Source organism: Tenebrio molitor, chromosome 4 (genome assembly GCF_963966145.1).
Source record: "Tenebrio molitor chromosome 4, icTenMoli1.1, whole genome shotgun sequence".
In the NCBI taxonomy this organism is placed as follows: domain Eukaryota; kingdom Metazoa; phylum Arthropoda; class Insecta; order Coleoptera; family Tenebrionidae; genus Tenebrio; species Tenebrio molitor.
Window position 1 is genome coordinate 29,035,465 of NC_091049.1, and position 106,717 is coordinate 29,142,181.

General features: G+C 38.0%; 22 protein-coding genes, 3 long non-coding RNA genes and 1 pseudogene across 29 annotated transcripts; 13 read left to right on the forward strand and 13 right to left on the reverse strand.

Moving 5' to 3' along the window:
• Positions 1-2,769: 2,769 nt before the first annotated feature.
• LOC138127557 (cholinesterase 2-like) lies at positions 2,770-4,686 on the reverse strand. 2 transcript variants are annotated; one of them, XM_069043613.1, is made up of 8 exons: positions 4,449-4,686; positions 4,218-4,403; positions 3,959-4,164; positions 3,732-3,909; positions 3,510-3,682; positions 3,331-3,460; positions 3,128-3,281; positions 2,770-3,079 (listed from the first exon to the last, which is right to left on the reverse strand). In XM_069043613.1, exons 1-8 carry the CDS (start codon positions 4,570-4,572, stop codon positions 2,896-2,898), a joined length of 1,335 nt encoding a protein of 444 aa, XP_068899714.1. In that variant the 5' UTR covers positions 4,573-4,686; the 3' UTR covers positions 2,770-2,895. The 2 variants fall into 2 exon arrangements, with proteins under 2 accessions (XP_068899714.1, XP_068899713.1); XM_069043612.1 differs by having other exon boundaries at positions 4,218-4,686.
• Positions 4,687-10,795: 6,109 nt separating this feature from the next.
• LOC138127550 (carboxylic ester hydrolase-like) lies at positions 10,796-13,201 on the reverse strand. 2 transcript variants are annotated; one of them, XM_069043596.1, is made up of 10 exons: positions 13,095-13,201; positions 12,769-13,038; positions 12,558-12,717; positions 12,327-12,512; positions 12,065-12,270; positions 11,838-12,015; positions 11,617-11,789; positions 11,440-11,569; positions 11,236-11,389; positions 10,796-11,187 (listed from the first exon to the last, which is right to left on the reverse strand). In XM_069043596.1, the coding sequence occupies exons 1-10, from the start codon at positions 13,158-13,160 to the stop codon at positions 11,004-11,006; spliced, it is 1,707 nt and encodes a 568-aa protein (XP_068899697.1). In that variant the 5' UTR covers positions 13,161-13,201; the 3' UTR covers positions 10,796-11,003. The 2 variants fall into 2 exon arrangements, with proteins under 2 accessions (XP_068899697.1, XP_068899696.1); XM_069043595.1 differs by having other exon boundaries at positions 12,769-13,047.
• Positions 13,202-13,687: 486 nt separating this feature from the next.
• Positions 13,688-14,960, forward strand: LOC138127617 (uncharacterized). Its single transcript, XR_011158287.1, has 3 exons — positions 13,688-14,360; positions 14,411-14,573; positions 14,621-14,960. It is a non-coding gene; the product is annotated as an uncharacterized lncRNA (long non-coding RNA).
• Positions 14,961-15,514: 554 nt separating this feature from the next.
• On the reverse strand, positions 15,515-17,522 carry LOC138127549 (leucine-rich repeat-containing G-protein coupled receptor 4-like). Its single transcript, XM_069043594.1, has 2 exons — positions 17,335-17,522; positions 15,515-17,278 (listed from the first exon to the last, which is right to left on the reverse strand). Exons 1-2 carry the CDS (start codon positions 17,369-17,371, stop codon positions 15,561-15,563), a joined length of 1,755 nt encoding a protein of 584 aa, XP_068899695.1. The 5' UTR covers positions 17,372-17,522; the 3' UTR covers positions 15,515-15,560.
• A 36-nt stretch (positions 17,523-17,558) lies between these two features.
• Positions 17,559-19,636, reverse strand: LOC138127548 (leucine-rich repeat-containing protein 15-like). The gene is made up of 2 exons (XM_069043593.1): positions 19,531-19,636; positions 17,559-19,472 (listed from the first exon to the last, which is right to left on the reverse strand). The coding sequence occupies exon 2, from the start codon at positions 19,456-19,458 to the stop codon at positions 17,656-17,658; it is 1,803 nt and encodes a 600-aa protein (XP_068899694.1). The 5' UTR covers positions 19,459-19,472; positions 19,531-19,636; the 3' UTR covers positions 17,559-17,655.
• Positions 19,637-19,841: 205 nt separating this feature from the next.
• LOC138127545 (platelet glycoprotein V-like) lies at positions 19,842-21,862 on the reverse strand. Its single transcript, XM_069043590.1, has one exon. The coding sequence runs from the start codon at positions 21,740-21,742 to the stop codon at positions 19,883-19,885; it is 1,860 nt and encodes a 619-aa protein (XP_068899691.1). The 5' UTR covers positions 21,743-21,862; the 3' UTR covers positions 19,842-19,882.
• Positions 21,863-22,087: 225 nt separating this feature from the next.
• Positions 22,088-24,290, reverse strand: LOC138127605 (uncharacterized). Its single transcript, XM_069043679.1, has 6 exons — positions 23,591-24,290; positions 23,149-23,538; positions 22,882-23,099; positions 22,583-22,697; positions 22,309-22,461; positions 22,088-22,258 (listed from the first exon to the last, which is right to left on the reverse strand). The coding sequence occupies exons 1-6, from the start codon at positions 24,198-24,200 to the stop codon at positions 22,155-22,157; spliced, it is 1,590 nt and encodes a 529-aa protein (XP_068899780.1). The 5' UTR covers positions 24,201-24,290; the 3' UTR covers positions 22,088-22,154.
• A 3,719-nt stretch (positions 24,291-28,009) lies between these two features.
• LOC138127592 (chymotrypsin-1-like) lies at positions 28,010-28,994 on the reverse strand. The gene is made up of 3 exons (XM_069043665.1): positions 28,884-28,994; positions 28,675-28,837; positions 28,010-28,630 (listed from the first exon to the last, which is right to left on the reverse strand). The coding sequence occupies exons 1-3, from the start codon at positions 28,933-28,935 to the stop codon at positions 28,096-28,098; spliced, it is 750 nt and encodes a 249-aa protein (XP_068899766.1). The 5' UTR covers positions 28,936-28,994; the 3' UTR covers positions 28,010-28,095.
• Positions 28,995-30,739: 1,745 nt separating this feature from the next.
• On the reverse strand, positions 30,740-31,856 carry LOC138127591 (chymotrypsin-2-like). The gene is made up of 3 exons (XM_069043663.1): positions 31,717-31,856; positions 31,509-31,668; positions 30,740-31,454 (listed from the first exon to the last, which is right to left on the reverse strand). Exons 1-3 carry the CDS (start codon positions 31,763-31,765, stop codon positions 30,905-30,907), a joined length of 759 nt encoding a protein of 252 aa, XP_068899764.1. The 5' UTR covers positions 31,766-31,856; the 3' UTR covers positions 30,740-30,904.
• Positions 31,857-32,943: 1,087 nt separating this feature from the next.
• On the forward strand, positions 32,944-35,323 carry LOC138127584 (chymotrypsin-1-like). 2 transcript variants are annotated; one of them, XR_011158276.1, is made up of 5 exons: positions 32,944-33,077; positions 33,133-33,310; positions 33,358-34,467; positions 34,519-34,672; positions 34,724-35,323. XR_011158276.1 is itself a non-coding variant. In XM_069043654.1 (3 exons), the coding sequence occupies exons 1-3, from the start codon at positions 34,416-34,418 to the stop codon at positions 35,292-35,294; spliced, it is 777 nt and encodes a 258-aa protein (XP_068899755.1). In that variant the 5' UTR covers positions 34,349-34,415; the 3' UTR covers positions 35,295-35,323. The 2 variants fall into 2 exon arrangements, 1 of the variants encoding a protein (XP_068899755.1); XM_069043654.1 differs by lacking the exons at positions 32,944-33,077; positions 33,133-33,310 and having other exon boundaries at positions 34,349-34,467.
• A 918-nt stretch (positions 35,324-36,241) lies between these two features.
• Positions 36,242-37,146, forward strand: LOC138127590 (chymotrypsin-1-like). The gene is made up of 3 exons (XM_069043662.1): positions 36,242-36,334; positions 36,384-36,537; positions 36,587-37,146. Exons 1-3 carry the CDS (start codon positions 36,283-36,285, stop codon positions 37,143-37,145), a joined length of 765 nt encoding a protein of 254 aa, XP_068899763.1. The 5' UTR covers positions 36,242-36,282; the 3' UTR covers position 37,146.
• Positions 37,147-37,181: 35 nt separating this feature from the next.
• Positions 37,182-38,264, reverse strand: LOC138127581 (azurocidin-like). Of its 2 annotated transcripts, XM_069043646.1 has the most exons (3): positions 38,118-38,264; positions 37,883-38,066; positions 37,182-37,828 (listed from the first exon to the last, which is right to left on the reverse strand). In XM_069043646.1, exons 1-3 carry the CDS (start codon positions 38,167-38,169, stop codon positions 37,225-37,227), a joined length of 840 nt encoding a protein of 279 aa, XP_068899747.1. In that variant the 5' UTR covers positions 38,170-38,264; the 3' UTR covers positions 37,182-37,224. The 2 variants fall into 2 exon arrangements, with proteins under 2 accessions (XP_068899747.1, XP_068899746.1); XM_069043645.1 differs by having other exon boundaries at positions 37,883-38,184.
• A 3,953-nt stretch (positions 38,265-42,217) lies between these two features.
• LOC138127589 (chymotrypsin-2-like) lies at positions 42,218-43,463 on the forward strand. The gene is made up of 2 exons (XM_069043661.1): positions 42,218-42,436; positions 42,482-43,463. The coding sequence occupies exons 1-2, from the start codon at positions 42,240-42,242 to the stop codon at positions 43,056-43,058; spliced, it is 774 nt and encodes a 257-aa protein (XP_068899762.1). The 5' UTR covers positions 42,218-42,239; the 3' UTR covers positions 43,059-43,463.
• A 3,011-nt stretch (positions 43,464-46,474) lies between these two features.
• Positions 46,475-47,388, forward strand: LOC138127587 (chymotrypsin-2-like). Its single transcript, XM_069043658.1, has 2 exons — positions 46,475-46,713; positions 46,761-47,388. Exons 1-2 carry the CDS (start codon positions 46,505-46,507, stop codon positions 47,341-47,343), a joined length of 792 nt encoding a protein of 263 aa, XP_068899759.1. The 5' UTR covers positions 46,475-46,504; the 3' UTR covers positions 47,344-47,388.
• A 2,541-nt stretch (positions 47,389-49,929) lies between these two features.
• Positions 49,930-55,924, forward strand: LOC138127534 (anoctamin-4-like). Its single transcript, XM_069043573.1, has 19 exons — positions 49,930-50,152; positions 51,925-52,178; positions 52,225-52,383; positions 52,431-52,742; positions 52,790-52,935; positions 52,980-53,187; positions 53,236-53,441; positions 53,489-53,655; positions 53,704-53,799; positions 53,846-53,967; positions 54,022-54,186; positions 54,233-54,546; positions 54,596-54,735; positions 54,783-54,988; positions 55,039-55,144; positions 55,193-55,368; positions 55,415-55,474; positions 55,523-55,670; positions 55,717-55,924. The coding sequence occupies exons 1-19, from the start codon at positions 50,089-50,091 to the stop codon at positions 55,833-55,835; spliced, it is 3,168 nt and encodes a 1,055-aa protein (XP_068899674.1). The 5' UTR covers positions 49,930-50,088; the 3' UTR covers positions 55,836-55,924.
• Positions 55,925-56,012: 88 nt separating this feature from the next.
• Positions 56,013-61,936, reverse strand: LOC138127593 (platelet-activating factor acetylhydrolase IB subunit beta homolog). Its single transcript, XM_069043666.1, has 4 exons — positions 61,775-61,936; positions 56,650-56,798; positions 56,420-56,603; positions 56,013-56,373 (listed from the first exon to the last, which is right to left on the reverse strand). The coding sequence occupies exons 1-4, from the start codon at positions 61,895-61,897 to the stop codon at positions 56,104-56,106; spliced, it is 726 nt and encodes a 241-aa protein (XP_068899767.1). The 5' UTR covers positions 61,898-61,936; the 3' UTR covers positions 56,013-56,103.
• Positions 61,937-62,033: 97 nt separating this feature from the next.
• On the forward strand, positions 62,034-62,765 carry LOC138127611 (uncharacterized). The gene is made up of 2 exons (XR_011158281.1): positions 62,034-62,416; positions 62,468-62,765. It is a non-coding gene; the product is annotated as an uncharacterized lncRNA (long non-coding RNA).
• A 1,895-nt stretch (positions 62,766-64,660) lies between these two features.
• LOC138127606 (odorant receptor 49b-like) lies at positions 64,661-66,870 on the forward strand. Its single transcript, XM_069043680.1, has 6 exons — positions 64,661-65,220; positions 65,267-65,724; positions 65,771-65,872; positions 65,928-66,030; positions 66,170-66,328; positions 66,392-66,870. Exons 1-6 carry the CDS (start codon positions 65,041-65,043, stop codon positions 66,455-66,457), a joined length of 1,068 nt encoding a protein of 355 aa, XP_068899781.1. The 5' UTR covers positions 64,661-65,040; the 3' UTR covers positions 66,458-66,870.
• A 1,901-nt stretch (positions 66,871-68,771) lies between these two features.
• LOC138129488 (odorant receptor 4-like) lies at positions 68,772-70,334 on the forward strand. The gene is made up of 6 exons (XM_069045781.1): positions 68,772-68,785; positions 68,882-69,110; positions 69,157-69,749; positions 69,802-69,904; positions 69,950-70,108; positions 70,157-70,334. The coding sequence occupies exons 1-6, from the start codon at positions 68,772-68,774 to the stop codon at positions 70,211-70,213; spliced, it is 1,155 nt and encodes a 384-aa protein (XP_068901882.1). The 3' UTR covers positions 70,214-70,334.
• Positions 70,335-70,528: 194 nt separating this feature from the next.
• On the reverse strand, positions 70,529-72,765 carry LOC138127614 (uncharacterized). The gene is made up of 2 exons (XR_011158284.1): positions 71,425-72,765; positions 70,529-71,375 (listed from the first exon to the last, which is right to left on the reverse strand). It is a non-coding gene; the product is annotated as an uncharacterized lncRNA (long non-coding RNA).
• A 2,707-nt stretch (positions 72,766-75,472) lies between these two features.
• Positions 75,473-77,021, forward strand: LOC138129489 (putative odorant receptor 85d; annotated as a pseudogene).
• A 547-nt stretch (positions 77,022-77,568) lies between these two features.
• LOC138127607 (odorant receptor 4-like) lies at positions 77,569-79,300 on the forward strand. Its single transcript, XM_069043681.1, has 6 exons — positions 77,569-78,050; positions 78,098-78,585; positions 78,640-78,741; positions 78,787-78,899; positions 78,937-79,088; positions 79,137-79,300. The coding sequence occupies exons 1-6, from the start codon at positions 77,775-77,777 to the stop codon at positions 79,188-79,190; spliced, it is 1,185 nt and encodes a 394-aa protein (XP_068899782.1). The 5' UTR covers positions 77,569-77,774; the 3' UTR covers positions 79,191-79,300.
• Positions 79,301-79,369: 69 nt separating this feature from the next.
• On the forward strand, positions 79,370-80,886 carry LOC138127573 (acyl-CoA Delta-9 desaturase-like). Its single transcript, XM_069043634.1, has 3 exons — positions 79,370-79,571; positions 79,911-80,433; positions 80,482-80,886. The coding sequence occupies exons 1-3, from the start codon at positions 79,439-79,441 to the stop codon at positions 80,807-80,809; spliced, it is 984 nt and encodes a 327-aa protein (XP_068899735.1). The 5' UTR covers positions 79,370-79,438; the 3' UTR covers positions 80,810-80,886.
• Positions 80,887-81,979: 1,093 nt separating this feature from the next.
• Positions 81,980-83,136, forward strand: LOC138127574 (acyl-CoA Delta-9 desaturase-like). The gene is made up of 3 exons (XM_069043635.1): positions 81,980-82,136; positions 82,180-82,702; positions 82,753-83,136. Exons 1-3 carry the CDS (start codon positions 82,007-82,009, stop codon positions 83,072-83,074), a joined length of 975 nt encoding a protein of 324 aa, XP_068899736.1. The 5' UTR covers positions 81,980-82,006; the 3' UTR covers positions 83,075-83,136.
• A 2,431-nt stretch (positions 83,137-85,567) lies between these two features.
• bsh (brain-specific homeobox) lies at positions 85,568-95,235 on the reverse strand. Its single transcript, XM_069043655.1, has 4 exons — positions 94,864-95,235; positions 90,716-90,832; positions 90,342-90,545; positions 85,568-85,835 (listed from the first exon to the last, which is right to left on the reverse strand). The coding sequence occupies exons 1-4, from the start codon at positions 95,213-95,215 to the stop codon at positions 85,699-85,701; spliced, it is 810 nt and encodes a 269-aa protein (XP_068899756.1). The 5' UTR covers positions 95,216-95,235; the 3' UTR covers positions 85,568-85,698.
• A 7,264-nt stretch (positions 95,236-102,499) lies between these two features.
• On the reverse strand, positions 102,500-105,935 carry LOC138127556 (leucine-rich repeat neuronal protein 1-like). The gene is made up of 7 exons (XM_069043610.1): positions 105,742-105,935; positions 103,991-104,381; positions 103,742-103,939; positions 103,440-103,627; positions 103,176-103,383; positions 102,945-103,126; positions 102,500-102,898 (listed from the first exon to the last, which is right to left on the reverse strand). Exons 2-7 carry the CDS (start codon positions 104,378-104,380, stop codon positions 102,625-102,627), a joined length of 1,440 nt encoding a protein of 479 aa, XP_068899711.1. The 5' UTR covers position 104,381; positions 105,742-105,935; the 3' UTR covers positions 102,500-102,624.
• Positions 105,936-106,717: the final 782 nt, after the last annotated feature.

The following is a 106,717-nucleotide window of genomic DNA, read 5'->3' on the forward strand; positions in this document are numbered from 1 at the left end:
GTGATGTATCGTTTACTTCTGGTAGTGGTTATTTGGCGAAAAAGTGAGAAAATGGACGTTGACGGAGTCGATAGCGACAGTGAAATTGACGAAGCGATGACTGATACGCCGCCGGACATTGCAGACAAAGCAAGCGCTGCAAAACAAGACTTGCTTCCGAAAAAATCTGGAAACCTGTATAATATTGAAAATGTCGACCATAAAGTCAAAGATTTATGTTTTTTCACTTTTGTGAAAAGAAAGCAAGTAAGACATTTTTAGTGCATTTAGTTATTTTCTTCTTGTTGCACCGTTGTAGTTAAAATGTATTACGATAATGAATTTGTAATTTTTTCAAGGATGACTTTTGTGCACCTCGGCTAAAAAATGTTCTTTGTCCTCGCCTGTTTTCAAGTCTCGGCTCCGCCTCGACTAGAAAACCCAGACTCGGACAAAAAAGATGCACTTTTTGGCCTTGATACACAAATAACTATTTTGTACTCATAGCCTTGAAAGCAACGCTTCCAACATCCAACGCTTGCTCCGAAACAAGTGCTTCCAGGTCGACTCGAATGTAAAAATTGCAAAAAACACTGGCCTTTTGAGGCATTCAAAAAAAAAATCTGTGTTGATAATAATAAAATTTAGTTCATAAAATACAACTTCCCTGGGTTTTCCTCCATTAAAAAATTACGGAAAGATTTATAATCGTTGAAAATTGTTCCTACAAAATTCACAAATTATTGCGAAAATTGAAATATCAAGTGAAGCAATTGTTTCCAATAACCAAAGATCACTGCCTACTTGGTTTTATGTTCGTTTATGTTTAATGTATTCAAACAAAAAAATTTAATTTAATTCGCGCATTAATTAAAGGCACTCGCTCCTTCGTCGCTCGTGCTTTAAAAAATGCGCTCATACGGGAACATCGTCTTCCCGCACTTGGTTCGTAAATAACTAATTTTATTTTTGATATGTTTTTGGCATTCGGCACTATGACTCTAAGAAGCTCAGTTAACCTTTTTCATTCGTCTTTTTTCCACAAGATCACAGTAATCGGAGTGTAACAACTGAAGAGCAATATCGATAGAGATATCTGCAGCATCTTTTACATAGATGTAATCGTGTTAAAATTCTCTGCTAATGTTTGTTGCGGATACAATTGTCGCTATGATGGTCACAAAAATGAAACTGTGGACTTTTTGGAAAAGGGACACTTTAGAATTAAAAGGTGGAATTATGGTGAGAAATTTTTCTACCGTAAAAAATGCAGGCAACGACTTGGACGCTTTAATGAATAGAAAGTACATCGGAAAATGTTGTTCTAAATTACATCGATTTGATCTAATTTATTAAGGTATGTGACAGTGAAAACGATTACAATAATAAACAGTAAAAGTACGAGGGTGGATCATTATTTATTGCTTGTTCTTGAGGTGGGGTGCGCTGGTTGACAAAAAAGAAACACTATAGGCGAGCCTGTGAGAGTGATAGGGTTTGCCAGGGTCTCCAACAAGTGCCTATTTTAGATTCTAGTGTTTTCAAATTGTATCATGATAATTAAAAATGAGACCACGGTTCCCAAAATGCTGAAAATGGTGGACCTATCTATGTTGAAGAATCGTGCGGCAGAAAATCGTGGAAAGTTTTGTAAAATTACGTCACTAAAGTGGGTCAGAATTTCATTCTCCTTGGGTGTCAACACTTTAGTCGGTCTTTTCAAGACGTACGATTTTGACAGCATCGTCTCAGCTTCCTTGAGTATTAAGTCACACGTAATGATCACCACACATGTTTCAAACTGGAAGAAATATTTGGGATTAAGTGGATACTTTCAAAAAATGGTACTCACAAAAGTTAGCAGAATCATAACAACGTCTGCTACAATTCTAACCGCGAGCCCATGGGGATGCGATATGGTGTTTTGGAAAATGTAATGGAAATTATTGAGAGTATAAAGTGTGGTGAAGGATATGACTACAGTGAAAGGCCAGCTGCAGATATCGTTAATGAGGTCGACTGTGTCCTTCAGAAAGAACAAATTGCCTTCGATCTGTCTCAACAATGTTGCTAGTTGGTTCAAGCAAAGTATTTCGGAATCAATTTGTGTTTGAAGAATGTTGTTCAAGAATCTGTACTGCGTTAACACTATGATAAGTATCAGATTCAAAAAAATGTTAAAGCTGAAGATCAAATAATAGCCCACGTAGTGAGCGTTGTATGCTCTGACGAATCTCGAAAAATGATGAATTGTAATCCAGTACCAATATACACAGATTAAAATTGTCAGATCTAAAGCAAGTCGCGCCAGAGATATTTTTACGTGTTGTATAATTTTTGTAGAGTTTCTGCCATTCGACGCTATGAATCTGAGATTCTCAATCAATTTCTGCCACTGGGTCTTCTTCCACAAAACAACAGTTAATGAAGTACAACAAAGAAACGTCAACATATGAAAATCGAGAAGAAGAGCCACTGCGACTTTCATATAAATACGTTTGAAATAAACCTCTCTTACAATGATGGAATATAAGATAAGAGGTACTTCAAGGGCCACTGCTACAAAAGTGCAAACTGTTTGCAAGCGAGAGACTTTGGAGTTGTAAGGTGGAGTGATTGTGAGAAATTTTCCCACCGTGAAGAGGACCGTTAGCCACCAGTTAGCCATATCTGAGTAAAACTGGGTAATTCATTCATTACTAGTCGCCTAATTAAAATAAATGTGTTGGTAGTGCTTTCCTAGTAATCATGTTGATACTCATTACTCTAAAAGCATTAGAAAAAAGAATGTGAAGAAACATTTTTTATTTCGGTAAATAAACATCCAACAAAATTATGTCGCAGTAAAATTGATGATCACAATAGTACTTTGCTGGAATTGATTGTTGCTTACTTCTTCCATATAATTTAGCTGATTTAATATGTGTCAAAATCATCATATCCTAAACTGTTGTAAATCTCCTCCCACCCAAGATAAGTCTGATTTTTGGGATCTCTCTTGATTTCCAAATTTTCCAAAATGTCAACGTACTGAAACTCGTCTGTGACTTTTGGCCACTGGATACCTTGCAGCAGATCACTCTTTCTAGGTGTAGGATTTCTACAAAAATCTTGACAAATTACGCATCCAAATTGTCAAAAACCTCACAAATATTTCGCAAAATCTGCCCAGATTTTTTGGATTCGGTACTGAGTAGTTCTGTCCGCCATTGGAAACTTTCCCAAGTCGGAGTTATCGTAGTACTTGTCGTACATTCGCCAGATGTATTTGATTTCCTCTCCATGAGTTATATTCTCGACCCCTGAAATTTTGGAAATTTTGGACATGCAAAACTTTTTGCAAATTTATACCATCCGCTGTGAACGAGAAGTTGCCTAGTTTGCCGTCATAGGAAAACTGGTAGAAATAGACATCGCTGAATTTCGACTGGAGTTCAGCTTGCTTCCTGATGGATCTCGTAAACAAGTTGTCACTGTAATACTAACCACAATTTGATTTATTTTGTAAAATTTTTGATTCACCTAGATACCCTAACAGATGGTACTGCAAGCTCTGCTAATGGGGCACCTCCTGTGTAGATACTTCTAATCGCAGCTCCTATTTCTTTTCGTTTTTCAACATCGTAAACATCCATATCGTCAGGTACTAACCAGTCTAGGTTGGCATCGTAGGTGACCATTGCTTGCTCCAACCACTCAGGTACTACAATTTGTTTTTAACTCGGGAACCACGTGACACTATCATCACTTACGACTAGCATAGATTAGGTTCTCTTCTGAATTGAAACCCATCAGAGTCGGTACTTTGACAAAATCACCACTTTTGAGCTGTCCGTACATTTTTTTGGTGAGAAAAGCACCATCGTGCTCTGGTTCGATGACAGGAGCGTAAAAGAAGCCTTGAAGTAACTGTCGATTCTGATGATTTTCCTGCAACCACACAAGGTATTATCTAGAATGGTTAATGCGTTGGTAGTACCGTCAAGCTTAGTTGGTACGAAACTTCGTCGAGTTCTTCCGCGGGAACACTTTGCAGGAATTCCAAAAGAGCTTGAGAGTCGTTATTAGTTTTGAAATTTTCATTAATTAGAGATGCGGTCTTGAACGCGTACTCTCGAGCTCTGCGCTGGTACGCCCAAGGACAAAGAAAAGATCCGCTCTCGCATATGGCGCCTCTGAATAATCCTGAAATTGACAATGTCCAATTGATAAAGCAGATTATCAAAATGGACCAGTACCTTCGGATTCAGTGTGCAGGAGGTGATAAGTGACGGAAGCCGAGCCAGCACTTTGACCAAAAATTGTAATTTTCTTCGGATCTCCACCGAAGAGGTGTATGTTCTCGTGGGTCCACTCTAGGGCCAGGAGTTGATCCTTTAGGCCGTTGTTCCCAGGTACTACCATGTCTTGTGTTGACAAAAACCCTAAAACCGTCCAATTAGTCAGAATCGTAACGGTGCGAGTCGTACCGAAAGGACCGACGCGGTAATTCGGTACCACAATCACCACCTCTTGATCCAATAAATACTCAGGTCCGTAGATGTGATCTAATGAGTTACCCTCGACAAAACCCCCACCGTAAATATAGAACATTACAGGAAGTGACGAGTTCCATTCTTTCGTAGGCTGCTACAACACCCTGTACAAATGCTAGTTATTATAAAAATTACTAACTGTAGGGGTGTACACGTTTAGGTAGAGACAATCCTCGGACTCTAAGGGGGAATCTGAGGGTACTTGATAACAAACGACGTCATTTTTGATAGTTTCCAGTACTCCGTTCCAATTTTTCGGTGGTACTGGAGGGTGGAATCGTAGGCTTCCCACCGGAGGAGAGGCGAATGGTATTTTCTGGAAGGCCCAATACGCGCGCTTCGTGATGGTCAAAGATCTCCGTCCCTTGATGAGTCCATTGGGAAGTAGTACCAGTGTCCCATCTGTGGAATGTCTCTTCTTGATAAATTTGGCGTAGATCAGCTCGTAGGATAGTGTTTAACTTACCGCAACATGAATAAGGGAGAATATTGTTAAGAAGGAGATTGCTAAAATAACAACAAAGATGACCACTACACTCTGCAATAATAACATTAACTTCATATTGAAAAAAAATGTGACAAAAAGTTAACGATATGTGTGATATCGCCTGCTATTTGTAACTACCTTCTAATATACTGCTCTGTTGAGGAATAAAATGAAAGAAAGTGTCCTAAAGACGAATAAAAAAATAATTACTACAAAAAAAAAATCTCTTTTTATGCAGATGATTTGGGAATAAATATACTGACGAAACTGGCCAGCAAACTGACCAGATTTAAAACTAAGAAAACATTTATGAATCATTCCTTGTATCTTTCTGAATTTAACTATATAAAATTGGAAACAAAAATTTGAACAAAAAAAAAAGAATATATTATATTTTTGTCTCTTACTTTTTTAACAATCCTAAGGTGGCCATCTTCACATTTGGCTGAATAGCCACAAAAGTAGCACATTTCCAATTGTTGGAAGTACCGTATTTACACAAACTCTTTCACTTGTAGAGAAATTCTGGGTTTAGGTAATTAATTTCTTCTGGAATCATAATAGAATCGTGAAACTGGATTCATTTAGCATTGACAATGGGTCGTAAACAGTATAATAGTTTGACGCTCAATAAATTTTAACAACGCGTTAATGGAACACTTCTCTTTGCGATTTTGAACTTGTCGAAATCTGTCGTCCCAGTTCTGCTTATGTGAACGTTCATTTTCTTATTGTGCACCAAATACCACCAGAAATAAACGATACTACACTTTTTCGGGCAAAACTAAATTTAGCGTCCGAAAAAGTGCGTCCGAAAAAGAGCGGCCGAAAAAGTGCGTCCGAAAAAGGGTTACTTTTCGTCCGCTTGGGAGTACGTAAAATTAGATTTTTCATTAAGGGTGTCTCAAAAGATATTTCTTTACGGTGTTTTTTGCGTAGGCGTAAGTTTGATAATTTTTTTTTATGATGGTAAAAATAATCGTGGACTGTGTGAAATAGAGACACTATAGAATCATTTATTGCTTATTCTTAAGCAAATTTTGTACACTAAGCTACCATCCAATATAATGAAAAATTTCTGGTAGTGATAACAACAATAATCTTTTACATTTCTAATAGATCTTGTAGTAATATGATAGACATCGAGTGCTCTATTTGTTGGTGGTTTCAAATTGTATCATGATAATTAAAAATGTGACCACAGTTGACAAAATGCTGAGAATCGTGGACCTGTCTATGTTGAAGAATCGTGCGGCAGAAAATCTCGGAAAGTTTTGTTGAATCACGTCGCTAAACTGCATCAATTCTTCTTTCTCCTTGGGTGACAACATTTTATTGTGTCCTCTCAAGACGTAAGATTTTGACAGCATCGTCTCAGCTTCTTTGAGTATCAAGTCACATATAATGATTACCGCACTTGTTCCCAACTACAAGAACCATTTCAGACTAAGTAGGTAGTTCCTAAATATAGTACTCACAAAAGTTAGTAGTACCAAAGTGGTGTCTGCCAAGATTTTAAATGCGATTTTGTCGTCCGGAATTAGATAATCCTGGAAAATGTAATCGAAATTGTTGACGATGTAAAGTGTGGTGTAGGAGATGAGTAAAGCGAGCGGCCAGCCGAAGATATCATTAATGAGGTCGACCGTCTCTTTCAAAAACAACAAATTCCTCTCGATCTCTCTTAACAGACTTGCTAGTTTGTCCAGACAAATTATTTCCGAGGCGATTTGTTCCTGAAGAACTTGGTTCAAATATCTGTACTGTGTTAACACTACGATGAGTATCAAACTCAAAAACGTGTTGAAACTGAAGACCAAATAGTAATCCACATAGTGAGCGTTTGATATTTTGATAAAATTTGACAAATCAAAAATTGTTGACCAGAAACCATACTCAACGATTAAAATTGTCAAATCTGTGACAAGTCTTGCCAGAGAAATTTTTACGTGTTGTACAATTTTCTTGGTGTTGTTGGCATTCGAAGCGATGATCTTGAGATTCGTTATCAATTTCTGCCACTGGGCCTTCTTCCACAAGACAACAGTTAATGATATACAGCAAGAAAAAATCAACAAATATAAATCGTTAAGAACAGACACTACGACTTTCGAATAAATCTGAGGGTACCTGACTTGTCTCGTAACAACGGAAAATATCATAAGAAGTATTTCAAGTGTCACTAGCACGAAAGTGCAAATTGTTTGCGAACGAGAAACTTTAGAGTTGTAGGATGGAGTGATTGTTAGGAATTTTCCCACCGTGAAGAGGATCGTTAGCCAGCGGTGCGCCATATCTGAAGAAAATTGGGTGACTCACTCAATGTGAGTAGTCTAATTGAGATAAATGTGTTGATAGTGCTTTCTTCATAATCATGTTGTTACTCATTAGTGTAAGAGCATGACAAACAAGAACTTGCTGCTAACTAAAGCATTGTTATTTTAGTAAATAAATGTTGAATAAAAAATCTTGTTTAATTGTTATTTGTCAACTTATTGATGAGAGAAAGGAAAAGAAAGGAGACACGGAAATGGAAGATCTGAAAAACAGGATTCAAAAACTCATGGAAGAAGTGAAGGAAATCCGAAAAGAAAACCACAAATATCATGAGATACTAGACAAGTTCACCGAAGAAAACAAAGAGATAAAGAGAGAAAACAATGAAATGCAGACCAAAATGCAAAACATGGAAGATAAACTAGAGCACATGGGAAGACACCAGAAGAAGAACAATATAGTAATTTATGGAATGGAATTGACGAAAGAAAAAATGAAACGTTGGAGAAAAAACTAGAAGAGGGGATCAAAAATAAACGTCGAGATTGAAAGTGTGTATAAAATCGACAAGTGAGTAAATATGAGAAAAAGATAGAAATAATGAAGAAAAAATCATGCTTACGGGAAAACGAAAATAAAAAGATCTTTATAACAAATGACCTCACCAAAAAAGAACGAGACATGCAAGGATGGATACGACAAGCGGCAAATGCAGAAAAAGAAAAAGGCAATAAAGTAAGAATCGGATACAAGAAATTAACAATAAACGAAAAAATATGGACATGGAACAGCAAGACATACAAACTGGAAGAACAAAAAGAACAAGCCAAAAGACCACAAGATACAAAAAACTAGATAAACATATACATGGAAATCAGAAAATGGAAAAGACATGGCACGGAAAAGGAAAACGAAATAAGAATAACTCAAGGAACTATTGGAAATTGGCAACGTGGAATATAAGAGGATTAAGTGGAAAGGAGAACGAATTAATTGAAGAATGTCGAAAAGTAAAAGTAGATATTCTGGGAATCACGGAAACAAAGAAAAAAGGACAAGGAATAACAGAAGTAGGAAACGGGTATTACCTAATTTACAGCGGAGTACCGACAAATGAAAGAGCAAAAGCGGGAGTGGGTTGCCTAGTAAAAGAGAAATGGAGAAAAAAAATATTAGGATGGACATACATATCCGAGAGAATAATAAAATTTGAGGCGAGGAATGGAGAAAACCCGATAGCAATAATAATAACGAATGGGCCAAATGAAGATGAAAAACAGAAGAAAAAATGAAAATGGGCGGAGATTAATAGAACATTGCATAGAAAATGACTTAATAATAGCAAACACGTTTTATACACACAAGGGTATAAATAAAATAACAAAAGAAGTACAAAGCCGATCAGAGAAATCAATTATAGAATATAGTAGAAAGAAATAAAAGAAGAATGGTAAAAGACACTAAGGTCCAAAGAGGACCGAAAATCTATAACGACCATCACATTAGTTAGTAGCGAAAATAACAGACGGAACGAAAAATAAAAAACAAACAGCTTAGTGGAATGAAGAAATTAAGAAACAAATGAAGAAGAAGAAAAACAAATGGGATATATGTATATTTAAACACAAAAACAAGAAAATCCTATAGGAGTTACAAAAGACAACGAGAAATGGTGAAAAATTTAGTAATAGAAGCGAAAAAGAGGTCCTGGGAAGAATTTGGGGAAAAAATGTAAAAAATAAAAATAAAAACCAGAAATTATTTTCCGAGTTCTAAAAAATCTGAGAACGGGGAAACAAGAACAGCTTATAATGAATAACATCAAATCCAAAGAAGGAGAAGTACTAACAGAAGAGCATAAGATTATGGAAAGATGTAAGGAAAACTTCGAAGATCTACTAAACCCTACAAAGACAAACGGAGAAACAACAGGAAAAGCAGTAAAAAAAGAAAGGAAGAACAAAATAGAAATAAATAAAGAGATAAATAGAGACAACGAGATTACATTAAAAGAAGTGTAAGAAGCCATAAAAAGTATAAAAAACGGAAAAGCAGCAGGGCACGATGGAATCACCCCAGAAATGATGAAACGCTTAGGAGAAAACGACACCCAAACATTACTGGAAATATTCAGGAAAGCATGGGCTGAAGGCGATTCCACAAGACTGGAAAATAGAGTATTGGTACCAATATACATATAAAAAGGGGGATAGATTAGACTGCAATAATTACAGAGGTATCACACTGTTGAGCGTAGTAACAAAGACGTACGAAAGGTTACTAGAAAAAAGACTTAGAAGAGAAATAGAAGAACAATTGACAGACTCACAAAATGGTTTTCGGAAAGGCCACAGTATTCAAGACCACGTCTTCACAATCAAAGAAAGCATATATAAAGCAATTTAAAAGAACTCAGAGTTATACCCAGGATTTATAGACTTAGAAAGGGCGTTCGACAAGATACCGAGGGGAAAAGTATGGGAATGCTTAGAAAAAAAAAAAAGGAATAGACCCACAAGTCATAACAGCTACAAAAAGTTTGTAGAAAAATAGCCGTCAGGAGTAAAAACAACAGATCGAAAGAATTCATAACCGTAGATGAACTTAGACAAGAAAGAGTACTGCGCCCGCTACTATTCATAATAATGATGGACGAAATCATTAAGAAGGGCAAAGAAAAAGTGAAGCAAGTAAACATCTCGGACACTACAAATTAACAACAGTTAAAATTTGTGAACGTGCTTCTGCCGACGATCTTGTTGTGTTTGGAGCTACCGAGAAAGAACTACAAGAAAATCTTAACATATGGAACAAAGTATTGAAAGAACAACAGATGAAGATAAACATAGTAAAGACAAAAATAATGGTAATAACAAAAGACGAGAAAAATGTAGATATTGAAATCGAAGGTACAAAAATTGAACAAGTCAATGAATTCAAGTATTTGGGAGTCACAATAAACAACAAGGGGAAGGAAGATACAGAAATAAACCAGAGAATATCGGCGGCGACAAAACTATACCATACACTAGGCAAAATTTTTATAGGAAAAAAAAGAAATTACCAGAAAGACAAAAATGACCGTATATCAAACAATATTTCGTCCAGTATTGACATTTGGGAGTGAATCTTGGGTAATGACAGAGAGACAAAAAAATAGAATGCAAGCAATTGAAATGAAATCTCACAGGACAACACTAGGAATAACGAAAAAAGACCATAAACGAAATGATGACATAAGAGAAGAATTACGAATAGAGTCGATAACGACAACAATAGAGAAAAATCAACTGAAATGGTATGGATGCCTAATTAGAATGGCAGATGCAAGGCAAGTCAGAAGAACATGGGACGCAAGAATAAATCCCAAAAGAACAAGGGGAAGGCCCCCCGAGTCTTGGAACGGAACAGTTGCCAAAGTTATGGAAAGACGAGGCTTAAATTGCAGAGAAGCGAGAAAACTAGCGCAAGACAAAAGAAGCTGGTCCGGATTTGTTCATAATTAAATAATCTATGATAATTTAATAAAACAAATGTAATTAATTCAGGAACCCCTACACCTAAGGGTAAAAGGGGCATTGATTATTATATAATAGTTATTTATGTATTAAGGGTGTAAGAGGGCTTTTATGGTCTGAAGTGTGATTTTGAGCCCGAGTGATAACGAGGGCTAAAACACGCTGATTTCATTGTTCTCTTGCATGTTACTACATAATCAAATTGGTTCAATATGTGTCAAAATCGTCATATCCTAAACTGTCGTAAATCGCCATCCATCCTGGATAAGTCTCATTTTTTGGATCTCTCTTGATTTCCAAGTTTTTCAAAATGTCAACGTATTGAAACTCTTCTGTAACTTTTGGCCACTCAATTCCTTGTAGAAGATCACTGCTTCTGGGTGTAGGGTTTCTACAAAAATCTTGTCAAATTACGTTTCCAAATTGTGAAAAACCTCACAAATATTTCGCAAAATCTGTCCAGATTTTTTGAACTCTGTACTGCGTGATCCTGTCCGCCATCGGAAAAATTGCCAAGTCGGAGTTGTCATAGTAGTCGTCGTACATTCGCCAAATATATTTGTTCTCTTCTCCGTGAGTTATGTTCTCGGCCCCTGAAATTTGTCAAGATTTTGCACAAGTCAAAAATTTTCTCACTTTCTACCATCCACTGTGAACGAGAAGTTGCCTAGTTTGCCGTCATAGGAAAATTGGTAGAAGTAGACATCACAGAATTTCGACTGAAGTTCAGCTTGTTTCCTAATAGATCTCGTAAACGAGTTGTCACTGTAATACTAGTCACATTTTGGTTTTTATTACATTTTATGATTCGCCTAGATACCCTAACTGACGGTATGGCGTGCTCGACCAAAGTAGCACCTCCTGTGTAAATACTTCTAATCGCGGCTCCTATTTCTCTTCGTTTTTCAACATCGTAAACATTCATATCGTCAGGTACTAACCAGTCTAGATTAGAGTCGTAAGTGGCCATTGCAAGTGTCAACCACTCAGTTACTGCAATTTTCTTTTAGTCATTATCTTTATGAAAGTGTAGTCACTTACGATAAGCAAAGTACACATTTTCTTCCGAATTGAAGCCCATCAGAGTCGGTACTTTGATAAAATCACCGCTTTTGAGCTGCCCGTACATTTTTTTGGTGAGGAAAGCACCATCGTGCTCTGGTTCGATGACAGGAGCGTAATAGAAGCCTTGAAATAACTGTCGATTCTGATGGTCTTCCTAGAACCACACAATGTAGAATCTAGATGGGATAACGAGTTGGCAGTACCGTCAAGCTTAATTGGTACGAAGCTGTGTCGAGTTCTTTAGCGGGAACACTTTGCAGGAATTCCAAAAGAGCTTGAGAGTCGTTGTTAGTTTTGAATTCTTCATTTATTAGAGATGCGGTCTTGAACGCGTACTCTCGAGCTCTGCGTTGGTACGCCCAAGGACAAAGAAAAGATCCGCTCTCGCATATGGCGCCTCTGAATAATCCTGAAATTCACAATGTCCAATTGATAAAGCAGATTGTCAAAATGGACCAGTACTACCTTCGGATTCTGTGTGGAGGAGGTGATAAGTGACAGAAGCCGAGCCAGCACTTTGACCAAAAAGTGTAATTTTTGTCGGATCTCCACCGAAGAGATGGATGTTGTCGTGGGTCCACTGTAGGGCCAGGAGTTGATCCTTTAGGCCATTATTTCCAGGTACCACCATGTCCTGTGTTGACAAAAATCCTAAAATCAACAAATTAGTCCGAGTCGTAACGGTGCGGGTCGTACCGAAAGGACCGACGCGGTAATTTGCCACCACAATCACCACATCTCGATCCAGTAGAAATTCAGGGCCGTAGATGTGATCCAGAGAGTTACCCTCGATGAAGCCACCACCATAGATGTAGAACATTACAGGAAGGGACCAGTTCCATAATTTGGTAGGGTACTAAAATTACTACTTAGTACCAAAACTATTAAGAAATCATGTATCACTTGCCCTCGGAGTGTACACGTTTAAATACAGGCAATCTTCGGATTCTAGAGGCGAGTCTGAAGGTACTTGATAACAAGTGATGTCATTCTTGGTAGTTTCTAGTACTCCGTACCAATTTTTCGGCGGTACCGGAGGACGAAACCTTAAGTTTCCAACTGGAGGAGATGCAAATGGTACCTTTTGGAAGGCCCAATAAGGGCGCTTCGTGGTGGTCAATGATATGCGTCCCTTGATGAGTCCATTAGGAAGTCGTACCAGGGTCCCACCTGTGGACTGTTTCTCCTTAATAAATTCTTCGTTGGGCAGTTTGCAATAAAATACTAACTCACCTCCACATCTACAAGAGAGAAGATTATTAAGATGGAGATTACCAAAGAGATAGCAAAGATGGACATCGCACACTGCAGATATAACAATGACTAACTCTTAACAAAAATGTGACAATCATTTTTGTGATAAGTGTAATTATCGTTATGATCCCTTATTAATCTCTTATCCGATAAAATGTGTATAATAATTACATACAATGGTATTGGAATAATACTAGACGTAGGTAGAACTGTCAATATGTGGCAGTTTTCTACTTTGAAATAATTTATTCGTGCTGATCGCAGACCTATAAAAGTAATCTCTAAAATAAAACCGCAACTTTTTAAGTAATAAGAGCTATTAAGTTATCGAATCGTGACAATAAATTTTACACCTTCCGCTCATTCGCGCATTAATTAAAGGCACTCGCTCTTTCGTCGCTCGTGCTTTGAAAAAAATGCGCTCATGCGGGAACATCGTCTTTCCGCACTTGGTTCGTAAATTACTTTTGTATATCGTAATGAAAGTGGCACTTTTTTACACGAAAAATCGTAGTGAAAGTAGTACTTTTTTGCATCATTTTATTTCATCTCCTTGGAGATGATTGTCCTATTTTTGTTTTGTAATTTTTCATAAATCCTTTTAGACCAAATTTCTCAACTTTTTTCGACATGCAAAAAAATAGTGTGTACGACACCTTATAAGTCTCTTTTTTCACTTATTTGCTTGATTAACTCGGGCTACGCCCTCGTTAATCAATCTGCAAATTCGTGAAAAAAAGTATGACTTTCATAACTAGTTGTACTGTTGCCATTTTAGTTATTTCTGTTTTTGTTTTAAGCGAGAATAAATATATTGACGTAACTGGCCAGCAGGCGGTCCAGACTTAACACTATCAAAGCAACTCTCGATAACTTCCTTAAATTAAATGTTCAAAATGTGGAATAATACTGGTCTAGAGTGGATAAAAAGGAATCTATTACTGACAAGTCTACATTTAGAAAAAATCAAATTACTTACTGGATTTTTTTTTGTCTGTTACTACGGCCACAAAAAGAACACATTTTCAATTTTTCAAAAACAGTTTCACTTGTTGCTATTATAATAAAATGGTACGATTGAATTCTTTTAGTAGTCATTGATAAGTAGCTGTTCACAATGGGTCATAAAGAGCATGACAACTTTGCCCCTCCATAAATTTTCACAACGCCTTATCGCAGTACTTCTCTTCGCGATGTTGAACTTGTTGAAACCTATCGTTACGGTTCTTCTGCTTGCTGAATCCGGTAAACGCGCAATAACCACTTTGTCTACTTCTTTGTAACCCTGTCACTAGGACACTCGGCTTCAGGAGTCTTAGAGAGGCAAAGTCTTGCACGGGCAGGTCAGTTCCCGTACGTCGCCGCTTTGATCCGAGCAAGTAACAACAAGCTCTTCTGCACTGGCAACATCATCACTTCCCAGTGGGTCCTGACATCGAGTCGCTGTCTTCTCAATAAGTAATGTTTCTTCACGCCTCAACTCGACCAAAACTTCATTATTTTAGGAAACCGGGTGACATCCGAGTGGCCGTGGGTGTGGTCGACGATCGTAGGAACCACCAGCCCATGAACGGCGTCAAAGAAATCGTACGCCATGACAACAGCTCCAGGAACCATGGAGGTGTTGCTCTGATCCAGGTTGTTCGACCGTTCGTTTTCTCACGTTACGTAGCGCCGATTAAGATCGGTACTGTAAGTACTAACGGTACCCAGGTCTCGGTTAGCTACGCAAGACCTGGCAGGAAGTCGCGCACGTCCCTTCTGAAGTTTGTACAGATGAAAGTGACCGACATGCCCTTGTGCAAAAATAGTGAGTACTTTATTTGTGCCAAGAATGTGAGAGGGCCGGGAACTGCGGGACGCTGCAGTAGTGACTCTGGAAGGCCTCTTGTTGATTATTCCACAGGGAAATTGGTGGGGGTAGACTTGACTTCGGAGGGGGCCTGCAAACCCGCTTTTGTCCCCACGGGGTACGCAAGAATTGATGCGTATGCAGATTGGATTAAGAAAATTGTTGGCAATCTTGAATAAATAAATGTGTTGGTAGAATCTTACAGTTTTTACAAAAATTACGTACTAATTACTGTACCATGTACCATGACGTAGGTAGGCGATGATGGTACTCTTGATATGGAAAATTGTTGCTTCGTGAACCCAACGTCGTTAAAATTTGGAAAGCAGTTTAGTACTACTGAGTACTACTTTGATAAAATGTGTCACCAGGTCTTTATTTTGTTGTTGTTGTCCCCTGTAGTATTTCTTCATTTTTCAGAAGAACCACACATTTTAATAACGTTTCTTCTTGCTTTGGTACTGTTATTTTGCAACCTTCTGACTCAATATCGAGACTGGCAGGTTTCTAAGATTAATTTCTTAGTGTTAGTACTCAATAAAATAAATTATTTTTGAACATGTTTATTTTTGAAGCAAGAATTTTACACCAAGTCAAGCATGATACCTTCTAAGCTTCTGTCTTTTTCTTAAGAGGTTGAGTAAGAGCAACACAGCAATGACAACTTGCATTGCAACTCCAAAAACAATAACATTGCTACTAACATTTGTGACTGATGGTTCTAGCGAAACCAGTTTTTCCGGTACTGACTTCTTCGAGGATTTGTAACCGTCCAAGAACTTGAAGAAGTCGCTGTTCCTGTACTCGCTCTCAAAATATTGGAAAAACTTGGACTTCTTGAAGTCCTCATTGAAAAATCTTCCCATGTCTGAATCTTCCCACTCACTCTTCTTTTTACTGGTACATGCGATCCCGTAGAAGTTTTCCCCTTCTTCGGACAAGCCCGGAAAGTCTAGAGAGCGATTGGCCACTAGTTTCACATAAGTGTTGGCAACTTCTTGACAATTCCAGGAGTTGTTGTTCAAAGAAATGATTCTCAACCGGCCCTTGAACTGCAGAAGAGTTTCGACGTCGAGAGTGGAGATCTGGTTGTTGTGAAAGACTATTTCCTCCAGGCTGATGACAGCCAGAAGTCCATTCTCCTGCAGACTTGTCAGCTTATTGTCAGAAATGTTCAACACTTTCAGTTGAATCAAGTTGTTGAAGGTGCCAAACTGCAGACTCTGGATGTTGTTGTGGGACAAATCCAGGTACTTTAGTTCCATCAAATCGGCGAACAACTTGGGGTCGAGTGTTGAGATGTTGTTGTACTCCAAATGCAAAATCTCGAGCTTGTCCAGGCCCCGGAAGGTGTCCCGCTCGATGGTAGAGATGGAGTTGAAGCTCAAATCTAGGGAGAACACAGAGGCGGACTCGCTGAAGAGAGAGTTGCTCAAAACCTCCAGTTTGTTGTGTTGGAGGTTGACCAGAGAGACATCAGCGAACGTGCCGTTGATCGTGGTGATCTGGTTGTTGTCCAGACTGACAAAAGACGCCTCCAGCTTGTCCAGATTTGTGACCGCTTGAATCTCGTTGTCGGACAAGTAGATCTTCTCGGCTTGGGGAAACCGCGAAAAATCCACCCTCTCTAACTTACTCGACGACAAATTTAAAATCTGCATTTTGAGCTTGGACCAGTCGTTGTCAAATCGACTCAACTCAGTGTCGCTCAGGATCAGGGCACTGAGACTCGACAGACCCTCCCCGTCAAACTCTTTGAGCGGATTTCCCGACAGGTCCAACAGTTGCAGTTGCTTCTGGGAGGCAAACACTCCCCCATCAACCCTCCCGATTTTGTTGTTCTCCAAGTTAATCTCGACCAAACTCTCGAGTCCCGCAAAGGCTAACTTGTGGACCTTTTCTATCTTGTTGTTGGCCAAATTTAAAACCTCCAACTGCGTCAGCGAAGTGTAGACCTCACTCGGGACTTCACTCAGTTCGTTCTGGTCCAGGAGCAACTCCCTCAACTCGGTCAATCCTTCGAAAGCTCCTTTCTGTATCGTTTTGACGTGGTTTTGGGTTAAGAACAGCTTGGAGCATGTCCCGAACTTAACAAAAGCCGAAGCGGGGATTGAGTCGATTTTGGACTGTGAGATCTCGACGAAGTGTTCGAAGTTTTGAGGTTCTTGTGGAGGAGAGAGTTCCAGGAGCGAAGAAACGTTGGAACATATTGTTATGGAGTAACTTCTAGTTTCGTCAAGTGGGAAAAATTCGCAAGCGGTTGTTTGCAAGGGGAAAAGAAGACAAAGCAAGCATATTACAATTGTAATCACTACAAATGGTGTAATCAGATTAATAATATTGGTAATAATTAAGTCATTTACTTACTTAAAGAAATAGAACCGGTGGATTTTGCACTTCTCATGTCAACAAATTAGCGACAAATAAATTTGGAATTATTTTTATTTTGTTATATAATACGGTTTGGTAGAGATGTATTTAAATCTGACCAGCCATTAAGATATCTTTATCTTTGACCTATAGGTTTGGCCAAATAAAAACATGGAGATTTATTTATAAACAAATGTTGTTAATAAAGATAAAACTTGAAATTGCTGTTTTAATTATTTGGTTTAATAAGCTTGGCGCGGAGCACCCAAGAACCACCTCACCAGTCATAAAGATGGGTCTAGAATATCTGTTCAAAACTTAAGATAATTCAACTCGAGACCACCGTGTGGCGCCGTAAGTTACTCTATTCTGCCTCAAAAGAGCAAGAATCGAATAAACTGCTAAGAGTAGCAAGCAGCACATGACAATCTGGAGCCCAACACTTAAAATAAGAATATTTGATCCCTCCAGATTTGACAAATCTTGAGAAGAAATAAGTCGCTGAGCAGTCTCACTCCTCGCCTCTCTAAACTCCTTTAAAAATTGAAAGAATCCGGTTTCTTTGTACTCTTTTTGGAAAAACTCCGCAAAGTTGGATTTGTCAAAGTCTTCGTTTAAGAATCGTGCCAGGTCCGAATCTTTGACTGCTTCGTTGATAATCTTTTGCAAATCTGCAGCAGGAAGCTTGCCGGAAGAATCCGAATAGTTCAAGTGTTTCTCCTGAGAACAAGGAATTCCTCGATGATTGTCAGAGTTGAAAGTAGTACCTGCAATTACGTTTATCTTCAAACTCTTGAAGAAACTGGTCATTCTGATGAGCTCTTTACACCGCCAGAGATTGCCTCGAAAGGAAATGGTTTCCAAAGACGGCAAATTGTTGTTGAATTCGTTGCTCCTAAAGGAAGAAATCCGGTTGTTATCAAAGTTGAGATATTCCAGATCGGACAACGATTTGAAAGTGTAGGGGTCCATCTCTGTTAAGTAGTTGTGGGAGATGTCAAGTGTGATCAGTTTGGCTAATTGGTTAAAAGTTCCAAATTTAATTTGTTTAATGTTGTTGCGAGACACGTTGAGAACTCGAAGATTTGTCAAATCCTTGAACAAAGCTAGATCAAGGCTGGTTATGTCATTGCAACTCAAATCTAGGAACACTAGTTGGGTCAAGTTTTCAAACGCTTTCTTCTCGATTGTCGCAATACTGTTATAAGCCAAGTCCACATGTGTGATCTGTGGTGATTGGCGCAACAATGAGTTGGTGACAGATCTTAAGCGATTATCTCGCAGATCTAGATGACGTAGTCCCTTAAATCCTCCCTGAATCGTCGTGATTCGATTCTCGGCCAAATAAAGATAAACTGAGTCAAGATCTTGACAATTCTCCATTAGAACAACGTTACAATGTGACAAATCCAATGTATAAGCCGAAGGAAATAATGAAAAATCCACTCTAGATATGTGATTGGAAGATAAATTGAACACTCCAAATGTCAAGTTGTTTTGCGAGAGGTCTTCATCAAGACGGTTTACCGCAGTTTGTTGTAAATTTAACGTGTTTATGTAGGTCAAGTCCTTCATTGGTAACTTCTCCAAAGGGTTCCCTGACAAGTCCAAATACATTAAAATGGTCATCCTGTTGAAGAAATCGCTGTCAATGCTTGATATGTTGTTGTTGCGAAGGTCAAGCTTTGCCAAACTGGACGCACCAGCGAGTGCCATCTGTTCAAATCGAAGGATCTGGTTGTTGCCCAAATTTAAAACTTCCAACACTTGTAGAGAATTGAAAACTCCTTTTTTCACTAGAGTCAACTCGTTCCCGTCCAAGTACAGCTCCTTAAGAGTTGATAAACCGTCGAATGCCCCTGGTAGAACTTCTCGAATGTGGAGTTGTCTCAGAAATAGCTTGACAATGGTCGAGAAACGTGACAATTCGTTCGGATGCAATGTAGTGATTCTGGAATTGGTAATCTGCAAGAACTGGTCGTAGGTCTGGTTTTTGTACTTGTAGGAGATTTCTTGAATGGAGTTAGTGTTTGAACACGTAATGGTCAGTGTCTCGTCCAACTCTTCCAAGCACCCAAAAGTGCCACCCAGCAGTAGTATAATGATGAGAAACTGTTGCATTTTAATTTGTTTCTCTGAAATTTGCAAAAATGTTTATGGATTTGTAACAACAAAGCGAGGAGAAGTACTTACCCGAAGAAATGATAATTTTGTTCCGAATTTTAACTCTACTAAATTCAAACAAGATAATCCAGTCTTAATTATGATGTTAAATTTAATCCGGATTATCAAGGGTCAAGCAATTTAAATATTAATCTTACGGAGGCGACAAATAACAACATGTCGTTATCTAAACACTCTTTTTTTTTTTTTGTAAATAATGATAACAGTCAAGGCTTGTTGATTATTTCTTTAGTTTGAAATTAATTGAAATTTACATAAAAGGAATTCTTTTGCAAAATTTTTGTCGAGAAATCCACTCCAATCGAGAATAAAACACATCATTTTGGTCAAAAATATATTCTCAGATCTATACAAAGTTATTTTAACACACTTCTGTTTGAGACATAGTTTCAAGTTGTTTTGAGTGATTAACCTTCTTCAAAAAATCTACCATAAAGTAAAATCCAAAAAGCATCACAGCAAGAATGAGTACTTGGACCACTGTACTAAATACAAGAACATTATTATCGTATTTATTTGGTGCAACATCTACTGCCGTAAATTTTTCCATTTGGGTCTCATTCAGATGCTCAGTATCGTGGAAACTTTCGAAAAATTTGAAAAATCTGCTGTGGGCGAAGTCTTTGTCGAAGTAGCGATAAAATGTTGAATTCCCAAAATCCTCATTAAAGAACCGCTCGATTTTCGAATCTGGAGTGACAGTTGACACAGAGTTATCATTTTGACAAGCAATCCCGTGAAAATTTTCAACATCGTAGCTCTCGCCGCTGCTTATCACAACCTTCGATTTCCGAAAGCTGTTCCTGACGATGACGAGATCCTTGCACCTCCAGGGGTTGTTGTCAAGGGAGACGACGCGCAGACTAGGGAGGTGGTACGTCAAATCGTCGACGTTCACTGTAGAAATCTGGTTGTTGTCAAAATGCAAATTGCGCAAATTTAACAACGAGCCGAAGGTGTACTGGTGCAAACTGACCAGTCTGTTGTCAGATATGTTCAAAATTCGGAGATTTGACAAACTGTCGAAAGTACCGTATTGGAACTCGGTGATCAAGTTGTTGGACAAGTCCAAAAGTGTCAAATGGTGCAGATCCCGGAACAGAACCGGGTCGATTCTGCTGATGGCGTTGTGTTGGAGGTCGAGCAGGTCCAGAGAAGTCAAATTTCGAAACGCAAACTTCTCCACTGTTGAAATTTTGTTGAAACCAAAATCAGCAACCAGAAGAGACTTCGATTTGTTGAAAAGTGAATCGCGCAAGACTTCCAACTCGTTGTGTCTGATGTAAAAGCGTGAGATGTCTCTGAACGTTTCGTTGATGGTCTTGATCCGGTTGTTGTCAAGTCTGACATCGATAGCTTCCAGAACTTGACAATTTGCCAACGATTCGATCTGATTGTGCGACAAATACAGTTCGTCTAGTTTGGGAAAAGTTGAAAAGTTGACCGTAGTAAACTGACTCGACGACAAATCCATCCACTTCACTCTTAAGCTCGACAAATCCTCGTCAATCTCACTCAACTGTGTCGAATTGACGTTCAGTGTGTCAACATGTGACAATCCTTTCAAAGAAAACTGCACCAGAGGGTTCCCAGACAAGTCCAAATATTTCATACGTTTCTGAGTCTTCAGCATCTCGTCTTCAATCGTGGTTATTTTGTTGTTCCGCAGACACAACTCGACTAGATTGTCCGCGCCCATAAACGCCAAACTCTCGATTTTCTGGATTTTGTTGTCGTTCAGGGTCAAAACTTCAAGGCGGTGGAGCGAGTTGTACACACCTTTTGACAATTCTGACAGTTCGTTGTGGTCAAGGTACAACTCTTTGATTGCTGTTAGACCGTTGAAGGCTCCTGGGAGGATGGTCTCGATGCCAAGACTGCTCAAGTACAGTTTGGTAATGGTACTGAATCGTACAAAAGCTGACTGCTTCAAAGTAGGTAGTGTTGAATTCTCTATTTTCAAGTACTGATCGTAGGGTTTGTCTTGGTAAGAATAGTTGAATTGTTCTAATGAAAATATGTAATAACAAGTTATTGTTCCATACAGTACTTTTCCTTTGCTCGGTATTGTCAGAGTATTTTCGTCGTACTCGTTGTACTCATCTCGTGATGTGGTCGTTTCTACGATTTCATTTTCGTCGTACACTAAAGATTCGCTGCAAGCATCTAGTACTCCAACTAGAATTGTTGACAAGACACAAAAGTTCAAAATCACAATCATGACAATTTTTAAACGCTTTGTAAACCACAAACTGTTTGGATTTCAAGATTAGTTTTGAAAATTAAAATATTTGTTGTATTATATAAAACATTTTATCAGAAGAGCACGTCAATACAGTTTTTTAAACTTTAATCTTGTTTACTGAGTCAGTAATTTTAACGGTCAGATTGATAATAATTTATGATTTGATGATTCAAACGTTTTATGATGATTCTCAATTTAATCATTTCCCAAATCATGCACATCACAGCAATAGCCGTAATAATAATAAGAATAATATTGTTGTTGCCAAATGTACCAGATCTACAAGATCTGTCAAGGGAAGAATATCTTGACAACAATATCCCTTCTACATTGTAATTTTTATTTAGTCATTCTTAAATAGTCACAATAAATATGTAAATAAATAATTTTACGAATTAGGGCATCTGTTCTGGGTGTAGAACAACTTAAAGCCACGCCCAGTCACACTTTCATCAGTCCTGACAGGAATCACGATTGGTCCGGCGCTCGTATCTACAACACCAAAATAGTCAACTCTCGCTTTGACAATTGCGGTACTTCACCTGTCACCGGAGCGTTCATGGTGAAGTCCTCGATCAAAGATCCATCGTTGAACTTGTCCCCGCAGAGTCGAATTCCTCCAATGACGATGTAATCGTCGGGACAGTTGAAGATCTCGGCACCTGCTTGTCCCGGGGGAACGGTACTCTCACCATCTGCCAAAATTGAGATTAGGAGAGATAACGATGGAGTGGTACCGCTGATTGTAGTAGATTTGGAACATTTGGACAAGTAGATTGAATTTATCTACTACGTAGAAACCAAGATGGTACTCACCGTCATCAAGATTTCGCAGCTGGAACGGATATTCCAGACCCCCTGGGCTGTTGGTATAGGTTATCGAGCAGTACCCGGCTTCTCTTCGTATACAGATGGCGTAGTTGAGATTGTTCTAAAACAGTACTGTCCACATCATATAAAAGCAAACCCAGTTTTTAGATGTGTGTGTCCGATATAATTAAGTGTCTGTGTGCGATTCGCTCTGATTATTCGCAATTGTCGGAATAGACTTCAATTTTACGCCAGATTATCACATTAGAACTAAGTACTGTTCTAGAAAGCTCGGAACAACTCACAAAATATCCGGGTTCGCTCCGATTGATCAGAGCAGCCTGGTCGTAGTTAAACGACGACACCATCCCAGTCACACCTGTGTAGTACTGGAGGCAGTTGTTCGAACTGGTACAACTGGCAGCAATTTGACAGATCCTGATCTTGTACCGTTTTCTTTCACTCATCGTCGATAAAACAGACAACTGTAATGGTCCCGTAAGGGTGGAGACGTCGACGTACACTGCAAACGACAAGTAGTACCGCTTTCGAAAAATCTTCCCAGTACTAACCGTGTTGACCCGTATTGTACCCACAGATATCCGGTATTTGACTGTTGATGTTTTGTCCAGTTATCACCAAGCGCTCGGTCTCACAATTACCATCAGTTGGTCCTTTCAGTTCCAAGTCGATAAAGTCGATTCTCATTTGTTGGATGTCGTCGGATTGTTTGTAGATATTGATGGTACAAGCGAGGGTAGAATCGGCTTGTCGGCTCCAACGTCGCAACTTGTAGTAGTACTTGAGGCGCGGATCTGGGGTGGGTAGTGGTGTGGTCACGGGTGGCAGGGTGCTAGAGCTTGGGGGGAGTACCATGGAACCCGGAGGGTCGTAGTCTGGGTATCCGGGACTTTCGAAATAAGTACAGTTGTGACTAGAGCTTGAACCACAAGAGTACCTGACTAGAAATCAGTTATGGTCAGGTTGAATTTGTCGTCATGATTCGGTACTTACAGACGCAGCATACTCCGTAACCTTCGGCACAAGCACCAACGCTGGTACCGTTCATGCTGGCGCACTCGGTCTGGTGGTAGCAAGTCCCCAAGTATTCACCTCCGGTACCACTGGACAAGCATTGGGAATTCGAGAATTGCACAATATGGAACAAACTCAAGAACTTGTTAGTGAAGGTTTTGGTTTTGTTTTTCAGTTGCCACAAAGAGTCGTCGAAGATTTTTCCCTCGTGCGGCGGCTTTACCTTCCGATTGTCAAATTTTTTTGCGTACAGCTTGGTCAGGTAGTTCTTCAGCAACAAGTTGACTCGATCTCTGGTACCGCCGACGGTACTTTCCGGATCTTTGGGTATCTTCTGGATGTAAGTGAGCTTCCCTGCGATTTTGTCCCTCAAAGTCTTGTTCCTTTGAGTCTGAAACTTGGGTCTGTCGACGAAGACGCCGTACTCCGATTCGAGATTGTCACTTTCTGGAGCTAACTTGATCAGGTCTTTGGCGTCGTCCATGCGGTCGTAGTAGTTGTCATGGCTGACAGGAATGGGGTCCCAATCGAAATGGATAACATCACCGGCGTACACTATCGGTAGTACCATAATCGTGACTAGCAGCATGGTGGTACTCGCGCCGTTGTCAAGGTTACACTAGACACACATCGCATACGATTCTTGAAGGTATGGATGTGTGCTTACCAGAGCGGCAAACGTCGCGTGTCGCTCTGAAAAACGGTAAACTGCGGTAAAAAATAATTTTAATGACAGAGCATCACACTTTGAATGATTTATAAGCGAGTTATTTATTATCTGTGGTCGCCTAACAGGTGGGTAGCCATGCCATGAATATTTAACCCTCGATTCGACACCCACGACTATCGACCGCACGCTTTGCAACGTGGTATCAACATCTAATCCAGTCACACTAAGACGTTTATATTTAACCATTTTGTGGGTATTTTAGGGGCTGGACTCCCAATCAGGTCACCCCTGCTGGGTGGAAAGTGTTTATTTGATCACTGAATGCTCTGAAAATCCGCTACATGTTTATCGTTTTCGGGTTGAGATGATGAGTGTCAAGTTTGTTGATTGAGTTCGGTTCTGCTCTGGTTTAAGATGTCATTATCGAGTTTGGCGCAGAACGACGATAAAAAATATTGTAATGTACATAAATCCACAAGTTGTATTTTTCCAGTTCCAGAATAATTTTTTCACTCTAGTAATAATAATAATGACAAGAAGAAAGGAACAATTCTGTGATCGAAGTTTCTAAGAAGAATTCAATTCCTTTGGCACAAAAAATTAATCATTTTTCAACTTTACAAAAGTCTAGGCCAGATTTAAAAAAATATATACAGGCTGTCCCAGAACTCGCGGATCAAATTTAGAGTACGCTTTCGTTGGTGGTAACTGAAAGCAATAGTGTTAAAAAAAAAATCCAGGGTATAATAGATTTTTTGTAATAAATAATTAAAGTGGACCAATCAGAAGTACGCTGTTAATTTGGATTTCAGGTAAATTTATCCAACAGTTTGAATTGCCTAGCAACATAATCTTAGTAAGAATGGTATGGAATTTCCAGTAAATGTTTGGGCAACTGTGAACATTTTGACAAACGTCAAGTTATAATTTGATTGCAGATTGTCAAATTTCACACTAAAAACATGTATTCAGCTGCACAGTATGCCGAAATGCTCATACTTTATGGAGAGTGCGGGCGCAGTGCACGTGAGGCTGCAAGACAATACGCAATACGTTTTCCACAACGTTTGCCACATCCAAATTATAATGTGTTTCTTCGGTTGGTCAGTCGTGCTCGAGATACTGGATCTTTGATGCCTACAAGAGAAGAAATTGGTGGTCCTCCGCGAGAAGCTAGGACGCCAGAGACTGAAGATGCTGTTCTTCAGGGCTTTGATGACAATGGTCAAATAAGTATAAGAACTGTCGCAAATATGGTTAATACCTCCAAGAGCACTGTTCAGCGCATTTTACGGGATAATAGACGGCATGCATATCATTATACACGTGTGCAGAATTTAATACCAGAAGATCATGAAGCACGAGTAAACTTTTGTACCTGGTTATTGCAACAACATGATGCCGACCCTAATTTTGTAAATAATATTTTATTTACCGACGAATCTCTGTTTTCTCGAGAAGGAACCTTTAATTGTCATAACTACCATATTTGGGACGAGGAGAATCCTCATGCAAAACATGTAGGGCGGTTTCAACATAGGTTTACCATAAATCTATGGGCAGGGATTTTGGGGGATTCAATAGTTGGACCATTTGAATTTCCTGCGCGCCTAAACGCACAACATTACATGAATTTCCTAGAACAAGATTTGCCGGAATTATTGGAAGATGTACTACTACAACATTTCTTGAATGAGTGGTTTCAACACGATGGAGCTCCGGTACATTTCTCTAGGCAAGTGCGGCAAATACTTGACAGAAGATATCCAAATTCGTGGATAGGTCGAGGTGGACCTGTAAATTGGCCTGCAAGATCGCCGGATCTCACACCTTTGGATTATTTTCTGTGGGGTCATTTGAAGAACTATATTTATCGCGAACCTGTCAATAATTTAGAAGAACTGAATGACCGAATTCATGAAGCACTGGCTACTGTTACTCCAAATATGATTAGATTGGCACGGGAAAATTTAATAAAACGAGCTCGCCTATGCCTTGACATGGAAGGTGGTCATTTTGAACACTTGTTATAACTTATTTTTTATTTTACATGTTTCTTATTTTATTTGTTGTATTCTACATCGTTTAAATTATAAAATTTGGTCTTAAATTTTTACTAACAATGAAGCTAAAATAGGTTAGTTCAATCCAGTTTTGTCTTCTGTCTTTCAGAACTCCCACTGTGCTTGATCTTTTGTTCAAAACCAACGTGTAACTCCAGCTTTTTGCAACGCCAAGAATGCTAACCTAAAAGTTTTTTCTTTCATTTCGACGATGACGCGTCCCGCTCGTGCAGCTCTTGGCTAATCCGTTGCAGATGCAGAATGTATGCACAGGTCAGGACAAATTTCTTGTGATTCCGGTTCACTTCACAGGCCCTGCAAATTTCACTTTTTACTAAGATTTTTAACGTAGTAAATAGTACTTAGCGCTACGCCGCCATTCCATTATACCTACCTTCCAATCTTTCCATCAACAAAGTTTCAATTCATCGTACCCCTACAGTCAATTTTCCATACCCCTCTAGATTAAAAGCGCTCAGCTAATTTTCAATCATAACAAACCACATTTCGTTCTTGCCAAAGAAGAAACTTCTTCCTTTCCCTGGTGAAGATTCTAAACATTTTTTTGCCTGCCTTTAGCTATATTATCCCTATCTATCCATTTTTGGTTATTTTAAAAGTAGCTGTCATTTTTGACGTCTGTTCCGACAAGTCGACCAGATAAATATTGAAAATAATTTTATTATTCATACGTATTACACGTTGCTTGGCAATTGAGGGAAGGTACTCAATTTTCTCGTAAAGGGAAAATTAGATCGAGCTTGATTGGTCAATTTGAATAATTCATAACTAAAAAGCTGTTGCACCCTGAACATTTTTCTTAACGTTTTTTACCTTCATTACCATCAAGGAATATACACTTTAAATTTGATCCGCGAGTTCTGGGACACCCTGTATACAGGGTGTCTCAGCTAAGACCTTTTATGAAATTTAAAATGCAGATATTTTAGACCGTGAAGGTTCAAGTTAAAGAATGTAATTTTAACACGTTTCCTTTATCGAAAATTATGCGCGATTATTATTAGATTGTTAAACATTAAAAAATAGGGGTCTACACAAACAATTAAGTAAATCACTTGTCTGATTCAACGAAAAGATTAGATTTTGTCATTAAAAATTTAATGTAAAATTTGAAGCTATTTGAGCAGTTACCTTTTGAAACAATTGACACTAGTAATGCCTCTATCAATAACATATAAAGCATTCTTGGTGTTGGAGCTCAAAGACGTAGCAAAGGGGGGGGGGGGCAGGTGGGCTCGGCCCACCCCAAAATCCTTCTGGCCCACCCCAGAATAAAAGTAAAACACATTAAAAACAAGATACATCTGCAATATCTATCTATCATCTGTCTGTGGTTTAAAATCTGACCCACCCCAGCAAAAAATTATTGTATGGAGCTCGTCCTAACCTGCTGACAGAGCCTGTTCCTTGACCATCATCGAAAATTAACTTCCTGAAGTTTTTCTTCTAAATAATAAGCTTGTTGTAACTCCTTGATCCACAGGTTGAGCGCATGAAGAAAAAGTGAAATAAAGAAATGAGAGAAATGTACCAAACTTCCACACCAAAAAGTAAGACATTGTCCAAGAAGAAGACTTGCTACGATTTCTATTGTGGTGCATGAGCAAAATCAAATGTTTTGGAGAGCACTTTCTCTCAACGGGGTCAAGTTCGATTAAAATTTATTTGAAGTATTCAACAAAGTGTAATTTGTAACATAAAAATTGTATCTCTTTTAACACGTATAGCATTTAAATTGTTTTGACGTAGTCGATCCACTTCGCGTAGGGTTCAACTTTGGTGAAGATGTCGGCCAACCCCAATCCACATCCTCTTTGCACCCCCAACGAAAAAATCCCAAGCAGCTTCCCCGAGTCCACGTCCACCAATGGTGCTCCAGAATCACCCATACAAGTTCCAGTTCCCGTCTGGGCCGCCGCACACACGCGAGTTGCGTCAGTTTGGCACGCCGCATCCCCTGGAATCACCATCATCTTGACAGACTTCAAAATCTGCGAAGCTACAGGGTATTCGTTGCTCTCCGACCCCCAACCCACCACCACTGCTTTGGCCCCATCGTACACCGTTCCCAGCTTGATGGGCTGGATGTTGGAGTCGTAGCTGAAGCGCTTGGCCAGTCTGAGCAGGGCGATGTCTCCCTGCACGTCCGCTTGGAATTGTTTGGTGTAGTTTTGGTGGACGAAGAGTTTGTCCACCGAGTGTAAACTGCCCCCCATCCCGTTCAGGTCGATGGTGCCGGCCATTACCAGAATTTGATTGGGGGATCTACGCTTATTAATTTTCGCCAAATTTTATTCGAACGGTGTTACCTGACCTCGCTGCGGGCGAAGCAACTGGCGGCGGTCAACACCCATCGGTAGTCGATTATGGCACCGCCGCAAGTGTGCTGTCCTCGGACTTTTATCGAGACGGCGTAAGGGAATTCGTCCGGGGTGGCATAACTGTCACTGAGGATTCTCCCCGCGAAGTCATCTTAAAAATCAGATTAGCTCAGGCATGGAGACAGTGTTATACTCACCTGTCTGGATTAAGGAGAAACACGCAGAAACTGTTAAAAGTATTTTAAGCATTGCTGAAAGTGAATCAATTATAGTTTCCACTCAAATAAATATGTTCTCGACAATGGGTTGTTACTCGTTATCGCTCCTAATTATCTTGCTTATGAATACGTAAATGTTTTTATTTTTTAAAGCAAAACAGTAATGGATTTGTGTTGTTGATTGTTTCTAAACTAATTCAAACCTAATAGCTTAGTAACATTAATTTCAAATGAAATTGTGAAACTGCTTTTGATTATTAATTTTATTTGTCAACATTGGATTAATTTATAATGAAATGAAATACAATCGCCTGGTTTCCCAAATATAAAAATTTTACTGCCCTCGTGTCCAATTATCAAGGACTTACCTAGAACCATTGTAATTATTTTTATCTTCTAACTAATTGACGTGCTTGAGATTCCTTTTCCTTTCTCTTTTTTTCAATTTTTTTGTAAAAATTGCTAACACTTATTTGGATATAAATTTTCAAACTTAAAAAGTTGGAAAAATTAAACTGTTTAGAACAGTGTAAAGTTTGAATTTCCCGCCGTTTGACACAAATGACATTTGTTTATGTTTAATCGGCACATGATTGAAAATGCTTGTTTTCAGGAAAGAGTGTCCTTAGATAATTGCTTCGAGAATAGGAATCGTTAAGTTTAATGTAAAACATTGCAAAGAAAGAAAAAAAAGAAACATTTTTGGCTCTAAATTTTAGGTTAGCTGTCAACATGCTCTAATTAATCTACGCTTTAAAAAAGCACAACAATTGACGGTTTCCAACGCCTGCCCAGCCCAGGATTTTATTTGAACGCGCGATATAAGACATTCATGGTTATTTTCATTTTTACAAGATATTTAACGGAATACCTATTATTAGACCACTATTGCTAAGAGTGTAGTGCGATTTTTTGCATTGGATTAGCAAGAACTAGACCTGTGAGATATAGCTTTTAAATTGAAATGAACTCAATTGGAGAGATGTCCATCGTAAAATTTTTCCCGGCGCCTCCACCATTTTTGGAAATCATCACTGGTCTTTAACAATAATGTTAGAAATGGAGTCACATGGTTTTCTCCATTTGATTTATAACCATTAGGATAATAAAACACACTTTTCATATTTGATCCATCTCAAGACGCGAGCGAAATATCATTATTACTGTAGAAAAACCGGCACCTCCACCATTTTTCAGAATAAATACTGCTTTCATTTCCAATCGATGTTACAGAATAATTCGATCTATTGCCTTCTATTCACCATGAATAAATCTATACGGTATAATTTTGATCTAGCTCGAACCATAAAGAAGATATCATTATTTCTATTGAATACCTTTTCTTCATTTTTAAGAACACAAATAAAACAATAAAACTACAAAGAAAAGGAAGGGATACATCTTTCATTCCCCCCCGAGGGAGGGTGGGCTGCTGAAGCTTTCCATAGCCTTTTCCGCCACGCTGACGGAAAGTTCTGGATGGGTGCGGTGAGGATGGGCGCGGAAGGAAGATGATAGTACTGAGGGGTAAATACTGACCCAGCATTCGCCTTATCTGTGATATGAGACCTGTGCTCATACCACGATATGATATAGTGGGCAAACCCCTGAAAAAAACCCACTACAGATCAGGCGGCACCGGGGTTAGAACCAGGGACCTCCCGAATGCAAAGTGGCGCGCTAGGCGCTTGGCCACAGTGCTCGGTCATTACTGCAAGAAAAACTTTCAAAGCTTCATTACTCTGGAATTACAAAACTTTCAAATATTCTCTTCATAGTATTATTTTCCACGTGACATCGTCTTTTGTTTTACTGTGATTCGAAAAAAACACGAATTAAGCTTATCATAATTTAATTTGCAACCAATAAACTTCTCAACAATGGACTATAAATCTTATCACTTCTAACTATGCAGTTTATATTTGTAATTTTTCAAGATGCACAAATAGCAACAAACAAAAAAGGGAATTTTTATTTCAAATCACATAAAATCTAAGATATCACTCAAACACCGCATCTTTGACGTAAGACTTAATCCAAGTGTCATGCGCTTCCATTCTGATGAACCCATCAGGATGGGGGCCGCCCTCACATTGTGCCCATGACACCGAATTCACTCCTACCAGTTTCCCAGTGGTGGTGTCGACCAAAGGCCCTCCGGAATCTCCGGAGCAAAGCACCGCGGCCGAGCGTCCGGTCACACTCTTGGCGCAAATCCGGAACTCGTCGTTCACACATACTGGGCTGTTTTGTACATTTACCATTTCGACGTAGCGCAAAACTGGAGATCTGGACGTGCGACTGACCCTACCCCACCCCACGGCGAACATGGAGCCGGAGTTTTGGAGCAATCCAAGCTGGATGGGTTCCACGAGTTTGGAAAAATTAAATTTTTCTTTGATTTTCACCAAACCGATGTCACCAATGTTTCCTTGTTCTTCGTCCCTTATGTATCCTGGATTTACTACTACGTTGTCAACGGCATATCCTTCCATCTTTTTCCGGGTGAGTCGGATGGTTCCTGCTATGACGGTGAAGTTCTCGGGTGGGCTGAAAACGTCAATGTAATTTGGTCGGCAGAAGGAGTCGAGATGCTACGAGTACATTACGTTGAGGCAATGGGCGGCTGTTAGGATCCATTGCTCCCCTATTATGCTCCCAGTGCAAAAGTGGGCTCCGATTATCATTTTGAGAGCCACGACGTAGGGAAACTGCCCAATGGTGGCTTGCTGGGCTTGGAAAAGTTTCCGTTGGATTTCGATCTCTATCAAAGAAATTAGTATGACTGAAATGTTTCAATTTTATTACTTACCACCATTAACTGTGATGATGAGTATTAGAAGACTTAGCAAAATTGACATCTTTGGTGGTAGCAGACTAACTACAAACAAGGTTAGTTCGTATTTTATCGCAATAACATTTGAAGGTTGGTGGAAGCTATTACTTCACTAATAAAAAATTACGGAGTGCAATAATCTATTAATTGGTCTAACATTATTGTTTGTTTAAACAGAAAACTGCAATTTTCAAAATTAAACTTTTTACGATTTTGGCAATAACTTGTACAGCTTGGTACAAACTGGTCGCAAATAAAATAGTAATGATTTGTTGTATTCATAGAATATTTTTACAAGACAATATTTCAAATTTTCAACTAAATGCTGCTTAAACACATAGGAAGGGACATTTCAAAAGATGAAAGAGATTTATACAACAATTTTTATTACTTTAACAGTAGCGATCATGGCTCAGGGGCTAGATACTGGCTTATCACCCTTTCAGCCCGAGTTCGATTCCCGAATAAATCATCAGGTTTTTTTCAAATCACTACCATCTTTCGGAGGAGATGTAAAGCTGTCAGTCCCGGTTACTACTTAGTATAGTGGTCGTTAGGTCATGTTAGAAGCGCTTGCACGCCCAGAAAACTTCTAGCACTTGGCCTTGGCCAGAAGGTATACGATTATTTATTTATTTATTTTTTACTGCAAATAATAATGACAAGCAGATTTTAGTCCTATTGAAAGCACATGGTGTAGATAAAATTACCCCGAAATTAAAAGTAAAGATACAAAATTTCTAATTTCTAAATTTGGAAACCTGTAACAGTTTTCATAATTAGATATCTATAATTCTGTGGTGTTATCAACAAACTAATTTTTTTTCATCCCATTGTTATTGCATTCCATTATCAAAATGATAAGAAAAAAACGAAAAGAAGAAATTAGTTCGTCTAGGAAAAACCGCAGAATTTATTATCAATACATGTTTGCAATTATCTATTAAGATAAACAGTTAAAAAAGTCACGTTTCTTGAAAATAACATAATAATAAAATGGTATACGTCATATTTTCAAAATTAATTGTTTGGTCAAAATAGTTTTCGAAAAATTGACGATTGTGGGTTGTGACCTTTAGTATTTGAAAACTCAACAGAAAAAAGTGGTATTTGTTTAAATTATTGCAAATAGTCCTACCTACGATCTCGCATTACACAGCAAAGTTTGAAACGTTTATACTGTAAACTTAAAAAAAAAGACTTGTATTGTTTTGCCCGCCCACCAATTTTTCCGCATTTCCAAGCTATATAAGACAACTTAAACCAGCCGCTTCTGTCAGTCTCCAAAATGAATCCTGGAAGTTTATTTTTGCTAGCGCCTCTGTTATGTACAACAGGTACGTTTTTCCTTTTTTTCCACTAACAGAATATTCTAGAAAAAGTTGTTTTCAGTCTTTGCCGAAAGACTACTGCAAGCTCGAATGCTGGGAGGAGAAGTTGTACAGGAAGGTACTTTCCCTTTCGTGGCTTCAATTAAACAGATCTACAACAACTTGCTGCTGAAATCTTGTTTGGGAAGCATCATCCACGATGAATGGATTCTGTCTTCGGCACTTTGCATTGCGACCAAGTAAGTTCTTAAATTTACGTCCTAACCATCAACTTACAATTTTGTAGTGACCCTGGTACCATCGTGGTACACCTGGGCGTGTACTCCCACTCGGACCAACCTGAACTCGAGTACGAGGCTGCAGAAATTTTGCTACACCCTGATTTCAACAGTACCACCGGAACACCCGACATTGGTTTGATTCATCTCGAAACACCCATAACTTTTACTCCTTTGGCACAACCGGTACCACTAGGTGATGTACCGTTTGAAGACTTAGGCAAAGTCGTCGCTATTGGTTGGAACGAAGAACCGGATAAGGGTCTAGAACCCTATCATCTTGGTTACATAGTTTTGGACACAATAAACGTCCAAGCGTGCCAAAGTGCTTTCCCAGAATTAGACGATCTTATCCACTTGGATGATGCTCATCAGATCTGTACGTACAGTGGTCAAGGGAAGGATATGTGTGGGGTAGATTTCGGTGGACCTTTGATTGACCAACAAACGGGAAGACAAATTGGGGTATTTAATGACGTTATTTTTGTGGTGACTGCTCACAGCCACCAGTGCCACCCCCACCACGACCACCCCCTCGTCTTCACCAAAGTGGCAGGGTACATGTCTTGGATCAGTGAAATCACTGGAGTGGAGTTGTCCCCACTGTGACACAATCTAGAGTCTAATAAAATAATTTAACCATTCCGAAATCTCTTTCTGTATTTTTTGCCCTAAAAGTACCTGGTGGAAAAAATTTTGCTACGTTTAGGGATGATGCAAAGATAACAAACTTCGATGAATTACAAAATAGCAACAAATCTCTGGTAGTACTACGTTACGACCTTTAAGGATTATTGTGCTCACAAAGACAATAAAAAACATAAAATTTACAACTGAGAAAAATTGCTCCCAATGAATAGTTGTTAAGGTGGTTTCGTTGGAATTACTGAAAAATTAAAATTCTTAATTTAGCGAATCTATGCGGATCATTACAATTATTGTTCAAGCGGGACGAAATTGCCATAAACGCTGACGATTTTATCGTCGTTGTTATGTTAAGCACGCCTTCTGAGCAGAAGCAAGTATAAAAATGTAAAATTTGCAAGGAAGCTGTACTGTCTACAAGATGTTGAAACAGCTGACACCTACGACTTTGCTAATAGGCGTCTGCCTTTTTGGTAAATACAAAAACTGTGTACACAGGTTTATGATAAGAGAATTTTCTTTAGCAAGCACCAATGGAATGCTGTCGTCATGGGTGGAACATCCTTACTTTGTGTCTTTGAATTACAAAGATTCGGGCGAAAACGTATGCAGTGGAGCACTTGTGGACTCAAGAGCTGTGATAGTGGCCGCTTCTTGCTTATCGAGGCACCCTAACGCGTGAGTACCACCACCGCTTGAATTTCCCCTGGATTTGTTGTTATCATTCAGGAGGGCCAAGAATCTCGTGGCAAAGGCAAGTCCGCGTTTATTCCGCAACTTCAACATAAGAAACATCGTGGTCCACCCGAAATACGACCCAGCCACCAACGACAACGACGTAGCTATCGCGTACTTGCGCAAACCAATCTTCTCCCCCCTCCAGTTGGGCATCATGGGCTCCCCCTTTACAAGCAAACACCTCAACCTGGGCATCGTCGGGAACAACTCCACAGTAACCGAAGTCATATTCCACGAAAAAGACGTCTTGAACATGAGACTGTTAAGCACCGTCCAGTCTGGTTCTTCCTGCGACAGTAGCCACGCCACTGTGTGCGCGATCAGTGTGGAACCTGACAATCAGTGTCCGACGAACAAGGGAGGACCTGTGGTGAACCTCTTCACCGAAAGCCTGGTCGGAATCAGCTCCTTCAACCCGGACAAGGAGTGCAATCCCGGAGAAGCCGAAGGGTTCACCAGGATTGACCTCTACAGGCTCTGGATCGACGCAGAAATTACCAAGTTGCCACTGATCAACATCAACGATTACGCTTCCAAAGCTTTTAATTACATAGGCAAATAGTGTTGGGAATAAAACAGCAATCTCTACTCTTTGACGTGTTTTATTAGTACCGTATGTTCCAAAAAATTTCTGGTCCAGTAGGCTATGAAAAACAAAAGAATTACAAATGTATGGCTTAGCTTGAATAATTCAGGCCTAATCACTATAATTGTTTTGAACGAAAACGGTTCCAACAGATTGATTAAAGTTAGGTTATGTATCCAGGGCAACAAACAAATCCGCGCAGTGACAAGCTGAGCCATACGTTTTTAATGCGTTTGTTTTTCATAACCTACTTGCCAGAAATTTTTTGAAACATACGGTATTATCGTTACTATCATTTTGATATATCTTTGCTCGATTTGTTACTTATTTTTGAAATGAAACTCCTTTATCGAGGCTAGTGAATCCGAATAACCTTGACGGAAATCAAACATGAAACGGAAGTGAGTGGCGCATGCGTGAGATTAGCGCTTGCGCGTGAGAGAGCGGGAAAACCTTGAATCAAGCCTGGAATAATATCGGAAATCGTACCAAGAAAAGGTGTGATCTGACTTATGAGAAACTCTTTTCACGCGTCATTGATGAATGGTGTGACTTCATTTTGTGCTCTGCGCCGGACCACAGCTACTTGATTGCAGTGGATACTGGTGAAGCTCCGAGGAATGAGAGAAAAATCTTTTAAAACTAATTTAGAAAAGGTCTCTTTGGCGCGAACTCGTTTGCCCAATTGTTAAATGCAAAAAGAACAGAGATTTTGAAAAAAAAATTTTTATAAACGTTGCGTTGATATTATTGGAAAATAAAAATTCTTAATATAGCGAACATATTCGGATCATGATATGTATTGTTCAAAAGACACGAAATTGCCATAAAAGTTGCTAAAAGTGGACGACTCCACACGACAAAAATAAATAAAAACTATTTTGTCGTGCCAGTTAAGCACGCCTTCTGGGTTGAATCTAGTATAAAAAAGTACAATTTGTGACGGAACTGTATTGTTTACAAAATGTTGCAACAGTTAACACCTACGACTCTGCTAATAGGCGTCTGCCTTTTTGGTAATTATGAAAAATAAAAAAAGTTTTGTGATAAGAGAATTTTCTTTAGGAAGCGCTTGTGGATTGCAATCGTTATGGGAGGATCATTCGTACTTTGTGTCTTTGGATTACAAAGAATCAGGGGGACACTTGTGCAATGGAGCACTTATCAACCCAAGAACCATCATAGTGGCCGCTTCTTGCATAGCGAGGCAGCCTAATGCGTGAGTACCCTCAGTACTATAATTCCCTCGATTGGTTGTTATCCCTCAGGAGGGCCAAGGATCTCGAGGTAACTCTAAGTCCGCGTGTTTTCCGCAAGTTCAATGTAAGAGACGTCCTGATCCACCCGAACTACGACCCAGGCACTAGCGAGTCCGACGTGGCTATCGTGTACTTGAAATATCCGGTCTACTATAGCGTCCATACAACCCAGAACCTCCAGTTGGGCACCGTCGGGTACGACTCCATGGTAGCCGAAGTCACACTGGAGCAAGAAGACGTCTTGAACTTGAGACTGTTGAACACCACCAAATCAAATTCCTCCTGCGTGAGTGACCACACCACTGTGTGCGCCGTCAGTGTGGAAGCCGACAATCTGTGCACGACGAACAGAGGAGGACCTGTGATCGACCTCTACACCGAGAGCCTGGTCGGAATCGGGTCCTTCAAGCCGGACGAGCTGTGCAATCCCGGGGAACCCGAAGGGTTCACCAGGATTGACCTGTTCAAGTTCTGGATCGATGCAGAAATTGCCAAGTTGCCAGTGTTGAACTTCAACCATTACCTTTCCAATTTTATGAATTCCCTGGGTAAATTGTGGTCGGAATAAAGACAACAATATCTATTCTTTGACGTGTTTTATTGCTATCATTTTGCGAAGTAGCAAAGGTGGTACCAGGTAATTCCGCTTAGGAGCTGGAAGGAATTGATTTAGGAGGAGTAAGTTGGATCCCCGTTTCTTCCATGATCCACCAGACGTACGACGCCGCTCTGGTAAAGACTTCCACGTGTCCTGCGGCGCAGCTGTTTGTATAAATATGCGACACGATCCCCACCAGCTTGTCCTCTCCGTTGCTCACGTCCACGAGGGGTCCTCCCGCATCGTAGTAACACAATCCTTCATCCCTGATGAAACTCTTGGCACAGACAATCTCGTAACTGCTCTGACAACCATCTTTTTCTGAGTCTTTCGTGACATAAGTGACGTAGTTCAATTTGGGCGAGATTTCCTTCTCTTCGTTTTGCCGTACTGAGCCCCAACCCAGAGCCAAGACTTCGGCCTCGATCCCGATGGTACCGATCTTGATGGGTTTGATGTTGGACGTGTGCAGCAAAGGTTTCCAGAACGTGTAGAGAGCAGATCTCAGTTTTAGCAGAGCTATGTTGTTGATAACATCCTCCGGGGTCTTCTTGTAATTCGGATGGATTATAATGTTGTTGACGAAACGAGAAACTCCTTCGGTGGTGTAACTGTCTGTAGTGTCGGCGTAGACCACCAGGTCGCTCAGCTTGCTGGAACGGAAGACTGAAGAGGTGAACTCGGGAGAGAGAGTTTGGGGGACTTACACAAGTTCTTGTCCGTCGTACTGGTCACGAAAGCAAAGAGCCGCAGAAAGTACCCATCCCGGGTGGATGACGCTACCACCGCAGAAGTGGATGTTGTCTTCGACGGTCCTGATGGACGCCATGTATGGAAACTGTTGGGGCGCGGCGTAGCGTCCCTTGATCATCCTTTGGCTGCCATCATGATCTGTAATCAGTTTTGTTGCATTATTTGGGAAAGAACTGGAAGTTCTCTTACGAGCTCTTGTCGTAGCCAAGAGAGCCAAGAAAAGTGTAATTGGCGTACGCATTGTTTCCGCTTGACTGAGAATTCTAATGAAAAAAAAATCCAATTACCTAAGATATGTTTTTTTTTCAATATAAAAATCGTAAAATTGTTTTATGAGTGTGATTGTTGCTCATTAAAGTACACTTAACTGCGTCAAAACATAAATTCTGGAAGGAACATAAACGGAAAAGTTTGACAATTTACGCCAATTATTTTATTGATTAAAAAAAGTATTACCAAATAAAAATTGGTAATGCTTTCTGGGAAAAATACTCTGGAAAGTTGTATTCAAAATGTAACCTCAAGACTCTTGAAACAAATTTTTATGGCAACTTTGAGTCTCTCTGAGGAAACAAAGATTTGGGACTAGGTATAAGTCAGGTGGGGGCTAAATCAGGTCAGGTCAGGTCAGGTCAGGTCAGGTCAGGGTTTAAGGATCTACATATAAACTTTTTCGATGCTTTCTCCAAATTTCATAGTCTTCAACTGATAATGAAATGAGACTAAAACATGAAGGGTTGTAAAGTACCTTGAGATACTCCTTCTGTGATGCTCAGTGCAAAAGAAGTTGGCTACGAGCGCTCAAGGTGTTTTGATATTAAAAAAGATACAAAAATATTTGACTGAGAGTATCAAATCTTTTCCTAACGTATGCGATCAAGCCCTATTTTACAAGGAATAATTGAGACATAGAAAGATGGGAAGATGGAAAGATGGAACGATGGGAAAATGGGAAGATGGGAAGACGGGAAGATAGAAAGATCGAAAGATGGGAAAATTGAAATATAGAAAACGGAGCGATGTAAGAATGGGGAGAAGAAAAGATGGAAACACTGACCACAGCAGAATCCTTAGTAGCAGTACGAATTGAAAAGAAGATCACAATGAAGATAGAAGTTCTTTTTGTGCTTCGCCCAGTTGTCGACCTCAACTGCGTTTCGGTCTTCAATCTCTGGACTTAGCACAAAAAGACACACCTCTACTCTTAATGATATAATACATTATTGGAAAAATTACAAAATTATTTTATATCTACTTTTTCTAAATAGATAAATTTTTATTAACACAGTTTTTTACAGTACAGGGTGTTATTGAAAGTTGTACAGATATTTTAACCACGAGCTACTGGCTTCATGTAGAACTCCGAAAATATTATAAAAATTATGTCAAAAAATAAAATTACATTTATTTTTTGAGCTACAAGTTTTTTTAATTGCTTTTAGTCTTCTACGTTGTCAAACAACCTCGTAGGTAAAATTTCGGCACATTTTAAAAATACACCCTGTATATCATATTTTATAAAACATACATCAATGCGGTTTCCTTGTTTTAAAGCATATTTCCTATAGGTTACTTCGCATTGGCGTACATTTTATAAAACATGATATACAGGGTGTATTTTTAAAATGTGCCAAATTTTACCTACAAGGTTGTTTGGCAACGTAGAAGACTAAAAGCAATTAAAAAAAAATGTAGGTAGCTCAAAAAATAAATGTCATTTTATTTTTTGACATAGAATTTTTTAGATATTTTTTCCGAGTTCTACATGAAGCTAGTAGCTCGTGGTTAAAATATCTGTACAACTTTCAATAACACCCTGTATTTTTGCCAACTTGCCAACAAAACGAGAAATTTACTATTTGAAATACAATTACTTATTTACATAATTTACGGTGACAGGACAATTATTGCGATTATCATCTGCGATGTCCGGCGGCCTATTAGATATTTCTTCATCACTTTCGCTGTTGTACTAGACATTTCTTCATAAGTTTCGCTGTCACTATCACGTTTCATTCTCACTATGCAGCAAATGATCACGAGAAATAAGCGATACAACACTTTTTCGGGCAAATAAAATACTTTGGTTAAATTTAACTGTTTGTTTTTAGTGGGTTTACTCGGTTTAGTCCGTTTCGTTGTTAATTTACGAAACAGACGTAAAGCATCATACGTTTTCATCAGTGGCGGCTCGTAACATTTTTGGCTGGGTGGGCAAACATTTTAAACTATCCCACCTCCACCCGGCGGCACGGCAATTTTGCCGGAGTACATACACTATTACGGATATTACTATCAAGTAATAGTGCAGTGCTTATCAACATAATTACCGGCGTCTTGCCTCCGCATTTTGACTTTGTTGTGTATTATGTTCTGTGTCAATGTTAAGGAACTTCCTCACGATGTGTTATTATTACATTTTTTATTATGTTTGTTGTAATTGCTGGAAAGGAATTTCTGTGTTAGTCACTGCTAATTGCAGTGTCCAGCAAGAACCTACGGGAAGGTTCAGAAAATCTCTTGCCGGGAAAGGAATTAGGAATAGGAAGTGTTATTTGTTATTATGGAAGTGATGAGAGTGTTAATATATAGTCAACAAAAATAACAAATTTTCCATAAACATAAAACAAAAAATAAATTCTCAATAAAGTAAATAAAATAAATTCTAAATAAACAAAAAATGATGTTGCATTTTTTTATAAATAAGTAATTATAAATTAAATCGATCGGCGAAATAATCAATTACCTGGTCAAAAAATGTATCCGTTTTACGCAATGATTTTATTAATTCTTTTTCTATCGAAATTTGACTGAGATTATTTAGTCGAAATTGATCTATTGTGTTGAATCATAAGAAGACAAGAATTCGGAGAGTTCCCTATAATTACCGCGATTTGACGAGTCTTCTTTTTTATTGTGACCTCGGAAAGCTCAATTCTTGGGTACCAAAAAAAATTGTCATATCGATGAGACGTTTTAATTTCCCGATTACTTTTCCAAAGAATTTTCTATGTTTTGCTTTCCAAATAATTTTAATTTTAAGGCCGCGTACGTATGATCTTTAGATTTCCCGTGTTTTTCGACCGATTGATGCAACGTCTTCAAATTATCGATCCTGTCGTACACGATGGGCTTTTTAATTTGGAATTGTTGAACAAAAGACAGGGCCAGCCAAAAAAATTACTTTTGATTTCACTACCCGTCAGCCAATGACACGATGAATTAAATTTACGATTAGAATGAATTTAATGAAGGGGTTCGCCTGTCTAATTGTTTAATAAAAACTTTGTCATCGTAGGATAATTTATTAAACGCGTTTGTCATTAAATAATTAACCAAATCACCGTTATTTCTTACTAATTCTCGCAAATTCTTCGTGACGAATTGACGAACTACCACACGAAAACCAACGATCTTGCCAACGACTAAGTTGTGCGGACGTTACCGATTAGGTACCGATTCTTGACGAAGTTACAGGGAAGACATGTCTGGCCTGCTACGAGTATTATACGAATGAATTTATTTATTATTGTTTTAATAGCTTTATGGTTTATTTTAGACATATGCTGTCGCGGAGGTTTTTGAAGATTTTTCTCTGATATTCAACTTTTTTTTATAACTTTTTTTTATATTTTTAAGAATAACGCCAGCGTTTTGCAAAAATTAAATCTTGGTCAAAGAAAAATTATTTTAATATTTTTTTTATTTAAAATTAAGTGAATAATTTCTCACAATTACTAGTTATTTCAATGTATCTTAGCCGTAAATATTATTACACAAAATTTGGAATAAATCAATTGAACAGGTTGGGAGAAATTAAATAAAATGTGTACAAATGAATGCTTTTCACTCAGGGCAGACATGTCTTGCCTTAATTACTCAATCTTAAACAAACGTTTCTACTTCGGTCTCTTTCTTTCGCAGTTTCGCACGGTTAGCCATAATACTCGTAGAGCTTTCATATTTCAACGAACACCCCTCAGGGAAGACATGTCTACCCTGACAAAAATTCGCCTTGGAAATGTTTTGATGTACCTATAAAAACATTTACTTTCTAATAACAAATCATCACTTAAATAATTGGTAAATTTAAAAATTAAAATACATAAATTTAAAAAAAATATGTCATTTGGTTTTATGTGGGCACTGCCCACCCTGCCACCCCTGACGAGCCGCCACTGGTTTTCATGTTCCACAATTTAAATTACCATGTTAATTTTCTCTTAACGGTCCTTTTACGATGCGTAACAAATTCATTGTGTACTGATAGATTATAAAATGGCCACGACATAGACAATCGATTCTTGAAAAATGTTTGTGACCAAATATTTCCACCTGTTCAGTATTTGCTGTCTCACTGTGGCCCACCACGCCACAAGCAATGAAGACTTTTCATTCGTCGCCTCGCTAAAACGCAAGAGCCACTTCAGCAATTTTCACCACTTTTGCACTGGAAGCATCCTGGGTAGGCGCTGGATTCTGACAGCAGCTCACTGCTTTGAGAACATGTGAGTACCAAAAATTCAATTTTGCTCTGTACCAACTCTTATTAGACAAGGGAAACCGTTGGACTTTTTCGCCGTCGACGTCGGCAGTCACTACCTTTCTACGGGCACCCGGTACCCCATTGCCAACGCCTTCGTCCATCCGGAATTCGTACAATCACCCCAGATTTACAAGAACGACCTCGCTCTGGTGCAGCTCGAGAGACCCATCGCGGACTCACCGGGGGTGAGAGCGGTCGAGTTGGGTACCATCAGGGACTGGTTGGAGGTACCGGTCGTGGGTGTGGGGTGGGGTCGGCTCTCGTACAACAGTGGCTCTGTTCCTGAGAAGAGGCGTGTTGTCAATATGACAACAATCAAGTACGAAAGTTGTCAAGCGAAGCACGCTCAGCGACAGAATTTGGTAGACAGAGAGATGCATATCTGTGGCGTTGGAACTGAAGGCAATACGTTGTGTTTTGGGTACTCGGGGGCACCCCTAGTAGATCCCTACACTGGTCGTCAAGTGGCAGTCTTTTCGACTATGGAAGACTGTACACCAGAGTATCCGTTTTTATTTGTGAGGATAGAGTTGTATATTGACTGGATCAGAGATATCACAGGATTGAAACTTGTTTTAAATTAAAAGTACATTTTACTTTGCCCTACTGGAGGCAAATCTGGGTGGTGTCTTTTCGATGTATTGTAAGCACCAAAACAATCTCTTTTCCAATAATATTAATATAATAATCAAAACGTCTTTGATTCCCGAACTAAACAAAATCAAAAAGTTAATGTATTTAATGTTGGATGAAAAAATAATTTAAACAATTATTTAATAAACGACTTGAATAACAATAATTCGAGGTTGGAAAGATTTTCTACTGAAAGAAATGTTTTGTAAATATTGGAAAATGAAAATGTTCCCCCTCTTCCAGTGTTGTATAACCATTAGCCCATTATTTGATGTACTTAATGGCTTTGAATATGGATTTAACATTAAAAATAAAAAAAACCATCATTTATTATGAATAAAAGACCCAAAATTATACGTTTCAACTTCCTTATTAAAATTAATCGAGAAATTTTCTGTTGACATGACATGGGTGTTAGCATTGAAAAAGAACGATGAAAGTTATAACGTTAGTTCATTAAAAATTAACTGATAATGCTTTTAATTGAAACATGATGTAACTGTAATTATCAAAATACCTGTTCATCGTGTCTGTTAAAGAATACAAGAGAAATTGAAATATTTTTGTTACTACAGCTTTGCAAAATTTTAACAACAAATCTCGTTGAGTAAAAGATCGAGGAAAAATTTAAAGATGGAAGTATTTGTTCTTGAAAAAAAAAGGAAAGGATACATCTTTCATTCCCCCCGAGGGAGGTCGGGCTGCTGAGGCTTTCCATACCCTTCAGCGACACTGACGGGAAGTTCTGGATGGGTGCGGAAGAAGAGTGGTAGGTACTGAGGGGTAAATACTGACCCAGCATTCACTTTATCTGTGATATGAGACCTGTGCTCATACCACGATGTGATGTAGTGGGCAAACCCCTGAAAAAAAACCACTACAGATCAGGCAGCACCGGGGTTAGAACCCGGGACCTCCCGAATGCAAAGTGGCGCGCTAGGCGCTAGGCCACAGTGCTCGGTTATACTGTCAATGAAAATATATAAATGTTAATAGTTGATGGATATCAAAGAAAGCGGGGGACTTTATTGATATTAGTGATGGTCCCGTCGATTTTGCTTACGTTAATTATAATAATAAAATAATTATGACGGGAACTAATTGGTTTATTAAAGTTAATTAGGAAAAGATTTACACTGGGGTAAATATTGAGAAAACTTTTCAAAACAATTTACATAAAATGGCGAGAAATTGCTTAGAAAGGAAAATTAAAGAAAAGCATTATTGCTATTGTGAGAATTATTCAAGGCGCACCGTGAAATATCCGATTTCGCGTGACTAAGTAACAAAATTTTAACGCTATTTAAAAACTATTGTTAAAAATTAATAGAATTATTCAACACTTTCATATTTTTTGTTAACACAATCGGTAAATTTAGTCAATAATTCTTTAAAACTAGTACTGTCCAAGGGATAAAAAAAAGTTAAGTTAAGAAATACCTCGTTTTATGTAACGAATGGAAATCATACAAGTTACACAAAAAAACGTTTCCTAATGTCTTTCATGCGATATACAGAGAGCGGCAAAAGTATGGAATAAATTCCTTAAAAATTAAACAAATTTTTTTTCAAAAAAATCTTTGGACAGGTCAATTTTAGTTTATAAAAATACACGTTTTAGTATCAAAGAAAATTCCAAGCAGTCAATTGTTTTCGAGTTATGACGTCATCGATACTTTTTTTAAATGGAAACCCCCTATTTTTTTTCTTAATTCTGATACCCCTTTTAATTGTCTAAACGCCAGTATAAAAATTTTGTTATCTACATAAGGAAATTTTTGAGAAAAAAAAATACTAAAGTTGGAAAAAATAAATTTTATAAAGAACAAAAACAAGTCAAAAACTGTGTTAGTAAGTACTTAAAATTATGGAATTAAATGTTTGAATTGCCATCCCCCAGCTTGTTGACAATAAGCAAGTTTATGAAGAAATTCCCCCTGTTTTAGTTTTATCCCAGCACCCAATCAAAATTAAAATTTCTATACGTTGTGTTTCTGTTAAATGAGTCATTTTCGAAAACGTTTTGTAAAACAAATAACACATACGAATGAAATTGACAGTAACATTTGACTGTTTGATTTACCTACTTGATTTTTTGACTTGATTTTGTTCGTTATAAAATTTATTTTTTCCAAATTTATTATTTTTTTTCTCAAAAATTTCCTTATGTAGATAACAAAATTTTTATACTGTCATTTAGACAATTAAGAGGGCTATCAGAATCAAGAAAAAAAATAGGGGGTTTCCATTTAAAAAAAGTATCGATGACGTCATCACTCGAAAACAAATGACTGCTTGGAATTTTCTTTGGTACTAAAACATGTATTTTTATAAACTAAAATTGACTTGTTCAAAGATTTTTTTGAAAAAAATGTTGTTTAATTTTTAAGGAATTTATTCCATACTTTTGCCGCTCACTGTATATTTTTTTAATTTTGAAAAAAAAATGTTCTTATGAATATCTACGAAGAACGTTTTATTCATACCAAGTGATGTTGAAGAAGCCGCAAAGAATGCAATATCATCAGCAATTCAAGAAAAATCTAAAGCAAAATATGATTTTTTCGTCACTTTGGAAAAAAAGGTTTTTTACCAAAAAATGCAATCAAAAAAATAATTGCAAGTTTTTTATTTTTCTAATACAGCACGTTTTAAAACTTTTATGTTTGATCGTATCTACTAATCGTGACTCAGGTAAAAATTATTTATGGCAATTTATGACACTTTTATGTGTCGTTGGAAAACTTCCCAATCTTTCTTTAAAAATGTGAACAGGTTATCATCAAATGTGCTTTTGATTAGGATATTTTATTGTGTATTGTGTAAAATGGGTTTTTTACATCATTCCCTAAAACCTCCAGCAATACTCACTGAAGCTGACAACGGAAATACTCGTCAACAGAAAATGTTATTTACTTATAATAAAAATGGCATAGAAAGGAAAATCTGAAATAAATTCGTGTACAAACTCAAGTTATACCAACAAACTATTTCAACAAATAATAATTATTTAAGATATAAGTGTAAAAAGTTATACTTTATTGCACGAACGGGTTTAAAATACCACCCAGGGACGGGGGAGTATTTTAAAGGATGTGAGTACGACAAAGGAACTTAAAGCGATATCATAAGATTTTAAAACACAAATTTTAAATGACTTTTAATGCAAGCACAAAACAACAAAGTGCAATGAATTAGTCATAGTAAGTAGATTAATTACTGCCATCATGACACGTAAAACATCACGTACAGTCATGTCCCACGAGAACCACTAACACTATCAAATGACCATTTTATTTATCACTTGATGGTCGCTTCATGATCAGTAAAAACTTCATTGTTTGGTGACAGAATATAAAATAAACATGACACAGCCAAACAACGTATTCCTAAAAAAATGTTTAGTCTTGGCAAATCCTTCCTTCTGCTCAGTTTTTCTTGTCTTGTGACTCTTGTGGTGACGCAAGAAACAGCAAAAAATGAATACTTCCCATTTGTCGTCTCCCTAAAAACGAATCCTTACGACGAGGGATACCAGCACTTTTGCACGGGAAGCATCATCAACAGTCGATGGATTTTGACAGCTGCTCACTGCATCCTCCGCGCGTGAGTACCACAAAGTCTGTCTTCGCTCTGTACTAGTAGATTTGTAGGGAAGAGAGATGGTTAGAAACCATGGTCGTCGACGTTGGAACTGAGTACCTTTCAGAGTCAGCCAACATTCAACGGTACTCAGTTACAAGAATATTTTGTCATCCAGATGTCGCGCTGTTGCCCCTAGAGAAAAGGTACGACGTCGCTTTGATAGAGCTCGAAGAACCGATCGCGTTCTCGTCCTCGGTGAGTTCCGTCGGTTTGGGTACCATTAGGGATGAGTTGGAAGTACCGGTAGTGGCAGTAGGATGGGGCTATGTCTCAGACTTCAAGTTTATTCCCGACAAAGTCCGGGTGAGCGAGTTGACAACAGACAAGTACGAAGATTGTCAAGAAAAACACGCAAAGGAAGACAACATAGTCAACAAAGAGCTGAACATTTGTGCGTCCGGAAGTGAAGGCAATACGGTGTGTCAAGGAATGTCGGGTGGACCCCTAGTGGATCGTCGTACTGGTCTACAAGTTGGAGTTTCGTCCGGTATGAAGGACTGTACGGCAGAGTTTCCGTTTTTATTTGCCAGGATTGAGTCGGTCATAGACTGGATCAATGATGTCACAGGACTGGGACTGGTCTTGAATTAAAATTATTTGTTACTTGGTACTGCAGAATGCAAGTCTGAGTGCCATTCCGCTGCATCACAAACATCAAATCATAATTCCTCTTGCTTCTGGTCAGGTTTCCTTTCTAGAGTCATAAAAATATAATTGTTATCAGTAAAAATAGATAATATCATAATTCGCAAGGGTGAAAGTTAAAAAACGAGCCGCAGGCGAGTTTTTAATCACCAGAGTGGGTTATAGGCATTATTCGCGAGTTAAATACGACGTTTTTTTTACGACCTACGATTTTTTTTCATAAAACACTTAGCTTACAAAATTTTTAAGATCTGTGACTTATGATAAATCACAAGTGACGGGTGTAATTTATGACTAGCATAATGTATCTATAAGTAGTTACGTAAATAATAAACGTATAAGATCTGTGACTTATAATAAGTCACAAGTGTAATTTATGACTAGCAGAATGTATCTATAGTTACGTAAATAATAAACGTATTATTTAATGGTCGTAGATAAAGGAAAATAACATAGATTACTATTTAGGCATACTGGCATGTGTATTGGAATTGAAAAATTAAATTATAATTCTTCAGGACATGTTAGTTGCAAGAAATTAACTGAGAAATGTTCCTAGCTGAAAAATAATCTACCTGAAGTCAATACCTTAAGTAAACAAATTTAAAAATCGATAATCCTCGTCGTTAAACGTTGCTGTAATTATTAAAGACCGTTGTGGGAATTGAAATATTTTGCAAACATATCGTTGTTCATGATTTTTACAAAATCTTTATAACAAATCATATCATAAATTATTAAGAAAAAAGTTATAAAAAGTTATTTCAATTAAAGATCACCTGGAAGATACCTACGTAGTACATTTAATTTTTTATGTATTAATTTTTTTACAACAAAATTAAGCTCAAATGGTAAATTTAAAAAAAGCACCAAAAAATATGTGACTGGTGCAAATCTGTTCATTAGACCCGGAGCAAATACTCAAGCAATTATTTAATCGATTTATAAATATTTTTAGCATTTTGTAATGATTTTTAGCATTTTGTAATGTAAATGGCTAAGTCTCGTCATTATTTTGGAAATTCTCATTTACAATGACAAATAACTCCCAAAACTCTAACCTAAAAAATGAATCGAGAAATAACATGGTGACAATTACAAGGCCTACCAATTTCTCAGGAATGCCAACCCACTAAATTTGCTTCAATCATTTATACTCACTTGGTGAAGTCCATTCAAAAATCAAAAAACCACCAACGTTGCATTTTCCTCGATAATTACTATCGGCAACGCTGTCTAGTGTAAAATTTGGTGAGACTTGTAATTTTGAGGTTAAATGTTTATTAAGTGTCTTGTTTTTCTGGGCATGTTTAAGTAAAAATAATAAGAATCGATAAATAAATCAAACGTGCTGCTAATAAAACAATATGAACGAAATTCAAAACAATTGAATTTTATTTTGAATCAATGTCATTATTTATAGTTACCAATATAGTATGAAAAAATAGCTACATAGGGTTTTTTAAATTTTACCAACCTAAAGCAACAGGTGGCGGTTTTTTGATTTTTGAATGGACTTTACGTACTCGTATTCAGAACATACTTGATTTTTCGGATGAAAAATTAATGGAGAAAAAACCCTCATACCTGTGTCGTTTCCATTGGCAAATCACTGAAACGAAGTACGACTTGTGTCGCGTCCGCCTTACTCGCCAGACTTGGCTCCATCTACTAAACAATACATCATCATCAGACAAAGTACATTACAGATCAAGAAGGTTTTGCAAAAAATAAAAGCGATTTCAAGGAGAAAATGCAGTCTTTCCTTGTCAGGATTTGTTTGAATATTTTTGTTAACGAACGGCTCTGTCAAGGACAATAAACATTTATTTTTCAAAAATCCTGAAGGTACTTGGCAATAATTTCAACTTCCCTGGTCTGATTATGAATTTTTTCAAACAAAACAATTTTCCAATTTGATTTTCAGAATACCGACGAGTTGACCTTGATTGGTGGTACCAAATTGACTTATTTTAAGCTTGTTGAAAATTTGTTTATCCAGAAACAACAAAAATAGAACCTTGTATTAATAGTAATAAGCAATGTTTCATGTTTAATTAGTTCTGATAATTGATACTTTTAATTGTTCTGCAAATTGCTATCGACCCTACCAGAAATGACATTACTGGACACGCACCTGACACTGGAAAAACGTGTCATGTGACACGAGGAAATGGAATTCGGGACGTAGTCGATGTCCTCATTACTAATTACCCCTTTCATGAATACTTAACGACTTCCCACGTTAAACTTTCACCACCCCTCGAAATGCCAACCGGCGATGAAAATCGCCAAATCGGCGACAAACCCTCGCCAACCCTATTAGAAAAATCGAAATAAGAATCAAAAGGGCAATTAGGGGCGGCGGGGACACCCATGGTATTTCACATCCGGGATCCTGTCAATATTCCGATAGGAATGTGGGTTGTGAAATTGATTTTGTCCTCTGTTTATATCTAACGTTTCTATGGCGTTACTTTATTTATTATTAACTTGTCTTTTCCGATAGAATCACCATTAGAGTTGGCCTGATACACACAGATAAGTGTTTAATTTATGTCGGGCAACTAGGCAACGTCATACACGTGTCTACGTTTCTGAGCTTCGATGGAAAAAGTGGAGATGTGTTCCTTCGAAGGGATGAGTGTTGAGGTGCTCGTGCAGATTCACAGTGACCCAAAACAGATCTAGATGGACAACAAGGATCTCGTCAACACCGTCTTCATAGAGACAGAGCGAGGGAATGCTTCGAATGGTGAGTCCAAAAAGTTTTTATTCACAAAAGTGGAGCCGTTGAGGTAAACAATCGAGAACAATCTACGAGTACGTTGGAATAATATTGTTTTTGTCCTTGACCTACTGGAGATGTATCGGTGACTGATCCACCTCCCGCTGGTCACGGTCCCAAGAGTTTTCAATTGGACTTAAATCCGGTAGTGGCAGCGTTTAAAATCATTTGTTTCAAAAAGTAGTAGAGGTTGTAGATTTTTTATCGGAAAATAGAAGTTTGCAGGCAAAAATATCACAAAAAATTGTTCAGACAACTGGATGGTAAATAAGAAAAGCTTTGGAGGATGGCTAAAATGTAGGGGAAATTTCTATTTCATAAAAAATATAATTAGAGGTATAAACATTAACGCAGGAAATCAATATGATAAGTAGGAATGAAAATACAAATGGATTAAGGGGTAATTACGCAAGCGGCAAAAAAGATATGTCTTTAGAAGAATAATATAGAAGCAACGAACGGATGATAGAAGTTTCTGACAGAGAATTAAAAGGGGGAATAGTGAAGGGAAGGACAAATGTACAAAAGATAAAATCTGATTGGTCTCCATAGAACATGACCTAGGTGAAGAAGAAGAGAATGTACAGAACGAAATGATAATGAAGATTAAAATGCAACAAACAGAAACTGTAAAGAACTCGAAGAGAAGACACCATCGAGCGGTCGTTGATTTCTTCACAAGAAAAGAAAGCTTTTTTTCTTCTTTTGTAGATTTTGTGAAGAGAAGACGTTTTCTCTTCTTTTGTAGATTTTGTGAAGAAATCAACGACCGCTCGAATGGTGTCTCCTCTTTGAGTTCTTTATTGCAGTTTCTGTTTGTCGCATTTTAATCTTCATTATCATTTCGTTCTGTACATTCTCTTCTTCTTCATCTAGGTCATGATCTATGGAGACCATTCAGTTTTTATCTTTAAACGTCACAGAAATGACGTCTGCATAGCTAATAAGTGACGTCAAAGGTTCAACGGATTCTACGTGTTTTCTAAAAGGGCAACGCGTGACATTATTTTTAATACTCTTTGCAAGCTTAAATAAATAGTTTGGACTATTGATCACAGTAATTCTTGTATGCAGACAATATCCGATGTAATTTAACTACTTTTTGCTATTGGCTAATCTCTCATAACCTCGTTGTTGATCAGTTTTTTGTTACATGTTTTATTTTATTTACTACTATCCATTCAAATCTGCAGATCTGAGACCTCTTGACATCATTTAGTATCCATCCAATTATCCAGATCTGAGACCTATTGAAACCATTTGGTGTATTGTCAAAACTATGAATCGAAGAGATTTTTGAATGTCTTTTTTTCTTAACAGGGTTGAAAATGGTAGTAGGGGTTGGTTTTTGTAAAATTAAAGTAGACAGTAATTTTCTTCTTGTTTTGAAGATCAAGTGTACAAAATTTCATCAAGATCGGAGTAAAACTGTAGATTTGCATACAAAATATACAAACAAACAGACAATCAGTTTTATATATATAGATTGTACCTCTTTTTACCTTCGAGCACATTCCCATTCTAAATTTTCTGTGACTGAATGAAACTAGTTCATCCACCTTCAAAATCGATGGCAGGTGTGTAGGTGCATTGATAAATATATTATCAAACAATTCTAATAATACTGAGAAAATATCAAACCTCATAACCCAAATTTCAAAGTCTTAACATTCTGGCGACGTGTGGGCGTCCATACATAATTGAGAACGGATGATTATCTCGTATCGATTGTCCAACAGGTTCTTCCCGAAGACCGAGCAACGAGAGCACTTGCAGCCTGAACGTCCCTTTCGAGCGTCAACCGACGCCCCAAGTTTTCACCATCACCGACACCACAACACTGGTCAAGAGCCGGTCCAGATCGCTCATCAACATAGACAAATGCCAGAAGGCCGGATCCGCCGACCAGGACACCTTCCTCAATGGAATCGAAGAGAGTCCTAAAGATAAACCCGGGGTGAATTATAGAAGAGGCTCTTTGCAGTCAGACAAGGTAAAAATAGATATCGATAGGGGCTAGATTGATGACGTCATTGTAGAAGGGTAACTTTCCGGCGGTTAAAGATGCATTCGGGCCACAGCTGGTCAATGACGCACTGATGACGTTGCCCGGAACGCCGATTCCCTCGTTGGTGCAAGAAGACCCTGACGACGAGTTCACCGAGATACCGCCCCCGACACCTGCAGAGAAAGACGAGGTGAGTGTCCAAGACGAAATCGATCGTTTGTGACGAGGCTGTTGCAGATTTTGGACCCCGAGAGTCTCTATTTTAGGGATGGTCGAAGAAAAATCGACATGGTGTTGGTCTACGAAGAGGAGGAGTTGGGGGTGATGACTGAAGCGGAAGCTAGAAGACGAGACAATAGAAGAGTGTTTCAAGAGAATCTGGTCAAAGAAGGATTGGAATTGGAGTTGGAGCACAAAGACATATCTTTCGACGGAAGGACTTGGTTCTTGAAGATTCACCTCCCTTGGAAGACCAAGACGCGCTATGCGGCTGTGATGGGGATGAAGTTGCCCATCAAGAGGTTCATCACCATATCGGTGAAAGCTTGGGTGAGTTGAGTACTCTTGCGTGGCAACGTCTTGATGTGTGGTGGTAGGACGACGAGAAGAGTCAGAACAAGAAGGAGACTTTTTGGACGAAGCTGCAACAGAAGTTCCAGAACTTCACCCAGTACAACAGCGACTTGATTCCGGAAGAGCCCTCCTTCTACGAATCGACGAAAGGAACAGATCGCGAGGAACAGTAAGTCCCATTGTGGTCACTGTCTCTGTGTAACAGTCCCAAAGGTTTGTAGTAAAGGACCGCGTGACCAGCTACTCCAGCGCCCAACGGAGTCTCATAGTCATGCAGATTTTGCTCCGTGTGAAATTCGACGAGACGGACAAAGTGGGGATCAGGCGATTGTTGAACGACAACACTTTCTTGGCGTGTTTTCCGCTGCACGAGGGGCGGTGGGAGAAGCACCAGAGCGACGGAAAGATTCTAGACAGACGGGTACGTCTGCAGTACTATTCTGGCACCACTCTTGTATTTCCTTTTCAGAAACTGTACCTAGAGTGGGCCAGGCCTGGCAAGTGGATGCAGAAGCAACCCCTCTGCTTAGTCCGGAAGTACTTCGGAGACAAGATCGGTTTGTACTTCTGTTGGTTGGGGTTTTACACCAAGATGCTAATCGCGCCCGCTATCGTCGGCACTTTGTGTTTCCTCTACGGTCTCGTAACCATCGACAGTCCCGACAACATTCCGACGTAAGTTTTCACTCAAATGTGGCCCCGTTAAAATAATGTTTGCGCAGGAAGGAGATCTGCGACCCTCTGGGGCCCGGCAACATCACTCTATGTCCTCTTTGCGACAAAGCCTGCAAGTACCAGAGACTGATAGACAGCTGCAAGTTCGCCCGATTGACCTATCTCTTCGACAATCCCGCGACTGTCTTCTTCGCAATCTTCATGAGTCTTTGGGGTAAGTCACCAAACAATACTGACAACAGTCTGACAGTATTTCGTCCAGCTACTGTTTTCTTGGAGCTGTGGCGCCGCAAGCAAAGCGTCATCCAATGGGAGTGGGACTTGCAAGGGACCGAGCAAGACGAAGAGCCCAGACCTGGTAAGTCCCAAAAGTGAGTGTCTTTAGATTTTGAAATATTTTTCAGAGTTCGAGACCAGCGTCAAGACTTATCGAACAAATCCGGTGACTCGCGAGAAGGAGCCGTACCTACCACCTTGGTCCAAAGCTGGTAGATTCTTAGCTACTGGTTCCGCCGTATTCTTCATGGTAGAGATTCATCTTTGACGTCAATTCCTTCGTTAACTCTTGTTTGGTTTGCAGTTAGTGGTAGTACTGTGTGCCGTCCTTGGAACAATAATCTATAGACTGTCTCTGGTTTCTGTCATATACGGGAGTGGAGGAACTTTTCTGAAACGACATGCCAAAATCGTGACTTCTGTCTCAGCCGCCTTGATCAACTTGATAATAATAATGTGCCTAACAAGGGTGAGTCTGTGGTGTAATCCTGACCCTCCACTACTTTTTCCTCCAGTTCTACCATAGACTAGCTATTTATTTGACGAACATGGAGAACCCCAGGACGCAGACTGAATACGAGGACTCGTACACCTTCAAGATTTTCCTTTTCGAGTTCATGAACTTCTACTCGTCCCTCATCTACATCGCCTTCTTCAAGGGCCGCTTCTACGCCTACCCGGGGGACTCGGCCATCCACCAGTCCATATTTTCGAGGGTCAAGGGCGACATCTGCGACCCGGCCGGTTGTCTGAGCGAGCTCTGCATCCAGCTGGCCATCATCATGGTGGGCAAGCAGGTTTTCAACAACTTCCTCGAGTTGTTCAATCCGTGAGTTGCACCCTTTGCTGAGATCTCCATCTAGGTGAGGCTCTTCCAGGAAGTTCTACAACTGGTGGCGGTACAGGACCCACCGCTCCAACACCAAAGACTTGACACGGAAGCACACCCGCTGGGAGGAGGACTACCACATGCAGGACCCCGGCAGGCTCGCCCTCTTCGACGAGTACCTAGAAATGAGTGAGTCCCACCACCAACTGAAGCTTTTGTGCAAAATGTGCTTTCAGTCTTGCAGTACGGCTTCGTGACGTTGTTCGTCGCCGCTTTTCCCTTAGCTCCTCTATGTGCCTTACTAAATAACATAGCTGAGATTAGACTGGACGCCTACAAGATGGTCACCCAAGCGAGGCGACCTCTTGCGGAACGAAGCGAAGACATTGGAGCCTGGTACGGCATCCTAAGAGCCATTACCTACACTGCCGTTGTCTCCAATGTAATTATCATCATTATCACTCTTATTATTTTACTTAAAATATTTCGCAGGGGTTTGTTATTGCGTACACGAGCGATTTTATCCCAAGAATGGTTTACAAGTACAAATACTCTCCTACTGAAGATCTGGTTGGATACATAGACTCCTCCTTGTCCAGTAAGTCACCAGCAACTGGTTTGACAGTTCGTTAAGTATTTTTTTTAGCTTTCAACACTTCTGATTACTTCGCGGGGATGGGAGGGGACGACATCGACCCCCGTCCCCCCATTTGCCAGTACCGGGGGTACCGCAACGGTCCCGAAGACGCCGACAAATACGGATTGAGTCCCCAGTACTGGCACGTCTTCGCGGCTCGTCTGGCCTTCGTGGTCATCTTTGAGGTGCGTCCAACAGTTGTTTGTGCCCGTTCTGATGTTTGTCTTGCAGCACATAGTGTTTGCCTTGACGGGGCTGATGCAGTACGTCATCCCGGACGTGCCATCGGAGGTGAGACGCTCCGATGCGGAAGAACAACTTCTTGACGATTTGTTCCAGCTCAAGACCCAGATTCAGAGGGAGGCGCTTTTGGCCAAAGAGGCCAAGTATGAGCACGGCTTGAAGAAGAGCGACAATGACATGTACGAGGACCTCATGCACACGCTCAAAGAGAACAACAATCCGAGGCTGGAGACGACGAGGCCTGGTAAGAGGGTGGTGCTGGAAAACTTGGGTTGTAACGTGTTTTGTAGCCATGAGGGGGTCGTGGGCTCGGAGGTTGAGCAGGTTGTCTGATGGTCTGGACGCCCACGTGGAGGTTACCAGTAGGAAAAAAAATTCTGTGGGTTCCACTGTGTGGGAGGTGACATAACCTCAAATTTTTATAGGTTAGGTACAATAAGGAAATTATACATAAGTTGGTTGAAATGAATAAAGAGTTTTAGTTTTGAAGTGGTTGGTAAAAATAAAAAGAATTTCGAAAAATTATGGGTTTTTTCTCTGTCTTGTCCAGTGTCTATGGTTCTTGTACAACATAACCAAAAATTGCTTACAAATATACTGAAAAGTTTATTGAAAATGCATTTATCTTTACAAATCTCAAAAGTATTGTCACAATCGCCGAGGCATCCTCGAAGCGCTCACTTCTGGAGCAAGGTACAGAGTTTATCGTAGACAGGTCCGAAGATCTTCAAGTAGGCGGAATTGGTGAGGTGGAGGTAGTCGTGCATGACGTGGTGCGAAATGGTCTGGTCGTTCTGGACGATGTTGTGGTGGATCTCCACCACGTGGACGTTGCTGGTGACTTCATCGGCGTTGGCTTCGTTGCAAAACTTGTCGATCAAGAAGGTATTGACGTGGTCGTTCCTCTCCCTGTAAGGATTGGAATACTGTCCTCTGGGCAGCAGCGTCTGCAAAATCCCGCTGAGACCCGGAACAATTCCGTGACAGACTCACCGGCAGGATTATGACGATGTTGCCCAACTTGTGCTTGATCTCCTTGATGATCTCCAAGATGCCCTCGAAGATCTCGTGCGGGGTGCAATCGGTGTTGTTGGTGCCGACGAAGAGGACCACGGCTTTGAGTTTGACGTTGAAGTCGAGTTCGCCGTTCTGGATTCGCCAGAGGACGTTTTCGACCCTGAAGTATCAAGGTTAGAGGATGCGAGTCGAGCGTGGGGGTGTACCTGTCGCCGCCGATGCCGAAGTTGACGCAGTGCAAGGAGCTTATCTTTTCCTGCCACAGAGTGGAGAATTGTAGCTGCTCGATGATGGAGTCGCCGATGAAGAGGATTTCCGATTCGCACGTCCGGGCCTGCTGGACGAAACGTTTGTGCTGGAAAGAGTCCAAATCTCGCAATATTCTTGTCGTGAGGTATACAGGGTGTTTTTGAAATGCGTGCAGAAATTTTAACCACGAGCTACTGGCTTCATGTAGAACTCGGAAAAAATATTTAAAAAATTCTGTCAAAAAATAAATTACATTTATTTTTTGAGCTACAATTTTTTTTTATTGTTTTTAGTCTTCTACGTTGTCAATCAAACTTGTAGGTAAAATTTCGGCACATTTTAAAAATACACCCTGTATATCCTATTTTATAAAACGTACACCAATGCGGTTTCCTTGTTTTAAATCATATTTCCTATAGGTTACTTCACATTGGCGTACATTTTATAAAACATGATATACATACAGGGTGTATTTTTAAAATGTGCCCAAAATTTTACCTACGAGGTTATAGGACTAAAAAACTTGTAGCTCAAAAAATAAATGTCATTTTACTTTTTTGGTCTAAAAAATATTTGGAAATTGTGTTAAGCAGCACCGAATTAAAAAACGATTTGCGTGTTTTTTTTCACATTTAATCCCATCTAGCACCTTCAACTCCTTTTGCTATGGACGTGTTTATAAAAAATCCTTCTGGTAAACAAATCATAAACAAATCGTAAACAAATTTGACATTCACTGGGCCATTACGCTTTGTTGGATGATTGTCCAATTGTTGTTAAGGTCAAACTGGACGAGGGGACCGTGTCGGAAGATTTTTCAACAGTCATTTAACCGACTTCCTGGTGCACTTGATGTAATTAGCGGATAATTGAGGGCTCAATTTCTTAAGTGCGCGAAAATTGGACGGTTCGTAGTTATAAAATGACCGACGTGAAAAGTTTTAACGTTGAAAAAGCAATTATTTTTTGTGACCGACGCGCAGATGTAAAAAAGCTAAAACTAGAAGCAATAGTTGTTCCACAATGGCGCTAACGATGTAAACGCTTCCCAGAAATGTTTTTTCGTGTTCGTTTCCTGAGATATATAACCGGGAAAGTGGTATATAATTAAATACACAAACTTTCTCGATTATGACATCTGTCAAAGATAACCTCAAAATTTACAATGAATTAATGTTTTTTCAGACTTTGCCCAAACGAACACGAAAAATGTTCATGCACTGCCAGTTTTCAGGTATTCGGCTTCTTTTGCAACACTCGGCTACCGCCTCTTGCTTCAAATTTCGGCCTCATACCTGAAAAGTGATCTGACAGCGCTACTCATATGAAAATAATTATTTCAACTCAGTAAACACGAAAAAATGTATTTACCGGACTATTTCTTACGTCAATACATTTACTTTCAATTAGATGTTTAGCGAGTATGCAACCAACTATACAATCGATATGCCCACCTCTTGAACAATGTTCCAAGAATATTTTTCTAAATTTTTTAATTTTTTTTTCTCCACTTCGTTGAAGTATTTACTTGTGAAATTAGATTCCAAGTAAATTTATTTTTGATCGAATAAAAGTGAAAAAAATTATCTCCCATGCAGTGTTTACACATTTCCTGGAGTTAACAAAAAAGTGCATTTGGATGAAAACAAATAATTCATGAAAGAGATTCCAGCTTGGCACAAAGTACGCTAATTTAGATGATTGCTGTAGACGATGATTGAACTTTGGTAATAACTGGCTTACGTTATCTAGTGCTTCCTAGTACGATAAACTATAAATTATGAAATGAGGATTAGGAAAATGCTTAGCAAAGAGAGATAAAAAAGATTATACAGGATTATTCTAAATGACTAAATGATTGTAGACGAAGCAGGCCATGCCCATGTTATGAAATTTTTGCCGCTTTCATGTGAACTGTCAATTTTTGTCGCTGTCACTGTCACTTTTAGGTGAAAATGCGGCGAAGAGAATTTTATTTATTTATTTTAATTAACGATTGAATCCAAAAATGTTGCGTTGTTTTGCGACCAATTCCAAAAATATTACACTCACTTATTCACATCACTTTGATGTTTTTTATACAGAGCGGCGGCCATAAATTTTACATTCAGTTTTTACGCCTCCTTGGACCACAATCATTTAGAATAACCCTGTACCTGCTAAGTAAAAAATAATTCCGTATTTTCCTTTGAAACGTTTAAATCCTCCACAGGTACTCAATAAATTCTCTATAAATTAAAAGATAGTAATAGATCAAACATACCGTTGTTCGTAATTTTATCTATGTCTCAGTTAAATCTAAAGAATCTACAATTTTGATTGGATTTAAAAAATCTAATTTACAGTTTGGATCAATCAGATCAAAGGATTGTAACACAAATCCCGTTCACATATTAAAAATCCACCACCTGATGACTTCTAATGATCGCCACAAATTTAATGGGTTGGCACTTCCGAATAATTGACACACCTAGTTATTTGTCAAAGAGTTGTCTGTTGATTCGCTTTCTAGGTTAAGATTCTAGAAATAAATAATGACAATTTGATTTATTTTTAATTTTTAACTGTCATATTTGAATCTGATAGTCAAGTGCACCAACATAAAATCGTAAATTTGTTGCCAACCGAACAAAAATAATTTCAGTCATTAAAAGTCACCCAGTATATTTCACTCTCGCCTAAAGTCTGTCTCAATTATAAACTTCCACCAACACTGCATTGTTGACAGCTAACCTAAAATTTAGAGCCAAAAAAATATTTCTTTTTTTCTTTCTTTGCAATGTCTTACATTAAAAATAGAATAACTTAACGATTCCTATTTTCGAAGCAAATATTTAAGGGCACCCTTTGCTGAAAACAAACATGTTCAATTATGTCCCCATTAAACATAAACAAATGTCATTCGTGTCAAACGGCGGGAAATTCAAACTTTACACTGTTCTAAACGGTTTAATTTTTCCAACGCCTACTCAGCCCAGGATTTCATTTGAACGCGCGATACAACCGGCAACACTGTTTAGTGAAAAATGCGTCAGATAGTATTTGTTAGGTTATCTGTCAATTTCCGTTTTTACAACCTCAAATTTTAGAATAAAGGAAAAGAACGAAAACCTTTTTTAAAATGCAGCAAGTAAGTAGGTAGAAAATCAAATTCTAAAAGCAAAATAAATTTATGAACAAATTTTAATGTTTTCGAATCATGTTTATAAAATAATTATATTGCCAACTTTGCTTATAAGAATCCCCAATTTAGAAATATTTATATTTTGCCAACATAATTCAACAATTGGAAATTTAGAATTGCGACCAACTATAGATCAAAATTCTACAGCGTTGCCACGCTTGTATAAATGTCGTTTCAGTGGAGAAAATTTCAAAATTCGACAACGATCTGAAAGTACATTCGCTTTATTGGCCTGATTTAGCCCTCTTTAAATTCCATCTGTTCCTAAATTTCAATAAATCCCTTTCCTCGGATAATGAAGTCAACGTTGCCGTGGACTCCATTTTGAATCATCTGATTTCTGACATCTTTTTTCAAAAACTCATAGCTTTCACGATTTAAAGTCTGACGTCTGACAACAGCTAATCAGTAATTACTTGAGGTCAGGCAATGTTGCCATATCTACTTCACGTACCTACATGTCAAATTATTTATAATTTTCCATTTTTAATAACTAAATATTTAAAAATAAAATAATGAGTCATGCTATAGTGGAACTAAATAAAAGCAGATAGTTATTCTACATGGTCATTTAATATTTTTTGTAAAATGAAAATATTCAAGTACTGTCGCGAGCAATAAATTTTGGTCGTCAAATGTCATTTCAAAATTTGGTTAGATTGGCACAAATTTAAAAAAAATTCCCTGCCTGATTATGCGCATGTCAACAAAGTGTCAAAAAAAGAGAAAAAAATGGTTATGATATTTATGACTGTTTTACAATGGAGCATTTTCGATTGCGTCAAAGAATGACCTTGACGACCAAAATTTATTGCTCGCGAATGTATATATTTTGATTTCTATAGATTTAAGCAAAATACCGAACATGAAGGAAGAAGAACAAAGAAAAAACGTTCAAGAAAAACAAAATTCACACCGCATTCATACAATTTATACATTTCGTAAAATTGTCTATTTGTTACAATAAAAAAGCGAAATAATAATAATAATATGTAGTTAAAATAATACAGTTCCTTATATCGGGTGTTCATTTAAATTTATCCTCAAAGTTGGCGTTGCAGAGTCGATTGTGAACGCACCACTCATCAGTCTGCAGAGGAAAAACACAAACAACGCAAAAAGTGATGTTAGATTTAAGCAGCTGATCCGTGATCTGTAATTCCTGGTGCGTTCGCAATCGACTCTTCAACGCCTACTTTGAGGATAAATTTAAATGAACACCCGATATTGGCGATATTTAAAACTTATTATAAGAATATTTTAACCACTTATAACAAATCTGATTTTGTTATCACGGAGGGACAAATTTTGCATAACTTCGTACCTAATTGCACCTTTCGGTTAGCTGCAAATAAAATGCAATACATATTTATTTTATTGAACCTGTCCTTGAACGCGATGTCTTTGTTTTTAGCATGACAACACGAATCGCAATTACACTTTTTGCAAAAAACACTGTCAGCTCTCCTGTGAAAAAATAAGCTCGGTATTGCACATTTATCAACAAATAAATAAATAGAAACAGGTGCCAGGTGGCTTTATCTTGATTTGAGACCAATAAATTTTCTCCACTTTCCCGACTTAAGAAGCGTCAGGGTCAGCTTATCTCTCTTCACGCCGCCTTGGCGAAATTGCGATAACATCGCCATTTCAGGGGTCACTAAATCGTAATAAAAACATGCAGAAACGCACCAAATATTTTTAGCTGATTATCATATAAACATTTGCCTAAATATAATTATGTGTATCACTGGGCGAACAAAAATAGAGGCGGCAAAAAAAGATAAATGTGTCAAAATCGGATCAAGATATCTACTCGGTTGAAATGTGTTTACTCGGTGGAAAATGAATAAATAACGAGATAATGAAATAAATGTATAAGTGGGAAAGGATCATACCATGCTCAATTTCCGTTCGTCGCCGTCATGATCTTCGGACAGTTTGGGAATCACGCAAGGATTCATCCTTCTATTGGCGGACGAAATAAATTGGACTGGAACAGGATGTCGGTTCAAGTTCATGTGAAGCTCTATAAGTCTATAACCTATCTCTATGTTATTATTTTCTGCACGGTTTGCTTATTACAACGAGTCGGTACAGAAACCTGTAAGTAGTAAGCACAACCGCCGGGAGATGGCGCTGAACGTAACAATTGCAAGAATACTACCAAGTCGAGTGAGGTGACCACAAGAATATGCTAAATGTGTAATTTTTGAAATTTTGCAAACAATAAAAAATATTTACAATTTTTATGTAATGATTGAAAAGCTGGTCATGAACTCTGGCCACGATTTTTTCAACAATGTAATAGAATTGTTCAATTATGTAAATGACGATTTTCCAAACCATTAAAAATACTAACAATGGTCGGCGCATGCATGTCCGTTTGTTATAAACTCGTATCCGCAAGGAAAAATTACCATTTGTCCGCATCGAGTCAAAATGATATTGCCATATTTTATTTTCCTGTGTTTGGTGTTGGGCGGTAGGGCTCAACAAGCTCACAAGAGCAAAGTAATCTCTGGAGTGCCTCAAAAACTGTAAGTACGATTAGTGAACGCTGGGTATACGAAATGTTGTGATTTTTTTAGGAACGAGTTTAACATGGGTGTGATGAGGAAAACTGACGAGCTTTTGATGAATCTTCTCAAAATCGTGCAAAACGACACACCTCTGGTGGTCTTGATCAGAAATAAGGGTCTCGAAGAGCGCAGAAGGCTAAATAAAAATGTTGACGATATGTTGGTGAAGCTCACAAGGACGTTAAAAAAAAAATAATTCAAGTGCTGAAGTATGTTGCGATCAGTAAAATCTTTGATTTGGTTGTTTTTTTGTATTTGTATTTTTGTGAATGGTTTGAATAAAAAGTATTATTAGAGTATCAAATAATCGTGTTTAGGACAAAAGGAAAAAGTGGAAAAATCTAGAAAACTGCAAAAAATGAAAGACGACTGCCAAGACCAAAAGGTTGAAGGAAACGAGGAATTTTTCAAGCGCTTTGTACAAAACGAAAATATCTAAATAATTTAGAATGGATAATGATAAGTGTGAAGAGAATAATTTTCTACTTCTGTACAACAAAAATTTACGAGAAGCAAGTTTTAAATCTCTACTAATAAGTTCCAAAAGAGTTCGATAGAGATAAGTCTGGACGTCGCAGTGGCTCCCATCATGTTGTTCGCCCAACAAAGGACAAGGTCTCTACTCAAAGTTGAAACCAATTCCAATCGAGGCTTTTTCTATTGAATTATTTAAACTTGCGTGTTGGTTCTGCAATTATTTTCTCACACTGTAATTTGCGTCAATATTGAGGTTGATGATTGTTTCATCGACTAATGAGAGAGATGAAACGATTTTATTGACTCAACTTGCTATGTTATTTTAGACACCTGAGTTGGTCAAAAAATGTTCTGAAAGAAAAATCTTGAAACTTGACTATTTTATTTTTGAAGAGTTCAAAATGTTCAAAAATTAAAAACTAAATAAAAAGACAGCATAACTAAAGTAGAAAGAGAAAGAAACAAATTAAAAAAAAGACTGAAAACTTCTAATTATATTATTATGGATGACAGTATTTGGAGGAATCAGGAACAAGGCATAAATAAGTAATGATAATAATAACTTTATTATTAATGAGTCTTAGACGTCATAGTGTCGCTTTCGTTGCTCTCCGGTCCGAGTCTGCGACGATTTGAGCGTGACGATTTTAGCGTATTGCGTGACGATTTTAGCGTGTCGCATGAAACTAATTCGCTGCCCGTGTGGTGTGCCTAAAGAAGTTTTCGCTTCAAAAATATGTATTTATGGTCAGTAACAGACTAATAAAAGCGAGGAGAATGTAATATCTTCAGGTTGGCAATGAAAGACGAAAGAAAGAAAAACTAATTGAAAAATATTTAAGGTAACTAAAAACGAGGAAAAGGTAAAATTATTTATGTTATTAATTTTCTCTAGTTAAATTTTAAAGCATTGACTAAATTTTTTTAAATAAATAAAAAAAAACAGTATCGTTAAGACAAAAATTAAAACGTAGGTACATAGTTCTATTTAACTCCAAAAACAATAAATTACTAAAGGTCAAAAGCTTTTACATATAGGAGAAATATAGAAAAATGATCTTCTGATTGACCACACACCCGGTGATACAGCATTCAGGCCGGATCAATTTATCACGACGGATATTATTATCTAGTAACGATAAAATTTGTTAGAAACACTGAGTGTAAGGAAAATTATCGTAGAATCTACCTCGCTTTAACATCGCCCCACCCTACAGGTGTCCCTGAAATGCGCGGCAAAATTTTAACCACGAGCTACTAGGCTTCATGTAGAAATCGGAAAAAATATTTAAAAAATTCTGTCAAAAAATAATATGAAATTTAATTTTTGAGCTACAATTTTTTTAATTGCTTTTAGTCTTCTACGTTGTCCCACAACCTCGTAGGTAAAATTTCGGCACATTTTAAAAACACACCCTTGTATATAATATTTTATAAAATGTACGCCAATGTGAAGTAACCTCTAGGAAATATGCTTTAAGACAAGGAAACCGCATTGGTGTACATTTTATAAAATATGATATACAGGGTGTAGTTTTAAAATGTGCCGAAATTTTACCTACGAGGTTGTGGAACAACGTAGAAGACTAAAAGCAATTAAAAAAAATTGTACTTCAAAAATTAAATGCCATTTTATTTTTTAAATATCTTTTCCGAGTTCTACATGAAACCTACTAGCTTGTGGTTAAAATTTTGCCGCGCATTTCAGGGAAACCCTGTATATCATATTTTTTTTTTGTGATGTTTTTGATTTTTTCTGGTTTAATTTAATGACTTCTCTCTTTATATCTGCAACAAGGTTGCTAAATTACACAAATAATTCCTTTAATGTCGACTAAGTACCCCATTCTGTTAATTTTTCATTCCTCTTACGTCACTTCTGCATTGGAAACATCTCCACTATAATCTTATCTCGTTATGAATCTATTGACTATCTCATTAACTCCACTATAAAACAAGTTGTCGACAGTGCAGAAATCATTTAAACAAGCATCGATTCAAGACAAGCAGACACAAATGTAAGTCAGCTTACTTTCTTCTTTCTTCCAATTCGACTTTACAGGTCTACCAAAAACAAATACAACCTGTCTCACTACCCTGAACTGATGCTAAAATATGCGGGACTACACCCACACTCCAAATCGAAACTCTTGACGCTGTACCATTACGTCAACTGCTTCTTCTTCGTCTTTCTGCTAGTTTTGGCAATCATGGAAGTCGCAGCGGCCAGAAGCGACATTTTTAGAGCCATCGAAGGCCTCTCCTCTGTGCTCTTCATGATCTATGCAAGTCAATAGCATTTTTTATCTTCTTGGTCCAACAACACTCTAGACTAGTTGCAGATATGCCCTCAACTACCACCACAAACCCGACTTGGCGCACCTCCTCCAAAGTCAGTCGAGATTTTGGAAGATTGAGGATTTCGAGGGTCGGGTTCGCGCAGATTGCGAGAGGATGATGGAGGTCACCTCCAGATTTATTCGGTACTACAAGAACTACGCAGTGGTGTTGGCCGCTGTTTTCTACGTCCAACCGTTCATCTTTCACGAGCTCCAGATGAAGATCTACGTTCCTGAAGGGTGGTTCTACTACTTGTACTTGGTCTACTGGTACATGACGCCTCCGCTCTTCAGCAGCGTCTACGGAGTGACTTCGATGTTTTGTGCGCTCGCGGTTCCGGTTACTGTCCAGTTTAAGTTGTTGGCCAACGAGTTTGAGAATTTGAAGATGAGAAGAAGAGGAAGTGAAGAGGTTGGAAGACTCGTGGATTACCACAACTTTTTGATAGAGTGAGAAGTTCGTTTTCTTTTAATCCAACTAAATCTTCTTTTGTAGATATTGTGAGAAAATCAACGCCCACTCTAGTGGCGTCTTTCTCTTCGAGTTCTTCATCACGGTTTCTGTTTGTTGCATTTTGATGTTCATCGCGTCACAAGAGTAAGACTGTTGGAAATCTTTCAAAACTCGTTGTACAAAATTTTTGCAATTCTAGTAGTTACCCACTTGTCAACAAGATCAAATATACAGGGTTCATAATTAGTCAGTTTATCGACACCGCCATCTACTGCTACAACTGCGAATTAATTTCGGAGGCGGTGAGTAGGTTTCCAACGTCACCTAACCTAAAAAAAACTTAAATGGTTAAAAACGTTAGTTAATGCCACGCCACACGCGCACCGTTTTTATATTACAGAACTCTTGAAACACAATCTCCTGGATATGTTTTTGTTTTAGTCGGAAAATGTTGGTAAGGCGATTTATAATTCCCCTTGGTATGAAACAGACAGATCTGATATTAGACGTACAGTCGCTTTCATCATTAGTCGGACACAAAAGAGGGTGGTTTTCAATGGATACCAATTGGTCAGAGTTGATATGCAAACTTTCACTCGGGTCAGTCCACATACTTAATTTTTTTTCAACAATTTTTAAGACTGATTTTTTTCATTTTTTTAGATTTTTAAAGCAACGTTGTCTTTTGTGAGTTATCTCAATACGGTGGCCTTGACTGAGAAGAAGTAATAACTATTTTAATAAATAGTAGAATTTTAATATTTAGATGAGAAACAAAATTAAAAATTATTGTGTAGTTTGAATTTCAACTTACTTAAATAACATTGTCACAAAGATTTACTTCGATTTATTTTTTTTTTTGCATATCGTAATAAAAGTGGCACTTTTTTATACGCAAAATCGTAGTGAAAGTAGCACTTTTTTACACGAAAAATCGTAGTGAAAGTAGTACTTTTTTGCATCATTTTATTCCATTTCCTTGGAGATGATTGTCAAAGCAGACCAATATTTTTTTTGTAATTTTTCATAAATCCTTTTGGACCAAATTTCTCAACTTACATTGATATGCAAAAAAATAGTGTGTACAACACGTTATGAAAGTCTCTTTTTTTCACTAAATTGCTTGATTCACTCGGCCTACGCCCTCGTTAATCAATCTGCAAATTTGTGAAAAAAGTATGACTGTCATAACAAGTTGTACAAATAACTATAATCTTAAGGAATACAGAATAAAACAAAAAAATGTTTCATTGTGACTAAAGATTGATTTCACTGTAAAATAAAATGTATTTTAATTAAGGCGCAATCACGTTAAGTTGCATTAACAATTAATTTGAAATAAATATTTCTGAATAAAAATTCTGTAATTGTCAGTTTTCCGTTTCAAGAACCGCCTATTCTCCTACGCTGCAATTATCTACTTCGAGGTCTGTCTCATCAGTTATTGATTGTTGTAGCGAGTTTAATTATTGAAACGTGATCCACATATCTTGCTTTGTGTGAATGTACAGTTCTTTTCACGTACATTTGCATAATGCACAAATGAAAAAATTATATTAACAGCGAATACAAATCAGATCACTGAATTCAAATCTTTTTTTAATTGTTTGTAGCGCACTCGCAAATATTCCAAAATGAACACTAATAAAGATCTCAACAAACTCTTCTTTAGGCACCCTTAATGAAGAAGGTACCTAATTTTACGTACTCCCAAGCGGCCGAAAAGTAACTCTTTTTCGGACGCACTTTTTCGGACGCTAAATTTAATTTTGCCTGAAAAAGTGCAGTATCGTTTACTTCTGGTGCTATTTGGTGCACAATTAGAAAGTGAACGTTCACATAATCGATGGCAACAACGTGATGAAGAAATGTCTAATACAACAGTGAAATTCATGAATAATAATGTCCAATACGCCGCAAGACATCACAGATGATAATCGCAAAATTGTTCTGTCACATTAAATTATGTAAATAAGTAATTGTATTGCAAATAGTAAATTTCTCGTTTTGTTGGCAAGCTGATAAAAAAATACTATCAAAAAATTGTTAATATGTATTAATAAATTTATCTATTTGAAAAGAGTAGATACAAAATAAATTTGTAATTTTTCCAATGATGTTTTTGCCTTTCGGTCCTCTCCTGTCTTGAAGCCTCGGCTGCGCCTCGGCTAGAAAACCCAGACTCGGACGAAAAAGATGCACTTTTTGGCCTTGATACACAAATAACTATTCTTGCATCCTCTTAAATTATCATTTGCCAGAATCAATACAAAACGCGAACAGTGTTTATATTTACGTAACAAGTTTTTTTTTTCATTTTCTGTCTTCTTGTATGAAGTATAATAGAAATGTATTATTCCTTAGAGTGAAAACAATATTTGACACGACTTTCAGCGCAGTAACTCTACAAATATTCATGTTTAAATGGAAAAAACTTACTTGCAACTCTCTCTCTCTCTCCCGCCTTGGCCACTTAATTATTGTACCCACTACTGATAAGATAGCGTGACATGACATATCTTGTGTCACTCCTGGATAAATGAGCCATCCACCGGTGAAAGTACCATCGAAATCGGTTCAGTACTTAAGGCTACAGACGTGCACAAACATACAAAGAAACATACGTCACACCAGAAGTTGCACAAAAATGAGTATTTTTGTCAAACGATTTGCTAGTTGGCGTTGCTTGTCAGAATGACCCATATGGTTGATATGGTGTTAACAGAAATCAACTCCGAATTACCAACATGTAAACAAGCTAGACCTATGGATCCACTCCCGCTTTCCCACATGTCACAATTATAAAATTATAAGTGTATTGATCACTTAATTACACTCTTATATAAAGACACCTCTAGCAACCCATACAGTCTGTCTCAACTCCCACTTCTAATTATTCCAATTTAGCAAAAAATCGAACAGTCGCCATCACCTATCACAATTATTTAACTATTCATTCTTTCCCAACCAAATTCAATCTAATAACAGTCTCACAGGTGTAATTATCCAATTTTTTTTGCGATCTGACCTGTAGATATAAGTGATGCGTGTGTACAAGTACTCCATCTAGATCTTTCTCTTTGTCGAGACTACCCAAATATGTGAGTATCGTTTTAATTTTACTTGAACTAAATGATTTGGAATTTTTCTCAGGCCTGCCAAACAACTAGACCCCACTTACTACATTTTGAAGATTTTTCGAGCCGGAGGCGTCCATCCAGACGTCGAAGTGACTCCATTCTTGGTATTCTTCTTCATCATGAACTGCACTATAGTGTCTGCCGTCATCCTGTTGGCCGGAATCGGCGCCGTGGTGGGGGTCTTGGACAACGATATCAACACAGTGGTGGAGTGTCTGCAGAGCACCTTCATTTACATCCATGTATTGTAGTACCCACAGTACTGCTTGTGCTAACGCAATTTTGTAGATTTTGGGCAAGCACTGTGCCCTCTACCAGAACAAGTCCATCCTGTCCACTTTGCTGAAGGAACGGTCGAGATTCCTCAAGATTCAAGATTTCGACACGGAGATCCACGACCAGTACGAGAAGTTGTTGACGAAGACTTCCCGTTTTGTCAACGTGTTCATGTTCATGACGTCGTGTGTGGTGTTTTCCTTCTACTTGCAGCCGTACTTGACAGGTGGAGACCTCCCAGTCAGTGTGTACATTCCAGACGGTTGGTACTACTACATACATTTTGGATTCTGGCCGTTGGCACCTTGTATAGTGGCAAGCATTTACGGCTCCGACGCGTTGTTTTGTGCGATCAGCGTTCCAGTCATAGTCCAGTTTAAGCTCCTGGCCCACAAGATCGAGTCCTGGAGGATCGAGAAGACGCAAACTACACAAATCCAGAGCCAGAAGGAGTTCAAAGACAATCTCAAGAGTCTAGTAGACCACCAAAACTTTCTCTTCGAGTATTGCAACAAAGTCAACAAGTTTAACAACGCCATTTTCCTCAACCAGTTTCTGCTTTCTGTCGGAATCATCTGCGTGCAGCTCTTCGTGGTGTCGCAGAAGTACCACCTCTCGTACTTTGTCGAAAATTTTTACACACTTGTATCATTTCAGAGGGTTCAAACTGCCCAACAAGCTCAAATGTATGGGTTACTGCTTTATGGAGATTATCGAAACTGCGATCTATTGCTTCAACGCTGAACTAGTTTCAGATGCGGTGAGAGTACCTTCTTGGAGTGGCCTTTTATTTAGTTTGTTTCAGTCCGAGGATGTGGGTATTGCCGCTTACAACTCGCTGTGGTACGACTCTGATGATTCCGATGTTAGAAACGCGATTGGTTTGATAATTGCAAGGGCGCAGAATAGAATCGTGTTCAGTGGATATGGTTTTGTTTGGATCAATTTGAAGACTTTCACTCAGGTCGGTTGACAAAATTCATTGATTCTTTCATATGACGAAGTGTTGTAGATCTTCAAAACGGCTTTGTCTTTCTATAGTTATCTGCATAATGTGGTTCTCAACTAAAAGTGGAAGAATGATGCTCAATACGATTGGTGTTTTGAATTTGAAATCATGAATGGATACTGTAATTTGCACAAATTACTTTTTCAATAATTGTACATGCAAAGTCAATGATAGATGGTTTTATATTGTGACCAAAAGTTGGCCAGTGACAGCTCCGGGCTCTCAGGGGGTTTTCGGGGCATAGGGCGTGGGTTCGGATTATAAAAAAATGGGCGCCAGGCAGCTATTGTCTTGAGCTGGTTGTTAAGCTTGTCCAGCTGCCGGGACAAGTGCTCAGTTTCTCGGATGCTTCGGAGTCAATACGAAAGAACTTAATTCCTTGCGAATTAAATAATTGGTTTATTCAATTTTTGTCCAACAGTCCAGGAAATTCGAAATGCTTACTTAAGTGTGCACTGGTCCGTGGAATTGGCAACGTTACTCTACGTAATTTTGTTAATTGAAATTTCGAACCAGTTCACATTAATGATCTTATTCAATACCTTATTCTGGTCTTATCAAGAAAGCTTTCCTTTACAGGTGACCTTGTAACTTATTTGTGAATAAACTTAAAATTAATACAACTCCGATGAAAAAAAAAACGAAAGGAAAATCTGTTGCATGCGTGAAACAAGAATGAAGCGCAGTCTTCTGCTTTCATAAATTTACAACGTTAATTTAACATCGATTCTATAATTGAAAAAAATTGCAAATTTACTGGAAGTAGAAGAACTGCTACTAATAATTGAAATGTGAAATTTGAAAACTTGAGCTTTGTGAAGTCTTTCTAAAAATTTGAAATTATTGAAATGCGAGATTTTTACAAATTGAAACGGTTCTAAATATTGAGAAGCGGGATATTTGAGGCGTTCTTTGATTTTTCGCAAATCCGCAATTAAATTGTGCGACTTATCTTACGCCGGTAACGTGGTGTGACCTTGACGATTTTCTTTAGTCCTTGGTGAAACGGTACGTGGTCCGATGACCTTAATGGACGGTTTGCGGTCTGGCGACGACCACTCTGACGAACGATGTGGCGACGATCACCCCATATAACGATAGTCCTGGTGAACAATCACCCTAAAAGCGACGCGGCGACGAATGACCCTAAAGAACAACGTTCCTGGTCCGGCTGACCCTAAAGAACAACGTTCCTGGTCCGGCTGACCCTAAAGAACAACCCCTAACGAATTGTCGTTAGTGTTGCGAAACTCAATCGATTCGGTAATTACCTTTCCGCTGAAAGGGGTTGCTTCTCGATAATTCGAAGGAGGACTTTCCGGTTCTCCTTCGCGGTACGGTAACGGTAATCTGGCTCGAACTACCCCTAACGGACGAAAATTAGTGAAGTGAATTCGCTAATGAAGGATAATTACCTCTATCTCGCTAGATGACGAGGGGTTTCTCGACCACGGCAAAACGGTAAACGGTAAATCTTCGGGCTCCTCGACGGCCCCGAAGGCTGGCAGCGCCGGACGATAAGCGCCATGGCGTTCGGCAATCCACCCACAGGGATGATTGCGGATCCCGAACGCCACGCACGTGATTCGCAGCTCGCGACTTGCGGCACCTGCCGCCCGCTCGGCGGTCGCCGACCGAGTCCTCTTTAATTTCCGCTCGCGATCGGTTTTTTTTTTTTTTTTTTTGGCTACCCCCGGCTCTAGGAGATCAACCCGAAAGATCTGGACCTTATTCCGTTGGGCGATAAGGCGTCCCGGTTATTGTACTGACCGCGCATCTTGATGACAACTTCCGGCGATCCTACACTTGCACGCTAAATGACAGATGGTCGAACATGGCGCCGGTTTGTTTACGTTGGACTTTACCGATCGAAAAATCCGGATGTCGAAGCGGTAATGTGTCGGTGAGTCCACGCGTAACACACGATAGATGTTGACGGCAATTTCCCGCAGGATCTCAAAAGGTTGGACACCACAAGGATGAAGGAAGAAGGTTAGGGAAAAGAAGAGAAGAAGATAACTTTCCGGCAAGTCACGGGAACAAAAGGGAATCGGAATTAACTTTGCCGTACGGTTACCCGAGCTGAGAAGAAGAAGAGGAAGGATTGAAGGAAAAGGAAAGGAGAAAGAAGAAAAAAGCGAACGATGAATAGATAGGCCGCAGCTAGACAGCCTAGAGGCGTGAGGCCACCTCAGCCTAAAATTTAGGGGCTAACATGTGTGATTCCAGCCGCCCCAAAACTGGCTGGCACAAAGACTCTACAATGAAAACTCTAAAGAAACCGCGAAAGAAACAAACGAAAACCGAAAGTGAAACTGAAAGCGAAACCGAAATAAAACTGAAAGTGATCCGATAAACAAAAATGAACCCTGAACCGATAAACTCAAAATGAATTGACTGACGGCACAAACAAACTGAATTATTTCGAAATGAGCGTCCCCAAAAAAGGTTACGGCAGGGTGGGCGCGTCGCGACGTCATATGCCGTGCGTTGTGTTGCTTGTTCCTGATCTTCGAACAGCGATCTTATTGTCCCGCGAGCATAAGTAGGACCTCTTGGCCTCCTACCCCGGCCAAAACGAATAGTGGCACTTTGACCTGCTACAATATTTTTCCAAAGTTATGCTTTCACAAAATATGCATATACAGGGTGTTAGTAAATGGTGGGGAATAAATTTCGGAGTGAATTCGTTATGAAAAATGTAGCTTAAAACCTACATAAAGTTTTTCGATAAAATGAGTAGTTTTCTCAATAAAAGAAAAAAAGAAAAATACATGCATTCTGGCATATCCGTAATTTTTTTTTAAATACTGCGAAATAATAATGGTTTAAAGAAAAAATTTAAACGTGGAACGTTTTAAAAAAAAAATCAAAACTAATGCGATTTTAGGGAGACAAATGAACTAATTAGAGAACTACATTTTTGTTTTTGAGAAAAGTACTCATTTTAACGAAAAACTTTTTTATTTAGGTTTTAAGCCACATTTTTCGTAAGGAATTCACCCTGAAATTTATTCACAACTATTTACTAACATGTATTGTTCAGAGATATCACTTTCTTTATTGAGGTGTCTCTTTCTGGAAAATCACTAGTTTAGAAACTTAGAAAAAAACTCAAGAAACAAACCATTTAACAAACGCAGTCACATTCTAAACTAACGCTATTACACCTTTCAATTTTTGGAAACTACATTATCTCAATGAAAAGTAGGAATTTGAGGGCCCGCAAGGCTCAATCTTGGGACCAATTTTTTATACAACTTCTGCAACTTCTGTCAAGGTGCGTTTTTTCACCTCGGCACACATTTTCTTTTTGTAAAAGAATGTTTTTAAATATTTTAAGTGCTACAGAATTATGTAACTTGTTAGTTCATTTCCTTTATCAATTTCCAAAAAAAACCCATAGGAATGAGTTTCTAATGAAAAAATGTAATCTAGTGTTTTCAGAAATATGAATTTTTTCCATTTTATTTTCTTTATGTTGTTGCCAATATTTAAGAGTTTCTGTATCATTAAAATTAATTTCAGAAATGTACTTTTCAGGACGTGTTTAACAAATAAGTAAATTATTAAAAAAAAAGTTCTTGGAGGTTTTCTACGATTTCTTCATTTGATCTTCCATTTGGGAACCAATAGAGATTCTTCAGTGAGTTGTATCAATCTAAAATTCTTCAATTAGTTTCTTTGTATTATAAATAAAGCAAACATTTTTTGAAGCAATTTTTCTTTGTTCGATGAATAAATAATCACCATTCCTTTTCCTCATCCAGTATCACAATTTTTTATCAATTTATCGGACTGTACTTGTGTTCTTTATTATCCATGGTCCACGAGAGAGATAAATTTCTACGGCACGTTGAAAACAAGAGTTCCTAGCACAGGTTGATAAAGTAAAATTTTTGAATACAACAAATCAAGAGGAATAAAATTATGAATAAAATAATTCTCAATCATCTTCTTAAGCAACTAAAATGTATCGGATTTTACTGAGACACATGTTGTGGTCAAATCTTGGGTATCATGGACTCACCTTTTTTTGTTTAATTATACAGGGTGTTTTTGAAATGCGTGCACAAATTTTAATCACGAGCTACTGGCTTCATGTAGAACTCGGAAAAAATATTTAAAAAATTCTAGCGTACATTTTATAAAACATGATATACAGGGTGTATTATTACAATTTTTAAAATGTGCCGAAATTTTACCTACGGGGTTGTAGGACAACGTAGAAAACTAGAAACAATTTAAAAAAATTGTAGCTCAAAAAATAAATGTCATTTTATTTTTTGACATAGAGTTTTTAAAATATTTTTTCTGAGTTCTACATGAAGCCAGTAGCTCGTGATTAAAATTTGTGCACGCATTTCAAAAACACCCTGTGTCGTAAATAGAACTCTAATACAAAGCTTGTTATCCGTATATTTATTATAAAAATGAGACACGGCATTGAGGCCGCACTTATTTTCATTACGAATATTTCATTAAAATACCCAATGATAATTCAATTCCCTTGAAAGCACTAACACTAATTTCTATACCTATGCATAATTAAAATTTTTATATTTTTCCAGTGTATCAATTTACAGTTACGATCAATTTCGTTGCTCTTCGAGTTACCATTAATTAACACAAAACTGTCACACTTTCATTTAAATTTATATTTATATTTTTACCACTCTCGACGCTACCTCGCCAACTGAATAATTAAAATTACCATCTGTGTAATTATCTTTTACTTTAATTAAACGCCACTTTATCATGTTTTATGCGTCCTTTATAATTTCTACCGGCGCTCTTTATTTAAAGCAAGCTCCACTCGTGACTAATTAATCACCATCTGCATATAAAACAAATTATTATTGAATCTCCTGACTAGTTCCCTGTTTGGCACCATCTAGAATGTAAGTCTGGTCCAATCACCACAAAATAGTTATTTACGAAATGAGTGCGAGAAAACATTTTTGCGCCATATTTGACGACGAGCGACGAAGGAGCGAGTGCTTCATTTGCGCGAATATGCTGAATACGTCTTCTAGCATCGAACATTATGTCTGATTTTTCGTATATCCTTTATGAATAGAAAGGGGCTTGTCACTCTTTCGAAATTGTCATAATCCAAATTGGAAAAATTGCATTTTGCACACCAGAGATTATTATTATTATCAAGTCAAATTATTTTTCAGAATGCTCAAAAACGCGAATGCTTTTTGGATAATTTTCAAGCACTAGTGCGCGAAATCAACGTTCGCGCACTAGTGCTTCAAAATCATCCAAAAAAACATTCGCACTAGTGCGCGAATATCGATTTTACGCACTACTATGCGGTCGCAAAATGTCATTTTAAAGGTAATGAGTTCAAAACAAGTTTTACTCTTTTAGGCCACCACCAACCAACGACCCCACTTACTACTCCCTGAAACTGCTGAAAGTCTGCGGCTTGCACCCCGACTCCAGATCAAAACTTCTCAACATCTACTTCTGCGTCAACTACTTCTTCTTCTTGTGCATCCTCACCCTCGCGAGCATCGGCGTGGTGACCACAGTGCAGAACAATGTGTTCGAGGCCATCGAGAATCTGCAAACCGTGTTCTTGTACATTCACGTAAGTTCCCACCAGACGCAGAAATTTTTGGTGATTGTCTCCGATTAGCTCCTGGGCAAGTACCCCAACCTCTTCTTCAAGAAGCCCATCTTGTCGCACCTACTTGAGCAGCGCTGCAATTTCTGGCAAGTGGAAGACTTCCCAGACGAGGTTCGCCAAGAGTGTCAACGAATTCTCACCACCACGACTAATTTTGTGCGGTACTTTATCGTGGTCACGTTCCTGGTCATCATGAATTTTTTTCTGCAACCCATTCTGACTGGCGATCTTCCGGTGAGGGTCTACGTGCCCAAAGGATGGTTCCACGTGATCAACTTGACCTACTGGTACCTGATCCCAGTCATAATTGGAAGCATCTACGGTTCAGATTTGATCTTTTGCTCGATTTGTGTCCCGGTGATCGTCCAGTTCAAGCTGCTGAAGTACAAGTTTGAAAACTGGAGTTTCGGGGACGCATCGAAAAAGGAGTTTCAAGAGGAGTTAAGAGTACTAGTCGACCATCAGAATTTTCTAGTGGAGTGAGTACCCCAAAACAAGGGAAAGGAACAAGAACAAACATGTTTTAGGTACTGCAAGGAAATCAACGGGTACACCAATGCAATTTTTCTCAACCAGGTCATCGTCTCGACCGCCATTATATGTATGCAGTTGTTTATAGTATCACAAAAGTATGTACCAGACAGTAAATTCAACTGTCAACTGTTTCGCTCATTTGCAGAGAGTTTCTTCTTCCAAATAAGTTGAAGTGTCTCGGGTACTGTTCCATGGAGGTGATCGAGACTGCCATATATTGCTTCAATGCGGAGGTACTCTCAGAAGCTGTAAGTACCGAACAGTTAAGAAGAATCTTGTTATGACTTGAGGTCGTTCCAGTCTGAGAGTATTGGAGACGCGGTTTACAACTCGCCCTGGTACGACACTAGTGTTCTAGAAGTACGCAAAACCGTCACTTTAGTGATTGCAAAATCGCAGAAGAAAATTGTCTTCAGCGGTTTTGGTTTGGTTTGGATCAACTTGAAGACTTTCACCCAAGTGAGTTCCAGAATGTTTTTTGGACAAGACTAATGTTCTTTTTTAGATTTTTAAAACTGCAATGTCCTTTTATAGTTATCTGAACACTATGGTGTCATTCGAACACGACTAGATCTTAAGCACTTTCCAATTTTGAAAAATATAGTTTCAAAAATCAGCAGTTGGAATTTTTTCGTTACCAAACTTCTAAGTTACACTTCTTTTTTCTTAATAATGAAATATTTCAAACTGGAAATCTAGCGAAACGTCTTTTAAGTACAGGGTGTTATTGAAAGTTGTACAGATAATTTAACCACGAGCTATTTTTTGAGCTACAATTTTTTTTATTGCTTTTAGTCTTCTACGTTGTTAAACAACCTCGTAGGTAAAATTTCGGCACATTTTAAAAATACACCTGTATATAATATTTTATAACACGTACACCAATGCGGTTTCCTTGTTTTAATGCATATTTCCTATAGGTTACTTCACATTGGCGTACATTTTATAAAACATGATATACAGGGTGTATTTTTAAAATGTGCCGAAATTTTACCTACGAGGTTGTAGGACAACATAGAAAACTAAAACCAATTTAAAAAAATTGTAGCTCAAAAAATAAATGTCATTTTATTTTTTGACATAGGATTTTTTAAATCTTTTTTCCGAAATCTACATGAAGCCAGTAACTCGTGGTTAAAATATCTGTACAACTTTCAATAACACCCTGTATAAAATACTTTGAAAGACAATTTTTAAATTACATTTTTTTGACTATTCGCGTCATTTTATCGCACAACCTTCACCGAAGAAATCCATTTCCTGCACCCTGCAATCGTTGCATGCATTATAGATCATCCCTCGATTTAAGGGAGGGTTCTCGTCAACCACCACGCCTAAAAACTAGCATTTTAATAATAAATCTCACCGAATAAAGACATCTGCGTCAATAATAAATCAGTCCGAGAAAAATTCTCTTCTCTGTACCACCCCCTTGATTTTTGTCGAATGTTCATAAAATTATTTATCGAGAGCTGGACGAGTCAGTTGACAGTTGAAATGTCGAGCAACTGGCACCACCTCACCCTCTACCCTCTCAGGTGGTTGCGGTTGGGGGGGTTGCACCCTCGCAACAACAGCAAGTTTGCAACCATTCAATTCTTGTTCAATTTTTCGTACTTTGGGTTGGTCATCGTGTTGGCACTTGTGGAAATTCTGGTGTCGTACCGCGACAACATCTACAACTCCATCGAGAGCGTCTTGACCATTTTCTTGTACCTCCATGTGAGTCTCTGCCCGCGAAAATATTAAAATGACCTCCAGGTTCCTAGATAATGGGAAAATACACAATCCTCCACTTTAACAAATCCACCCTCGAGCATCTCCTCGAAGACAGACAAAAATTTTGGAGGGTTGAGGATTTTGACGGAAGTACTCGTCACGAGTGTGACGAGATGATGAAGAGCGCCTCGACAGTCATCAAGAGCTACTTGGGCTACAGTTGTTTGGTCGCGTCGAGTTTCTTGATACAACCCATAATAACCGGGCAACTCCCAGTTTTCCTGTACGTACCCCCCGGTTGGTACTACTTCTTGTTTTTCAGCTTCTTCTACTTGACTCCCTACATCATGGCAAGCATCTGGGGAGTGGACACGATTTTCTACTCGATCTCTACACCTGTCAGGGTTCAATTGAAGCTGCTGGCTTTCAAATTCAAAAATTTGGACCTAGATTCGATCAGATCTGACGACGATCAATCAATAAGGAAAGTCAAAGAACAGATGAAAGAACTGATCGACTATCACAACTTCCTCATCAAGTCAATTGCAACAGATATTTAATTTGTCAGCGAGTTAGCAAGTGGTACTTTCAGGTACTGCAACCACATCAATAGAATGTCAAGCGGCATCTTTTTGATCCAGTTTCTGGTCGCCATTGCTACATCTTGCATGCAACTCTTCATAGCTTCTCAACGGTAAAAACCCACTCTTTGGAGTCATATTTTAAGAATCTCTTCCAGGGAATTTGGTCTTGTGAACAAATTCAAATGTTTGGCGTACTTTACAATGCAAATTATTGAAACTGCGATGTATTGCTTTTCTGCAGAACTGATCTCAGAAAGTGTGAGTACCAGTTTAGACTTGTTTCTTGATTTGGAAATAGTTTGCAGATGTTGGTAATGCAGTTTACCAGTCGAAGTGGTACGACCTTCCTGTCAACTCAATCAAAAAAGACATAGCTCTAATAATTACCAGAGCTCAGAAAAGAGTGGTTTTTAGTGGTCTCGGTTTGGTTTGGATCAACATGGAGACTTTCACACGAGTAAACTACAAACAACACGCTCCACGTGGTACTAACCTCTTCTTCCAGATTTTCAAGACAGCTCTGTCTTTCTATACTTACCTGAACACTTTGGTCTACTAACTGGACTAACTGCAGTACCATTTTTGCAATTTAGATATTTTGCAATATCCGCTGCACGTGTAGACAATTTTGCAGCACCTTTTGTTCATAAAAACAGAAAAATGCAAATCTGGGAAAAATAGGTACATTGTTTGGATTTTAAATAAATTTGAAATTCAAATTGAGGAAAATATATAAGTGAATGACATGAACCAATTAGCTTAGTTAGGAATTCACAGTCAACATAACACTGCAGCATAAAGACGAAAATGAGCGGTACCACCCCCAAGATGGAAATCGTTTGGATGAATGTGACGTTATTTTGTTTGTACCACATAGCCGCCCTGAACGGAATCTATTACTTCTTAACTCTTCAGATTCACTGGAAAACTTTCCTTTGGGGTAAGTTGAGACTCTCTTTTAAAAACAATTGTGGACAACAAATTTGACAGTACCATTTCTGCCATCTTTTAAAACGAAAAACATTTGGAAGTACGTTAAAATAAATAAAACAGATTGGGGTCATTTCCGTTGAACCAAAAGTGTTACAACAGTGAATTGATAAGTTGAACAATTCTTTCCTGACGTACATATTTTGTAAAATTTAGTCAACCGGAAGAAACTAATTTTGCCGGGGGTCACCCATCCAAACATTGACCACACCCATCCCTGCTTAACTTCTTTATTATTGTTACCGCTAATGGTACTATTGGTACTATTATTATTATTGTTATTATTTAGTGTGCCTCCTCCAATGCTTGTCGAGCCAGGGCATCACCTCCGGCGCCCACCGCCTCTGGTCCCACCGCTCATACAAAGCCACCCTGCCCCTCCGCTGCTTCTTGTGCTTCTGCCAGACCATCGCCTTCCAGAATGACGTGTACGAATGGGCGCGGGACCACCGCGTCCACCACAAGTACACCGACTCCAACGCCGACCCGCACAACGCCTCCCGCGGCTTCTTCTTTTCCCACATGGGATGGCTGCTGGTGCGCAAGCACCCAGACGTCATCTCCAAGGGCAAGACGGTGGACATGAGCGACCTCGAGGCCGACCCGGTACTCATGTTCCAGCGCAAGTACTACCTGATCTTGGCGCCGCTCTGCTCCTTCGTCTTGCCAGCAGTCATTCCGTGGTACTGCTGGGGCGAGGACTTCTACGTGTCCTGGTGCTACGCCACCATGCTGAGGTACTTGGTCAGCTTGCATTTCACCTGGCTGGTGAACAGCGCGGCGCATATGTGGGGCACCAAACCGTACGACAGGTACTCGTTCAGTACCCTTCGATGCAGGGTTCTAGAGTGTGATTTCAGGAATATCAAGCCGGCGGAGAATATCTTGGTGTCGTACTTGACGATGGGGGAGGGCTGGCACAACTACCACCACACGTTTCCGTGGGACTACAAGGCGGCGGAACTGGACAAGTACTCCGGGAATTTGAGTACCGCTTTTATTGATCTCATGGCGAAGATTGGCTGGGCCTACGATCTCAAAACGGTATCTCCCGACATGGTGAAGAGGCGGATGCGAAGAACCGGTACTGCTACTACTAAATCCGACTCCAAAGAGTACCAGCAGGAAGATCGTCCCTTATTTATAGAAAGATATTGTGATAGTAAAAACGAAAAACAATTAAGTTAAGTTATTTCCCGCATGTAGTTAAGCACGTTGTTACCAGTACCTACTTATAAAAATAGAAATAAAAACAGTTGAAAACACGGGTACAAGTGAAAATTATTTAGAACCTCAGGTGGCTTTGTAGATGTGTTTCAGGACTGCCAACCCAATAGATATTCACCCAAGTTGAAAAACATTTTAATCAATAACTGTATAGGAAGAAGGAAACGACTTTACCGACATTTCTCTGTTTCTAGAACTGGCAGTAGATATCTCCATCTGCGCTACTAAGAAAAAATGTCATAATTTTTATCTAAGCACTTATTTTGTTAGTACTGTGTTCCTTATTTTAGGAAGTTTAACCGGATAATAAAAATCACTGCAGATAAGTAATGGATTTTTCTTTAATAATGTTTCTTGGGAATACAGTTTTCCTTACAAAATGCAAAAGCGTGCAGAAAGTGCAGAAAAGTTGTACTGTTCTTGTTGTCGATAAAGAAGTGCAATTTCCTACCAATTTAGCAAATTTTTAAAATGTTCTATAATAACAATATACAGGCTGTCCCAGAATGAACCAGCATAATTTTAACCACGAGCTACTGGCTTCATGTAGAATATTAAAAAAATTCTATGTCCAAAAATAAAATGACATTTAATTTTTGAGGTAAAAATTTTTTTAATTACTTTTAGTCTTCTACGTTGTCCAACAACTTCGTAGGTAAAATTTCGGCACATTTTAAAAATACACCCTGTATATCATATTTTATAAAATGTACGCCAATGCGAAGTAATCTCTAGGAAATATGCTTTACAACAAGGAAACCGCATTGGTGTGCGTTTTATAAAATATGATATACAGGGTGTATTTTCAAAATGTGCCGAAATTTTACCTACGAGGTTGAGACAGTTTCTGCAAAACATTTCTCTTAAAATCTTCTCACATTTTTGTAAACTTTTGAAAAATAGATAGATAATAGGAAATATATCGTCTCAAACGAAATAATTGTGTCATCTCGATTTGAATAAAATAAGACAGTGTCAGTTATCATTCAAAACAAACGAAATTGTAAGGAACAGATAGGAACTGAACTAATTTCGACCAAGGAGATAATTTATGCCATATCTTATCAGCTCGATTGTTTAAAAAATATTTATTCATTAGAATTACAAATCCGGATTATAAAAGTCGCCGAATTGTTTTTATCTGCACTAACTGATATCATGTCCAGCACGTACAAGCGGGAAATCGTGTGGACCAACGTTTTCCTCCTCACTGCGTACCACTATTTCGGCCTCCACGGTTTGTACCACCTAGTGACCGCGCAGCACTACTGGATAACCTTCCTTTGGGGTAAGCCACTCAACCCGAAAATACTAGTAAAAAATCTGTTCAGCTTTTTTGTTGGGAGAACTTTCGAATATCGGTACCATCTGCGGCGCCCACCGCCTCTGGAGCCACCGCACCTACAAAGCAAGACTTCCCTTGCGCCTCTTCTTGATCTTTTGCAACACCCTCAGCTACCAGACGAGCGTGTACGTGTGGGCGAGAGACCACCGGGTCCACCACAAGTTCACGGACACAGATGCCGACCCGTACAACATCAACCGAGGCTTCTTCTTCGCCCACATGGGCTGGATAATGGTTCGCAAGCATCCAGATGTGATCAACAAAGGGAAAAGCGTCGACATGAGCGATTTGGAAAATGACAGGATGGTGATGTGGCAGCACAGGTACTTCACAGTTTCGGCGACGCTTTTGTCGTTTGTGGTGCCGACGGTGGTGCCGTGGTACTATTGGGGCGAGGACTGGTACGTGGCGTTTTGTGTAGCAGGAATGTTCAGATACGTCGTTACGCTTCACGGCACGTGGCTGGTCAACAGTGTGGCTCACCTTTGGGGTACCAAGCCCTACGACAGGTACTACTCTCGAGGATTTCAATTCTTTGTGCTTTCATTTCTTGTTTTAGTACTATTAAACCCACAGATAATATGTTTGTGTCGTATGTGACCCACGGGGAAGGCTGGCACAACTACCATCACACTTTCCCGTGGGACTACAAAGCGGCTGAGTTGGACAGCTACAACGGAAACTCCAACACTGCTTTCATTGACTTGATGGCCAAAATTGGACTCGCTTATGACCTCAAGACTGCATCGGTGGAGCTGGTGAAGAAGCGCGTCCAAAAAACAAAAAGTGAGAGTGCGTTTGTGGGAAAAAAAAAGTTTGACAAGGGAGACTTGGTGTTCGTACCATCATCCATTGCAACAAGTGAAGTACGTTTTAGATGACCCGATCTGTATCATAAATGATTAATAAACATTTTTTAACTGACAAAATTGTTGGTACTTGACTTGAATGATAATTTTTTGTGTTTTGATTGAAGCAATTGAGACAATTTTCGAGAATGATGGCAAAAATGTTTGAAAAATGTTCGAAACACTAGATGACTAGATACAACTATTTTATTTTTTCTAAATACATGCCTATTAGGAACAATATTCATTTGACGAATGTCTAATGTCAATTGATTAACAACTTCTAGATCTAGATAAAAAATTAGATTTTCCTGATCTTGTGATGAAGTTCTAGATCTACGAGACTTTTTGAAATCGTTTCTTTTTTTTTTTAGTGAATTTTTGGTCACTGATCTGCCTTTCGAGAACTATTCACTAGGACATTCATAGATAGATAGATTTAATGTAGCGATGTAGGATTCCATCTTGGAAATTAGTACCATGATGGTACCACTATAATTTTCGGAACAAACAGTAATCACCAGGGTCTAGGTGTGGAGAATAAGGAAATCATTGAAGTATTCTGAAACTGTAGGTGTAAATAGTACCCAGACATGTTCCAACCTGGTTAGCTTCAAATACAGGGTGATTTTGAAAGTTGTACAGAAATTTTAACCACGAGCTACTGGCTTCATGTAGAACTCGAAAAAAATATTTAAAAAATTCTATGTCAAAAAATTAAATGACATTTTTTTTTGAGCTACAATTTTTTTTTTATTGCTTTTAGTCTTCTACGTTGTTCCACAACCTCGTAGGTAAAATTTCGGAACATTTAAAAATACACCCTGTATATCTTAAAAAAAATAAATGTCATTTTATTTTTTGTCAAAATTTTTTAAATATTTTTTCCGAGTTCTACATGAAGCCAGTAGCTCGTGATTAAAATTTCTGCACAACTTTCAAAAACATCCTGTATGTTTTCACATGATACGTTAGAAGAGAACTTTATTGAATTAATGAAGACATTACCGAAGACACATTGCCCCTTTCTGTTGTAATAACAGAAAAAATAAATACACAATCAATATGTTATCAGTGTGAGCTGTGATAAAAGTTTTTGACAGATTCAGAAACAAAAATGTCTGGATGACCAAATAGAGGAGATTCTAGAAGTTGTAAATTCATGTCATGGTACCATTGGTACTGTTGTAGGTACCAGATAAGGTTTCACTACCTAACTGTGCATATATGGTGTTCACTTTTGCTACCTCTCTCCATTGTCTCCATACCTAGGGTTGAATGAGTACCTAGTAGGTACTCAGTGCTTAAAAATAACTGATTTATCAATCACAATCGTATTGATTGACCCAGATCGTTACAAAGTGTTAAAATGAACAAGGGAAAATAATTTGAATTAAATGAACAAAAGCCGGAAGAAGGAAGAGAAAACTTATTAACACACAATGACCAAAATTAGTGTAGATGATCTTGTAAAACAAATAAAGGAGAAATCAAAGCAGGAACTTCGGCAGTACTTACACTTCTCGTTGTTTTATTTTTTGTGATCCGCTTGAAGATAAAATAGTATACAGGGTGTCTCAGCTAAGACTTTCGAGCCTAATAACTCAGTTATTTTCCAGCGGATTTTTGTGAAATTTAAAATGCAGATATTTTAGACGGTGAAGAACAAAATCCCATTAATGCAATCACCCAAGTCTTCAAAACGTAATTTTTACATGCCTTTTTAAAATGTTGAATCAATTAAGATTTACATAAAAAATTGATCGTCAATAAAAAATGCTGTGGGGAAAAACTCGTCCTTGAAAGACGTCTGGTTTGCAAGAAAAAAGCAAAAAACTGTGTTAAACGTGGCTGGAAATGCAAAAACGTTGACGCGTATGAAACAAACGCGCAATTTTGCAGAATTTTGGTCATCCCTTTTTTAGTTCTTCCAAGGAATATTTGATAGTACTGAAAAATAAACCTGCGGCCTCGATGCCGTGGCCACTTTTATAACAATGACAATAGGAGTCCTTTCAGGATCGATTGAAGCACCTCGGTGGCAAGAAGACGCTAGTTGCAAGGATGTAGCGACAGTAGAAATAATTAATAGTAAGAATAATTTTTTTTTTGAAGTTTTGGGTTTGCGTTCTCCACCTCGTCCACATTATTTCAATCAGGTTCCCTGTCAGGGTGGAAAACAATAACACCGGAAAAATTTAATAAAGTGGAATTGATTAACTCAAAGGTGCAAACACGAGACACACGCCGCTTTTATTATGAAAGCTCTTCTTTTCTTTGGACGATCGAATCAGTCGAACAACAAAAACACACCGTTGTTGGCCGTAATAATAAACTGATTTCACAATAAACTCGCTCATGAGGGTAAACCTTTTATTAGTCCTGGGAGGGTGACGGCGCGCAAGCGAGAGGGATGCGGCCGACACGTCTCTGTCTGTCAAAGGGGTCGCAAGAATTAATAAGACTAAACTAACGTCTTTATTAACAAGGATTCAGTATATGTACACGATACACGCACTACAGGGCGATCATTGCAAAACCTACCCTACCTCTAATTTACATTGCATGTTCACGATGAGTATTTCCTCAACCAAAATCTAGCTTGTTGATCGGAGAGAAGGAGTATGTACAGATGAGGTGGTGGAGAGAGAGAGGGCTTAAGCCCCCTTGTACGAGTAGGCCAAGTTCTTGGTGTCCCCCACAATGTCTATGTCGCTTTCACAGTCACTGATGTCCGAGCTGGTCAAGGATTTGGCCTGGACGTCCTGCGACCTGGAGAAGTCGATGGTGACGTCTGAAAAAATCGCCGTCGATATTGATTCCGTCGATTAAAGGTTCGAGTCGAGGCAGATTCTCTCCGGACTGTACACCATCTTAAACATCAATTAAGGCAAGTTCAGAGCCTAATGAACTAAATTACGACATAAGATGGCGGGTGAGATCCTGAGATCGTGCCCACTTAAGAAACAAAATTATGTACATAATAAAGTTTCCGAAGGAATCGCGGGGGAGGATCGCACGTTTCCGCAAAACCGGAACTTGCTTGACGAAAGTTTCAGGCAAATAGAGGACGTAAGGGCGAGGGTGCAGGTGGAAAAGGCGGCGTAGGGGAAGGTGGTGCGAGGATGAGGCGAGTGGAAAAAAGGAAATATGGGGTTGGAAAAAAATATTTCAGATTTTGAAACTTAACTCTGGATGTAGAGTTGTCGATTAATCGGAAGACTTTGCTAGTGTGCTTTTTTCATAAAGAAGGCTTTTAGAACGTCGTAAATATGAAATTTGTACAGGGTCTCAGCTATTATTAATTAAGAAACCTTCCTCACCGGTTTTTTACGCTGTGAAACTCCACAATCCTTTACCACACAAGTGTATTATACAGAGTGTCTCAGCTAAGACTTTCGAGCCTAATAACTCAGTTATTTTCCAGTGGATTTTTATGAAATTTAAAATGCAGATATTTTAGACGATGAAGAACAAAATCCCATTAATGCAATCACCCAAGTCGTAAAAACGTAATTTTTACATGCCTTTTTAAAATGTTGAATGAATTAAGATTTACATAAAAAATTAATCGTCAATAAAAAATGCTGTAGGGAAAAACTCGTCCTTGAAAGACGTCTGGTTTGCAAGAAAAAAGCAAAAAACTGTTTTAAATGTGGCTGGAAATGCAAAAAAGTAGACGCGTATGAAACAAACGCGAAATTTTGCAGAATTTTGGTCATCCCTTTTCGGAGAAGCGCAGGTGACATATTTGACGTTTATCTTGCTAACCTTACAAACACTTACAAAGTTAAAGACAACATTTGGACGTAATTTATTATACTGGATGCTTTAATTCTTCCATAAAGGACTAAAACACGATCGGGATATTTTAGAAAGGTAATTTAATTCACGTACGCTTCCTGTGTCTTCAAATAAATTGACGCCTCTCTTAACCTTACATTTTGTAAAGCCTACATTTGGATACCTAGTGTTCCACGAGAAAACGAACTGTGTCATTGAGGTTCTTACGACACACTCCATAGGCAAAGTTTTTTTCCTTTTTCAACAATATTGAAATTTCTGCCGCTGTGGCCTATTTTTAGAGTATTTTCAATAAATTTTCACAATTTGACGTTTCTAATAAAGCGCGCCCAATTTTGACAATTTTGATTAATTGCCAAGCAACATTTTGTACACCCTTTAAAGTTTTAAAGGGTGTACAAAATGTTGCTTGGCAATTAATCATCAATTGTTTCAAAAGGTAACTGATCAAATACCTTCAAATTTTACATTAAATTTTTTACGACAAAATCTAATCTTTTCGTTGAATCAGACAAGTGATTTACTTAATTGTTTGTGTAGACCCCTATTTTTTAATGTTTAACAATCTAATAATAATCGCGCATAATTTTCGATAAAGGAAACGTGCTAAAATTACATTTTTCAACTTGAGGTAATTTTATTATTACTAATTGACCCTCCACGGTCTAAAATATCTGCATTTTAAATTTCACAAAAATCCGTTGGCAAATAACCGAGATATTAGGCTCGAAAGTCTTAGCTGAGACACCCTGTATAATACACTTGTGTAGTAAAGAATTGTGGAGTTTCACGGCGTAAAATGCCGGTGAGGAAGGTTTCTTAATTAATAAGTTGTTAAAATGGGATGAAAAATACTTTAGGAAAATATAAAAGTATTAAAAGGAAAATGAATAATAGAATGAAGAAGGAAAAATAGTAAGACAATGAAAGAACATCTTTTAAAATAAAGTTAGAGAGATCGAAACGAGAAAGAAAAAGTTACGGTAACCAGCATGTTTAAAAATAAGATAAGTTGAAATCTTGAAAAAGCAGAAGCGAAATAAAATTAATTAATCAAAAAAAATACTTTGGAAGTCATCGAAAAACAGAAAATAAGAAAGATCTAAGTTAAGAAATAGTAAAAATCCCTAAATACTCGTAATTAAGACAAAGATTGAAGGAACAGCATTGCAGCTGGCGCAATTAGAAGTACATAATACGGAAATTAGAGAATAGACATATAAAAATAAAAACAAAATAGGAAAGTGGAGAGAGGAGAAGAATTATTGAAATTATGTAAGTATCTAAGTATTATTAGAATAAAAATTTGACAATAAAGAGATTTTTTAAAGTAAAAGAGAATCGAAAATGTCAAATACAATACAAATAGTAAAATTATAATAAAACAACTGCTTTCACAAGTAAACAACATTTGCTTTTTCTATCTTACGATAGTTTTCTTCGAAAATTATTTTCGAAACGGTACCAAAGTTGGGAGAGTTTGAGTTTATTCGGTGCAAGATTGTATAGAAGAAATTTATACACTGTGTCCAAAAAGTACAAATGAAAACGTAACGCATAATTTTTGAAAAAAATCTAAAGACAAGTCAATTAGTGTTTTAAAAAAGATTTCTGCTGATATTTTCTTTTTGGTCTTTTCAATGACCTTGAAAAAGTTATTATTAAAAAAATAAGGTTTTTTCAGAAAATTTCTAATTTAAATTGAAAATTTTTTGACCGTCGGGTAGACAATGAAAAGATCTATTAAAAACGGTAGTAAAAATGCGACATCCATTTAAAAAACACTTCTGACGACATCCATCATAACTCTTTCAAGGTCATCAAAAACAGCAAACAGATACGATCAACAAAAAACGAACCCTTCTCGTTTGTACAGGGTGATTCAAGTTTTACGGCCCGAGCGAAAACACCCACTTCTAATCGATTTAAAATTCTCAAAAAATTCAGGAATCATTGTGTATCCCTGTAGAACATTCTGTAAAAATTTTAATTTTTTAAAATGAAACGAGTAAATATTTCGTTTTAATTCAATAACCGCTACATCAATTTACCTGATTTTTCACTTAGACAAATCATGAAAGCATCACCGGTTTTAGAAATTCATAAATGGAATTCGATATTAAAGTGCAAAATTCACCTATGATTTATTATTAAATTACAAAAGAAGTTGACATGGGTTGACCCTTTAGGGACTAAAGAATTACTAGAAAAGTTCTCAACAGATGTTTCCCAACAATGAGTTATTTATTTATGACACTGCACTAAATCTTGACATTTTTCGCTGTTAATGTTAAAATTGGAATAATTCAAAAACTAATCCTTTTCTTTTGATGCGAATTTCATAAATATGTTCTTTAAATTAATTGTGAATTATGAGCGTCCACAGAAAAAAAAATTTTTGTTGAAAATCAATTTTTTTAATTTTATGGCTCTGAATGAAGTGAATTTTTGCTAATTTTTTAATAGGCTTAATCGTGCGGGCGGTAAAACTTAAATCACCCTGTACATCTTTAACATCGATGCTGACTGTTAAACGGGAAAAATATTGGAATCTAAAGAAACGACAGATTCCCTCATTCGACTAGATCAAATTGTTTTCAGAGTTACTTTTCTTTAGTAGGAACCTCTGAAACGTATCTCAATTTTTTTAATTGTAAATTCTCAGACAATTTTTTGGATTAAGGAAGATGTGTTCTATAAACAAATGTGCCTACTTTGTAACCTTAACTCGCGAGTGTGCACAGAAGTAAATCTAAAATCTTGTGAACATCGTACAAAAACATTATTAACAATTCCAAAGAAAATTCATATTTTAAAATTTTCATTTTAATGTAAAAATAATCACATAATTAGTAGAAAAAATGTCTCGACTCTCTCTCTTCGCTCTAATTTAAATTCTGCAAACTATTAGGTAGGTATTTGTGCAACTTTTTAGTTTTTAAATTTTCTTTGTATTATTTTTTATAAAAAAAATGTAATAACAATTCTTTGAAGAACTCGGTACAAAAATTATTAATGTAGCTTTGTAGCTTTTGTTGTTTATGACATAATTTAAGAAGTTTGCGTCGATGCAGTCAATCATAACAATTATTTATACACATCTTATTCTTCCCTAATCTAACTTTCATTTTCGCGTAATTGACAGTTAAGCTGACCGTCTATCTCTTTCCGCCCATTAATCGACAATCTAATACCGTTTTAATGATGTCCCCCAGGAGCCAGCAACGTCCGTCGCATTAATCCGATTCGAGCATTCACATTTCCCGATAATTTCCTGAAATATGAACCCGGAGAGAATCTCCCTCCGCACAGGCTCAAAAAGTCACTTTAAACCAGCGGCCCTAATTAAAAATTTCAAATCGTAATTCAATATTTACACTCTTCTGAACGGCGGGACTGTACCCTCGGCGCCATCTTAACGTAAATTACTTTCCTAACTCGATTAGTTAGCGTAAGATGGTGGAAGTCCTGAGGTCGGTCAACGGGGGCGGTTTACCTGGACGCTGCACTTTGTCGGAGGAGACGCCGCTCGACGACGACGCTTTCTCCTCTTGCAGCTTCCGCATCTGCTTCTTGTGCTTCATCCGTCGGTTCTGGAACCAGGTCTTCACTTGAGTCTCGCTGAGGCTGAGGGCGCTGGCCAGCTCCACGCGTTCTGGGGTTGACAGGTAGCGCTGGGCGGAGAAACGCTTTTCCAAACCTGACAAAATGAAAAAATAAATATCATTTATGCAGAATTAGCAACAGAAAAAGAATGAATTGACGAGTGATATTTGTACGAATTAGACATTTATTCATCACGTGTAGAATTTTTAACAAGTCACACAAAAGTAATTTGACGGAGAATGGTAATGAGAGACGTTGGCTTACCTGTTAATTGAGGATCACTGAAGACAGTGCGAGCTTTTCGACGACGGCAGTGCTTCAAAGCGTTGAGAGATATTTCGCTTGCGGAGCTTCCGAAAAGTGCATGATGGAAGGGAATTCCTGATCAAGTAAACAAAGAGTTTCTTGAAACCGCTGTTAAACAATAATAGTTATGTGTCTGTCCTCCAAAGGAAAGAAGGTAAAGGAAATCTGAATAAAATGTAAAAAATTGGAACAAAATTGAAAGAATAAAAAATAAATAAAATAAAAAGAAGAAAAGAAGAAGATTTTACTAAAATCACGGAAAAGAGAGGAAGTTGTGATCCAAGTGATAAACAAGAAACAAAACACAGAAAGAAAAATCTAAAGTGTGTATTAGAAAAAAAAAAATGAAGATACCTAATAGGTAGAATAAGTGGGATTTTTTTCATACATACTTTGGACAATAAAAAAAAATACGTGTCCTTGAGTAATCATTTGGTAATAAATATCGTGTGAGATTTTCTTGCCGAATCTCCCACGTGCTCGGGAATTACCTACATAGTTTCCATAAATTTTTTTTCGCTTTCACTCGTGCTTTTGTTCTCCGAAAATAAGATTGATATTAATATTTCTTCGCGAGCTCGAAAAAATTTTTGGCAATAATTCATGCACCAGGGAGATTAGAATTGATCATTCTGGTAATCCGAATTCACTAGTTTAAAAGGATGTTGATGGAAAATATAAAATGAAATTTGGTCTTCGATATTAATTATTAATGTAATGCAATAAAAAAGACCAATAAAATTAAAAAAAAAATTAAATTGTAGGTAGGTAAAGAGCGTTCAAAAAGATTTGTGAACAAATTGACTGGTGCTTACTTCCGCTTCCATTACTGCATATTTATATTGCCTTGCTCTCTCAGCTGTTAAGCCATAGATGTCAAATGTTATTTATTTAGTGAACAGTGGTTATTTGAATGATTTCTTTTACAAAAGGATTTCTGTTCGGAACGAACCAACGAAATGAAACAACGTTTCATCAATTTCCTTACATCAAACACATTTATTATTAAACTAAAGTTGAATAAACTTTTTGTATATCAATGCTCTGATGACGACAGCTTTGCTGTCGAAACGCGCATCAGATTTAGTTTAACAATTAAATGTATTTGGTGTAAGGAAATTAATACATAATAGTTATGTTAAAATCAACCATTGTTTCCTTGATTTTCTTAATTCTACATTATGATTTTTACAGTACCTACCTATATGTATTAGGTAACTGTTTAATTTTGAAAAAATAATGTTAAATTTTACTAACTAAAAGAAAAGAAAAGAAAATTACCGCCTGCTTGACAGAAATGTTTCTAAACGCTCGTTATATTCGCGCGATCAAATGAAATCCTGGGCTGAGTAGGCGTTGGAAAAATTAAACCGTTTAGAACAGTGTCAAGTTTGAATTTCCCGCCGTTTGACACGAATGACATTTGTTTATGTTTAATGGGGACATAATTGAACATGTTTGTTTTCAGTGAAGTAATTTTTAATGTAAATGTAATTGCAAAGAAAGAAAAAAAGAAAAACTTTTTTAGCTCTAAATTTTAGGTTAGCTGTCAATATGCTCCAATTAATTTACGCTTTAAAAAATCACAACAATTGACAGTTTTCAACGCTTTCCCAGCCCAGGATTTAGCAAATTAATTGTCTTAAAATGATTCATATAAGTAGCTTATTAGTTATTTTATTACTAATGGCAACAACTCTTATCTGACTAGTTAACAAGATGAACACGAAAGCAAAGAAATAAAGCTTTCAAGAAGCTTTGTACTTAACTAGTCCACAAAAGTCATAAAATCAAAACGATACAATGATTAAATTGGTGAATTTGCATTTTGCTAAAAAGCAATTTTATTGTCGTCGGCCAAAATTCTTAAAATATACGAAGAATTTAGAGGCGTTATCATATGTATATTGGACAGCAAGAGCAAAAAATAGTAAAAGTGTAATATTTAACACATGATTATCTTGCTAAACCTGAAAATCTAAGTGACAAACTTCTTTATGCGAATTAAATCAAATTAAAAATGCTTTTTAGAATCTGCGTCTCTAATAGATCTATTATTGTATTCAATTTGGAGTCGTTTATGGCTATCTTTTAAAGCACTCGTAGTTTAATAGATCTCTAAGAAAATTTTTATCAATATTTCAGTGTATTATTGTCATTTACTTACACCAAAAAATTTCCAATATTAATGTTCAAACTCTACTTTTTAACATCTGTTGCAGATGTAGTTGCATCCGTTACCTTGAATTACCAATTAATACAAAATTCCCTAGAATTTGAGAATTTAATTTTTTTATGTAAAAATTAAAACAAGGGTGCAAATTCTAAAAAATAACATAAAAAACTTGTTTTATAAGGGCATTGGCGCACTCGTCCCATACAAAACTCCCCTGCGGGTCGTTTTCTACACTTGGGACTCGCGCGCCAAATCAACCCTTATAAAACTCGTTCTTTAGTATACTATTTTATATTTTGCACCTTTAACACAGTCATTATAACACTGAAATGGGTTTCGAAAAGTAGTTCTTTTCGATACCCATTTCAGAAACATTTAGTTAAATTTTTAATGTTGGCAGTGTCTCAGAGTGAGTAGTTGCTATAGGTCTAGTTACCACTGTTACCAACCCTTTATATCTGCCAAATTAATTTTCCTAGCATTATTTTGAACTTTTTTTTATTTAAAATTTAAAATAGGGGCAAAATAGAAAAAAAATCGTATTACACTCGTTTTATAAGCCATTTTGTCGCACCTGTTTGCTTTATAACACTCCTCGCTGCGCTCGTCGTGCTCTAAAAAACGCGTGCGACAAAATGGTGTCTTATAAAACTTGTACAATAAATTACTATTTTAGTACGAACCATCGTTTAAAAAAAGGGGATGTGACGTATTAGCCTTCGCTGCTTTTGTGTTGACAACTAGGAATGAAAAATGTGGGATAATGTCGACAGCTTAATTAAAAAATACAAAATAATTATAACAATTTAAGTCAACTCTTCGAGGTAATGCAATGTTTGCAAACAACCATCGAGAATTTGATTAATAAGTCTACGCCGCAAAGTTACGTTGCTGTTAATAAGGCCAAAGGTTATTAATTATTACGTACCCCAAAGTGTAAATCTCTAGATTACATTTACACAAAATGAGAAATCTAACGTCTTTAATTTCATTCCTACATTTATTCCACGACAAATTGCCAATTTTTTCTAATCTATTAAAAAATATTTTTCAAAGACCAAGAACCTACAATGCGCCATAGTAAAATAAAATATTAATTTTTGCTGTAGAAAATGACATAATCGTCAGCGAAAACCAAACAGTGGCCTTCGTACAGAGCCTTGTGGCACGCTCGATATGACAGGTGTCGCCGGAATATGATCCACAAGAAACAAATCGTCCAGTCAGATATACAGGGTGTCTGAAAATTCGCGAATTCCGAATTCAAAGCGTTGTAGGGGGTCACTTCAGTAGTCCAAATATGGAAATAAAAAAAAAATCGGGACTCCCCCCACAAAGATACATTGGTCTGAAGGTACACTCTTTGAAGTGCGTTTCCTTCAAATACAGACTGAAAAGTTGGAGTTTATTGTTATTTATGGTGTAGATGATTGTGGAAAATAATAACGTAAAACAATTTTTTGAAGAATAGCTTTACTCTGGAGTAAAAAAATCTTAAATTTTTGTAATTTTTCCAAAAAATGGAACGGCAACGTAGAATAGTATTTTGTCACTGTGGATACGAAGCCTGCTATGTATTGAACAAAATTAAAGTGCTTGTATCTTCTTCAGGAAGAGCGAATTTTTTTTCTAAGTATTTTTCGAGCTCCACTGGGTCTTTCCCTACCACGCTCCTAATTCGGAATTCGCGAATTTTGAGACACCCTGTATAAATAATTAGTAAAACTATTTGAATTTCAAAATGTTTTTATAAGTCCTTGTGTTCGTTGTCAGCACATTTTGTGAATTCTGGAGTTTTGTTTGACGTTTTCTGTTTATTTTAATATGTTTATTATTATTATTATTATCAGGTATTAAAAACTGAAAAAATGACAAACGTCTCTTTCTAGAGTGCTAGAAAGCGTCGCTACTATAAAGGTAATTCACCTACCTTGCGTCAAGAAGTATGGGTCCGTCATGGTTTTGTACGGCGTGCCGAGGTAAGCCCCCAGCGCGCCCATGACCTGGATGTACCCTGTATCCGGCCCCTGGAACGCCTGTACACAACCGTTCTGCACCACATTAGGTTGAAAATATCCGTAAGCACTCTTTTCCACTCTCTTGTCCGCGAGCTTCGGCTGCTGGAACAGCTTGTCCTCCACCTTGAGCCCGTAGCCGCCGGCGCCGTCCCCCGCCTGCTCCTCCGCCTTCTGCCGGTAGAGGATGTCCTCGATGAGGAAGGACGTGCGACTCTGCTGGTGCTGCGACTCGAAGTCCTTGCCCTGGTGCCTGACGTTGTTCATGATCGGACAGCGCGCTCCATCCGGGGACGCAAACAATCGCGATCTGCCGCTGCTGCCCCCGATCAAAACAGTTCCGCCTTCGCGCCACCGACGCTTTCAACCCTTAATGCCCGGAAGGCAGTTTCGAGCCAGACCGGCCCTTATAGCTACACCGAGGATAATACGCTGTGATGAGATTGATTGGAGCTAATTGTGTTCCGCTCTAACTTAATTACTGGTCTATTGCTATTGTTGGCGGGGGCGGCGGCGGGCTCTTCACGCGGGGGCTTATCCCCACAAGCGACGACAACATGACGACGCACACCGCCGCCAAACTCATCACAATCATCCATCACCATTACTGTTATTATTATTACATACTAGTGTTTTATTCGAGGTTTTACTTAACTGAGTTCAATAATAATAATGCTTATATAATTGTTACTCGTCTACAACTGCTTACTTTGACACGTATTCCACTACTAAACAGAAACAAGAACAAGAAAAATGTTAATTATTATTATTACTACTACATATTTTTATTATTGTCATTTAGGCAGTGAAATAAATAAGTTACGTTGGAAAGGTGTTTGATTTTGTCCCAGTCTCCCCTGGTGCAGGTTCACCCTCGCGAATATCCCCCTATCAGCTCCATTAAGGTGCGTTAAACCTTAGATTACGTCGCCATGACAACACGGAATCTGGGCGTGGCACGATCGACCAATGGCGCGTCTCGGCGTGCGGCTAGGCGAGGGCGCGGTCCAATAGGGAGCGAAGACCTGCACCGTGTTGTAACACTGATCCGGCATATTCAGGGCCAAATTGGGCATTTAACAGACAATATGCGGTGTATTATCGGAAGGCAGTTTCGAGCGAACGGGTAAACGACGACCGGAAATCTACACCGAATCGGGGGGGTCGGGGGCGGCTAAAAATCGAACCGCGGTGCATGTAGACGAGCGTCACGTGATAATGACAGGCGAAATGAGCACGGCCTGCTGTGCCAAACGACTCGATTAGACCAAACGGGGTGCACAATAGGACGGCGGAAAGGTTAATCGTCGAGTGGCCACCGCACGCGCTGCTAAATGTCAACAAATGTCAGATCGTTCAGTCGTTACGGTTTGTTGTCGCGACCTCCAATGTTACCAACGCGGGGATTAAAAACGAAGGAATGCAGGTGGTGGAAGGATTGCGGAGGTGGATAGTTCGGAGTAGGAAGTTGCGACGAAACAGTATGAGCAAAAGAAGGAAAAGGAAAGACGCTTTCATTTTTTTTGACGGATCTGATGACCTTCGTCACGATAATCCGACTTCCTTCAATTTTTCTAGTTGCCATTGTCAAATTTTCTCATTTACGACGCTCCACAAATTCTTCGTTGGACTGAAATCCGGCCCATGTCGTGGCCACGTGAAGAAGAAAAAATGTAAAATTTCAAGATTTTGACAATGAATGTTGTGGTAGGTATAATGACCAAAAGATATCAGCTTGAAAAAAAATTAGGTAAATATCGGAAATATTGGAGATAATCCCTTTTTTTTAAATCAACCGTATTACTTTTGGAGATGTACCTACTGCATTTCAGGTCAGGATGTCGTGCTGGACATTTAATGACTCTATAATGTGATTATCGAGTATATCTTTATAGTATACCTATTATTTGACGCGCTAATAATGCCTATCATAATCCACGAGGGTGAAAGTTAAAAAACGAGCCGCAGGCGAGTCATAAATTACACCCGTGACTTATTATAAGTCACTTGTGATTTATGATAAGTCACAGATCTTAAAAATTTTGTAAGCTAGTGTTTTATGAAAAAAAGTCATAGGTCGTAGATAAAACGTCGTGTTTAACTCGCGAATAATGCCTATAATCCACTCTAGTGATTAAAAAACTCGCCTGCGGCTCGTTTTTTAACTTTCACCCTCGGTTTAAATCTAACCTCACTTTTTGCATTGTTTGTGTTTTTACTCTGCAGACGGACGAGTGGTTCGTTCACAATCCAATCTACAACGCCAACCAAAACTTCTGAAAACGTATGGCGTAGCTTCTATCATGCTAACAGCAATGATAGTAGGATTCAGTCGTGAATATTTAGTATTCTTAACTAAAAATATTTTTCTTTATAAAATCCACGTAAATGTCAAAATTGACAAGTGACAGTTTATCAAGTTACGCCGCACGTTTTCACAAATCTTGTTTTCCATAGCCATATCTTTTGTTGATGCTTAGCACTTTCTGTCACGGTCACATTTGACAGTCGATTTTGTGACATTCGCCACCGCCAGCTTGCGTCAAAGATCCCGATCGTTTTCCATCGAACATTTACTTTGATCACCCCGTACCTCACGCACTCTTTAATTTTCCACTTTCTTCCGGCGGCATCGCCGCCTCCATGCCCATGCACGTCGCACAAGAATAATCGAATTTTTGCATGAAATGGTCCGTCTAATCAAATAATAACAACACGCACTCACGGTCCCCTTTCTATTTGTCGAGGGTGAGAGAGAGAGCCGAAAGCAAACATTGTCGTCGTGATTACACGTCGCTTCTGCCGCCTAATCGCCTCCGTACGCCTCCTAATTGGGGATTGTAAAATCAAACCACCCTTGACGGACGTCGATTGTTCGACTATCAGGTTACTATGGTTATATCCATTCATGTCGTGCCTTCAGACACTGATTTTATTACGTTTCTATGACACGTCGGTGCCCCATAGTTTACGGCGTTCGTTTTATTAGATTTGTGCTGATTAGAAAGACGCAGATTATTAAATGCCAACCCCGCTCTAGGGTTGAAATGATAAAGGAGGACAATCGAATTACGGCACTTTTCAGCGAGATTGAGCCTTTTAAAGATGTGTGGACGGTAATGAGTCTGTTAGCTTACAGAAAAATTCAATATTTCTCAAATAGAATGTCATACTTTTCAAGGTTTCAAGTTAAATTATCGAGGTAGAAATCGAATTTACATTTACCTATTCCATTCTACAATATCATTAAAAAAATACCATCAAAGTTACCTATGGAAAGCAAAAGTATGTCTTGGCTCAATTCTTATTTGAACAGTCGTTAACTCGTTACTATCATTTAGTTTAAAAATGTGTGTGCTTGAATCTTATTTTGTGAAGGACAAATCCAGTTCTCTAATAACGGGTGTTTACATAAACATTGCACAAATGAAACTAAGACGCTGAGTTTTGTTGTTCACGTCAAAATTAGATGATTTTTTATCATGTGGTACAAAAATGTTTAGAAATGTTGTCAGTCTTTTGGAAACACCGTCGTCTTGTGATTTGACGTGATGTGATTTGACATTTCTTACAAATGCTTAACCTCATTTGAAATTAAAGTTTTCGGTTCATTTTCTATTGTTTTCCTACTTTTTCGTCGATTTCTGGAGTACCTTCTGATAGTCGCTTCTTTCCATGTTTCGTTCTACACTTTCACAAGATTGACAGCTGATTAAGTTACGCCATACGTTAACGGAACGGAAACAAATGAAGCGCCAGACTATAAATATTTTTGAACACACGTTACATCTAAAAATCATTTTGACTAAAGCAAGAAGGTATTTTTATGATTTTATTTGGACTTAATTGGTTTTATTTGAAATTAGGTAAAGAATTGGTTCGTAAATATAAAAACAAGGAGAAAGAAATGCAACAAAAAATATTTGATTGTTTCCTAGAAACGTTTTTGGTCCAAATCAAGCGAGACACTTAATGATTGATGCTTAGTTCAATAATTTTGCATTTATGAAATATGATAAAAGAGATAACAGAGAAGCTATTGAAAATAAAAATTCTACAAACGTCCGGCGTAACTTAATAAACTGTCACTTGCCATTTTGACATTTATATGAATTTAATTTAAAAAATGCTTTTCACCAGAAAACAAAATTATTCATGACAGAATTTTATTTTCGAAGTGGAAATGAAGAAAATGGTGACTGCGTTTTCCACAGATACACAATTTCGCTTGTTGGAGTTTCGGCACAACTTTTTTTCATCACGGATGTTAGAATAATTGAAGCTACGCCGTACGTTTTAACAAGTTTTGTTTTCTATCCCCTTATCTCCTTTTTTGTTGATGATATAGTCGGCGTAACCGTCGAAAAATGATATCAAAAGAAACTTTGAACCGAAACAGTTTCTAATCCAGAAAATTTGGGATGTTTGTAGAGGGTGAGCGAAACTCAACTCTATTCATCGATTTTTTTCGCAGAAACATATCTATATTTTGGCATATTTAAAAAGAGCTAATTTTTCTGAACAAATTTTGTAAAGAAAAAAATTTGCTATCTTTTTCCGTTAAGAAATTATAAGTAAATTTATAAAGAAAAGGGTAATTGTTTACTTTCTGGAATTTTTGCGTTTTTTCTGGCTAGACAGCCTCAGGGCGTCCTCCTAGATCGTTTCCCACCATTCAAACCTTGTACAAATGCCTTTTTTTCTCTCTTGTCGTGTTTCAAGGTCGCGTCAAGGTCGCGCCAATGTCTGAGTGTGTCTAGCCAGAAAAACGAGAAAATTCCAGAAGTAGCTAAGTGAACAATGACCAAAAAAAGTATTATAAAAAATTCGCAATCGTTGAGATTTAAACAAGATAGCAAATTTTTTTCTTTACAAAATTTGTTCAGAAAAATTAGCTCTTCAAATATGCCAAAATATAGGTTTTTCTGGAAAAAAAATTCAATGACGTCATTACTTCAGTTTACAAATATGTAAAAATATGCAAAGTTGGTTTAAAATGGACCTTACTCAATTTAAGAACCTCTTTTCAGATTTTTTCTATCGTCTTTCCTTTTCTTTTAATAGAGCTGAGACATCGAGTTTCGCTCACCCTGTATAATTAATTTTATACAGGGCAAATTAAAAAAATATGTTTCTGTTGTCATTTCTTTTTTTTTTCTAAACTACTAACTTAGAAAAAGCTTTAAAAATACTTATATGTAGTTAATTCTTTCTGGTTTAATCAAAATTGAATTAAAAAGGTGTTTATGTCCAAAAATAAAAAATGCAAAGTGTTATCTCAGTTTGTATTTTTTAAATTATTTTAACTTTACAGACAAAAAGATTTCTACATTTAATTGAAAACAATTAAATTTAATATTAACAATTTAACGATTTTTGTATTATTTACAATAATACACACCTAAAGCTGTTGCTTTATCCCTATAAGTACTGTTAAATTCAAAACTTGTGGATAATAAATAGAAAAACAGTGTTCACATATCAAATACCAAATATTTATTTATTCAGAAAAAGATATTATTAATAAAGAATCAAAACAATTTTCAGTAAATTTAAAAATTATTTTAAGCTGACTGCAACAAGACTTATTAAAGACATTTGAAATTATATTCCTTGAGTAAAACAGCAACAATCAATGCTTTAATAAATCAATTAATTTAAATTTGTATTGCTTGTGAAATTACAAAATAAATTTATGGATAACGTGCGTTCAAAAAATGTGCGGTCAAACCATGCAGGGTTTTTACTTTACATTATGATTTAATTTACATGAATATGGTGATCAAAGTGAGGTTATGTACCTGAAGGAAATGTCAACCAAATAAAGAAAGACCTGTGTTCCTGTAAATTTTGACCACAAATATGTTTGAACGCTGTTTACATCGACAATAAATAGCTTTATACATATGTATTTTTTTTTTATTTAATTTTTAATTCAAGATATCTTCATTTTTGTATTATACCTACAATATAAACGTCATTGTTCACATTTCATCTTGTCTTAAGCAAATTTAAAAAATTTCTTTTTATCTTATTTATTTCTGTATTTTTCCTACTTTTCACAGTAAGTGAAAAATAATAATTTGTAACGATATTTTTTAATTATTATGTTACTTTTTATTATAATTCTCTACATCCCAGTTCACACATTCCTTAATTTAAATTACATACCTATTTGTTAATTTGTTGAATTTTTTTTTCAACATAGGAAGTTTATTAGTAAAAATGTATAATATTTGTATGATATGTAAACCAAATTTTAAACAAATAAAAAACTTCTTCAAGTCCTGAGCTGAGCTAGCAGCATTTCCTCTTTTATTTTAAAACTACTAGAAACTACTTTAAAACTACTAAAAGTTATTCTCTCTTATCTATCTGGGGATTAATTTTTTTCTCTCATTCACTCTGGAAAAAAGTACTGTTTACAATACTTTAAAGTGACAGTCGATAAATTCCAAATAACTGAAACAAACGAACTAAACTTTTTTCAATTTAACAAAAGCTTGTCTCAGATGAAGCGTTTGCTTTCTTTGGTTAGATATTTAGCAAGAAGGAAATAAACTAATCCCAAGCGTAAAAATATTAAAAACAATTTAATCAAGATACCTCTGGCACGATTTTGTTTCTTCTTAACAGCAGTAAAAAATATTGTTTAAATTTCGTATATTTTTTTAAAGTGTATTGAGTTATGTACAAGAAAGTGGTTGAATTTGTTGGCTATTATTAATTCTTGTTGTAAAAATACGGTGTGTCTAAGAAGTAATCCTTGAAGCAGTCCAGAAAGCGCCACTTCCCTTGCAATATTTTCGCGTAAACTTTGACTTTGAAATTCGGCGTTGTTTATCGAAACTGAAAAAGCCAACAACACTTCCACAATGCCTAGGTATGTATTGATTTACTAAGCTGATTCCATTTTGTATTTTTAAAGCGGATAGCGGCGCAGCCCCGCTCAAACTCATATCGAACATAAATTGAACATTATTGGAAAAATTATGGGAGAATAGCATTCGTTACGACCAATTTGCGGCGTACAGTCTATAGAAAAAGTACTTAGGGAGGACGCTCCGGAGCGGCGCTGTTATTGCATTATTCCGTCCCGGAAAAAACGGCCCGCAGCTCCGCTAATAAGCTCCGATTCGGCAGATAGGGCATGCAGCACCCGATAAAGATTTCTTAGACACTTATCGCCCTCCCGCTATTAAATTTCGTTTAAAAATAATTGCCCCGCGCCACCCGTCCCACCTAATGAAGAGGGTAAGAATCTGAAAAGCTCCGGATTTGGAGTCCTGACAGCGGCGAAAGCTCTCTCGACCCTCGCACGGCTCTCATTACGTATGTACGCAAAGAAAAACACTGAAAAGATGTCACTTAGCAGCATCCGACCGGGATCGAGTGCCATCCACTCGACTTTCTGCACAATGGAACAGGAAACCGGCAATTATGAAAAAAGAGACTTTACACGCGAGCTTCTTGCCAATCTGCCATAACAAAAATAATTAACACGGTCTCCGCTCGCTACAATTCAGGTACTGCTCCACAACTACCAACCAATTAGTCTCAACAACCTGATTTATTTATTGTAGATACTCTATACAAAAACAATTACAAATAAAAAAGCGACACGCTGATTAATTTACAGACATTTACACACACCCACAACATTCTTCAGCACACCACTAGAAGTACCCATCCTCTGAGACGGTTCTCTTGTAGAACTGTCTGGAGAAAGACGCCGGAGAGCTGTCAAACAACCCGAACCAGTGCCTCTGATAGGCGTAAATTATGAAGAGTACCAACGGGATCGTGATCAAAACTCCCGCCAACATCCCAACCAAGAGGACTCCATCCCTCTCAGGTCTGTGCCCGTACGCGTCCAGACACCTCATGGTAGTTTCCTTCTTGTAGATATCGTAGAAAGTCATGGGTACCATTTCGATCGGAGCTGCACACCTGGAAATACAGTCAGTACAAGAGGGTACCAGATTCGCTCTCCTACTTTAAATCCTTGGCCTTGATTTCGTCCAGTTGCAGGTAGATTGGCATCAACTCGTCTATCATCCATTGGTTCTCGCACTCGCAGGTCCACGGGTTGTCGGTCAGGTCAAGATCGCTCAGGTCCTTCCAGTTCAGGATCACTTGCATGTCGATCGACGTCAGTTTGTTGTTTTGCAGGTACAGCTAGAAAGGCAAGTGAGAATGAAAGGTGGTACTGGATGAGCGATGGTACTTTTTTGAGCGGTGGCCAGGTCTCGTACTCGGCGTCGTCGCGTCTCGACGACAGTGCCGCTTTGTCGATGTGGACGAGCTCGATGTTGTCGAAGCAGTAGAGCTCTTCCAGATTCCAGAGTTTGCTCATGGCACCTTTGCTGATGTTGACTAGTTTGGGCATGTTGTTCATGTGGAGAACCTTCATGGTGGATATATGGGGGAAGCCGCTGCAAAAAAATTCGAAGGAAGGGTATTTGGTGGTACTCGTTTCAACAGTACTTACTTCTCGCTGGTTAGGTTGACAATTGGGTTGTTGTTGAAGTACAAGGTGGTTAAAGCATGCGAATCTGCCAAAGTCTTTGGTACTCGGTCGAAGGAGTTGCCGCTCAAGTCGAGAAGCGACAAGTACAGCGGTGTATGCAGAAAACTGTCAGGTAACGCGGCTAATCCAGTGTGACTTAAATCCAAACTCTACAACAAACAAGAACAAGTTAATTCGAGCGTGTTTCGCATTGTTCTAGTTTGACCAGCAAGCGTCTTACTGGTACCAAACGGGTACCAAAAAACCTTTGCATTGTTGCTCACCTTCAGATAAACCAAACTGGAGATGGCTATTGTGGTGTGAATATCTAGCAGCCCCAGAGGATTGTGGGAAAGATCTAGATATTCAACTCTGCTCGTGTGTTCAAAAATGTCAGCATCTAGACTGTGTATCCAGTTGTGATCCAAGTCGAGCTTCTTCAAGGATTTCAAAGGCCTCCAGTCTCCCTCCAAGTACTGGCCCTAGAACAAGTTTCAATAGATCCAACAAACAACCTGATCGTCAATACTTACTTCGAAAGCATTCGGGTGCAAGGATTCTATATTGTTGAAGCTCAAAACGAGCGTCTCCATGTCCTGCAAGTTGCTGAAGATGCCGTCGCTCACGTTGACGATCGAGTTGTTGGCCAGATCTAGGTAGACGATATTCGAAGAGAAAAATTTCTTGTCTAGAGACAAGAGTGGACTGTTGTGGACTGTCAGGCTCTTGTAAGGGTAGCTTTTGTTGAGGTTTTTGTCTGTCCAAGACGACTCGTCAAAGACTTGCGTCCAAATGTTTCCGGTGCAAGTGACGTCGAACTTGTTGGAGTCGTCCTCGACGCATTTGCACGACTTGGAGAAAGGGGGGCCGTTCTGGGGGGTGCAAAGCGGAAGGAAGGCGCCCAATAGGACAAACAGAAGCATCCTGTTTGGAAAAAGCAAATTTATTTTTAAAACTTTCTGGGATTAGGTATACAATGCTATGTAACAATCGTAGATATTTTCTTTTCAAGAAAATTGTCCAAGTTGGCTGTTTGAAAAACATCCACTTCCATTTCACTCGCAGAAAACTTCTTCTCTTCGAAATATCTATTTTTAATTTGTACAACCAGAAATAGAATTTTTTATGGAACCAGAGTATCTCCACTCTCCAGTCCCATTTGTTCTTAAGTTTCTGGATCGCAACGATCCAAATTTTAGAGTGCCTCAAGGATCCAACCGCTGTTATCCATCTTTATCGTTTTTGAGGAATTTCAACAAAAGTTTCCGGACCTTCAAGGCAATCAAGGCATTTAACCAAAAACTTGCCCAGATAGTCTAGAAATGCGTAAACATGTTTTTGGAAACGGGTAATGTTCTACGCAAAAAAGGCAGTAGACGACTGACAGAAAGATCAGTTGAAAATATTGAAGAGGGTGAACAAAGAATTATTGCAGACATTAACCCAAGAAGCTAACCTATCATTTGGTACAGTTCAGCTTATCCTTAAAAAAGATTTGCACTTTTTTCTCTATCGTGTGTCTGTTGTGCATGACCCCTTGACAATAAGAGCCCCACAACCAACAACAACTTCTTTGGATAATATTGATTGATAAATGATCGTTGGATCTTGGATCGATTTATAAACAAGCGGCGTGCACGTGCTCCGTGCTCACCGTTGACGTTAAATAAAAGTGCGGGAGTTTTAAATTTCATTGCACTAGCTGAGGAAATTCTTTTACAACCGACAGGTCACACAAAATTCTTTATGAAAATCATCATTTCACCATTCTCAAAATCACTAACCTAGCTTTTAAGACTGACATCAGATAATTGAAATCTTAACGAATTGCCAACTGAAGATTTTGGTCAGCGCCCACTCTAATTTTTTTTTCGATCTCACGGTATCTACTGTTATAAAAAAAATTAAATGTTTTTAGAAACTCAAAAATCAGTCTCTTTGTTTCCATTTTTGCGACATGATTTTTGTAATCATTTGTCTGTTTGTTGCTGGATAATGAACGAATGAACCACATTGAGCATGTTTAGATTGGAAATTATTATCTTTCACATATTCGAGCGTTGTGAAATAATTTTTATCGCGTTCACGATGAAGGTATCACTGAAATTAATTTCCAAAACAAAATTCTTCCTGGAACACGGATCAGTCATCTGATAAGATAGACAATTTGTTTGTGACACAGCGCCGCACCTATAAACGCACCACAAAAATGACGACAAAGTGTTTGGTAAATTTCTGCGCAATAAACTCGCTGAGATGTTTTAATTGTGATGTTCTTACTCACGCTTAATAATTTATTTCCAGTCAAACTGTAGACACAAGAATAGTCACGTTAGTGGTACCTAGTTATTGATTGTTTGTAGTGTTGAATCTTGTCCCACTTAATTGCACTAAACTAGATGATATAACTAGCAACAGTGGAAAAACAGACTAGCAAGATCGCATTTGCACCTGTTGACTAACTAGCGCTGTTATAATCATTTTTATCTTATCTTGAACAAATATTGCATCTACATATTGAGCAAATATGAACAATCTGCTTTATTTGAAACTTTTGGACGTCCACTAAAGATGGAGTGGATTTAAGTTAATTTTTCATTAATGCCATTAAAACTAGAATTATGATTGTACAAGAGTGACTTTCTCTGAGTCAGACAAAAATATTACTTCTCGAGTAGAGATGAGATGATTTACTGATAACGTTCAATAACACGAAATTATGTTTGCTCTAGAAAAGGATAGGAACTTATTTTATTTAGAACTGTTCCAAATGAAACAAGAAATCAATGCGAAACTTTTTTGGTGGTTTTATGAAAAGTTAGTTTTGTCGAGTTCGACAAATAGTTACGTCAACTGATTGGTCCTTGAGAACTTTTTAGAAAAAAACACAAAAGAAAATTTTTGTTTTGATTAAATTGAGTGTCGTTGACATTTTATTTCGTAGGCGAAACTTCGGGTACCTAAAACGAGCCGCGAAAAAAAATTTGGCAGCCGTTGCTTGTAACGACTGGCGTTTAGATTTTTCGGATATGAAATTAGAAACCGCAGAATTTATAATCCTACGTATCTATTTTTTTTAACTCTGGGGAATACGGTTGGCTTCAAAAAAAAAAAACGGGAACTGTCAGAAAAAGTTCTGTCAGCTTTTATTAAATTTTTATAGTTTGAAACGGCCTTTTAGAATTTAGGTTAAAAAACTGCTCTTATGTGTCAGAAATACTACTGTCAAACAGACAGAAATTGACATAAATTGACAAATT

Coding starts and splice junctions, on each gene's coding strand:
- LOC138127557 (XM_069043612.1), bottom strand. CDS start 4,572: ATGTTCTATATTTACGGTGGGGGTTTTGTCGAGGGTAACTCATTAGAT. Junction 3,461..3,509: donor TTGCAGTACCATCTGTTAGG/GTATCTAGGTGA, acceptor AATTGTGGTTAG/TATTACAGTGACAACTTGTT. Junction 3,282..3,330: donor CTTCTCGTTCACAGCGGATG/GTATAAATTTGC, acceptor CCAAAATTTCAG/GGGTCGAGAATATAACTCAT.
- LOC138127550 (XM_069043595.1), bottom strand. CDS start 13,160: ATGTCCATCTTTGCTATCTCTTTGGTAATCTCCATCTTAATAATCTTC. Junction 11,790..11,837: donor AAATGTGTACTTTGCTTATC/GTAAGTGACTAC, acceptor AGAAAATTGCAG/TAACTGAGTGGTTGACACTT. Junction 11,390..11,439: donor CTTCTCGTTCACAGTGGATG/GTAGAAAGTGAG, acceptor GACAAATTTCAG/GGGCCGAGAACATAACTCAC.
- LOC138127549 (XM_069043594.1), bottom strand. CDS start 17,371: ATGAGAAGTGCAAAATCCACCGGTTCTATTTCTTTAA. Junction 17,279..17,334: donor CACCGGTTCTATTTCTTTAA/GTAAGTAAATGA, acceptor CACCATTTGTAG/TGATTACAATTGTAATATGC.
- LOC138127548 (XM_069043593.1), bottom strand. CDS start 19,458: ATGCAACAGTTTCTCATCATTATACTACTGCTGGGTGGCACTTTTGGG.
- LOC138127545 (XM_069043590.1), bottom strand. CDS start 21,742: ATGATTGTGATTTTGAACTTTTGTGTCTTGTCAACAATTCTAGTTGGA.
- LOC138127605 (XM_069043679.1), bottom strand. CDS start 24,200: ATGCTGCTAGTCACGATTATGGTACTACCGATAGTGTACGCCGGTGAT. Junction 23,539..23,590: donor TTACGGAGTATGCTGCGTCT/GTAAGTACCGAA, acceptor ACTGATTTCTAG/TCAGGTACTCTTGTGGTTCA. Junction 23,100..23,148: donor GTACAATACGGGTCAACACG/GTTAGTACTGGG, acceptor TGTCGTTTGCAG/TGTACGTCGACGTCTCCACC.
- LOC138127592 (XM_069043665.1), bottom strand. CDS start 28,935: ATGCTTAAAATACTTTTAACAGTTTCTGCGTGTTTCTCCTTAATCCAG. Junction 28,838..28,883: donor TTTCTCCTTAATCCAGACAG/GTGAGTATAACA, acceptor CTGATTTTTAAG/ATGACTTCGCGGGGAGAATC. Junction 28,631..28,674: donor TTCGCCCGCAGCGAGGTCAG/GTAACACCGTTC, acceptor TAATAAGCGTAG/ATCCCCCAATCAAATTCTGG.
- LOC138127591 (XM_069043663.1), bottom strand. CDS start 31,765: ATGTCAATTTTGCTAAGTCTTCTAATACTCATCATCACAGTTAATGGT. Junction 31,669..31,716: donor CATCATCACAGTTAATGGTG/GTAAGTAATAAA, acceptor TTTCTTTGATAG/AGATCGAAATCCAACGGAAA. Junction 31,455..31,508: donor GCCCATTGCCTCAACGTAAT/GTACTCGTAGCA, acceptor TGACGTTTTCAG/CCCACCCGAGAACTTCACCG.
- LOC138127584 (XM_069043654.1), top strand. CDS start 34,416: ATGTTGAAACAGCTGACACCTACGACTTTGCTAATAGGCGTCTGCCTT. Junction 34,468..34,518: donor AATAGGCGTCTGCCTTTTTG/GTAAATACAAAA, acceptor AATTTTCTTTAG/CAAGCACCAATGGAATGCTG. Junction 34,673..34,723: donor TTATCGAGGCACCCTAACGC/GTGAGTACCACC, acceptor GTTATCATTCAG/GAGGGCCAAGAATCTCGTGG.
- LOC138127590 (XM_069043662.1), top strand. CDS start 36,283: ATGTTGCAACAGTTAACACCTACGACTCTGCTAATAGGCGTCTGCCTT. Junction 36,335..36,383: donor AATAGGCGTCTGCCTTTTTG/GTAATTATGAAA, acceptor AATTTTCTTTAG/GAAGCGCTTGTGGATTGCAA. Junction 36,538..36,586: donor ATAGCGAGGCAGCCTAATGC/GTGAGTACCCTC, acceptor GTTATCCCTCAG/GAGGGCCAAGGATCTCGAGG.
- LOC138127581 (XM_069043645.1), bottom strand. CDS start 38,169: ATGCGTACGCCAATTACACTTTTCTTGGCTCTCTTGGCTACGACAAGA. Junction 37,829..37,882: donor TACGACGGACAAGAACTTGT/GTAAGTCCCCCA, acceptor CTTCCGTTCCAG/CAAGCTGAGCGACCTGGTGG.
- LOC138127589 (XM_069043661.1), top strand. CDS start 42,240: ATGTTTGTGACCAAATATTTCCACCTGTTCAGTATTTGCTGTCTCACT. Junction 42,437..42,481: donor GCTCACTGCTTTGAGAACAT/GTGAGTACCAAA, acceptor AACTCTTATTAG/ACAAGGGAAACCGTTGGACT.
- LOC138127587 (XM_069043658.1), top strand. CDS start 46,505: ATGTTTAGTCTTGGCAAATCCTTCCTTCTGCTCAGTTTTTCTTGTCTT. Junction 46,714..46,760: donor GCTCACTGCATCCTCCGCGC/GTGAGTACCACA, acceptor GTAGATTTGTAG/GGAAGAGAGATGGTTAGAAA.
- LOC138127534 (XM_069043573.1), top strand. CDS start 50,089: ATGGACAACAAGGATCTCGTCAACACCGTCTTCATAGAGACAGAGCGA. Junction 53,442..53,488: donor AGTCCCGACAACATTCCGAC/GTAAGTTTTCAC, acceptor ATGTTTGCGCAG/GAAGGAGATCTGCGACCCTC. Junction 54,547..54,595: donor TTCCTCGAGTTGTTCAATCC/GTGAGTTGCACC, acceptor AGGCTCTTCCAG/GAAGTTCTACAACTGGTGGC.
- LOC138127593 (XM_069043666.1), bottom strand. CDS start 61,897: ATGAACTTGAACCGACATCCTGTTCCAGTCCAATTTATTTCGTCCGCC. Junction 56,799..61,774: donor ACGAACGGAAATTGAGCATG/GTATGATCCTTT, acceptor GACTCTTTCCAG/CACAAACGTTTCGTCCAGCA. Junction 56,374..56,419: donor ACATCGTCATAATCCTGCCG/GTGAGTCTGTCA, acceptor GGGATTTTGCAG/ACGCTGCTGCCCAGAGGACA.
- LOC138127606 (XM_069043680.1), top strand. CDS start 65,041: ATGCTAAAATATGCGGGACTACACCCACACTCCAAATCGAAACTCTTG. Junction 66,031..66,169: donor GCGAATTAATTTCGGAGGCG/GTGAGTAGGTTT, acceptor TTTTTGTTTTAG/TCGGAAAATGTTGGTAAGGC. Junction 66,329..66,391: donor ATATGCAAACTTTCACTCGG/GTCAGTCCACAT, acceptor TCATTTTTTTAG/ATTTTTAAAGCAACGTTGTC.
- LOC138129488 (XM_069045781.1), top strand. Junction 69,905..69,949: donor CTGAACTAGTTTCAGATGCG/GTGAGAGTACCT, acceptor AGTTTGTTTCAG/TCCGAGGATGTGGGTATTGC. Junction 70,109..70,156: donor ATTTGAAGACTTTCACTCAG/GTCGGTTGACAA, acceptor GAAGTGTTGTAG/ATCTTCAAAACGGCTTTGTC.
- LOC138127607 (XM_069043681.1), top strand. CDS start 77,775: ATGTTCATAAAATTATTTATCGAGAGCTGGACGAGTCAGTTGACAGTT. Junction 78,586..78,639: donor TATCACAACTTCCTCATCAA/GTCAATTGCAAC, acceptor TGGTACTTTCAG/GTACTGCAACCACATCAATA. Junction 78,900..78,936: donor CTCAGAAAGTGTGAGTACCA/GTTTAGACTTGT, acceptor AATAGTTTGCAG/ATGTTGGTAATGCAGTTTAC.
- LOC138127573 (XM_069043634.1), top strand. CDS start 79,439: ATGAGCGGTACCACCCCCAAGATGGAAATCGTTTGGATGAATGTGACG. Junction 79,572..79,910: donor CTGGAAAACTTTCCTTTGGG/GTAAGTTGAGAC, acceptor GTTATTATTTAG/TGTGCCTCCTCCAATGCTTG. Junction 80,434..80,481: donor GGCACCAAACCGTACGACAG/GTACTCGTTCAG, acceptor GTGTGATTTCAG/GAATATCAAGCCGGCGGAGA.
- LOC138127574 (XM_069043635.1), top strand. CDS start 82,007: ATGTCCAGCACGTACAAGCGGGAAATCGTGTGGACCAACGTTTTCCTC. Junction 82,137..82,179: donor CTGGATAACCTTCCTTTGGG/GTAAGCCACTCA, acceptor AAATCTGTTCAG/CTTTTTTGTTGGGAGAACTT. Junction 82,703..82,752: donor GGTACCAAGCCCTACGACAG/GTACTACTCTCG, acceptor TTCTTGTTTTAG/TACTATTAAACCCACAGATA.
- bsh (XM_069043655.1), bottom strand. CDS start 95,215: ATGAACAACGTCAGGCACCAGGGCAAGGACTTCGAGTCGCAGCACCAG. Junction 90,833..94,863: donor CCCATACTTCTTGACGCAAG/GTAGGTGAATTA, acceptor TTACTTGATCAG/GAATTCCCTTCCATCATGCA. Junction 85,836..90,341: donor CGACAAAGTGCAGCGTCCAG/GTAAACCGCCCC, acceptor CGATTTTTTCAG/ACGTCACCATCGACTTCTCC.
- LOC138127556 (XM_069043610.1), bottom strand. CDS start 104,380: ATGCTTCTGTTTGTCCTATTGGGCGCCTTCCTTCCGCTTTGCACCCCC. Junction 103,940..103,990: donor TGCACCCGAATGCTTTCGAA/GTAAGTATTGAC, acceptor AACTTGTTCTAG/GGCCAGTACTTGGAGGGAGA. Junction 103,384..103,439: donor GTCAACCTAACCAGCGAGAA/GTAAGTACTGTT, acceptor ATTTTTTTGCAG/CGGCTTCCCCCATATATCCA.